At 41.5% G+C, this 101,683-nt stretch overlaps 2 protein-coding genes and 1 long non-coding RNA gene across 6 annotated transcripts; 2 read left to right on the top strand and 1 right to left on the bottom strand.

Annotated features, from left to right (window-relative positions):
• Positions 1 to 9,927: 9,927 nt before the first annotated feature.
• TRIM36 (tripartite motif containing 36) lies at positions 9,928 to 45,247 on the top strand. Of its 4 annotated transcripts, none has more exons than XM_064403564.1 (10): positions 9,928 to 10,009; positions 19,790 to 20,024; positions 27,631 to 27,956; positions 31,135 to 31,281; positions 32,296 to 32,391; positions 33,251 to 33,504; positions 34,097 to 34,221; positions 35,005 to 35,298; positions 35,578 to 35,875; positions 39,941 to 45,247. In XM_064403564.1, exons 1-10 carry the CDS (start codon positions 9,953 to 9,955, stop codon positions 40,293 to 40,295), a joined length of 2,187 nt encoding a protein of 728 aa, XP_064259634.1. In that variant the 5' UTR covers positions 9,928 to 9,952; the 3' UTR covers positions 40,296 to 45,247. The 4 variants fall into 4 exon arrangements, with proteins under 4 accessions (XP_064259634.1, XP_064259635.1, XP_064259636.1 ...); XM_064403565.1 differs by lacking the exon at positions 9,928 to 10,009 and adding an exon at positions 18,762 to 18,886; XM_064403566.1 differs by lacking the exons at positions 9,928 to 10,009; positions 19,790 to 20,024 and adding exons at positions 26,984 to 27,217; positions 27,492 to 27,547.
• Positions 45,248 to 56,955: 11,708 nt separating this feature from the next.
• On the top strand, positions 56,956 to 100,632 carry LOC135291252 (uncharacterized). Its single transcript, XM_064405286.1, has 7 exons — positions 56,956 to 57,183; positions 58,069 to 58,536; positions 79,121 to 79,225; positions 84,145 to 84,279; positions 85,340 to 85,560; positions 93,986 to 94,234; positions 96,350 to 100,632. The coding sequence occupies exons 1-5, from the start codon at positions 56,956 to 56,958 to the stop codon at positions 85,349 to 85,351; spliced, it is 948 nt and encodes a 315-aa protein (XP_064261356.1). The 3' UTR covers positions 85,352 to 85,560; positions 93,986 to 94,234; positions 96,350 to 100,632.
• On the bottom strand, positions 70,320 to 76,854 carry LOC135291107 (uncharacterized). Its single transcript, XR_010353974.1, has 4 exons — positions 76,602 to 76,854; positions 75,117 to 75,192; positions 73,989 to 74,107; positions 70,320 to 70,451 (listed from the first exon to the last, which is right to left on the bottom strand). It is a non-coding gene; the product is annotated as an uncharacterized LOC135291107 (long non-coding RNA).
• Positions 100,633 to 101,683: the final 1,051 nt, after the last annotated feature.

Genomic DNA, 101,683 nt, shown 5'->3' on the forward strand with positions numbered 1-101,683 from the left:
TCAGTAGGCTGGGGCTGGGCACAGTTCTGGGAGAAGACACAACCAGGCCAGCTGATCCAAACTGACACACGGGATATTTCGTAGCATATGACATCAGCTCAGATATAAAAGCTAAGGAAAGGAGGAGGAAGTGGGACGTTTTTTATTTACAGTGTTTGCCTTCTGGAGCAACCACTCCAGGTGCTGAAGCCTTGTTCCTCAGAAGTGGCGGAACATTGCGCACCAGCAAAGGGAAGTAGAGAATAAACCTATTTTTTTCTCTGTCTATGTATGTGCAAACTTTCACTTTTGCTTTAGTAAACTGCCTTATCTGAACCTGTGAGTCCTTTTCAATCTTATTTTCTCTCTCCTGTCCAGCTGGGAAGGAGAGTGATAGAGCAGTTTGTAGACATCTGGTGCCCAGCCCAGGTCAGCCCACCACACCTGTGCACCACTGAAGCAACCACTTTGGATGCTCAATCTGGGAGAGCATGGAGGCTTTCATGAGGCTATTTCTGCAAGATCCAGCCTGGGCTTCCATCCAGAACTCTCCCTGTGTTCCCTTTGCTCCAGAGATAAAGGGTCTGCCTCACCCAGGGAGGGAGGATCCCACCTTATCCTTTTATGTGAAATCTGCAAAGCAAAAATTTGAAGTGAAAATGAGTCAAGATTTTCTGTGGTTTATCACCCTTCATTAATGCTTTTGGGATAGGTGCTTATGCTGCCTAGAAAGCTAAATATGCAAGACTGCTGTTGAAATTGCATGCTGCCTTTGTTTAATTTAAATGTTTCCCTAAGCACAGAGCTATATTTATTTGCTGTTGTGCTGTTCAGAAGTCTTTGTTTAACAACCTTCTTTAAATTGCAGCCAAGCCTTACTAAAATAAGTTCACTTGACCAAATTGAATTTTCATCTTTGTCTCAACATCCATTCTGCTTATTTTACCATTAGAACTTCCTTTGAATTCAGACTCTACAATGGGGAAAGGGATCCTCTATGTAAACCTGTTGCCTGGGGAGCTTTTGTCAGGGCTTCTCTTTCACAGCAGGTTAGACTAAGAACTGTTGGGCATAGTGTAGGGACAGTTTATCCTGCCTTGGGCACTTGGGTGGACTATTTCTTACTGTTCTTTAGATTTTTTATTTTTTAACCATCCCAAACCCCCAACCTGTGGATTCTTATACCAAGGCGAGTTTTGCTCTGGTGGGACAGTTTATTGTGGAGCCAGTCTGTGAGGTACATAGATGGGAAGGCAGGACCAGGGGAAGGTTTCTATAAACAGCACAAAAATACTTCATAAGGAAATCAGAAATCCTGGATAGATTGGGCATACATGCACTCTGGTCTGTACATTTGTACTTTACAGATCAGCTGTCCTCGGGAGGTACTTGCTGTCCAGCATCTTTCCAAAATATCCTCTGAAATATGCAGTTCTCTGGTGAGGTCAAGGACAGAAGTCTGCTCAAGAGAAGTCCTGATGAGGCTTTCCAACACAGGCACAGAGCTCTTCTGTATTTCTGTATACAGCTCTATATATAACTCCCTGTATGTGGCCAGAATGAGTCCTGCAGGGCGGTGATAACTTGCCCTCTGACTTCCCAGTTGCTATAGATAGCTTCCTGTGCACACCATGCAAACTGCTACTACCACCAATTTTTTTTCTGATGGCTCCATGCCTTGACATCTGTTTTCAGTGTAAAAAAAACTCCAGCCTCCAACAACCTCATTCTACAGAATGAGGAGCTGCTGGTACGAATGAGGACTGTGATGGTGGGCATTTGCAGAAAAGGTGTTAACTGCATTAACAAGGTGAGCTTCCCTGGCCGTAAGACAAGTCCTGTCTCCTTCCTTTCTGCCAGCTCTGGTTTATCCTAGTTTTTATTAAACACAGGAATGAGGGAACAGCAGAGGCACATATTTACTCTGCCCAGGATGCACACTCCTCCCTGCTGAGGGGCGTTGCCAGCTCAGAGCACAAGTTGAGAATGGCAGGTATCAGTGGGAAAGCTGTTCCCCAGCCCTGTGACAGCTTCTGAGCTCAGTGGCCACCTGAGCCAGACCTGGCCAGGCATCCCAGCCTGAGCTCTGCCCCATGGGCCCCATGCAGAGCAGCAGGAATGCTCCTGGCACTCTTCTCCTTCTGCCACTGGATGGTCCTAACATTGCATTTCCCTTGCTCTCTACCTGCAACCTCTTGGGACTGTTGCTTTCTCATCTCCTGTGACTCCAAGTCATGGTCCATAAGCCACAGAAAAGGCAGACGTCACAGCTCCCTGCATAAAGCAAACACAAGCACACTGGTTTTGGCTGCAGCAGAAACCTGAGCAAACACGCAGGCATTTGAGATGTTACGCAGCGTCTGTTCCCCAGGGAGGGCAGTTTTTTAAACCAAAGGCTCCACTGACTGTGGAGAGCAACAGTTCCCACAGTTTCCCTTCTATAAAAGGAAATTAAATTCTGCAGCAGCTGTTGATAAGATAGCCAGTCTGGACTCGACTCCCCTCCCATCCCCTTACTGGCTGCCCAGCCTACTCCAGCTACCCACAAGCCACTTGTCCTGTCAGAAGAAATTGAGCTTTCTGGTGCTTTTTGATGCTATCTGGATTTGGGGTCAACAGGAATGTAAAGCAAGGTGTTTTTTTTGTTTTTTTTTTTTTTAATAAGTGAACGCTCTGATCTCAGTCACTTCAGTGAAGTTTTTGTGCTCTGGAAACACTGGCAAATGAAGATTCAGATTAGAATGAAGAAATGAAAGATTTAGATGTGCCTTGTTTTATGGGTTCAGACACCTCTAACCTAAACACTTCTGCTTGCCTCCTGCTGTCACTCAGGAACAGATTATTCTTGTTTGCTTTAAACTAATGGTAAAAAAAAAAATTAAACTGGCTAAAATGTTGCATTTTGCCAACATCTTACACACCTCAGTTCAACATAAATGCAGCACAATTGTAATAAATAATACAATATTCCAAAGTATGAGTTTGTCTGTCTTTAACCTCTTTGAAAGCCTTGCCTGACAAGTTATTTGGGGAGGGGACTGAGAGGGGTCATCCTTGGCACACTAATATGCATTTGACTTTCCTCTCCACAGCAGGGCAGAGTTTGCCTCTGTGGATTTAGTGTGTTGTGGATGAACTGGAGGGAAGTCTGTTCTGCTCAGTTAGGCTGCTGCATCAGGGAGGCCTGGTGAGAACTGCTGCACTTGTCGACGAGTCTGTAGAAGTCAAAGGAATGAAAATAAATTTGCATGGGAATCCAGGGAGATTTCATTTTCTAGAAACTCTAGAATAGTATGTAAGTACTTGTGGGCCCATGGCAGGGACTCACATCATGGAGGACTGCTTCCGCTTGTGACCTGTGAGATGAAGGTGACCAAGACCACACAGCAAGGCTGGCAACACCTCACTTTGCTCAGTGGTATCTGTGGGACAGCACCTGGAGCCAAGGTTCTCTGCTTCTGCACCCTCTGCCTGGCTCTGCACCTCATGATGCTTCGCTTGCCCTGCAGAGCAGCACACATGAGGAACCAAGCAGAGCCGTGATTTGGGGGTTTGGACCCCAAATACTGCTGGCCAGGAACAAATTTAGGCCCCACATCTTCTCCACACAACAATACCAGAGAGTAGGAGTGTCACTGTACTCCACCCTTGGCTTTTTATTAACACTAAAAGGAGTTATTCTCTTTGCAGTGATTTCAGACAAAGTCTCCCAAGTGACATTTCTGACCTTTTGCTCTGTGATGCACATCCCTTTATATACATTAGCCAACTTTGTTTGAGCCACTTGTTCTTTGACAGGTCAGCAGTGCCTTTGTCAGCCTTCAGAGGGGGAAGAGGCACAGGAGCTCCCAGCAGCGCAGTGCTGCCTGCCCAGAGGCAGCAGAGTCAGTGCTCCTGCAGGCAGCTACTCCAGCAGCGTGCCTAAATGCCGATCCCAGCTGGATACTGGTGTTAAATGGAGTTATTGGGAGTGGGGGTTCTGGAGAGCCTCAGATGCCCAGCGGGCACACAGGTAAAGGGGCAGGCTCGTTCTGGTGCTGTGTGACACCAGGAGGGTCAGCCCTCGGGCACAGCAGGGTCTGCATGTGCCTTGCTCTGTGCAAAGTCAATCTGCAGGGAGCTTAATCCACCTTTAGAGGGGATTAAAGACTTTATTAACCCATGGGTAAATGCAGGGGATGAATTTCACTGTAGCAGCACAGCATGCCATTTTGAAAAGGAAAGTTAATTCAAACCTAATCCTGGTATAGTTAAACAAAAAGAAAAGTGTAAGAGCCCAGCTGACACACTTAAACCTTGAAGGCATGAATTGGACAGCCTTGTAGAAGGGTGTAATAGTCTCCAAAGGCCAGCTGAGCCTAAAAAGCTTTCATGTCTATGCTTCATTCTTCAGAGCCTTCACAATTACAGACCTGCCCCTTTTGCAAAACACACGAAATTACCAAAACATACATGACAACATTTGCATGCAGATCTCAGCAGTGATCATCTTTCCCTTCTCTTTCTCTGATTTGCATGTCTCTGATTTCTTCATTAAACGCATTGCTTTAAATAACTGAATAGTCAGTAAATTAATAGACTCAAGCTTACTGTGTTTTTCTCAATTAATATTTGTTAAAACTCTAGATAGCCCAAATTCTCTTTGTATTGTCAAACTTGATTAACAGTAGTTGCAACAAAACATGCAATTACATGATATATTCATGGTATGCATAATTATGTACTTTATTCCTCATAAATATCTAATAACATACTCAACACATTAAGTATTAATAATGGTCTACATACTTAACCCATATTTTTTAAATGAGCTTGTTCCCAGGGGCATGTGATACTCTGCTAGCGTCACGTGGGACAGGAGGACATCATACATAAAGATAATTTTTCAAACAGTGCAGATGCAGTTTCCCCTCTGTACTTTATTTTGTGTGCTTGTGTCTCAAAAATACTGAGATGGATATTAATTGAACTTGAACAGAGATCTTTAAAGGGAGCAAGACAAAAAGCTTAGAGATAGATATCTCCAGTGTCAAAAAGGACTGAGCACAGTAGAACAAATTACTTGGCTCCAATATATCATGGATTTGGAATTCACTTTTTAATTTTATTACATTTGCCAAGGACTTACAGCCAGAAGTAAGAGAAACAGGTACAGAGAGGTACAGGCAAAGGGTGAGAATCTTTCTTCTGGCCATTAGCAACCAAGTATGTTGTGTTAGCCACTGCTTCAGTGTCTCCTGTTGTTTATTGGCCCTATTAAGTCCATTGTGTTTAATGACCTTCATGTTTTCTATTAAAGTACATGAAAATAATTAAAACCGTGTTTCAGTCTGTGGTGACAAAAATCACTAAGGAAGTTTAGAGACATTGAAAGGGTAAAAACCAAATTCTCCAGCAGGAAGTAAAGATGTGATTTTGCAGCTGCATCATGCAGAGATCTGGGGATCCCAGGCTCAGTCTGAATCCTGAGTGTTCATTAACATGGTTGTCAGGATGAAAGTGCAGGAGTTGGCCGCCTTGAAAATGACATCAGTTAAAATGAGGAAGAGATGCAGAAGCACACAGTTTTCTGACTGCTTGTCAAGAGACTTTGAAAACTTTTGCTCCTCTGTTTACCCGAGAGCAGCACAGGTGGGGAAAAAAATGGCAGAAAAAAATGCCCCTGTGGTGCCTAGAAAAACTAGAGATGGGGTTAATTACAGGGAGAGGTTTAGGTCTGCATGCAAGTACTCTGCTCTTTGAAATAGTTTGGTTGTATTTGTCCTGCTTGCAACACCTTTCCATAAGGTCTCATCTGTTTCATGGTAATTTTTTTTCTGCCAGTGACAGTTCACATCTACATCACTTCCCGCAGAAGGAAGGAGTTTATATAAAATTCATAAACTATTCACATGGATTCTCTTTCATATTACTCAAGGTCTGTGAAGGCTGGAGAATAAAAGCAGGTCACAGTCTTTACCAGACATGCACACTCACATTTCAGAGGTGTTTCTTCCATGATTTCAAATGTTTGGTCACATGTACAATTCAACAGTGAAGCATTTCATGCCGAATACTAGCACAGTTTTCTACTACATTTAACATCACCTTTCTTGCACCTCCATTGTTCAGTGACATAGTTGTCTGAGATGAAAGTACATCTACACAGATCCATTTTTTCCCCCTGCATCCTGTAAAATGGAACTGCTCTATCTCTCCTTAACACTGAATTACTTGTGCTAGCCCTTAACCATATCACCACCTGCAACTGGTTTCAAACACCCTTTAAGTAGACTTCCTCAGGTGATGATGACCAACAAGTTCAAGTGTGTTTACAGGAGCACAGTGGGGGAAGAGCAACCTCACCATGGTGCTAGACAGCTGCTGAGGGTGTGTGCTTGTCTGGATTCCCTGTGCAATGGAAATGGGAAAATACCTCACAGTCCTAGGGGAACAGAAAGACAAAAGCATCTGAGTAAGCTTCACCATTCAGATTTAGTTTAGAAGTCAACTAAGACAGAGAAGGAGGTCAAAGAGAAAATCTAGAGCTGTCATCGTTGTTCTGGGAGAATCAACATAATTCACAGGTCAGGAAACACAAATTTCCTTTGTGTTTTAATTTGTGTACCAACATGCCACAACAGAACCCTGTGCTGCATGGCATTTCAGGGTTGAAATACAAGACTGGTTTTTCTACTGATATAAAATTATGCCAAATAGTTTATATAATTTGGTAATCTGATTGGTATCCTTTTTTTTTTTTTTTTTTTTTTTTTTTTTTGGAGACCTGCTTCAAGTTTAAGGAACAGAAGACAAATATGATCCTGTATGCTTCACTTTAACACAATATGACATACTCTTAGATTATTTCATGACAACAGAAGGTTTGAATTGATTTTCAGACATCCTGGTTCCTTAGAAAAGAACTGATGTAAAACATGAAATAAAAGAACGAAAAGTATGAAAAGCAATTTCATGACTTGTATTTATGTGGAACAGTTGAGGAGCTCCCAGCTATTTTCAATGACTGCCCACGTCAGTAAAGGTTGTGTAAAACGCAGCCATCATTTACCAAGAGGGGTGAAAGCCATCGGGGCCACCAGCTGCAGTGTGAAGCTTCCCCATCTGTCTGCAACCTTCCAAGTGCACATTCCCCTGTCAGCCTTCTGCCAATCAAGGCAAAGGCTGGCACAAACTGCCTGCTATCCAAGGAGAAGTAAATAGGAGCCCTCAGAATGGCTACAGGAATCGATATCTGCTGCAGAGGATTCCCAAATTCCTAGCTAGTCTGGATATATGGAGAGAGCTTACATAAATGATGCTGAACTGTCCACAGGGCTCTGCTCAGGCATGCTGGACTTGCAGAAAAACACTTTTCTGCAGGGCTGATGGCAGAGAGCGATGTCATGCAGGGGCCAGGATCATCCTGGCTAGAGCTCCTTGGGAGGATGCCATTGCTGAAGCCGTGAAATCAATGCAAAAGTAGTTTGTGGCTTCCTCATGCTTAACTATCACTGGCAGCCATCTGAACCTGGGGTGCTAACAGAGCTAATCCTGAAACAAGACCACTCCAGGAAGAGATCATGAAAGAACCATCAGCTTCTTCCATCTTCTCCTGTATCCTTCTTACCCTGGCTGATTTCATGACTTGAGCTACATTTACATCTCTTTACATTTACATTTACATTTATCAGTTTATGGAAGTGGGACATGAGGAGGTGAAGGAAGGGGAACAAGGAGTCACCCTCTTTTGTCCTAAATCCTTGAATTGCACCCCAGGCTGGCCATAACCTACAAGGTTTGGCAGAAATGGAGAAAAAAACCACACAACCCAAATCCAACTGTTGAAGAAAAACGTCATGAGACAGCAGCCAGAAATTCAGAGTGCAATACTGGTGTGGTTTGCGGCTAAAGAACACAAGACAGAACTCTGATTTGGAGCAGATCCATGGTGCATGCACAGGAGGAGACTCTTGTCTCACATACTTTGGCTGGTGGCTGTTGGGGGTTGTTTAACCAAGACATGACAAAGCTGCAGTGAGATTCAGGTGCAGGCTTGCCTTCCACTGAGAAGGTTCCAGTAGAGTAAACAGCTTCTGCTGCGGAGCACAAAGGGTTGTAAATTCCCTGGCTTTTCACACAGCCTGTCATTAAGGAGCTGTAGGGTCAAAGGTATGTTTGCTCTTGGTGCTGGCTATCGTTTGGAGATTCACACTGATATCGTGGTACAACCTTCCTTGACGCAGGAGTGCCACTGTCGCCGAGGCCACTGCCAGCGCGGCTTCCTGCAGATGTCTACTGGACTTGAGCAGCATGGGAGACACAAGGGACTCCTTCAGGCAGTCCCTTGTCCCAGCCTCAGCCAGCCCTGCTCTCTACCAGCACTCCACGCTGAGACAATGAAATTACAGTAGTGAAAATTTCCTACATGACTGGTATTTGGTGAGCTGAAATCAAAACAGGAAGCAAAATATCTCACACTGAGTTCAATTATATATGGAGGACTTCTCAGCTGTGTGGGTGATGACATCTGACTGTCTCCAGTGCCTCTGCCCATTGTTTATTCCTGGGCTGTTTGCACAAAAGCAAGAAGTGCACTGAAAGCCTGTCTATATCATAATAATGAGCTATTTGAATAATGAGTAATTTGATATACATAATTGTGCAATATCTAGTAACAGAAAAGTCTCGAGCTATTCATGAGTCCCGTTTCCTGAGAAAGGCAGGATATACCATTTCAGTGAGTAACCTGTAGAGAGAATTTGAGATAACATTACTACTATATCAATATCTTAGGAAATGCAGCCTCTGAGGGGATACATTATACTGTTATAAAATACTCTTTGGTGTGTTTTCACCACACAGGGGTGATGTCCTCCATGGGCTACCTGATAGCTACAGCGCAAGAAGGGCTTGTCACCTTCCACCTCTCAGCTTGGGAGAGGACTGGTGAGACTGCAGTGGGCTGGCCATTCCCCTGTGCTTCTCCCCCAGGTCCTGCAGGCAGCTGGGACCTTTGTGACTGGGGAAGTTTGACTCCAGAACAGGAAGAAATGAGCCACTGCTGGCTGAAGTGAGTGCTGCTGGCTGCAGTTCCTCTACCAGAAGGAAGGTATATATAAGGCATGGAGCGGGGAGAGGCATGGAGCAGAAATGTGATGTCTGCCACATGTCAAACACCTTTCCCCAGCTGTGCTGTGGAAGCCCCTTGCCCACTGTGTCTGGGTGGCTGTGCAGTGCCTCACCTGATAGCTGATCCTCCTGCCTGGTGTGAACATTTCAGTGGGAGTGATGGTTGCCTTCATCAAGCAGAGAAGGGTACATGGGTACATGGGTTGCTGGGACCAGTTTTTCCGCCACAGTTGTATATATAGGCATGTTGTATCCATCTCATCCCCAAAAGTTTCATCAGGCCTGGGATGAAGAAGACATTATAGGAAGATTTCCTCCTGTTTGAGTTACCCCGCAAACACATCACCAGTCAAGTGCAAACACACGGGAGAGATCATGTATGCAATTATGCACATTAGTAGGTGTTCTCTGTTTAGACAGATTTGTCATTTAAACATAAGCTCAGAATTTAAGAAAACCAGATGGGATGCACTGGGAACAAGTGCATCATGCTGTTCCGCAGCACATACCGACTACAAGGTGTGGTTTGAAAGGATGCATGCCCACCTTGGGTGTTGCCCTGGGGCCAATGCCACAGGCTCAGGGATTGGTACAGCACGGCTCAGTTTTGATGAGACCACCAGGAGGTGTAACTCCGCCGGCTTTAACACAACTCCTGAGCAGAGGCGTGCTCCTGGGCGCCTCCAGGTGCCTGGCGCTCCTGCCGCGACGCTCCGGGATGAGACATTCCCACGAGCGCCCCGAGCCCCGCGGGCGGGCGGGCGGGCAGAGCACGGCGGCGTTCCCGCGGGGAGCACCGGGAGCGGGGCCGCGCGGCGGGAGCGCGGCGGGAGCGGCGGGATCCCGCCTGGAGCGCGGGGCCATGGAGGCGGACAGCGCCCGGTTCGGCTACATCCTGGAGCTGCTGAAGAGGGACAAGGTAGGGACGGCGAGCGGCGCCCGGACACCGCGGGGCGGGCAGGCAGAGCCCGCGGGCAGGCACGGCTCCCCTCGCAAGTGGTTTGTCGCGGGTTTTAGGGGAATGTTGGGGCGGGAGTGACTCGTGGTTACAGCTAATGTACTCTGGAGGTTCGACTAATATTTGCCACACGCTTCCGAGGTTGCGAGGTGACAAAGTTCAAAACTAATTTCCAGGCGAAGTGTCCCCCCGCCCAGCAGAGCTGTGGCGTTTGCAGCCCTGCTCCGGCTCCGCGTGCGGCGGGATGCCTGCTCCAGCCTGCTCCAGCGCGGGATGGGATGCGCCCTGCCCGGGGGCTGTGCCGCTAGCCACCGGCTGCGGGCAACGCTGGAGAGCGAACTGCCTTCCCCTGCCACCGAGTCAGAGCTGGCAGGTGGTTTGAGGAAAACTTGTGCTGCACGCATTTCGTAGGAAAAACAAAACAAAACAAAACAAAACAAAACAAAACAAAAACCAAAAAACAAAAAACCCACCAAACAAAAAAAAAAAAAAAAAAAGGAAAAAGGAGGAAAGCCAGCTTGTACTTTTGAGCTGCTGATGATATGTATGAAAATCAGGGAGCGCCAAAGATTCAAAGGTAGCGTGTTATTTTCAAAAAATGAAGTAGCCACAATATTTTTAAACTTAAAAGCAAACAATAGTGCTTGTTCCAGACTCATGTTGATGGCTTTCCAGCATATCTCCGAAGGCTGCCTTCACAGCCAGTTCTTTTGCACGTCATTCTCTCCCTCCCTCTCCTCCACTCCCTCTTCTAAAAGTTCTGGAAGAACCTTTAGAGCAGGTGAATGAGGAGTTTCCTGGGTGATTTTCTACTTCTCCTTGCCTAAGTATAATCATGCCAGGACTGTAAAGGAAAATTCAGTCTGGTTCTGTCCATTTTACACACCAAAGAAAATCATAAAGTGTTTCAGGCCAGAAACTCCTTGTGCCTGGAATGTTCCTGTAATGGGGTGCTACATCTGTCCTTTATCCCACAGTTTGTGCTTAGTTCAGACACCCTCTGCAAGACCATATGGCTCGATAGACAGCAGAGTTGGCACCGTAGTGTGAAATATGCATGTTTATTACAAACAGTGCTGTTGTTTATACATAGACAATGACATTGCCAAGTCCCATCATCACAGACACTTGATGTACATGAAGAAAAGGGGAGCAACACCAGTTGTGTGACCGCCACAGACTTCCCATAGTGACAGTCACTGCTTGAGCTTCTCCAGCTCCCTGGTCTGAGACCTTTTGCTCTCCACATTTCCCTTTTGCATTTTTTGAACCTTCAGACCAGGGTTTTAGATTACAGCCTCTTTGTAATTTATTGATGCTATCCAGCAGCTTGGAGATATTCTGCTGGGATAATTAAACTGCTTTCTCAGATGACATAAATCATGCCAGCAACAGGACTCTTCTCCATGCTAAACTGTATATGCTTGGGGTCAGGGTATTGCTGCTTAGAGGTTTCAGCACTCCAGTCTTCCTGTTCCCACTTCCCCCCCATCAATAAAGCCTGGAAGCTTTTTCAATGAAGCCTGGAAGCATTAGCATTAACATTCTCTGAGTTAACTGCTAAGCATCTGGCTTTCACAAAGGTCTGAACAAAGACCCATTAGAAAATCAGGACACAATAAGAATACTTTACACTTGCACACTCACCTCTCAATACACAGGGTCCCTGCAGGTAGGATGTATCAGCTCTTGAACCCTGGGCACATGACCCCTTTTGGCAAGCATGCTGTTTTTCCACTTAGCTGGCAACCTCCATCAGACCTCTCAAACAGGGCAAATCATTATATATCACTTTTCCCCGGGGGAATGTCATTTCAAAACCCTGTTATCTCTTTTAATGATTTGTACTTGTTATTCTCCTGTGACTCTCCTTCACACATACAACTTGCACATAGTACCTAGAACAGAAAGACGCATGTAGCACTTAGTTCCAATAAGACACTCCTTGTGTAATCCATATATCCACAACATCTGTTTAGGCTCACTACAATACTCTCTGAGATATTCTGGGCCTCTGTGGCACCTGTCACAAATGTCACAGTAGCATCTGAGAACTCCAAAATACCCCTGAGAGACAGATTAACAACTAGCTGCCTTTTGTATCAGAGGCACTGGTGCAGAAGAAGATTGTATGACCTTCTTTCAGGACTCTGAAATCTCAGTTCAAACCACAACAAGGACACTCATCTCTCTCAAAATGATGTATCATTCCAGAAATGGTCTTGGGCTTCTTCCAATCCTGCCTCTTCCCCACCCATCCCCCAAACTATGCCCTGTAAGTTTACTTTTGCAGCAGTTAAAACACACACACTCCTACCCCAGTTATTCACCCAAACTCCCATTTAAATTGTTTTACTTTCATAGGTGTATGTTTTCTTCTTTTGAAATGCATAGGATTCTCCTGTAGTATTAACTCTGAAAAATTTTTAGATGCTGTAAAGAAACAATCATATCTTATGGGCTAAATGATACCAATACTTGCCATTTTTTCCGTAAAACCATTTTTGAGCATTTTTCTGTAAGCAAAATACAATCATTAGCCGATATAAACCAATGGGAGTTTCAGAGGGAAGGTAACAACACCAAAACTGTCACTGAAATCCCCTTATTAAATTGAAATAAGGATCTTGGCATGCTCTACTTTTTAATCAAGGTTCTCACTCTCTCTTTCTTTCCCTCACTTGTTTGCTTTGTTTTACCATCTATTCCTACACTCCACATGGTTTGCAGAAACTGACAGTTTGTGGTTTATAAGAAACAGCTTTAAAAGTTATTATCCAGAAAAAGCATTTAGAGAAATAGATACTGCTGAAAACAAGCTCTAAACCCCATATGATAGGAACATGAGAAATATATAAAAATAATTTTAAGAGCATTTCAAGTTCTGCATGCTCTCTACCTGCAACCTGCAGGTGACACTCATTTCTGTCCCTACCTTCTGCTTGGTTTCATGAAATACTAATGTAAAAATTTCTTGTGGTAGCATTTCAGCTTTTGTCCAGGTGACAAAAAGGGATAGAGCTATACAGGGATTCAAACTGAAATCACAATGAGGAGCCGGAGAGGAGAAATGCAACATTTACAAGTGGCTGTGGTGGCTGGCAGCCAAACTGGAGCTCTGCTCCTCGTGTGAAAGAAGATAAGGCTTTACGTATTTCTTGCTTATGTGCAGAAAAGTGCTTCCTTGGGGTTTGGGTCCCTATGAGGAGGGATCAGTTTTAATCAGTTACTTGGCTGGGTTAGTCAGCCTGTGTGACAAAGGTGTGTTTCCACATCTTAGGCATGTCCTCATCACTTCAGTTTCCCTGAAGCACCTAGAAGCACATGGGATGTGACATGGCAGGGGTGAGCTGACAGCTTTTTCTTCTGTGACAAGGGTATCTGAAATCTGAAGTGAAGGAGAGAAGCTCCCTTTGTGATATCCTTATAGTGTCAGAAGCTGAGCCTGTGACTGATTTTCTTGTATTTTTTTTATGTAAATGGTTTATATTCTAAATCCTTTTCAAAATAACCTTACATTTTCTTTCTGCTAAACAATAATATTTTCTTTAGAGGTAGGACTCTCTCTTAATTCAGAGCTGGGAGATATTTTGATTTCAATGTATTTTATTTTTGGAAAGCTTTTTCATTTGAATTCTTCCATTTGCTTGGCAAGTGACTGCAATATATGGAAGGAAAGAGCAGAGTCCTCTGTGTGGATTATTGTTTGTAGTTGCTCCTTGGATCCTCTGCTTTCCAGGTTTCCTGGAAGTGAAGCAGAGTATTGTACCTTTGGCAGTAAGCTAAAAAGTAAAGACACACTGAACCAGTTTAGCACACTTTAAAACATGCTAGCTACAAATCCTACCCAAAGCTAATTGCAGACCCAGTATTCTGGCAGTGCAGTGAGTGCAGTCTTTATTGACTCAGTGCTCTCTGCACAGCAGTGGCACATGGGACCTTCTCAACCTGTCCAGTCCTGCTGATCAGGTTATGGGATCTGTTAGGAAACCTGTCCTGCCTTGAGGATTGTGGACCTGTGGCACTTCTGTGCAGAGAAGACAAACAAATCCTGAACCAAGGGATTAGGGACTGATATTTTTGTTTTATGCTGAGATACTCAGGCCATAGTTATGTTCACTTTGAAACACCCAAGGTCTACAGATCCTTCCTAGCTCTTCAAGTCACACAGTTGAAGGGCAGTCGTTGTGAAGACAAAACTGAGCCTCTGCTCCTGAGCCAAAACAGGCACATTTCTCTCAGGCAGCATAAATTCCTGCCTTATTGCTGCATCATTTCTCAGCCTGCATGACTGGAAGAATCCTGTGGGCAAAAGCTATCCTCATGAGGTTCAAGAATTCAGAAATAAATAGAGAAGCAAATTGCATCACTGACAATTTACAGAGAGCAGGATGAGGGCTAATGCCCCTCTGAATTCATCCTGGAAGAACATACATTGCACAGGGAGAAAAATGTTTATGTGATAGCTCAGTCCCCTGATCAGTCATACTATCTCAGGAAAAATTCTGTTCTCATCCTGCATATCTCCACTGTGATGCACTGGCTCGAATATTTCAGAGTAAGACAGACCAGCAGGAAAACTGATTCAGTCTCAAGCTGTGGTTGCAAAACCAGCAAGAAAATATCTTGAAAAGCTTTGGTTTGAGAACCTACTGAAGGCAGGGGAGGTGTTGGCAGAACCTTTTTGGTCCTTTGGGAGAGGCTTGCGTTTTTTTCCTGCAGTAGGACTTCAGCTGCACTGTTTAACAAGTGTAGGATTTTACAGCTTGTTGGAAAGCAGTGCTGCATCCTTCTTGAAAAGACCTAGTTGATCTTCTTAAAAAGAAATAGTTAATGCAAATGAGCACTTGGGAGGTTTCTGCATATCAATTATTTAATTAACAAGCATATTTAACCTGAGGTAGGGTGGAAAAGAGGATGGCAATGTCCACCCATCCTAGTTACTGTTTTCTTCTGCTGACTTGGGAGTTCACGGCATGCTGTAAATCCTGGTCAGACCCTGTCTGCTGGAGCAAGTGGGCTGAATTTTGAAGGATGTGTAGAGCTACTTAAACACTACCCAGGCATTGCTCCGTGCAAAAAGAGTCCCTTGTGAGCAGAACGGGTGTCCAATTGATACACATTTTTGGCTGGAAACAAAGCAGAAGGGTAGGTCTGACTTCTGTAGCCATGCTGGTCTTATTAACTCCCTTTTCAGAAGCAAGGACAGGAGTCTTTTCTGACATTGGTTTGTGCTCTTATCTTTTTAATGTATCAGTCATTCCTAGCTGTTGCTTTTCCTCCCAGTATGTGAAACTAATGAGAATTTTGGCACTGCAAATGTAGTAGTCCTGAGTTGGGGGAGGATCAAAAGGCTAGTAAAAAGGTGAGAGTGCAGGAGAGGGAGTTTTGCCTCTTGGAGACCTTCAAGGACATTTTCTTTGATGTAATAACTTAATGTGATGGGGGTGGTAATTAAAATCTTGCTCTGAACTATCCTGAAGCCAGAACAAACAGGTACACAAACAAGATAATACCTTAACAATCTATTAAGAGATTGAACAAAGACTAATTCACAAGTCCTGGCAGTAACAGTAGCTGGCACTGTGGTCCACGGGAAGACTTCAGGAGGATAGGGGAAAATGTGTGCTCCGTGTTTGTCCGCACTGGCAACATCCACCTGCACTGCCATCTACACCTTTGGCATGGTGTGCAGAAAGGTTTTCCTTGCTGAGGCACCAAAGACAAAAGTTCTTCCTACTGTTTCAAAGGCCTTAGAGCCCAGGGGTCTTTGTTCTAGTCTGAGGCTGATTGTTTATTTGGCCCTGCATCAACCACAATCCAGCGTCAGTGGTGGGTAACGTGCTAGTGCAGACAAGTGCTTATTAAAAGCTGCCTGCCAGTAAGGAAAGATGGGAACAGGAAAGCTGGGGAATAACAGAGGTGGGTAAGAGATAATATCCTTATTCAGAGGCTTGCAAATCATTATTCAAAACACAGCTGGAAGTCTGACAACCTATGACCTTACCAACCTGTTCTCCCCACGCCCAGTTAAGTGACATGTTTCAGTTTGAATACACATACTATACATTTACTGGCATTATCAGAATAATTTCACCCAGAGCACTCTGTATTTTTATGACACTGGTTACTAAAGTAAATGCTAAATAGTATCTTTATAAGACTTCTGTAGAAAGTTCTTTGTTTTAGTGGACATGTAAAAAAATCACCTCCATCTTCATGATTTCTGAGTGTGAATTTCCATTCAAGTTTCACATCCAGGCCCTGAAACCCAGGTGTAAATAATGCCCAAGCAAGGCATTCAACAATGTTTGTTTTATTGACTCATATGAAAACTAGTTTTCAGGGGAAAAGGGAACTTCTTATCCTGATGTTTTCCTTCAAATAGACAAGTAGGTCAAATTTGGTGTTTGTCAAACTGACAACGTTTCATCATTCACATAAGCCAGGCTTCATGTATTTTAATTAACTAAACCTCCTTCCCCTGTGCAATGTGAGGACAGTGCATGCTTTCACTCGAAACTTGCTAACTGGCTCTTTCTCTCTTAGCTTAAGCTATGTTAACTATTGCCACTGCAATGGTTCTATGTGCACCCTTTCCAAAACCTGAAGGTGCTGGAAATTTGAAAGTATTTTTACTTTGTCCTGGTGGATGGTGAAAAGGGTATTTACTATCCCTTTTCCAGTGGAAATGTGCTGTAAGGGAAGGGTAGGAGGTGCTGACCATCATAACCACTTCCCCACCCCTTTTTCAGCCTAGCTGCCACAAAAGGAGCCTGGTGCATGCCCCCTGCATGATATTTGAGAACACATGGCAGTCAGGCAAAGCCTCCAGTGACAGGAAAAGGGGAAACACCTTACCTGTTTTTAATTAGGGGAAGAAGGAAGGTCTGGGTAATTATGGACTTGTGAGCCCTACCTCAGTGCCTGTGAAGATCATGGGACAGGTCCTCATGGAAAAAAGCTGAGGCACATGAAAAACAAGGATGTGGTCTGAGACAGCCAGCACAGCTTCAATAAGGGCAAATTGTGCCTGACCAAACTGGTCACCTTCTGTGATGGGGTGACTGTAAAAGTTTACAAGGCAAGACCAAGAGATGACCTCTGTAAGGTCTTTGACCAAGTCCCACATGGCATTATCTCCAAATTGGAGAGACATGGATTTCATTTGTGGACTATTCAGTGGATAAGGCATTGGCTGGAGAGTTGTGGTCAATGGCTCTGAGCTCAGGTGAAGGCCGGTGATGAGTGGTTTTCCTCAGGGTTCTCTCTTGGGACTGGTGTTCTTTAGTATCTTTATAAATGACATGAGCACTGAGATCCAGGGCACCCTCAGCAAATCTGCAGATGGCACAGAGCTGAGCAGGGCAGCTGACACAAAAGAAGGAAGGGATGGCACCCAGGGGGACCTGGACAATCCAGGGAAGTTGGCCTATGAGAACCTTGTGAAGTTCAACAAGTGCAAGGGCAAGGAGCTGCACCTGGATTGAGGCAATTCCAAATGTGAGGACACATTGGGAGAAGGAGTCATTGAGAGCAGCCCCGAGGAAAAGGACTTGGGGGTTCTCATGGATGAAAAGTTGGATATCAGGCAACAGTGTGCACTTGCAGCCCAGAGAGCCAATTGTATCCTGGGCTGCAGCAGAAGAAGTGTGCCCAGCAGCTTGAGGGAGGAGATTATCCCCCTCTGCTCTGCCCTGACTCTATCCACCCCTAGTACTGCACCCAGGTCTGCAATCCTCGGCACAAGACAGACACAGATCTGTTGGATAGAATCCAAAAGAGGGTCATAAAAATGATCAGAAGGCTATAGCACCTCTCCTGTGAAGAGAGGCTGAGAGGGTTGCATTATTGAGCATGGAGAAGAGAAGGTTCCATGGAGATCTTATTGTGGTCTTTCTGTACATAAAGGGGGCTTATGAAAAAGAGGGAGAGGGAGTTATCACACGGCCAGGTAGTGTAAAAAGGCATAATGAATTTAAACTTAAAGAGGGCAGGTTTAGATTATATATTAGGAAGAAATTCCTGACTGAGAGGATGATGAGACACTGGCACAGGTTGCACAGGTTGTTGGTACTCCAACCCTGAAGTGAGGCCAGGTTGAAGAAGGCTTGAGCAATCCATTCTGGAAGATGTCCCGGTGCCACCAGTGGGGGGCACTGGAATTAGATGTTGAGGGTGAGAGGACACTATCTGAAGCTGCATCAGGGGAAATTTGCGTTGGACATGAAAGATTTTTTTCAAAGCCCAGGGAGGTGATCAAGGCACTTCAGGAAAGACTGGATGTGGCTCTTAGTACCAAGGTCCAGTTGACAAGATGGCTCTAGGACACAGCGCGGACTCGATGGTCTCAGAGGTTTTTTCCAACCTGTGATTCTGTGATCTTCGAGGTCCCTTCCAACCCAAACCGTTCTACGACTCAGCGATTCAATCACAGGGGTACCACGGGCGGCAATCAATGCAGGGGCTGGGCGGGAAAGCACTCACTACCGCCGGCCGCCGGGACGGGCGGCATTTCCGGTACCGCGTGCCGAAAGAAAAGCGCCAAGACAACAGCAGGGCGAGGTGGCCGGGCGCCGCGGGGCTGCGCGGGGGCGCTGGACAGCTCCGCTGCGCGGCTGCTGCCGCGGGCGCGCCCGCCCCGCCCCGCCCGCCCCCGGCCGCGCCCGGCCCGCGCTGCCCCGCGCCCGCTCCGCCGCTCGCCATCTTGCGCCGGGCGCCGCCGCGGGCGCTGCACGCTCCGCGTCCCGGCCGGGCTGACGGCGCCCCGGCGCAGGAGGAGGAGGAGGAAGAGGAGGAAGAGGCGCAGGGATGGAGAGCGATCTGCTGGAGAGCCCGGTGAGCGCGGGGGGAGCCGGCGGGGCGCGGCCGGCGGGGCGGGGTGCGTCGTTCCCCTTCTTGTGCTGCGGGGGGCTGTCTGTCTGTCTGTCTGTCTGTGCCTGCCTGCCTGTCCGTCCGCCTGTCAGTCAGTCTGTCAGTCCCCCGGTGTGCGCCGACAGGTCCGTCCCTGGGCGGCTGTCGGCGCGGGCGGGACGGCGGGCAGGGCTCGCAGGGAGCTCCGACGGGCGCGGGGCGCGGGGCGGGAGCGCTCCCGGAGGCGCCGGGCGGAGCGGGCGCTGCGCTGGCGGGGCGCGCTGGATTGCTGAAGAGCCGCGCCGATCCACAGGCGGCTCTTTGTGCCACAGATAAAAGACGTAAATAAGCAAGTAAATAAATAAATAAATAAATAATGTTCCCGACGCGGAACTATTACCCTAATGAAGTCAAGACAGTTTCAGCCCTTAAACGTGAATTACACGTCAGGAAGGCGTGTTGTTTGACGAGTCCGACACTTAATTTCTCTTTTTTTTCCCCCCTTCTCCCTCTTCGTAAGCCAGCGAGCAAGCTAAACATATGGACTCCTATTGTTAAGAAGTATGGTTGCGTTCGGTTGCATTTCACTAGGTCCTTGAGTGGAATTAAGACTACTCCCCTCCTTTCCTCCCCTGCAATGCAGACATGACCTAAAGATGAACTGAGTTTGCCTAGTGGCAATGTTCCTTTCAGTTGAAATGAATGCTGTCAGTGCTTTCATAAATGTTAATTGATATTTGTTTTAGCCAAAGAAGTGCCTCAAACCAGATAAAATTGTGTGCATTTATTCTGCAGAGCTGAATATTCATAGAGCAATAAGAACCATAAGTCTTGGTGGCTCCTGTTTTCCTGCGCTTACACTTGTTTCTCCCTCTTTCTATCATGAAGGTTGCCATTAAGGGTATTGAAAGAGAGCTTATCTGCCCAGCATGCAAGGAATTGTTTACCCATCCGCTGATCCTTCCCTGCCAGCACAACGTCTGTCACAAATGTGTGAAAGAAATACTTTTTGCATTTGAAGACTCCTTTGCTGATGGAGGCTCTGAATCCTCTAATCAGAGTAGCCCTCGAATTAGAATCTCTGCTGCTAGCATGGACAGAATTGACAGGATTAATAGATCAGGTATGTATCAGAAATTGTGCATGTTTTCCTAATTTTATTATTAGTCTGGCTTCAGCTGAATAGTGTCTACATTGGTAAAATGTCTTCCTGGTACCCTGATGCGGTTATAGAGATAACTTAGGGATAGTGCTACTCTTGTTAATTTTGTGTCAAGAACAATGGGAATCTTTTTAAGGACAATGCACTCTGTTCCATCTGTAATAGATTGGTCTTTGTGGCATTCTATAAATCTTTATAATGTGTTTGTTTATTTCTGTCTTTCAGTTACATGGTGATGTAGTAGCATCATGTTCAGTAGCATGGAGATGTAGATTTTGGCGTTTTCATTGCCATCCAGTGGTTTGCTCTGGTTTCAGCCAGCCCCAGTGCATTAGTTCTGACTTCCTTCTGAGCCTGTGTAGACTTTGCAAGCTAGTTTTGTTCTGCCCACTTCATTATGCATACAGTAAATGATTTTCCATTGGTTATGATTATTGCACAGTTGCAGATTTGAAGGGCAGATGACTGGAAGCAGACAGCCCTAGCAGCCTCCTTCACTGTGGCCTGCCTGAAGATTTAAGGAGTGCTTAGCTTTAGGACTCCCCATGCTCTTTGTGGTATTGCTAGAAAGATTCTTGCAGTCTTTGTCATCCATGGATGAGTTGGTCTGCTCTCCTACAGATGCATTGAAAGTGCTTTGTGCATGCTTTACTTCTTGAAAGGTATCTGATCTTGGCTTTCAGGCTTTTTTTTCTGACATAATTATCCACTTTAAAACCACACTCCTTTGTGCTCAGGAAGAGTTACCAACAAGACAAATTCTGAAGCTTTATCTTGAATTTCGTGTTACTAAAGTTCATCCTTCCCAGTTTTTGCAAATCAAATGTGCAATTTCACCAACTTCTTTTAAACCACTTTTTAGTACTGTTTAGTACTGAATTGCTAGTACCAGTACTCTTTCAAATCAGTTTCTTAAGCAAAAAGCCACTAGTTCTTGGTACTCCTGCCACCACCACCCTGTCCTGAGATACATGTAAACAAGTTGTTGCAGGAGTTGTAAATCTTTAAATCCACTGTGGTCTGCCACCGTCTAAGCAAACTGTTGGGAATGTATTTCCTCATCTGACCTGCTAACAGGGAGGTGATTGCTTTCCTAAAGACCTGTTTGATGAGTAGCAAGAGAAGGTTGAGATTTGGAAATAATGAGCTTGCCCCCTCTTACCTCAGCGAGCGTTGGGCAGATGCACATCACAGGAAAATTATCATCTCAGCTCAAATTTGAAGAATGAAAAGCATATGGAAATTGAAGCATTAAAGAATAGATGTTTAAATTCAGATTATACTGTCTTTGCTTCTAATGTTACAGGCATTATAGCTCCATTGCTATATCGAGTGTGAGATGTGCTCTCAGACCACTTTGGTACCAGCAATGGTTGCCAGTTTGCAATTTACATTTGCATACTTGTTGTCTTGTATCTGAAGTACTCATACTGTGCATTGCCTTGCTAAATTTGCTTTGTGATCTGTAGAGGAATTTGCAAGAAAACAGCTCCATAAGACAGACAATGTAAGGAAAACATCCAAAGTGGGGTCTCACTTGCATAAGAAAAATCCACTAGAACTTCTGGGAGGCTTGTGTAGGGTATGTCAGTGTCAAGACCTTAAGTGTCACATTTCAAAATGCATATGACACCTTCTTCCCACTAGGGATTCCCCCCTCCCCCCCCCCGCACTTAAAGAATCCCTGATGTCTCTGTAAGGAATATAATCTATTTTAAATGGGTTGGCATTTAAATTCTTGGTATGCCAGAAGGAGCTGGTCTGTATTTGGTCATATTCTGTATGTGCTGCGCACACAGAGCTTGCATTTACAGGTACAATTTATCTTAATGTAAAAATGACAGAACTCGTTGAAATGGAGTGTATGTGCTGCTTAAAAACCAGTGTGTTGGTTTAAAAATACTCCTCTGTTTGTATTGTATTTAAAATAATTTTTAATTAACAAAGTCTTGCTGTATATAACATGAAAATGAAGGCTATTTCTTATTGCTTTTCAGTTATCTCTAATGTTACTGTAATTACAGTGCTGGTGCAATTAGAGTGTGTAATGTGGTTATGTTGACACTCGTGCAAATGTTTGAAATATCTCTCCCTGTGCCACTCCCTCCCCCCCAATGCCTTCTTTCTCCCTTTTCCTGTTCTGCTTAAATCTTACTGTTGTTTGATATGCTAGGAAATTAAACATTCTTGCCTTTCAACCCTGCAGGCATTAAACAGCCACAGGAGAGAAAAGAGTTGGTGCTTTTCATTTGAACCATTGTAAACCAATAGTATATCTCATTTTTTGATGTCTAAACAACTCTCTGTTCATTGTTCACAGCCTCACAGAGGAGGTCTTTTGGGTGCAGAGGTAGAAATGCTTCACTTCTTGTGTTGGCTAGAGATAGTCTAGCATTTAGATATCAAGTTAAATATTGTCAATTAGCATATAGCTTTTTGTCAGTGGTCAAGTCCACAAAAATTCGTTTGCAGTGAGCAAAGATACAGCCAAGAAGTTCTAGAAGGACAGCTTTTCATTCTGTGCAAGACTGATTTAAAGGTCAACTGGACTGGAATTCAGTTAAGGATTGGATTATATTATTTTCCTTGTGTGTATATGATTGAATATACATTGGTAGGTACAAAAATGCACACAGAACCCAGCAATCACCACACCACCTTTTCCACCCCCTGCTTTTTAATTTTCAGGAGTTGACATGCTCAAGTTTCAATGAAACTGCTGTCTTACTGGTAATGAAGTGTGATTATTGGATTGATCTTCCTTACATTTACAGGTCATGTTTGGCCATCACTGCTACATGGAATGTAATATTGGTTCATTATTGTATTTAAGCCTGCTTAATTTGATGAAGAACAGATTGAAATTTGCACCATGTTTATATGAGTACGTAGTTCTGAATCTCACAGTTTATCACAGCACATGAATATGTGAGGAAAATGAAACATTTTACACTTAGACTTGTAATATTTGGTGTGTCTAATGACACAATCAGATTGAAGATAGTCAGTCTTTTAATTATATCTTATTTCCAAAATTGAGCTTTGTCTGAGCAGCTCAGCCACTGTGTGGACTTACTCAATACTGATTACATTTTTAAAAATGTAATTGTTGGTTAAAAATGGGAGAAAAAATCCCCAAATTCCTTGTTGCCACAGTACTGGCAGACACATGAGTAATCCATATAATCTGGTGTTCTTCAAGAAAGATGTGAACTGAGCTAAACACAAATCTGAATTTCACACTCGGTGGAGGACAAAGCAGCTGATCAGAAGAGGAAGTTTAAATTGCCCCAGTTGAAGGCTGAAAGTTCATCAAACAGATACTGTACAATACCATCACACCTCTTGGAAAGCTGTCCATGTCTGCTCTTTTTGCAGAAAGCTCTTTTGATTTGTGAAAGACTAAAGTATCTGAAAGTAACATTTTAGCTCTGCTGGCTTCTCTTAGGAGACCCCTCCTCTCTCCACTTTCCCCTTTCCTTCCCTCTTTCTTTCCCTCTTCCCTCTTTACCCCTTACCTTGTTATCCCTATTCCCTTTTTCCCCTTCCCTTTTTCCTTCCCCCTAAAAACCCATCCAAAAATATTAACTGAGTTATGGGGTGCCATATACATTTCTATTTAAAAAAAACCCCCAACCTTGCAAGAGAATCCAGTTGACTTTTAAATCTTTTTTACTAGACTTTCACACATTTAATGTCCATGTCTTCCACAACCATAGAATTCTGGTAATACTGTTTACTTGAAAAACACAGCTTTAAGATGTCTTATCCCTTTGCAAACCATTCACTGCAGCTTGGACTTTTCAACATTTTAAATATTGTTATCTCTCCTTGGGAAGATGACGTTTAAACATTGTCTTTAAACGACATACTTGAAATTGCTTTTTGACTTGAGTCTGCAATCTGTATGGTAATATCTGTGAGTCTGTGTTGTGATTTTTTTTTGTAACTGATTGAGCAACTTATTGCAAGTGGAGCAATCAGTTTACAAATCACAGTGGAAAATTTTCTGTGATGATTTCTAATATTTCATAAAATACATATTTGCTTGTTGTATACTGAATTGGCAAAGTGTAAAAGATAATGTGGGTAGGAGTTAAGTTTCTCTGAGCTGCACATCTAAATATGTCTACAAAATCTAAGGGCTTTTTTGTTCTGAGGTTGGTTTTTTTTTGTTGTTGTTGGGTTTTTTTGGGTTTTTTTGTGCTTTCTGTTTGTTTGGATTTTTTTAAATATAACCAGAATTTAGTTTCAGCAAATTGGACACAATACAGATAGGAAAGACAGTGTCCAAAGTAATTAATTACTTCATCAGTGCTTTCTTCTTAAAATAAGAGTGTAGAAATCCTTTAAGCAGAAAGCACACTAGAGTGTTAGTATTTTAACAGTCATGAGGCAAAAAGAGGATGTATCGCCTTATTTTTGAGTATTGAAGTGGCAGAAGACGCCAAGCAGCTTAACAAATAAATTTCCAGAAACAGAAAAAAACCAGGATTTAAAACAGGAAAAAAAACCCCCAACCTAGATTCTCAGAGTGCTGTCAATGAAAAGGGATGAGACATCTGAAGGTGTGCAGGTTCCTTGATACTGGATTGCTTTCTGTAGAGAATGTCACCAGTCTTTGCAGAGCATGGCTCATGATGACAGTCTCATTTCAGTCCACCACAGGCAGAATGAAAGGCCTCCATTGGGATGGATAAGAATTTCAGATTGTATTTTCAAACTTGACCACTGCACCATGGTTTTTTTTTCCTTGTTATCTTGCTTTGTCATTGTTCGCTCTCTGCTCTAGCATACTACTTGTAGGCAGTCCAGATATGTGCTGCATTGTATGATTATTTTCTTAGTTTCAGCAAATGTGTGCATTCTAGATCACTTTTTGTAGCTGTTGTCTGCATGGCACTGCATGTGAAGTCATCTTGCTGTCTAGGACATTGTGGAAGTCTGTGTAGAAGATTTCTCTGTGTTCCTTTGTGCAGTGCTAGCTTGGAGCATACACTGAAAATACAAGTTTGTGTTTCACTGTTGTTGCTGTGCCTTGCATGTGTGTGTTGCTGTGTATGCCAAGTTATAGGTACTGCAGGATGTGCAATAATTAATTCTTTTCAAGTAAATATGAAACAAAAAAGTGAAATCAGGCAACAATCTCTGCTCCCTTAGGTAGAGAGCTGCATACCTGTGCCTCGTGTCACCCATCCTGTTCTGTAGACGCAGCCTAGTTCAGCTCAGAACTTACAGAAAAGCATGGGACCGGGCTGGGTGGGAGACTGTCAGTGCATGCACACTTATCCATGCTCTGATTGTGACTTCTTAGCTGACAGTCATGCATAACTACCACAGGTTAAATTTCAAAGATATTTAAAGGAACTGATTCCTCATAGGAGTGTTGGTTTGGTGTTTTATTTGAAGAGACTGGAAAGGGCATGATAGGAATGGAGGTTTTGGATTGTTAGGTAAAGGAGCAACAGGAGAGCAGCCCAATGCAAGTGTGTTTTGGGTAGCATCACAGGACACTTCAGAAGGAAATAAAGCATTAGCAATTTTGATGGAAAAATACTGATTAAATACAGAGAAGAACAAATTTCACTTTCTGAAGAAGAGCCAATTTCAACACCGAGAATTCATCTCCGTTTACAAATTTGTTAGTATTCTGGTTTCAGCTGGAATAGAGTTAATTAAATACTGGAGTATAAATTGGAGGGATAACAAAAATAAAAAAATAGTAATACAAAAGAGAGGAATAAAATCCAAGAGAAACAAATAATGCACAATAAAATTTTTCATCCAGTGTCCACCCTGTCACACCTGACTGCCCCTAGTTTATGTCATGTCCAGGACATGTTTTGGTTTGGAATATCCCTTTGGCTGTTTGGGTCAGCTGTCCTGGCTGTTCTCCCTCCTGGGTTTTCATGCACCTGCTCTTTGGTGAAGCATGGAAAACTGCAAACTCCTGGATTTAGGGTGAGCACTACTTAGCAACAGCCAAAACATCAGTGTGCAGTAACCTAATACTGAATCTAAACTATAGCACTGTACTAGCTATTAAGAAAATGATCTCTAACCCAGATGAAATCAGGACAGTTAGTCCTGATTTCAATATGCAGTGCTCTCAAAGAGATCTTAAAGCAATACAGCAGCACTACAGAATATGGGGTTTTTTTGGTTTCTTTGTGAGGGGAAGCTGAGAGAATACAAGTTAAGCCTAAAGACTGGCTTAGCCTGTTTTTGAAATACATAAAGGATTCTTTCTGGTAGTTGCAGCCTGTGGGTTCATGAGTGAGACAGGATGCACTCCTGGTTTGATAACTTCAGGAGTATTACCTTGTGAATAACCTCTGAATCTGTGTGAGCCATCTCCTTACAGACTCAAAAGGCTTCTGAAGTTAGTGGCTTTTCTTAAGCCTGTGATTTTACTTTGGAGAAAGGGGGAAATTTGTGTGTAGCTGTTTGGTGCAGCTTCTCTGCAGCTCCCTCTTTAGAAATTAATAGAGCTAGATGTATGCTGTTTAACTCTCTCCCTGTGGAGATCTGGGGTTCCTCAGTTCAGGGTAGAGTTAACTGAAGATATAACTACCTCAGATTCCTCTTTGGTGTGCAGGGCTTATTTAGCAGCCCTCCTGTATTGAAGCCTTTCAGGAGGGGCCAAGTGAGCCTCAGCATTTTTTGACTAAATTATTTGATGATGTCGCTGTTGAGTAAGAAACGTCACAGACTCACCAAAAGGCAGGTTTGCACAGCGTAGCAGCTTTACTTCGGATTTTCCTTTTTATACATTGTTCCAATACAGGTAGACCTGATTGGTCAATTAATCAATACATTTCACCTGATTGGCTAATTAACAAAATGCCTGTCTTGTAAACAGTCTTTGAGAAAAACAAGGAAACAGAGACTAGAAAAGCAACACCTGCAGGTTGTTTATAATAATAAGCTATCATTTATCTTCACCTACCTAAAGTCTCACTCTGATTCTGGGGAAACTTACGTAGTTTTCTTGCTCTCTGACCAGACTGTCAGATCCACAAGATATCACACTGTTCCCTTGTTTTCCTGGGTTTTTTTGTGATGCCTCTTGGGATGAGTAAAATAAGTTTGAACTCGGCCCAAGCAAATTTCAGAAAGCTCAAGGGTGGCTATGTATTTCTGTTGCTCTGGGAGTAAGCATCTTTCACTTCAGTATGTTAGGAAGCAGTTGCTCTCTGTATGGGTAACCAGTTAGTCTAAAACCACTTGGCTTCCACAAAGTTTTGTGTTTATTGTTTCAAAAGGTTACAGCTTGAGTGCATCCAAAACTAGATAAAGTAAATGGAATTGGAAGAGCTAAATTTATATTAACATAAAATTAATTTTCAAGTAGTAGGTTGTAATGTTCTTTGGAGTCAGACCTTACACTACCTTGTCAGGGCAATTGTATTCTCTTTGGCTTGGCAGACTGCATATGAATTGGTGTTGTACTGGTTTGGATGAAGTGCTACAGTCTGGAATTGGTTCGTAAATTCCTGTGCTTCTTTTAAAATCTAAACCAGTTTGGTTTATGCTTATCCTGAATTGGGTTTTGGTGTCTACACAGGCAGAAAACGCAATTCACTGACTCCTAGATCGACTTTGTTTCCTTGTCCAAGTTGCCAGCGGGATATTGATCTCGGGGAGCGTGGCATCAATGGCTTATTTCGCAACTTCACTTTGGAAACCATTGTGGAAAGATACAGACAGGCAGCCAGGGCAGCCATTGCTATTATGTGTGATTTCTGCAAACCTCCGCCTCAGGAGTCCACAAAGAGTTGCATGGACTGCAGTGCAAGCTATTGCAATGAATGTTTCAAAATACACCATCCTTGGGGAACTGTGAAAGCCCAGCATGAATATGTAGGACCAACCACCAACTTCAGACCCAAGGTAAGTATACTGTACCTTACAGAATTCAGGTTGCAGCATTCTCATGTAGCTGCAGACATATGATAGTTGCTTTTCAGGACCATGATAGCTTTACTGACAATTGCTGTTATTTATTGAGTGAACCACAAGCTTGGTGGTCCTTGCTGTCATTGAAGGGGACATGGAGAACATACTTGAAGGGTCCTGTAAAAATAAGGGTTTTTACTTTGTGGAATGGATTGTGTTACTTGTGATTTGAGTATTTCTTTCTTTGTATTTTTTTTAATTTATTTTCTTTTTTAAGGCTTAATGATCACAAATAACAGAATATTCTAAGTTGGAAGGGACCCACAAGCACCATCAAGTCAGCTTTTAAGTGAATGATTCATACAGGGATTGAGTCCATATCCTTGGTGTTGTTGGCACCTTGCTCTTGGGCATCTAGAATGGAATGCCTAGGGAGGATGCCTGTGTGTGTAAACTTAAAAACCCCAACACACCTGGCCTCTTCCAGGCCCCCTTTAGGTAAATCCCCTTTGGATGCTTTGTGCTTGAATTTGATCCATCACCAAGCATCTTCTTTTTCTCCTTCCTTGCATCTAACAAGAGCAAAAGGTGGAGTTATGGTCTCTATTGTTATTACACCATTATTTTTTTATCTGTGGCAGAAGAGATAAAAATGTTATGGCAAAATTTCTACTTTATACACTGGTGCTGCTGTTACTGCATTCAGACAAAACAATGATAAGAAAATAGCGCTATCTTTGTGTCTCATGCTGAGCATGGTGCAGTACGCACTTACTGAATTTATTAGATCACAGATGCTCTCTTGCTAACCAGGGACCACAACAAGGGCCTTAATGTCCCAACACATGCTGTGTGCCTGTGCCTCCTTGCAGGACATCCCACAGGTGCCAGAAATGCTGATGGTCAAGGAGTCCTGATTAATTATCATTAAATTAAGTGAATTTGATTAATGTGCAATGTGTAAGAAGCTCCTGACTGCTCCTTCTGAGACTGGAAAAATTTGAGCCTCTAAAGTTAGCAGGCTGGGAGAGAGTGAACATCCAGAAGTCCACTTGGTGCTGTTTTCCTTGAGTCTAAAACATAATTCCAGTTAAAAGTGGGCACGTGCTTCATAAGCTTTTAAATGTGCTTGCACAGACATTGTGTGAAATGTCCCTCTATTGAATAAATGAGAAAGTATGCAAACTTTCACCTATCTTCTAGCTCTTGCTTTAAAATGCTATACAGCTCCTTAAAAGCTTCTCTCCTATGGCATCTAAACCCTCACAGCTGCAACATTGCTCTTGGAAAATACCAAAGGCTTCTTGTGATCCCTGTGCGCTCCCAAAAGTGCCCTGTAGTGTTACACTACATGCAGACTGAATTCAAGGATTAAAAGTCAGTAGCTGAATTCTCTTGAAGCAAAGCAAAACAGGGTGAAGTGGTTTAGATTATTCTGACACTGATGTATTGAGTATGTGTGCACATGTGGGATTTAGCATTTCTAATTATATGTGAGGACAGGAAGAGGGGAAAAAAGGAGAAAAGCATAGTGTAGTTAAATTTAGTTACATATACTTGTTTTGAAAAACTTCGCAACTGCGGTAAGCTGATCTTTACTGTGCTCTTATAGAAACTTTTCTGAGGACTGTTTGAGCTTAATACAAAGAAAGAAAAGTGCATTTTTCGTTGCACTGCATTTTTAAGACCTGAGCTGAAAGCATAAAATATTTGTTAATTTCCTAAACAATGTTCTCAGTCATCAATTTAATTTACAACCAGGCTGGAGAACACTTTCTAGCGTGTGTGGTGGGGATGGGAGGAGCACATACTGGGCTGATTGTTCTTGAGTTTTGAGAGAAGACAAGGCAGTCTGCTGACCTCTGCTGTCTCTTCCTTGCAGGCTGTAGTTCTTGCTTATATGAGGAGATGAATAAGAATAAGGATTTTCTGTGAGGTGTGACTACACACTGCTGTGGAAAAATTACTTCCACAGGCTAACTGAATGACTGTAGTTTTCGGAGATGTTTGCCTGCACAGCTGATTTTCTTGGCAGCTTCCTTTTTTCCCTTTTTTATTTCCTTCCAAATCCAGCAGTCAATCCAAATGGGATCACTAATTGCATATTTGGTTTAATGATAGTCTTAAGGTGCTGGTGAGACTGGTGCCTTTGGGCTTTTCACCATGCCTTAAGATAACATTTGAGGCTTGGAAGCTGGTTTCAGGTTTTAGCTTATTGTGTCCATATTTGTGCTGCTCACAATTTTCTATTTTTATGCCCTTTTCTGACCTTAAGTGGGGGCATATTGAAACTGAAGAGCTTCCTCAAAAGCTCCTCTTTGGTAACTTCTATGGAAACGCTGTCTTTCAGTGCTCTAGAATGAGGCAAAGCAAGCATTGTTTATTTTTTTAAACAAACACTCACACACACACACACACACGCTTTATATGGTTTAATCTGTTGCCTGAGAGTTTGGACTTGAGCAGGACTTCTTTAACTCTGAGCATTTATTTCAACAAGTTTCGTTTTTGAAAGGTGATTTTTAGCCAACACCAGCTTTCTTGCAATGCTGTTTGAGATAATCCTGGAAGTAGCAGCCAGTGTGAGCAGCTTGACTGGAGTCAGACAGAAAGATTGAAACATTGGAGTCTTTTGTCTTTGAAATTACTGCAGTTGTGGGTGGTGGCTGCCCTTCGTAGCTCCAAGAGCTCCAATGGCTGTGTGGTTTATCAAAATGCAGCTTGGACTTAAATTGCTACAATGTTATGTCAGCTCTTGCTTTAAGAAATTGTTCATAGCTGTTGCAAGAGATGCTGGCATGAGCATGGTTAAGTTTGACAGGCTGGGTGTGTTATATATTGCATTTACAACTCTGAGCTGGAGTGTGGGGTGCTGGAGGCATTGCAAACAACATGGGCAGGGTTTAGCAAAAGATTGACTACTATATGGAGGCTACACAGACACTGCTAGAGGCTTACTTAGTGTAAACCTTGTGAAACTGTGTGTGTTCATCTGCTGGCTTTCAATTTCATTGACAAATATAAAAGGTAGAAGATAAACTGACTATAAAAAAAGTCACTGATGAAGTCACGTGTTGCTTTGGGTTCACTGGGTGTTTTGATTTTTTGTTGAGAACCTCCATTTTTGGAAGTACACCTATATTGTCTCTGCTCTTTTTTTTTCCCCCCACAGATTTTGATGTGTCCAGAACATGAAATGGAAAGAGTAAACATGTACTGTGAAATCTGCAGACGGCCTGTTTGTCATCTTTGCAAACTGGGTGGAGGTCATGCAAACCATAGAGTAACAACCATGAGCACTGCCTACAAAACCCTTAAGGTAAAAGAAAATATAATTGGATCTGGCCTTAAGAAGGGAAAGAGTACTTCTGATGTGAGGGCAAACTCCCAATGGATGGAAGCCAGGATGTTAGGAGACCCTGAACTAGTTTTGAGCCCTGTCATTGTGCAACATTTGTTAATGTATATATTAATGTGATATAGGGCATGTTTTAGAAACTTAACTGTTTGCTATGATGCCTGAAACATAACCCCAGAAAAGTGCTGTCAACTTATTTCAGCTAATTGTACAGCAATACAGACAATGCAGAAGGTTTAAGTAGTTAATCAACTTTACAATCTATTTTTTTTTTAATATAAGTGTTCAGGTAGCTTGTGGTAGAGGACACTTGAGAAGCCCATCTGAGAAATTTGCATCTGAAGTATCTGTTGATATCTTTGTATGTTTCTGAAGCTGCATAGCTGTTAATTTCCTAAGCAAAGCACAACAGTAAAGACTTGCAAACATCAGATTGTTATTGAAGACAGTACCTACTTCCTCTTCTTGCTTTTCTTCCTCTCTTGCTCTCAGGAGGAAAAAAAAAAGAAAAAAAAAAAGATTAGCCCGCCTTGTGCTATTTGGCCTCCTCACCAGTTTGCAAAGTTTTTCCTGTACAACTCCTAACTCTTGCAGCTAAGGAAGCACAGGGACAAATCTGTGATTTGAACTATTCATTTTTCTAGCAACTTTTACTACAAATGAGTTAATAACGATCAGCTCCTTTCTGTAAGTTTTAATGTCTTGAAGCCTCTTTTTCCCAATCTAAGAGAGGGTGATTGGGAGCCAGCTGACACTGTTACCTCTGATCTTTAGAGCCTGTGCCAGCGGTCTCACTCACAGCTGCTTTGCAATCACTGCAGGTCACCAAGCAATTCTCCACAGGACTACTGCTCTTAACTGGTGTCATGCTGTTGTCCTTGTGGCTGGATAAACTGAGGACAAAACAGGATGACTTGTCTGTGCTGGTTGTCACTTTGTGGGAGATGCCCTATTCTTGCTGTTTTACTTCAACAGGAGAAGCTTTCAAAAGATATCAAGTACCTCATCAGTAAGGAGAGCCAGGTGAAAGCTCACATCACTCAGCTGGATCTGCTGCTGAAAGAAACAGAGGTAAGAGTGGCTTGAAGATTGTCTGGGGTTGGCCTTTGTACAGACATAGGAAGGATTCAAAACTGTTTTCAGAGAAATTGAGTTTTTCAGTTAAGTAGTAAAACAATTTTTGAATAGTTTGTGGGAGACTAAATCACACATGGTAAGACCTAGTCCTGTCAGTATGGGAAGCAGACAAAGGGAAGTTTATTTTTGTGTGCTACTCTAAATTTAAATAAAATAAAGATTACTTGATACCTTAACCAAAGTGGCTTAAACACAGGGTGTTTGTGTGATAGTGATGGTGCACTATTTACGCTGTCTATTTACTTTGAGAAAGTCGGAATTAAGGGCAAAACCTCCCTGCAGAAGAGTCACATACAAGCTGAAAAAACACAGAAATTGAAGAAGCTCCTAGTACTGGTGTGTCTTGATTACAGACTGCCTCTGTGTTTTGCAGTTTCTTTTATCCAGGGCAGTATTCAGAGGTGGCACTATGGTTCAAAGGGCATACACTAGAAGCAGGGTGGTTGGGAAAGGTGGAAGAGCATCTAGCTCTTGGGCATGAAGACTTCAGAGCCTAATATGTTTTTACAGTGCTTTTTCATGAGCTATCTAGACAAATGTAATGCATAACTCAAGGTGTGATCAGAGGAATACTTTCCTGCTTTTCATTCTTGTTAAAGACATCAAATGCTGACTAGCTTGGGTAGTTACTGATCTCATTTTCAGTGCTGAATAGCATAACAAAGCTCATTAGTCTTACCTGTCAAATGCATGACTAGATTACTGTGATGTCTTGAACAACCTTAAGTATGTTTCTTAAGTAAGAGTCACAGTGATGTAGAATCTGTCTGAAATGTCTTTTGTTTGCTCCTAGTGCAACAGTGAAAGAGCTAAACAAGAAGCATCTCAGAGTTTTGAGAAATTATATTGTGTCCTGGAAGAGAAGAAATCTGCAGCTCTTAGGGCAATTGAAACTTCTAAGAATATAAGGTTGGAAAAATTGCAAACACAAGTGGAAGAATACCAAGGGCTCCTGGAAAATAATGGCCTTGTAGGATATGCTCAAGAAGTGCTTAAAGAAACGGATCCCTCCTGTTTTGTTCAAACAGCAAAACAACTTCATGTCAGGTATCTTAAATATCTTCTTTTTGAGGTGCAAGTACTGTTCCAGGATATCTGTGCAGTTGTATTCTTGGGAGATGGTCCTGGTCATGTTCAGCTGGAATTCCTGCATTAGAGTGTGCCGTAGGAAACAACACTCAGGAGAGAGGAGTGCTCTTGTCCTGCTGCAATGCCTAGCCTTGTTCAGTGGGACTGCAGTGGGAGGGTAGTCTGTTTAGCTCCCTGACAAATTTCTTGTCTCAGAGATTTTATCAGGTATTTGCAAGTTAATCTAACAGGTTTCTTCTGGCTTTAGGCTCTTTGATCTTGGTGCTCTCTACTAGTACCCCACATGAGTTTTGTTTTTTGAACATAATGCTCCAAATGGTTTAAATGGTTTGCCAACTGAATGACTACCTGTTTATTACCTTTACACTGATGTACAAAACGTCTTTAAATTTGGCATTTGAGAATCTTTCTAGAGAAAATTTTTGGGAGACATCAGTAAGTACATGAAAGCAGAATTTTTTTTAAAGCAAAACCTAGCATTTTTACTTTAAGGAATGGCCCACTTGGATTGCCTTTTTTTGGTTGTGCTATTCCACTTTTGTGTTTTCAGAATCCAAAAAGCTACTGAGTCTCTGAAGAGCTTTAGGCCAGCAGCTGAAACTACTTTTGAAGACTTTGTGGTGGACACTGCCAAGCAAGAAGACATCCTTGGTGACTTGTCCTTCCATTCCAATGGTAAATTCTGAGAGCATTAGGTCTTTCTCAAGCTTTAGCTGTAAGGGCTTCTCTGGAGAAAGGCAGAACTGCACAGGGCAGCAGTTGCAGAGCTCAGTGTTATGACTTGCATTGTTCCTTCTGTCTGCACGATTCAGAAGGCATTACCTGGCAGCAGTGTTAGCTTCAGCTTTCATAAAGAAGCTAAAACGACATTTCCTTCAGTACCAGTTTGCACTGGCTTCCAAAATACTGTATTTACATCACATTCAGTCTTTCTAAAAGCTTTTTATTGCATGACAGAAAGTAATAGTTTTTAAAGCTGCCAGAAAATAAAAGGCTCAAGCCTTTCAAAGTAAAAACAGAAAATATGGGATTTATTTAAGTGTATGAACAGAGAACCATCTTCATCTACTCCTTTTAACTGAGAGAGTCAGATTCCCCCCTTTAACAGTGCTACAGCTCAATAATGGGGTTATCTCTTGATTTAAGACAGTTTTAAGAGGTGGATGCTTTAAAATGAGTTTCCTCCCAATATAGTTTTAACCAATCCCTTTCCACCCCAATAAGGAAAAACAATACAAGTAGATAGAAGTGAAAAAAATAACAGTTTACTAAAGAATCAAAATAGCAATGGGTCAAAAGTAACTTTAACAGCCCCTGGTTACAGAGTGCTTGAAATCTCACAGGGGCACAGACAGAGTTGGAATACAGTAACAGTTTGGTTACCCAGGACTGGTTGTATGGTTAACTCCAAAACAACATGTATCTAAATTTCAGTGCTTTTTTTCTCATGTGTTCCAGGTCTAGAAATACCAGAAATCAATGAAGAACAGAGCAGGATGTACAACAAAGCTCTGATCAGCTGGGAATGCCCTGGGAAGACAGATTCAGCTGATATCTATGTTCTTGAATATCATAAACTTAATAAAGAAGAGGAGAGTGTGACATGGCAGAAGACTGAAGTTTGTGGCAAGAGCAAAGTATTATCTGATCTTGATGATGACAGCAGCTATGCCTTTAGAGTTCGAGGTTACAAAGGGTCCATCTGTAGCCCTTGGAGCCGAGAAGTTATTATGAGTACTCCTCCAGCTCCAGGTATGGGGTTTTCTTACGTCCGTCAGTGTTAAGAGCTGAAAGTAGTTTCCAGTAACTCCCAGATGTCTCCTACACTGTTACCAATTTCATAAATGCTTAGAAGCACTGTTGTAGATTAAGTCAGTAACATACAGAGACTCTTAACTTGCATGACATTCCTGGTAGCCTTTAAAAGTGGCAAATTCTAATGCCTGTATGACTTAAAATGTAGTTTATAAGCACAGAAGGCCAAATACGTAATTAAGCAGATTTTTTTTTTTTTGGGATACTGCTTTTCAGTTTTCAGTTTTCTTTTCGATGACAAATGCGGGTACAACAGTGATCATCTCCAGCTGAACCCAAGAAGAACCTCTGTGGAAAGTAGGGCTGGACTTCCTCTGCTTCTGGGATCTGAGCGCTTGCAGGTTGGATGCTTCACAACCCTGGATTACATCATTGGTGACACTGGGATTGCCAAAGGGAAGCACTTCTGGGCTTTTAGTGTGGAAGCCTATTCATACCTGGTGAAAGTAGGAGTTGTTCCTAGCAACAAGATACAGAAATTGTTCCACAATACCCCTGATGTTATCAGTCCAAGGTAAATTGCATACTCTTGCTTTAATGCATGTTTTACATAAGGGGATGGTATTTTGAAAAGGTAAATGAAGAGCAAGTCTGTTCTCAGTACACAAGGTGAACATAAGCAGTGAGAAGTTTGAAGGATATGGTGTAAGCAGGTTGTCCCATTATAAGCAGAAAGATGCCCTGATTATCCAGAGTCCCATTACTTTTTGGGAAAGAAGTCAGGTTCCTGTATATGTCAGAGAATGTCAGGTAAAGCAAGAAGGTTAAAAACAAGTGTAAGATTGAAGCAATGCTTGATTATCAGTAGTAAGGCTCTGCCTTAATTCCCTTGGCATACAAGGTCTGGCAGCCTTTCAAAGGAACAGTGTTCACTGTACATATTTGTATATTTTTGCAGTAGCTGTGTCACAGTGGATTCCAAGTCACTGGCTTACCCCAGGCTACATGCTTGCGTACTGTATTGGGGTGCTACTGAGCACAAGCCAAAGTACAGTGGACAAACCAATAAAAAGATTTCCTTCTCACAATTACAGTTGTAGCAAGCCTGGATATGTGTGGGAACTGCAGGCAGGGAGGCTATCTCCTGGGGACTCTTATTCAAAAATTTAACGAATGTTTGGCTTCTTTCTGTATAACACAGGAAAATGTATCAGCACAATCTTGAGCTGCTTAAAGCCAGATGGAGCCATTTGCAAAATGAGAAATTAGATCTAAATTTCCTGATTTCTTTTTCCTTCTCCAGTGTAGATCTCTGCAAAGTTTTAGCTGACACAGAAACAACTGCCTCCACAAGCATCCCAAAACTGAAATCCAAAGTAGGGAATGCCTCTACTGAAGAATGTGGGCTTCTCCATGTGTCTTTATCTGAGAAAAGACGTGGAGAGAAAAGCATGTAGACTGACCAAGTATGTCTGCAGATTCTCCAGTAACCATCTGGGAAACTGTTCAGGGAAGTCTTCAGACAGAGCACTTTAAAAAAAGCCCCCAAACTTAAACCACTAAAACACTACCTTTTGTTTTGTGAATTTTACAGATACTGTAACATAGCAGCATCATGGAAAACTCATAGGACATGTTCTTGTCTGTAAGGATTGGTCATATTTGCTAAGTTACTTCTCAAGTTAACTAATTTACTGTACCTGTAGGTTCATTATTAACTGCCTAGCATAAGCACATTTAGATACATCCATTCCTTAGTAAAGTCTTCTATGGTCTTGTCCTTATTGGAGTTCAGCTGTTATTAATTGTTTGAAGTAACACAAGTGAAATCCCACCTACTAATGCCTCTTCTTTCCTGGCTAAGGTATGTATCACTGGTATAAGCAAGGCTTGGTGGGATGAGTGCTGTGACTCGAATGCCCTGTTAGTTACAGGCTCCTCAAAGGGACAGGGGGACAGATGAGGTGGGGGTGGCACTGTCTGTCACATAGTGTCTGGAATGTATGGAGCCTGCAGCTGGCAATGCCACAGTTCAGAACCTCTGGGTAAGGATTAAGGGACAAACAAAGTGGATGTTATTGTGGGAATCTACTACAGGCTACACAGCCAAGATGAGGATTGATGAATTATTCTTTAAGAAGCTAAGGAATATCTCTACATCAACCAAAATTGTCTTTGTAGGGCACTTCAGCGTGGCAGATGTTAACTGGGAGCACCACATAGATGATACAGACAGGTCCAGAGGGGTCCTAAAACACCTTGGTATGGGTACTAAGGGAATCAGCTGAGAAAGGTGCTCTCCTTGATTTTTTCCTTGTCAACAGAGAGGATCTTGTGAGCAAAGTGGAGATGAACAGCCATCTTGGCCACAGCAACCATGAAGCAATTGAATTTAAAATCTCTGTTGTCAGAAAGAGAAGTGCCAGCAAAACTTCAACTCTGGACATGAGGAGAACAGATTTCAGGCTGCTCAGGGTACTAATCAGGAAAGTCCCCTGAGAGACCACTGTTGAAGGTGCTAAGCTCCATCAGTGCTGGTCACATTTTAGCGACCACCTCCTAAGGGCACAGGAGCAGGCAGCTGCAAAATGTTATAAGTCAAGCAGGCAAGACAGAAAGCTGGCTTGGGTGAGCAGAGAACTTGTAGAGCTAAGGTGAAAAAAAAAATAATAGTATGGCCAATAGCAGCAAAGTTGGGCAGTGTGGGAGAAATAAAGAGATGCTGCTTGACATTTGAGGGAGAAAATTTATGTGGTCAAAGCCCAAATGGAGTTGAAGCTGGCCAGAACTGTAGGGAACAATAAAAAGAGTTTCTAAAAAATACGTGACTAGCAAAAGGGAGTCAGAAATATCATTGGCCTGTTACAGAGGAGGATGGTCACCTCTCTAAAAGGGACAGAGAGAAGACAGAGATGTTTAATGCTTTATTGACCTCAGTTTTCAACACCAGTGGTGGCCTTTGGGGGTCCCAGAACTCAAGGACCATGACTGTGAGAATGATAAACTCCCAGCCATTCCCAAATTTTTGCAGGATTTGGTGTTCCACCTGAATCCCCATAAGTCTGTGGATTCATCCTAGGGTACTGAGGTGGCTGATGTCATTGTAAGACCTCTCTCATGTTTCAATGGTCTTTGGAGGTGCTAGTCAACTGGAAACTGGCAAATGTCCCAGTTTTCAAGACTGGCAGGAAAGATGATCCTGGTAACTACAGGCTTGTCAGTCTCACTTTAATGACTGGTAAATTTATGGAGAAGATTATTCTGGGAATTACTGAACAACACCTGAAGGACAGTGCAGTCATCTGTGGAAAGTCCAACTTGAAAAACTTACTTTCCTTTCATGACACTTGTAACCCACTGACCTGACCAAGGGAAGCCAGTTGGTGTAATCTCTTTTGATTTCAGTAAAGCTTTTGATGCTGTGTCTCCCAGGATCCTTCTGGACAAACTGTCCAGCACACATCTGGATAAACACATCATGTGATGAGTGAGCAACTGGCTCAGGGGTCAGGCACGAGGGGTTACAGTGACTGGGGTGACACCAGACTGGTCACCTGTCACTGGGGGGTTCCACAGGGCTCCATGCTCAGCCCTGTGCTCTTCAACAGCTTCATAAATGGCTTGGACACAGGACTGGAAGGGTTACTAAGTAAGGTCAGATGATACAGAACTGGGAGGAGCAGCTGACTCCCTCAAAGGCAGGAAGGCCCTGCAGAGAGGCCTTGACAAATGAGAGGACCGGGCAGGCACCAACTGCATGACATTCAACAAGGGCAAGTGCTGGGTTCTGCACCTGGGATGGGGCAACCCTGGGTGTACAGACAGACAGACAAATGAATGACAGGCTGGAAAGCAGAAATGAGTGCAGGAAAGGGCCCTGGGGATCCTGGTCAATGGCCAGCTGAACAGGAGCCAGCAGTGCCCTGGCAGCCAGGAGGGCCCCGTGCCCTGGGAGCATCAGGCACAGCATCACAGCCGGGCAAGGGAGGGGATTGTCCTGCTCTGCTCTGCACTGGGGCAGCCTCACCTCGAGTGCTGGGGGCAGTTCTGGGTGCCACAACACAAAAAAGACATTGAGCTGTTAGAGAGTGTGCAGAGGCCATGAAGATTTTGAAGGATCTGGAGGGAAAGCCTTATAAGGAGTGACTGAAGTCACTTGGATTGCACCGTCTGGGGAAGAGGAGATTGAGGGGAGCAGAGAGGCAGACACTGATCTCATCTCTTAGGTGACCATTGACAGGACCTAAGGGAATGACATAAAACTGTGTCATGAGAGGCTTAGGCTGTATATTAGAAAAAGGTTCTTCACTCAGAGGGTGGTTGGACTCTAGAGCAGGCTTCCCAGGCAAGTGGTCCCAGCACCAAGCCTGACGGAGCTTAAGAGGCATTTGGACAATGTTCTCAGGGACATTGTATAACTCTTGGGTTGTCCTGTGCTGGGCCAGGACTTGGAATATAATGGTTTTTGTGGTTTCCTTCTAATTCAGAATATTCTGTGATTCTATGATTTTTTTACCACCCAAGATATTTGGGTGATCATGTGGTGTTGCCTATCTTACAGAAACGTTCTTCTCCTTTCACATCACTGATCCCACTTCAGCATTTGACAAAAGCACGTGGGATTTTTTTTGTGTTCCAGATGCGAGCAAGACAGCGGTCATGACAGTGGGAGTGAAGACGCTTTCTTTGACTCATTGCAACCTTGCACACTGGTCACTTTAGGCATGAAGAAGTTCTTTATCCCTGCCACACCTACTGCTCCCAAGGATCCAGCCAGCAGAATCCTTCCCCTGCCATCGTGCTTGGGCATTTGCCTGGACTGTGACAGAGGCAGGGTAGGGTTTTACGATGCAGGCCGCATGAAGTGCCTGTACGAATGTGAGGTGGATTGCTCTGGCTTGATGTACCCAGCATTTGCTTTGATGGGCGGTGCAGCAGTTCACCTTGAGGAAGCTGTCACAGCCACGGACAGGGAGTACCACGATGACATCTAGTGCAGCAATCTCTTCCTGTTGCTGTTCTGAGTCAGAAAATGAAAGCAGAAGAATTCTACCTTAGCTTTTAGTCCTGATAAATTATATTCTACCTACGTGTTGCTCACAAGCCTCTGGCCTGTGATTCTTTAAAATAAATGGTCCAGGCGCTTCCTGCACCAGAGGAATTCTCCTGCCTTTCTTGTGATCTGTGCAATGCTGTTCTCCACAGACTTCTTTTCCTGGGGGAAGCAGGGAACAAGTCTGACTAGCAACCAAAATTTTCTTTTCAGGACTAGCAACCAAAACTTACTCTTCGGGGTAGAAATCTGCCTTTTATTTAACTTAAATCCTTACACAGTCAGTTTTGTATTTAATGAAGTCAAAGCTGACAGTGTGTGATTGCCATTCTCCTTTTAAGAAATCTGCCTAAATGCCTCTGCAGGGTTAAATGCTTTCCAGTTAAACCCTGATCACCAGTTGGGCCTTTCAGCACAGAATAGCATATTAAAAATATAATATTAAAGAGGAAGAAATTAGAAATGGTGTTGAATGTTTAACTTATACGTGGAATGATGAAGGTAAACTTGAATCTGATTGCATGTTGTATTCCCTTAATGTGATTGTAAGTTAAAACTCAGTTCTGACACTCATTGTCATATAGTTGGTGGCATAATGGTAAGTTTATTTATTCTTCCAGGCTTTTACTCTAAGCTATCTAAAATAAAGTGCAATTGTACCTTAAATGTCAGAACTTGGAGTCAAAAATCAGAAATGTTTGCATGTGTGAATAATGGTACCTGGTATTTAGGCAAAAGCAAGTATTAAAGAAATACCTGATTTAAAAAAAAAAAGAAAATATCTAGCAGCAGCTTGGGTTTTTCTTAGTAAGAATGTTGAAAATGCATTGGTTAAGTTTTGAGACCTAATTTCTGCCTTAAAGGAAGTCTCCCTTAAAATTTCAGTTCTTCTAATGTTAAAAACTGTATCACATTTGCAGAATCATAGAACTGCAGGAACAGCTTGAGTTGGAAGGGACCTTTAAAGCCCATCTAGTTCCAACCCCTCCTTGCCATGGGCAGGGACTTCTCCCACTAACCAGGTTGCTCAAAGCTGTGTTCAACCTGACCTTGAACACTTTCAGGGATGGGACATCCACCACTTCTCTGGGAAACCTTCTCCAATGTCTCACCACCCTTATTATTAGCAATCTCTTCTTTATGTCCAACCTAATCTATCATTTTTAGGTTAAAACTATTGCCCCTTGTCCTGTCTCTCCAGACCTTGGTAAAAAAGTCCTCCATCTTTTTAAAAAATTCTTTTTATCTATTTGCCGGGGTCGGCTGTTACTTGTCTCTGCCCCAGCACGGGAAAAGGTGGTTCTGGGCAGGCCGCGCTTTCGAAGAAGGAGTCTGGACTCTTGCTTTTTGGTCTTCAGTTGAGTTTATTGTTCCTTATCTACGAAGTTTTTCTGTCTGTCTGTCCAGCCGAGGTCTGATCAGCAAGACAGCCAAGGGCACTCTCTCCCACCCACGGGGTGGTTGTCTCTTTTATAGTGAAAACTACGTATTAGATATTTACCTTCAATTTCCAATACTTTTCACCCTTGTTGGCAAGTGTACCTTCACCATGAACCAATCCCCACATGCCAACATCATCCTGAACATGGATGCCAAGGAGAAGAAAGAAGAAGGACAGGGCACACCCAAATCCCTCCGTCTTGGGACTCCTGACCCCCATGTACAGAATTCCAAACCCCTCTGTACAAGGTTCAAAACCCCCCTGTACAGTGCTCCAAAATTTTTCCCTTCACCCTGTGATTGCTACTACTATGCTACTTAAACTTTTGTGGCCTGTAATTCTTTATATAAGGTTGGCAATTTGCTCCATGAATTAAGATCGAATTTCCAGGTGTCTTTGGCTTCCTGCCAGGGTCTCCGAGCTCCTGCCAGGGCTTTGAGACATTCAGGGCATCCAGAGATGTCCTGAGCTCTGACATCTATTAATAGGCCATAATAAGGTCTTTCTGGAGCATTCTCTATGCTGAATAACTCCATCTCTTACAACATCTATACAGGACAGATGTTAACAGCCCTCTGACAATTTTTGTGCCTCTCCTTTGGAACCACTCTGTACTGGGGGCCTCAGAGGTGAACGCAGTGTGTGCAAGCACACATTGCTGCTTCATGGTCAGTTTTTCATCCATCAGGATGCCCAAGTCCTTCTCTGCAGAGCTGCTCTCCATCCCCCAGTCTGTACTGATAGTGGAGATTTCCTGGATCCAGGTGCATTAGCCTGTACTTGGTGAACCTCATGAGATCCACATCAACACTGGTGCCAGGACAGACCCTTGAGGGATACTGCTCAGTACTGGTTTCTGCTTGGACATTAAGCTATTGACTGTGGTTCTTTGGGTATAGCTATTCAGCCAATTCCTTATTCGCTGAACAGTCCATCCACTTAAACCCTTCTCTTTCAAGTTTAGAGGTAAGAATGTTGTGGGGAATCTTATCAAAGGCCTTACAGAAGTCCAGGTACATGGTATCTCTTAGCTGTTCCCTTATCCAATGGTGCAGACAATGGGTCACAGAAGACCACTAGGTGAGTCAGGCAGTTTTTGCCCTTGGTGAACTCTTCTGGCTGTCCCTGATCTCTTGTCTTCCATAAGTTTTGACCTATCTTCCAGGAGGATCTGTTACATGATCTTACTGAGAATGGAGGTGGACTGCCTCTCTTTATAGAAACCCATGTATAAAAAAAAGTAGGGTGTGTGCATTGTTGACTTGTGGAAAAATAAGGATCTAAAGTGAAGGATGTTTCTAGTAAGTACTTGGTGCTTTCTAATTTGGGGATATGCTTTCTAATTTGGGGATATGCTTTGTAATTTGGGGATAGTGTTGCATCTTGATGAATGTGTGTGAAGTATGCTTACTAAGTACATCTATACAGCTATAGAGCTGTGAAATGGGACCTGAAAATCACAATACAGTTAAGTGAATGTAGGTCATAATGCAAACCTTTTGCAGGCTTTGCTGTCTGAACTGTTGTACAGATCTGACCTGGAGTCTTCTCTCCTAAGCCTCTGACTGTGGCCACTGTTGGAAAAAAGTGTCAGAAACAGTTGTCTATGCCATCACGAGCATGACAGCCAGAAAGGCCCAGCAAGTGCAACTTCTCGTCTGGATCTCACCTGCAAATGTTCTGTCTTGATAAGGCTGTGTGAAAGTGCACTCCACAGATTCAGTGTGAGTTGTGTGACAAACACTTTGATGTCCCAGCAGGAGGTGTGAAGTACTGGGTACCTTTTGGAATTTTCTACTGCAGGAGAAAAGACAAACTGTCTCTTACTGGTTAGCCTTCTTAGTAATTTCTTCTGTTTTAGATAGTTATCATTATAGCCTTTAATTTCTGTCATTCCCTCCCTTTCATCTTCCCTTTTACTGGATTGAAGCCATTGCTCTCTTCTTGCCTGCTGAGGCTGACTGAACAGTCTGTCCATAAGGCACTCTGTTGCTGTAAAGGATTACAAAGTTTTGTGTTTTCCTTCTTCTTGTAGTCCTAAAACCATAATTGTCTTTTATTTGGTTGATACCCAATACCATGTTCATGATGAAGCTTCTTCAGCATTTTTCATGCAGTGTTTTCCCCACCTGGTGTGCTGTTTTGCATTTGTTTATGTTGATAATGCTTGTTTACCTAGTCACTAAGTTCTGAGGGCCTTTTGCAGCTCTTCAGTCACTTCTAGACTTGGATGTTCCCCAGTAGCTTAACTGGAAACACAAACATGCCCATGTTTTTGTTTGTTTGCTTTTCCAGGTCTTGGAGCAAACTAAGTTGTAGTGAGACTCAGAAGATCTCTCTGCTGTTAAGATTTTTTGTTCCTTCCACTTCTTTTCCCCCTCCAATATTTATTAAACCCCAAGCCAAGCACTGAAAACTCTTACATTAGTATACTCTGTTGAGTATGTGAGTCATGATCTTATGTGTGAGTGCAGCAGTCAGAGAGAGCCAGGAGAAAGTATTCTCACTTCAGTAGCTGTAACTTATCTACCACACCAAGAATCTGCTTAGGGCTGTTGGTTGTAGGGCTGAACTTTCTTTTCCAGACCAAATCTTCTTCCACAGATAGATGTTTCATTTTTGATTCCTTTGTTTCAGAAACTGGTCTAAATTAGAGCCTTTATGTCATGGCTAGCCCTCCAAATTTCCACATTTAGATTTTTTATAAGCATCTAGATTTGTATCACCGAATCTTGTTACTTTATGGAAATATTTGTAAATGGAACACTGTATTGCAGATGTGAAGACAGTGTCTCAGACTCAATAATGTAAAAAAAGATTACTGGTTTGAGACTGTAGAAGTAAGAAATTCAGAATTTAGGGGCTTTTTCTATTGGAGTTTCAAATTCATTTAACATGTCTTCTGCTATGCAATTACTTACTGTACTGGACAGAAACTGATGCTACTTTAAACATTTACCTTTTGATATGTCTGTTTGTATTTATCTCAGTCTGAATTTAAAAATTGATTTGGCTTTTGGTGTTACTTGAATACTTAGTATGTATTCCAGACAGTACTATTTGGTGCTTACTCCAGCTTATTAAATAAAAAACACACTGTCAAGAGGCACTGACAACACGCTGTGATATTTTTTCCACTACCATGGAAATGTCAACTTTCAGAAATACAGTTCAGCAGTACTTGCCTATCCAGATAATTATTTTTTTCAAGTTTCTCCCTATGAAACAGCACTTTACAATGTAGACTAAGCTAAAAACGGTGTGGTATTGTGTGGATCTTTGTGCAATATAGCTGTTTGGTGACTATGGTGTGACTTGCAAAGCTTCATACAGGTGTGAATCGTGTAGACACTTTTTAGATACCTAAAGCTTTAACAGAAAGGCCTTGTTTGAAAATATTCTGAAATGTAAAAGTGATGTCTTGGTTTTTTTTCAATAAAAGCTGAAATACATTATCTTAGTCATTCACATTATTACATCCCAGCTCCTAAGTATCCTGGTTGAAATAATTTTTCCTACAAAACACGACAATAGGTGACCTGTGGGGAGAAAGCATTTCTTTGGTTTTCAATTGTGCTCATATACCCGTACCTCTGATTTTAGGAGGACTAAAGAGTAGTTTGGACTGACTGCCAGGCTTTTACTTAAGATGCTGATGTTTGGAACTTGACTGCCTGAGCCTCCCTCCCTAGAGAGGGAAGGAAAATGTGCATCCAGAAGAAACTTGGCTCTTGAGCATTTTTAAGGGAACCTACCCTTTTCCTAGCAGAGGAAGCAGATGCTGCTTACCTCTTCAACCTGTACAGCTTTGCCAAATGACCTCAGGTTGGTGGACCTGCCCAACTCTTCAGTTCTGATTAAATCTGCATTCCTTGTTCCCTTCAATGTTTACACTAGTTGATGCTGTTGTTTGCAGGATGTTTTAAAATTCCCACTTCTGGTGGTTGTTGCCTTCAGGTCAGCTGCATGTGCATGTGTGTTGTTAAAACTGGTTCCCATCGGACGAGGACACGAGGCTTGACTCCATGTTGATCAGAAGGCTGATTTATTATGATATATATTATACTAAAATGCTACATTACAACTATACTAAAAGAACAGAGAGAAAGAGATCAGAAGGCTACAAAGACAAGAAGAGAACAGGAATGAATAACAAAAATTCTGTGACTGCTCACAGCCTTGGCACAGGTGGCTGTGATTGGTCACTGATTGAAAACAATCCACATGGACCAATGGAAGATTCACCTGTGGCACTCCACAGCAGCAGATAGTTATTGTTTACATTTCTTTCCTGAGGCCCTCAGCTCCTCAGGGCAGGAAAAATCGCAGCAGAGGCTTTTTCACTAAAAATCCTGGCAACACATGTGGGAGCAAGAGAGGCTGTATCCACAGGAAATCTCCCATGAGCTGTGCCAGTGCAGGTGAAACAGCCAATATGTAGGTATGTATGCTCTAGGAGAGGCACACTGATACTCCTGTGAAAGCAGGAGTGTTGAAACCAAGAGCAGTATTCTGCTGAATTTTCACAGAATCACAGAACAGTTAAGATGCGTAGGGACCTCTGGAGATCATCTAGTCCAACACCCCTGCCAAGGCAGAGTCACTGGTCATGGTTTAGGAATGATGTTCCTCACTTAAGTGTTCCCATGGAAATGGCCCATACATGTGCTGCTTTTTCCCTTCCCCACTGTGGCTGGAGAAGAAGGATGGAGAGGAGAATTGGAGGCACAAACAGGTAAAGATCACAGGTTGAGATAAGGAGAATTTACTAGGAAAAAACCAATGAAATAAGAAAATGAACAGCAACAACAGCAATACTAATAACAGAGTATACAAGACAGGTGGATAATTGACATGGGATTGCTCAGCACATGGAAGCTGGTGCCACCTGAAGGCACACCCGGCACACCTTGGTGAAAAACCACACACCCCTCTATCCCCACTGCGCAGGGCGTGAGCTGGTATAGAATAACCTGGCTGTGCCACTCATGGCTGCTGCAAAAGTTAACTGCCCTGGGTGGAACCAGGACCTTCACCCAGAGCCAGGGAGAACGGGAGCACTTCCAGATGGGTTTTGAATGTCTGCAGTGATGAAGACTCCAAAACCTCGCTGGGCAGCCTGTTCCAGTGGTTTCCCAGTCTCAGTTGAAGTTTTTCCTCATGTTAACATGGAACTTCTTGTGTTTGATTTTATGGCCATTATTTCTTGTCCTGTCACTGGGCACCACTGAAAAGAGTTTGGCACCATCCTTTTGGCTCCCACATCTGAGATGTTTGGATTTATGAGGTCCCCTCTCAGTCTTCTCTGCTCTGGACTAAACAGGCCCAGCTCCTGCAGTCTCTCCTTGTGAGAGAGATGCTCCAGACCCTCAATCATCTTTGTGGCCCCTGCTGAACACTCTCCACTAGCTCCTTGTTCTTGTACTGAGAAACTGGACACAACTGCAGATGTGGCCTCACTAGGGCTGAGTAGAGAGGTAGGAACACCTCCCTATTGACATGCTGGCAGCACTCTTCCTGAGGCAGGATCCCATTAGCCCTCCAGACCACAAGGGCACTGCCGGCTCATGGTCAACTTGTCATTTACGAAGACTCACAGGTGCTTCTCCACAGAGCTGCCCTCCAATAGGTCAGCCCCCAACCTGTACTGGTACTCGGGGTTATTCCTCCCCTGTTGTAGTATACTTGCCCTTGCTGAACCTCACTAGGTTTCTCTCCAGCCTACGAAGGACTCAATGAATGGCAGCACAGCCTTCTGACACATCAGCCCCAGTTTCATATCATCAGCAAACTTGTTGAGGGTGCCTTATACACCTTTGTTCACATCAATGATAAATAAGTTGAACAAGGCTGGATCCAGTACTGACCCCTGGGGAATGCTACAGACCACAGGCCTCCAACCGAATTCTACTCCACTGACCCTCTGAGCTCTGACATTCAGCCAATTCTCCTTCACTGTCCAGTCCCCTCATGCACATTTTCTGAGCTTACATACAAGGATGTTATAGGAGACAGTGTCAAAAGCCCTGAAGCCAAGGTAGACAGCATCCATGGCTCCCCTCACCAACTCATCCTGCCATGCCATCTCAGAAGGCCATCAGACTGGTCAAGCATGATTTCCTCTTGGTATATCCAAACTGACTACTCTTGATCAGCTTTTCTTTTACATGCTTGATGATGAACCACCATTCTTCTAGAAAGATTTGTTCTATCACCTTTTCAGGGAGGGAGGTGAAGCTGACTGGCTGGTAAGTTTCCTGTGTACTCCCTTTTTGAAGATGGGGTAACATTGGTCTTTCTCCACTTATCAGGGACCATTCCTTTCTCCACCATTTTTCAAAGATGATGGAGAGTATCTTAACAGCGATATCTGCAAGCTCCCTCAGCTACTAACCCTCTTTGACCATGGGAAATCTTCCTTTTTCCAGCATTCCTCTCTTAACTCTGAGGTCTGGGATTTCTAAGAGTTGGCCTCAGCAGTAAAGATGGAGGCAAAGGCAGGCAGTAATTCTTCCTGACCTGTGTCTTCTGTCACTAGGACACCCATGTGGTTCAGCAGCAGCCCCACATTTTCCATAATGTTATTTTTGCTGCTGATGTACTTGCAGAAGCCCTTCTTGTTGTCCTTGATAACCCTTGCCAGATTCAAGTGGACCTTTTCTTATTGCATCCCTGCATATTCCAATAATGTTCTCCCATGTGGCCTGTCCCTTTTCCTACATCCCATAAATATTGTGGGGTGTTTTTGTCAATATTATTTTCAAAATTGTTGGTATTGTACCCCTCCCCCTCCCCTGAAGCATTGGTTTAGTCCCAGCTGTCAGTCCTCCCTCATATCTACCCCTTTTTCCAGAGATTTCCTTGTCAATTTTGTATCCTTCGATGCCTCATTGGTTTAGTTAAAGTGTTCCCCTCCCCTGTAACTTCCTATTGGTTTAAATGTTGTAATCCGTGCCTTGTGTTCCACCCTAAACTTCACCCCTGTGTCCCTTAAAACCCACTGCCCTGACCTTGTGCGTGGTCCTTGCATCTGTTTTATGTTGGGGTTGTGGGTGCTTTTTTTTCACCCTTATGGTTTAATAAACGATCCTGGGATAAACAATCAAGTCCCATCCTGCTTTTCTATGCTGATCCTTTGGCGACTGCTTAGGAGGTTCAGGAGCCTGGGGGAGGTGTCGCGCCCCCATCAAGCACATAACACTGAGTGCACTGAGACATATAAATTGCTGTCTTCTGTTTGAGATGAACTAGAAGCTTCTTGCTCATCCATTCAGGTCTCTTGCTCACTTTGCTTGAATTTTTTATGATGGGGACACAAGTCTGCTTGGAGGACGTGATGCTTGAGTATTGACCAGTCTTTTGGACCCCCTTATCTTCTAGAGCCCTAACCCGTGCTCCTCTTTGAAGAGGGTGAAGTTAGCTCTCCACAAGTTTGGAGTTCTAGTCCTTACTGCTTTGCTTCCTCCATGAAGGATCCTGAGTCCACCATCACATGGCCACTATAGATGAGACTGTTTTCAGCTTTCTTGTCTGTGACCAGTCCCTCCTGATTTGTTAGTAAAAGGTCCAGCAACATACTTTTCCTTCTTGGGTCCTGTTTCATTTCTGTCAAAAAGTTACTGTAAGTGGTCAACTTCACGGACTGGCTGTGCTGAGCCATGTTGCCCTTCCAACAGTATCAAGGTGTTTGAAGACCCCCAGGAAAACCAGGGTGTGTGACTGTGAGGCTGTTTCCATCTGCCCACAGAAAGCCTCATCAACTTCCTTCTGATCAGGTGGCGTGCAGCAACCACCCACAACAGTGTCACCCTTGTCAGCCTGTCCCTTAATTCTTACCCATAAATTCTCAGCTTGTTCACCTACTCCTGGAAAGTGGTCAATACGTTCCTGGTGCTCCCTCACTTAAGGAGCAATGCCATGACCTCGCCATGCTGAGATGTCCTTTCTATAAAGTACACAGCCATCCATGACAATGTTCCAGTAATGCGAGCAGTGATATCAAGGCCCTGTTTAGGTTTCTAGGGTTTTTTTACTCCCCATGCTGTGTGCATTTGGGTACAGGCATTTTAGAGATGTGGCGCAGCATCCAGGTTCTCTAGAAGGGATTTACCAAAGCCATATACACCTTGATGTGGTTAGCTCTATGGTTCTCGGTTTGAGAGGCAGCCAAGGGAGATTTGTCACTGCACTGGTTCCCCAGGAGGAAGCAGTGGCAGGAGCACTGCCACTTCAGACAGAACACATCCCCTGCCCTCAGTCCTTCCATATAAAGCCTACCTCACCAAATTGGCCAGCCTGCTGCCAAAGATTCTCTTGCCCCTCTTAGACAGGTGATTCCTGTTTCTTCCTGATAGGTTATCATCATTAAAGTACAACCCATTGGCATAAAACCCAAAAACTCTTTGATGGCACCAGTCATGAAGCCAGATCTTCATCAGCACTATGGGTCTGCTTCTCTGTCTCTATTTCCTTCTCTGCATCTTTCTATTTCTTTCTCTTCTGTCTCTTATTTCTTCAGCTGGAGGCATAGATGAGAAGAGGACTTGGGCACTAATATTTCCCCCTGCCTCACCAGGACTTTACAGCCTTCCTTGATCCTGCCTATTTTTTGGTTTGCAGTGTCATTTGCACCCACATGAAACAGTAGTGGCTGCTTGGCAAGTTGTGCTGCTCTCTAGGCAGCATCACGGATCTTAGCCCCTCGTCGGCAGCACAGGTCCTCTGTCTCTCCATCAGGCTGGCAGATGGGGGCCTGCAGTGCCCCTTAATAGAGAGCTGCCCACTATGAGTAAGCTTTTTATTTGACTTTATTGACTATTTATTATTCTCCAATATGTTGTTCAAAGGTATAAACGACATGTTTGTTTTTTGACTGAAATGTTGTAAAACAGACAGAAGAGTGTCTGAGGGAAGCATTTGAAAAGGGCTGTGGAGAATATTTTGAGTATCCCACCAGCACATGAATGCAGAGCTGTATGGTGCTTTCCAGAGTGTTTACCATCAGGGAAAACCTGAGATGGTTTGTGGTCTTTGGCTCAGTTGCTGCTCAGAACCAAGTGCCTGAAGGCCTACTCTGAGTTTCAGAAAAACAAATGGTTCATCTGTGTGAGAGAGAATTTCAGTTTGCACTGAAGTCTCAAATTAGAAAGAAGTGGCTTTGATTTTGCCTGAAGGATATTTCTAGCTCCTTGGCAAAATAGTAAGGCTTTTTGTGTATTTATTCTCCAACTATAAACATTGCACTGAGAAAATCCAAGTTAGCCTGAAAGAATCCATTTGCTTTAGCAAGCCTGTCTGGTTTCATAGGCTTAGTCCTTGTTCTTAACCCTTTTATTCCTCCTGTCTCCCATAAGACATTTGTATGGGAGAAGTGGGGGGCTTAAACACTATTAAAAATAACTTCTCTCAAAAATTATTTTTTTTCCTGTCTGTTTGTTAAATTCTTTTTCTCTTTTTCTCTATCATAGCTGGTTTCCCGTTCTTTTCTCAGACCCGAAAACAACTAAAACAGCAGTATTCTGCTCCTTTTTTCACTTTGACTGATGAAGAAAGAAAAAAAAAAATACAGGGCTATATTTAAACTAGATGAAGGTGGGGAGAAAGTGCCCTACGTAGAAGAGAAAACTTTCAATTTGGTAGGGAAAAAAAAAAGGAAAGAAGGACAAGTATTTTCAGAAGACATGAAAAATAATAATTTTCTTCCTTGGACTCTATGAGTGACCATTCTGCATGGGTGGTTGAGCAGGGAAGGCAGTCATGCAGGCAGAGGAGGCTCCCACCGGTGCTGCTAAGCATGGACAGGCCACAATACAACTTGGCATATTGTCCAGAACTGTTTCTGGGGTAGGTCAGGCACTGCAACCTGGTGGGCTAAAACAGGGGAACATTCAGTTTCTTCCTATATGGTATAATGTGCAAGTGGCTTTGCTTCTGTCTAAACTTGAATAAAAAGATTATATTTAGATTGTCTGTGTGTCAGTTGATTTAAAAGATATTAATCTCCAACAAAAACATTGTCTCCATATCTATCCATCCTTTTTTAAAAAGAGAACTGTGGTATAACTTTTAAGTAGTAGTATTTTTAGCAATCTAATTTGAGTCATCATGCTTTGCTATACAGCATGCCAGAAAACCACCATAACTAAACTGGTGGAAGAAAAAAAGCTTGAGAAATAATCTCATAAATACTCCTTCAAAACCAAGGTGAGCAATAAATGAAGGCTGAAAAGTGAGAATTCATTTGAGAAATCATTTCATAACAGAATTGCTGGGATTTAAACTAAGTATATGGCTAGAAAAAGCTAATGTAATTTCTCATAGAACCTGCCTCTATATATATCTTGGGTATATGTGCTTGTTTTCGTGCTTAAGTGCATGTATCTTTTTTTCTGGAAAGTTGCTTGACTACTCATGACATTTTTAGGAAAGTCAGAAGACAGTGGGACTTACTCAAATAATCCTGATAATTGTTTTTAGGCCCATCTTAGTCAAAATTGTGCATATTGCTTGACCGAGTGTGCTCACTGCAACCAGGTATTTACACACAGGATGTTTCTTTTCTTTTCTCACCTGGGAGTGAACAGGATGAAGGGACAGTCTACTTGAGACTGCACCTGGGTCAGTGCATCACCTCCACCTGTGAACATTAAACCAAAAGAAGATGTGAAGATGTGGCATTGTACCCCAGTGGAGCTGACAGGATTACTTTTTCTCACTTTTTTTCTCACCAGACACTCTTTCAGCTCCCACGCTGCCGTCTCTTGGGAGTAATAAGACTCTAGAGTTGCGAGTGATGTTAGGGAGCACCTTTCAAGCCCAGTTCCTGTGTATCTCTAACCTGGCAGAAATTCTCTGTGGCCATGTCCACAGGATGACCATTCTTTGTGGGCTGCATGGGAGCTAACTAGGAAAGGAAACAGGCTTCCCACAGGCATTCCAAACTTGAGCTCAATTTGTCACTTCTTTCCCTATTTAGAAGATCCTACAAATCAGATGCCTCCTGATACTCCAGGGTATTTATGCAGGTGTGAATTAATTAATGCCTGTTTTATTGTGACTTTTTCCTGCTTCCACAGGGAAACAGGAAAACAAACCCTTACATAAAGTAAATGTAACCCAAAGTGTTAATTTTTTTTTTTTTACAATGACAATACAGATCATTTTAGAGACTCACTGATACACAAAAATAAGGATGAAAAAGGATACGACTGGGACTTACTATGAAAAAAAACCCCCACATATAGTACTAGGTTTGTACTATTTTAATTTTATTTCAGAGCCTCTCATTTTTTTTCCAGACATAAAAGAGGATTAGAAATGTATTTCCAAGACACTAGAGAGAAAAGTAGGATTTTTGTATGTAAATTACATTTGTTGTCCAAATACCACAAATCCCTTGCAAACTCAGTTACTCAGTTTGTTTTTTGGTTGTTTTTTTTTTGTTTGTTTGTTTGGTTTTTTTTGTTGTTGTTTTGTTTTGTTTTGTTTTGTTTTGTTTGTTTTTTTTTTTTTTTTTTTTTTTTTTTTTGTTTTTGGTTTTTTTTTTTTTTTGTTTTTGTTTTCTTTATGCAGTTTATTTTGTGGGGCTGCATGGAGGCAGGCTGGCCAGCTCTAACCCAATTGAGTTCCCCATGCACTAGCCAGGCACCTGTGCACGTGGCAGGCACAGCACCCACAATGGTGCCTTACTGCTCTGAATCAAGGGGCAATAACATTCAACATACAAAATCGTGGTGTAAATATATTCAAGAGTAGCTGAGTATGAGTTTATCTTCCAGCACCCCTTTTTTGACTTGCTGTGAGAGCAGTGAGTACAACAGGACACACTGTCTTATTAAGCCTTTCCACAGGGCCCTGACATGTTTTTTGTTGGGTCTCGGATGCTGATTTTGGAGCAGAGTGAGCTCTGGCCTCTTACCCTGGTTGCTTGTGCTCTGCTGTCGATGTGGAGGGATGGCCACTGTCCCTCAGAGTTTCGGCTCTGCCTGCTCAGGAGTCTGGGATCCCTCTGTTGTTATTAACAATGAGGTTTTGCCAGTGTATGAAAACTCCTCAAGGTGCCCTGGTGTGATCCTCTGCTCCCAGACACCTGCCTGGGCTAGCTCCAAGTTCACTGCAGTAAAGCCAATTGTGTACTGGTGAGCCTGGAACACATAATAGGGCAGCAAGGAAGAATGTTGAAATATTTTAAAGAATGCGTAGTCAAAAATTTTTGATGGATAAGCAGAAGCAAAAATAGTTAGGAGAGATGGGCTATCTGTTTTCACAGCAACCATCAGCAGTTTTTCCTGGGAGACAGGCTGACCCTTCTTTGTTCTGCTTCATGTACAGTCAGTGTGTGCTTTGCTTTGTGCAATCTGCAATCTCACAAGTACCCATTTACTTCTCAAGGGAGAGGCGAAAGATTTAGAGCTGTGTGAAGTGCTCTTTGACTTGGACCAAACGAGGCTTTATTGTATTTTCCAGTGCTGCTGGTAGGACTGGGCTGTCCTCAACAGACTACACAAGAAAGGCAAAGGCACAAGGGCTGGCTGCTTTGAAGTAAATCTGGGAAATTGTTCTTCTCCTTTGAAATGCAAACCCAATGGCAAAGCCATTGCTCCAGTGACTGCCTCTCTGCTCCCTTTGATATGGCACAATACAATGCAAATGTATTCTAGAGAGTGACTATCAAAAGGTTTTGACAAGCAAAGGAAGAGAGAAATCATATTCTTATTTTCCACAGCTATTATGCTAAGCAATACTCGGCCTGTTGAAATAGAGTTCAACAAGTAGGTTTGCAGAAACCAACTTGTTGAAAATTAAGTTAAAATCTTGCCCTTCTCCAGAGTGACTCAGTGGATGATTGTACTGTGTTTCTCTGTTCACATCAATATTGTTCCCATTTGCAATGTTTTTGCCAGAAGAAATTTAGGTTTAGTTTCTACACTGAGAAATCTGCTTGAAGTCCTTATGCCATCACTAGGGAATTTGAAAATAATATTCTTTATCAATACAAGAAAGCTTTCTTAGTCACTAAGTTGATTTCTTAGTTGCCATTTGTTCTTGCTGTGGAATTAGCGAAAACTGAATTTTTTACACTAGATTATTTCTTTTTAAAATGATACAGTATTTTTTTCTACCCGTGGCTCCCTCATTTCTTGAGGAAAACAAAAAGAAAAGCAGGTTCTATTGAGAAAAAGCAAATGGACAAACCTACAATTTTTACTAATTTCAAAACAAAATTATATTTTATTAAAAAAGGACAAAACTCTAAGTGATCTATTGGTTACATCTTTCTGAACTGAGACTAAGAAAATAGATATCTGATGCAGACATAATTATTTCTCCTTTTCAGTGCAGACGGTATTTTAACCATTTTCTTCAGCCCTGTATATCTGTTTTTCTGGCCTGAATTTTCCCAGTTTCCAAAGCAAGTTTAGGTTTCATTCACACATTTACTTTATGTGTGACTAAGATATTCAGTTCAAAACTGGTTGAAGCTATGAAATGGGCTTTGTTCCATGGCTTGCTGAAGCAAGTAATAGATCGGAAGAAAACAGCTTTAAGCCAAGATACTGAAAAATGAACAAAGGATATAATTATTAATACTGCAGAAGGATTAGGTAATGTTATAACTTCGTAATTCAAGAACCTGCCAATTCTACTTCTCTTTTCTGTAATTTAAGTTTCCAGAACATTTTTATCTCTCTGCCCTTTCCCTTCTTCTAAAACATTTAGTCTAAATGCCTTCAAAATACTGTATATGTTGACATAAATAGCAGTAAAAATACTTAATGGATAATTAATGTTAGTTTCCTTCGTTTAACAGCCAGGGTTTTCTATCTTAGCAAAGTGCTAAGACTACAATATTGCAAGTTACCATCCCGTTGAAGAGGAAGAGCAACCCTGTTTTACACTTCATTAACAAGCTCTGATCTGATCCTTGGGTAGTTCATTTGACACAGTTAATATCAACAAGCTTCCAGTTATTTAAGTTTTGTGTTAAATTTTTTTCATATTATTAAAAAACATTGCTGGATTCAACAGAAGAAAGAAAAAAAAAATCATGTGTTGAACCTCAACAGTGAAATACTAAATAGTCTTTCTCATGTTGAAACACAGCTCTGTTTCAAAAGTAAAGTCTTTACTTAAGAAAGTACTCTATTGACAAAATACTGACTGATCATTTCCTTTTGCAAAAACTGCTCCACACAGCAAGGCTGTCAAAAACAAAGCCAAGCAAATGGAACAAAAACAGCTTTGAGAAAGTAATTTAAACCCGTCTTGATTGTATTAGTTTCAAGACTTTTCCACTGATCTTTCATAGCTGCATAAATTCCTGCATGGACCCCAGAAGAGAAGAAGAACAACACATTTCATTAAACTCCAAACTAGTTTTCTGCTGGAGAGATGCAAGTGTATGCCCACATGGATGTCACAGAATGTCTCTTAACAACAGACATGAAAGCATATGATATTAAAAAGACAACCTAGGTTCTTGCAAATAAATAAATAAATATTCTTGGGTTTCTTTGTGTTTCAAAAAAAAAATAAATCTCTGCTGTTTCCCTTCTTCATGTTTTACTTTTCATAGCATAACTATTTTTACACACAGTTATGACAGGTGGCTGGAGTTTTAACCTCTGAAATCATGGCAGTTAGCATGATCATCTCTTCTTCTACTGAAACACTCAGGTTCAGTTTTAAACAGGTATTTCTTCAGCCCAAAAGCCTGGCACTGTGCTGTATGCAGTCTTCCAGGTCTGACAATTAATATAATTTAGCAGTGAGCTTAGTTCCATTAAACGGTTGTCATTAAACCATCTGCACGGTGATCACAGCGACTCTTGTGAACTGTTGTGGGTACAGCCCAGAGAGAAGCCTTCTCAAACAGTGTTTTAGCAAAGAAAAGTATTTAGTTCTTTACTCTTCAAAACGGTTGTATTTTCATTAAATACTGTAAAGAAATAGGTAGAAGCTGTAAGATTGTGCCTTCCGCTGTTTTTGTAAGGTAGTGCTCTGCACTTTTCTTGAGGGAACCAAGCAGTAAATTCTGCTACAGGAGGACCAGAGTCCATTTTCTGGGCTACTGCACACAAAAGTTGCAGACCTTTGCCTGGCTGGTTTGTCACTACCATTTCCACTACCAGGCTGAAGTTAGTAGGGGGCAGGGCGGTCCATGGTGAGCAGGAGGGATTATACTGGCTGCCCTCACAGAGTGTCTGTGGAGCAGTTGCCTGGAATGAATTATGAGAGAAAGATTAGGCAAGAGTATATGGGAAACTCTTCTGTAACTGTACCAGTGGGGCCCTGCCTGTGTCCTGGCCACGACATGGCTGGCCAGCTGCTATTGGGCTCTGCTGGACCTGGACCCCTTCTCAAGGGTCACCTGGAGATCCAGAGGAAGGTTGTGGATTTGTGCAGAGAAGCAGCTGCATTTAGATGTGTCTTTTTTCTGCTTGACCTCATGACAGACTATAATGCCACAAAGAGAAATCTTTAAATGCCAAGGAACATGTATTTCTACTTGGAATGCAATGAAAGGTAATGAAACTGGGATAAGAAAGGGGAAGTTGGAAATAGGGTACCTGTTTAAACATAAAACCTACAGGTGAAATTAATATACTGCTCAAAGTGAGTTATGGGATTGCTGCAGGTGGTAGAGTTACAGATGTATTAATTTCTGCTGTAGGAATAGAGGAAGCTCTCTGTTAGGGTGTATTTCAATGCAGACAAATATAAATTTGCTGCTATAAAGGCAAAACATTTTTAAATGTCAGTGAGGAAAAAAAGAAAAAAGTACTGAGAAGGTCAAAACTGACTACCTGAATAGACTGTGCCAAAGAATGTCTGGTCTCAAGCACCCACAGTACCAATCAATTAAAAACTCTGTTGCTTTACAGCAGAAGATATTTGCTTCATCTTCAGTGTGTTTGGCTGTCCATTTGGATGAGACGTGGGTTTTAGGGATGTGGCCCTTCCAGTGACTTGGAAGGAGTCATGTGAACAAAGCTTGTGGCCCCAAACAGCTCTTGCTGAGGAGTACCCGAAATGAAATCCTACCATAACCAGAGCCAGCTGTTCCAAACTGTGATTCAAGGGACCCAGCGCAAGACGAGGAACGCCCAGTAGCAGGTCTGTAAGTGTAGCAGGAACTGCTCTCTAGCAGCAAGGGCTGGCAGCTGTATCTATTGACTCAAACCCCCGCGCCTAAAAAACTCCCATCACCCAAACCACAACACGAAACAAACCAAACCAGAAACACACCAAACGAAAACAAAATAAACCAAAGGAACGAAACCCGCAAGCACCAAACGCCGTCCAAAACAGAAACAGGCAAAGCAGACCCGGCAGAGGGCAGCACTGCCCCGAGGGAGCTCCGCGGCCGCGGGCCCGGGAGCGCTCGCGGGCCGGGAACAGCTCCCACGGGCCGCTCTGGCGCTGGGAAATAGGCGCCCCCACTTCCCAGGGATACAGCCGGAGCACCCCAGCGGCTGCGCCCGCAGAGCAGCTGCAGGGTGCTAGCGAGCGGCTGCCGAGTTTCGCCTGTGTGCTCGCTGGTTGTTGGCCGGATGCCCGCGGAGATCCCCAGCCCCGCAGGAAGCACCTGGGAGTCCCGCAGCCCCTCCAAGAGCTGAGGAATAGAGGGGGAGTGCTTTGCCCGCACGTTCCCAGAGCGGAAGACAGCAAAGGCCAAGTCGATTGGCGAATAGCTGCCGAGTCTTTGCTTACCCGGGCTCCCCATGCAGGAGTGGGACAGGTGAGTCTATGCTCTGTGTCGCTGGCAGAGCCGGACACCGTCGTGGCCTGGCCATCTGTGGGCCATCTGGGTGAGATAGAAGATGCAGGACTACCACCCGTGCACTGTGTCTGGTGGTAACAGAACTGCTGCAAAGTCCAAGAACAAATTGTAGGATGCATGCACTAGGTATGCATTAGGTACTAGGCAGGATATATATACATTAGGCATACATCTTAGAGAGGTAAAAATCTGCTGTGCCCTACTAGTTGATATAAATAAGAGTTTTCAAAGGCTAGCCAACAGGCAAAAACCTAAGACAGATATAGTGAAATAAAATTGAGGAAAAAGCATGTGTGTTCACTTGGCAGTGCTGAGGGTAAGGCCTATGTACCCAGAAAGATGCTTCTATCTGCACTTGGCTAATGCATCTACCAAACAGGCTTCAGACTTACAGTTCTGATCTCTTCAGAAATGCCGGAAGCACTCAGCTTTGTGCCACCATCACAGGAACAACTACAATGGAGTTCTGCACTGGGTACCAGGTACATTTTCTTGACTGCTGGATCAGCAGGTGGTCGGGGGTTGCTTGTGTGAGTACATGTGCCAGCCAAAAAGATTACACACTTTTTCACTTCTGGAGAGAGTGCTGAGTTCCAGGCATGCTTTTGAAACACCAGTTTTTTGTTTTTTTTTTTTTCACTCAGGATTCAATTTGAATAGATGCCAACTACCTTCCCTTCCACGTCCTTCCCACACTGGTAGTTGAGTGGCAGTGTCCCGCTCGCAGTGCCTAGGCAACGCCTACACGCTGCTTTTGCTCCCCCAGCCCTGTGCAGGGGAACAATATGGTCTGTGGGCAGCAAGTCGCCCCAGGTGAGGTAAAGCAGAGCCTTCCTCTGGCTGAGCTCTGGTTGTCTCAGCTGGAGGCTGTTCTTGGCATATGTTCGCTACATTCCCAGAAGGACATGCAGCTTGTTCTAATACTGAACACTCAATTTGCAGGCACTGGGCGCCTGAGACTATAAATAATTTTAAGACCAAAAGACTTGGAGAAGATCACAGTACCATTTCTTAATCTGGTAATGAATCCATAGGTGGAAAGAGGACACGATGCCCATTTACACAACAGATTTACTCAGTCCATAGGACATTTAAAAAAATTGGTTCTTGTTAAGGGTAAGCTTTCTTTCCTTTTTCCTTTTTACATATAGAAATTTTTCCCATAAACTGCTAGGAAACTCTTAACAACTGAGCACTTAAGAAAAACAAAAGAAGTGGCCATGCTCAGGGGAGGAGGATCTCTGGTTGCACTTTTCTTCTCTGGAAGTTTCTCTCCGAGGGCCAGAGATGCCGCGGGAATTGGGCAGGTAAAGGACAGGTGGGGCAGCTGCTGCCTCTCTCTGTCTCTCGGCTTCAGAGGAGGACGATTGGATTGGGAAAGGGAATTGGCTGCTGCCGCCACACTCCAGCCCAGAGCTGCTTCTTCTGCCGTGGGGTGAGCCTCTGCTGGTGAGAGCAGCCACAGGACCGGGCCCTCACCGACCTCACTTAAAAGAGGGACCTGTCCCCACCTGCTCAGGTGCCCGGCATCCTGAGCTCGGCTCTCCCTGCCCTGCTGGGAGCCCGGCTGTCCCACCCCGCCCCTTCTTCAGCCCTGCTCCGAGCTTTCTCTGCACCCCCTGCCTGCTGAGACATCCTGCCAACCCAGCCTGGTGCTCCCGAGAGTCCTGCTGGGACACCGGGATGGGCTGCCATGGAGTTTGTGGAGCAAAGCCTCTCCTTCTTCCCTTCCCGCCCGGGCCCAGCCGCCATTGCCGGCGCTCCCTCAGCCCGCGGCACAGCGCCCCCTGCCGGCGCGGGGAGCCAGCGCCCCCGCCCGCCCCGCGGGGGCAGCAGCGCCCCCTGGCGGGAGCCCGTGCCCACAGCGGCCGGGAGCGGGAGCGGGAGCGGGAGCGGGAGCGGGAGCGGGAGCGGGAGCGGGAGCGGGAGCGGGAGCGGGAGCGGCTCCGCTCGGGCCCGGGCCCGCAGCGGCCGGGAGCGGGAGCGGGAGCGGGAGCGGGAGCGGGAGCGGGAGCGGCTCCGCTCGGGCCCGGGCCCGCAGCGGCGCCGCCGCTCCCTGCATGGGCACTCTGGCCAGGAACTGCCAGCCCTGTGCCCGAATCTGCCCGAGAGCCCTGAGCTACAAAAACAGCAATGCACATTGTCCATTCCAAGGGAAGCTCCTGCCTCCCTTAGCAGACACCTGGCTTTCAAACCAAGACAGTTGTCTAGATGGGGCTATCTAAAGCAGTTTCTTGGGTATCTAAATATCTGGATCTCTTACTAAGCAGTGCAACTATTCAGCTTTGGATAGGCTCTCTACTGACAAGTATATCAGAAAGAGTATATATTTTTTTTGTTTGTTTCTTTTATGCAACACATTGGAGAGAATATTTTCCCATGATCAGCTCACTAAATAATTCCTTCATAATAAAAAGCCAAATACCAGAATAATTGATGCAGAAGGGTCTCAGCCATGGTGTGGGAAGATCACTGATAACAAAGTCCTGACATAGAGTAACCTAACATGTCCTTACCCATTCCCCACGTGGGAGTTTCCACAGATTCCCAGGATGGTACCAGTAGTGTACCACTCTCCTTCAGCAGCATAGTTTGCCTGATTAAATTTTTTGTATGATGGTGTTCCACAAATCACCCTCTTTCCTAGGCAGAAGTTTCTTGAAGTTTTAAAGATCCTTATTACACTACTTCCCTTTTTATCCTTTCTTTCTAAGTACAACTCTCTGCCAAATTCTTTAATCTGACTCTAAAAGTCATGCTTTCTATCTTGCTGATTGCTTCCTCCACTCTCACCATGCTTCTAGTTCCCCTCAAGTGGCTCCTATTTTTATGGAAAGACAGGTCCAAAACTGAGCACAGAGCCAGGGAGAGCAGAAAAGTGCTTCACATCTCATATTTGCAAGCATGCCATGTAGAATCTGAATTACATATATCTGTTTTCTCACACTCTTACTTGCTTCTTGCCTCTGAGTTTCAGCAGATTTTTTTTTCTCAAAAGAGGAAAAAAATTAATTCAAGAAGGGCACTGCTTCTCTAGGGCAGTCCAGAAACCTTCTAGCTAATTAAACGTATGAAAGTTATAAAACTGTTGTTTTTGAAGGTGTCAACCAGAAGACTGTTTGTTCACCTGGTATTGCTAAACTAGTTTCACAACATCTAGGGCTTGATATCTGCTGGTTTTATAAACTATGAGTTTGAAGATGGCCCTGGGAGAGAAATGTAATGTTTTGGCACATTCAGCTACTGCAGTGTCCCTGAGTATTTCCTGGCTCATATTTCCAGGGAATCCAGCATCCTGAATCTCTGTGTCTCATGTGTTTTATCTGCATCTTTGTGCTTTTTTTCATGGCTTATTACCTCAGCCTCCCCTACTAGCATCACAAGTTTATCCTACAATTAGCCTAACATTTGTAATAATTTTCCCCTCTCTGACACATGGACACTGATTTCTGTGAATCATCTGTGCCTTGCTGGAGGGCACAGTGCCATGTTTATGCCATCAGTGCTGCGTCATGATGAAGTGAAGAAGTGATCTGTTTCAGGCCAAGGCTTCAAAGTCACATTTTCTGTAAAGAGCAGTGATGTAATTCTGTATTACAGTTTTAAGCAGCAAAGCTGATTTAAGATGCTCCTGACCACACTGCCACCGGCTGCCTGACTGCTTTTTTCACACGCCCAGCAGATGTTTTTTAAAAGAGCAGTGACTGTTACTGCATGGGTGAGAATGAGCAACATGCCATGGGAAAGGGTGAATATCTTTGGCAATTAAACAACATCATGAAAATGTAACATGCAATAATGAGCTAGATACTCTGTAACCAAGTACCAGAAGAGGCATGCAGTAATTTATTTTTTTAAATTTTTTTTCTTTGTATAATTTATTTTTATTCAGATTATTCTGGTTTTCTTTGATAAATTGTCAGGTTTGTGGAATTCTCTCCATTATTATGCTGTAATTTAACTAGATATGCAATGTGCTGATAGTCACACTAGGAAGCCTCTTGGGAGCCTGAGCACTAGTGATCAGCACTGACTTCTAGAGTAGAGTCCCCTCTAAAGTCTGGAAGCCTTATTTTATTAAAAGTAGGTATTTCTATATTGCTCAATTTATATATTGACTGTGAATAATTTTATTACCAAAACTGATTTGATAGGTGCTTTGAAAGTTTCCTCTGGCAGTGATTTTTAGCAATGTGTTGCTTACTCTTTTGATCAGCTGATGCCAGCCCATCAAACAGTGGAGGGTTTGGTTACAGTTTTGTGCCTGCCTCTGAATCAGGCTGCAGCAGAGGATGTCCTCCACAGATGTCTGAGTAGTTATTTTGTGTTGGGAAGTACAAGTAAAATAATCCTGATAGGGTGGCAAGAGAGCAAACAAGCCTCTGCAGGCTTCTCCGTAAGGAATCCTGCCTATTCATGGAAATACTGGTAAACTGAGGCAGTTGGTTCCTGGGAGCAGCAGTAGTGGAATGGCTGTGTGAATCCTGGCTGGTCAAGTGTGGCTGCAGGAGGCCACCCTGTCAGGAAGCACAAGGCAGTGACAGTCATGTAGAAGGGCTCTAGGATACCTGGCAGTGACAGTCAGTGTCGTACAGCAGAGATTTTTCACTTTCCATAGAGGGGAAGGTTCTTTTAGTGTATGTGGATGTGATGGAGGGGTAAGCAACAGAAAAATCCAGTCAACTTGACCTCTAGCACCCCAGTCTGTGACTTTGCATAGAAATGTGGGGTTTGTTTTTCAGGGCAGTTCTGAGATCCACATATTTTCACATGTGTGAATCACACAAATGGGACCTTGCAGTCAGAAAACGGCAGGAAACAACAAAATGCTGCTCAGGTTCCAAATTTGCTTACACATTGCAGAGGTTGCACATGTTTAATATATGCTTTTGTGTGAGGGCAAGAACATATCACTTGATATATCTCATTCTGTGAGATGTATTTTTTCTTGGATGTTTATAAAAATTCCTTCATAATGGTCCTTTTAAAATAAATCCCTCCTTCAGCAATTAGAGCTGTTTGCTGTCATTCACTTACCTTTGGAAAATTCTAACTCCAGACTGATAGGTAAAGGAAACAAAAAAAAAATATCCAGTATTTCCCTGCTTTGGGAGTTACTATTAAGGCGATATTATCACATTTACTGCTCTGTGAAGGTAGCTGGTAAGAGGAATAAAAATGGATATTTCTAAAAAAGTTCTTGCATTGTGGAACTTTGTCTTTGCTTGAATTGCAATGAAGTGTTTTAACATCAGTCAGTGTTGTTTCCACAAAAAATTATTTCATGAAGCTGTTGCTTTTTTTGAAGGACTAACACACAACTGATTCCAATCAATTTCTTAATGGGTGTATTCACAGTCCAAATACAAGATGCAGTATTTCAGCTTACACAAATACTAATTTGTAATCCTGTGATCAAGTACCTGTGTGCCAGGCAGATGCCTAATTGTGCTCAGAAACAGATTGCTTCAGTGCTTTTCAATTACTGTATCTTAGCCACGTAGTGTTTTGCTGATGAACTTAGCAAGGTTGGTTCCTTTTTAGTAAGACCTTTTTAATAAGTGTATGGATAAAGCAAGATGCATTGCTAAGCTGTCCTTTAAATATTTAGCGTCCTGGGATGATTTTTCTTAGTAAAAAACTCTTCTGGAGGCTGAAGTGCTTCATCTTGCTATACTTCCAGCTTGGATAATAACTATATAAGGTTCTCTGTCTGTCATGGCCCTAACTAATACCTTCTTCATGAGGAGTGATGGAAAAAATTGCTGTACTTTCATGATCAGGCTTGTTCCTTTATTTCTCCACCTTGGAGGGTCCTGTGATATCATTCCACAGTAAGTTTCCCCTGGCAGTGGAAGTGATATAAACCCTTTCTCCCTCGTTGCTAGTAGCTGTCCATGCAGTGCTTACTCAGGTCATTGTGCAGCTCCAATATGTCCTGACTTAAGACTGATCTACAAAGATTTCTGTAATGTTCAGAATACACCTAAAATTCAGTACCTGCAGTCATAATACACAAATTAATCTGATGATGGTGTCTCCAGCTCACCTGAGTTTTTACTGCTAACTGTGCATGAAATTCTCCCATAGAAGTAGAGGGTATCGTAGTGAGGAAGGGAAGTGCTCCCTATTGCTCTTGATGTAGTCCGGGAGTTCCAGGGAGCTCAGGGCTCAGGTCCAGCAGCAGGCCTGTCAACAAGAAGGGGTTAGTCAAGGGGTGAGACAAAAGGATTTGGCTCAACACTCCCATTAGAAGGGGCAGAGTCCACCAGTGCCCACAGATGAGTCACCCTCTCCATTTGAGTGAAGACACCCTGATTGGTTTACTTTGATTACTGTCTGAAAGATGATTTGAACACACAAAGGGTCCTCGGGGCAATGGCAGTTTTGTAGCTGGGTATTTGTGCTGTGACCGTGAGAAGTAGCGTTTACTTTGATGGTTAAAAGAAAAGTAACTCCATGAGATATAAAGGGCTGTGTCCACTTAAAACAACAGTGAACTTGCCCCTGTTTTGTTGATGACTGTGCGCCTCTGCATGGCAGATCTTCAGCTTGGATGCTGGTGTTTTCTTTAGATTTGTCAGTACTCCAGGGGCTCTTTCCTAAGTGCAGAAAAAAAAAAAAAAGAGGTTCTTCACTTACTCCCCATTCTGCTTTATGTGAAATTCCATGCTCATGTTTCCTACTTCTGAATTTAGGGACTAGGTCAATCCATTATCAGCAAATGTAATTTCCCTCAAACGATCTTGTCAAAATTCAGCTGGCCAAGACAAGCAAGTCTGTCTGAACAGCCAACCTGACCAACTTCAATACTTTCATTCCTTATCTTGCTTCCAGGCACAGTCTGATAATGCAAAATTCATTATCCTGGCAGTCCATACATTTCCTTGATGTTTGAGAACACAGGAATGATTATTAACTAGGGAAGGAGAAGGCCTGCAATAGGATCACAGCCATTAAGTTAGCAGACAGAACCAGTCACTAGTGTTTCACCTTTCAGTCTCCCTCCATTTTAGGATTATATTTAAAGATTGATGGAAGGTGGAAATAGATACTTTTCAAGACCCAGTCCTACTGTGCACTTGTCCACTGTCCTACAAACTACATGAACAGCATAGTGGCCCATTTGATAAACTAAAAAGAAGTTAAATAGTAATGTCCAGCCATTCAGATCACTTGAAGAGAGAACCTCTGCAGTCTGAAAGACTGCCTGTACCATGATGTTTAAATAGATGTTTAGTGTATTGTAGTCAATACTGTCCATGTCTTTAAATAGAGATTGAAAACAAAATCAAAATAAAACCACGGAACCAGGTGCCATTAACAAAGATGCTGGAGCATGAAGGAGAAAGTGCTGAGCATGCAGCAAGTAATGATTTACCATGAAAAATAATTTATTTGTAGTTACCAGAAACTGACAAAATAAACATGAAGTCTGGGCCTTAAAGGCCTCAGCAGAGAGTTTCAGCTCTGACTTTACTGTGACTGAGGTGTTCCTCACTGTTCTCCCTCTGGCCTTACTGGGTGAAATGAGACATACCACACCATGGCCTTGGGACCTTGGTGCAGGGCTTAATTCATATCTTTGCATGTCTTTGCTAGAAATGCTGCATGACTGTGTGTAGTTTTGCTTTCATGCTATGTAACAAACTGAGATTGTTACATAACATGTAACATGTGAAATGCCCTCTGAATGTGTCAGTAACATGCTCGGTTTTCTGAAAGTTAGAGACTCTAACATGAGGAATCATTGCATAGGGAATCATAGCAGCTAGGCATACCTGAGTATACCTATGTCTCTTACTTTCAGTCACTTTCATTTAATGGTTGAGATTTTGAAGCCTTCTGACATGCATTTTATGATAAGTGCTAATTATTTTAAATGGACTAGTTGCTACCCCAGTTTGTTTTTCCCTTCCTGAATACTCTTCCTGATACACTGATTTTTTAAATTAATGCTGTCATCACTGTTAAATCTGGAGAAAGGATAGTTTTGATGGCAGTGGTTGTTGAGGTATTCATTATAAGAAAGGCTCTTTTGAAAGAAATGAGATGGTGTTCAGAATCAAGCAAAGACAAAGCCCCAGGGTCCTGAAGAGAAAATTATCTTAGAAGAAGTCAGAAATTTAGTACTACTTCAGCCAGAAGGAGGATGTGTGGAGAGAGGTGAATTCAAGAACAAGCAGCCTGATAATGCTATAAGATGTTCAGGTTCAAGTGTTTGTTCAGAAGGACAATATGATGTAAGCAAGTATGTAATCCAGAGTCATGGCCAATTATATTTGAGAGGGACTTGCTTATTTTACTCAGTGGTAGTACATTTTCCTTAATCCACAGCACATCCTAAGGAACAAATCCTCTTCTCCCAGCAGGGTATATTGATTCACACTGCTTTCCTGACGTTCACACTCTTCTTCACAGGGACAGGTGACAAGCCTGAGGAATTTTTCAGAAGTGTAGGTTGCAAGTTCCTTAGCACAGACTGACTGTGTCCTAGTATGCATTAAGATTTTGAGGAGAGAATGGCCAAGTGGGGTGTACAATGAGAGTAGGGACTAATTAGATACCACCTCGATCCGCATCAGGCAATGCAAGTTGGAGGCCTGAGTTCTGCCAGTCTCTTCCACCGAAAAAGGGTACCAAGATGACAAGAAAATGCTTGTATTTGTAGTAGACATAGAGCTGTGTCTGCAATTTCTTGTAAAGTTATAACAGCATGTGTTCCAGGAGACAAGGGAGAGTATGAAAGCCACGATAATATTTTTAGAAAGGTAAGTGAAATGACCTGAGTAATTTTAGGTCAATCTTGCATTGATTTGTGGCCAGAAGATGGAATGTTTAAAAGATTGAAGCAGAATTAATGACAGTCAATAGGGCTTAAAATAAAATAGGGTTTGTCAAATGTACTTCATTTAATTGCTTTAGATCATGGATTTGATTGATTAGAAGTATACTGGTTTTCTTAGACTTCACTTTTTTGGACACATGACAGTCTGCTATGTTGCTTCCACAGTCTTGACCATTGTCTGCTTTAGGATTTGGTGGAGATTTCAGGTATTGTCTGTAGTTTGGTAGCCTTTATTTGCAGCTGCCTGAGCCTTGGCATGCAGCAGAGAGGGCAGCCTTGCCTGTAAGTCACTGATGAGAACCCCAGCTAGCTGGGCGCCCCTTTGGAGTACAGCAAATCACAGGAAATTTTTCTTTTGCAACTGTTATTCATGAAATTGAGGAATATTCTTCTGTCATCTAGTGTGGATGCAGTTACTCATATTGGTTGTTCTGATGACTCAGGTTACATTGAATTTAGGTGCTATCACAATGAAATGGATAGTGATAATATGTGAAGTTAGGAAAGCACCATGAGAACTTTTTGGAGTCTGTTCAATGGCCCTACCAAGGGAGATTTATCAGCTTGGTATCTAGATTACTTTCATGGTATAAAAGTCCTTTCTGGGATATTGTATCTTGTTGCTATTGAGTAAGAAAATGACACAGACTCACCAGAAGGCTGGTTTGCATAGAGCACGTGTCTTTTCTTGGGATGCTCTTTTTATACATTGTCCCAATACAGATAGACCTTGTTGATCAATTAATCAATACATTTCACCTGATTGGCTAATTAACAAGATGCCTTTCTTATAAACAGTCTTTGAGAAAAACAAGAAAACATAGAGTAGGAAAACAGCATCTGCAGGTTGTTATAATAAAGAGCTATCATTGTTTATCTTCAACTCCCTAAAGTCTTTCAAGCTGATTCTGGGAAAACTCACCTAGTTTTCTCACTCTCTGACGAGGCTGTCACATCCACAGTATCTAACTGTTTATTTTCTTATAATCTATTCATGAAAATCATGAGAGAGCGTAAAAGTCAAAGTGAGAAAATGTAGGCTTTGAATAATCCTATCAAGGGTTAGGGTAAATAGAAGGTCCATATTTTATGAGGAGTATGCCAGTTGGCTGGTGTCTTTCCCCAGGATCTATGTAGACTGGCCTCAATTTTTAGGTTTCTGGCAGAAGATACTTGGTGTCCTTTCATAGCTTCTGCTATTTTTGACTTGAATAGACTTATGAATTGATCAAACCTACAGCAGTAAGCACCCACCAATAATTACAGAAGAACTCATGTTCTCAGGTGTGATTCTTGACTGAAATGCTTAAGCTCATACTAAGATATGCATTATGTTAGATCCTCAGCTGTTAAGCTTAGCTTATCTAGGGCTACAGTCATTCACACCAGTTTGATTTTGCTTATGAGATGCTAGTTCATGTAATTTCAAGGCAAACACTTGAAATTCACTTGTCTCTGGTATCTATATTGAGTATCAAATGGAAATTTTTTAAAAAGCTGACATGTCATCTGTGGGGAACAAAAAAAAAATCATTGACTTCCCTCTAACTTCAATAAACTATTGAATTCTTTTTTCATAATATGGCTGACTAGATTTATTTGTCATGTGCCCCAGTAATTCAATGTTCAAATCCAAACATGACCTTTGTTATGCCCTAATCCTCCAAAGTGTTTCTTAAAACCGATACTTTGACTATACCTAATGCTTTAGTATAGAATAGAAAGAAACAAAGACATGTGAGGACAGTAAGCTGTTCTGTCAGCTCCACAAGGCCAATATTTGACACAGACAGAAGAGTACAAACACACAGAAAATACAACTATTGAAAGAATAATCCTTTTGGAAGTGCAACTTGCAACATCTATCTAGAGCATGAGAAGTGCTATATTCCAGTGAGTTTCCTATAGATACTGATAGAGCTGATATATTGACTGCAGTTTTTAAGGCAGAAATAAGCACTTGCCTAGAAGTTTTGCTGACTACAAATTTATTTGAAAACATACCTGAATAGAAATAGCCAACCAAATCAAGGGTCTATAAGATTTTTGCTGGTAGTGCAACCATAGCAAAGTATTATGTGGAAGACTGTATGACTTATCATGACACTGTCCTCTGTTCAGCCTCTCTAAATCCCTTCTTATTTTTACTCCCTGTCATCTCATACTGCAGTAACAAAGAACACATAGCTGAATCTGTTTAATAAATTCTAGTTTGAGTTTTTTACCTATGTTGAGTAGATATGCAAAATGCATATTCATTTCTCCAAACAAAAAGAAAACCAAAAGTAGAAAATTCTGCATAATCACAGTATCATAAAATTTGGTAATAGTTTGCTTTAAAGAACATAAAATTTGACACTTCTGATATCATCACATGTGTTATTACTAGTCAATCTTGCAAGATGCATTTTCATTTATTGTACTCAGCAGCGTATCTGATTTCATTATGATAATTTTCTAACTCAGAACATATTTTATATCTGAGCACTTTTTCTGAATAGTTATAGTATCTACTTATTCAGATCAATGTCTGTGTTTGCAGAGAGAAGAGGACACCACAAACGGCAGAGATTTATCGTTCAGTATCCCAGACAGTGATTGCACACGGTTTCTGTATTCTTTTCTCCTGAAAATGCACTTGCCTGCTTGTCATGGCTGACAGTCATGGTCTTTCAGCCAGTGAGCTCAATGCTTAGTTCAGAAGCATGTTTTATTTCTTCAAAGCTGTTAAAAGAACTTGCAGTGGTCAGTGGTCTACATGTGTATCATAGTCAGGTTTCTGATGGACAGGCCAGATGAAAAAAAGCCACTGGGAAGAGCTCTGCTGAACCCAGAAGTCTTTGGATTGAGATCTTCAGTGAGGGGAATGGCAAGAAAAGAGAAATGGCATACTAGTTCTAACTTCGAGTGAAGAAAGCAGGTTACTAGGTCATGCTAGTCATCTGTCTGATGGGAATTGCTCTTTCATGCTTTCTGGAGTTTCACACAGCTTTTTATCTAGGGCGTATGCACAATTCATGAGCAGCTGAAACAAATAAAGACAAAATTTAACACATAAAATAAAAAAGACATCCAAATATAAAAGACTATAACACAGTAATAAGTGAAAAATAATAAATTAATACTATCATAGCAGAAGCAGTCGTTCACTGCTATTATTGATGGCTGTAGTTATGAATATTAATAAACCCAAGTAGCTGCATCTGTAAGTCAGACTATCTTTTAGAAGGGGATTTCTGTCATCAAAGACTAAATCAGTATTCAGGTATTGTAGGGTGGAATCAGTGAGACAATAACCAGTGAACCCTCTTCAGGGTTCCTGAATTTTCACCTGGTGGTGGTGAAACATGTATTGATTTGTCAGGTCTTGGCTTATAAAAGTAGTAGTAGAGGAGGAAGGAGAAAAATAATAGTCTGTGAAAATCTGAGTTTTCAAAAAACGTTCCATTACATCAGAGGGAGAGAGGGAGGAAGGAGGGGCTGGGACAGGACTGTGGGTTTTGAGATATCCCCATGTTGATTGTTGCAGAGCTCAGGGTCCTCTGGGAGATTTGACAGCCAAAAAAATTGCTCCCCTCTCCTCAGGAGAGGCTGTGTCAGTGTGTGTCTGTGTGGAGCAGCTCAGGCAAGGAGGAATCTGCCTTAGGTTGTGCCTAAAACATAGATGTGACAAATTTCCCCACAAGCAGAGTTGTGGGGAAATAAAACAGCAATGCTCCACAGACAGCCCAGTTCTGCACACATACCAGACTTTGAATTTTTACAGATCCAAAAGCAGCCCAACCCCATCCCATTGTCTGCTTTAGATTAATATTTGTGGTTAGAGACCTATTTAACTTATAATTTGATGGGCATCAAATAGGAATGGAACAGAACTCTATCTTTCATTTCAGAGTGAGCATTTATAGCTGGGGAAAAAAGAAAAGACCAGAACTGCAACCTAAAAATGAACACTTAAATCTTTGCAACTGTAAGCCAGCCACTTCAGTGAGAGAATCATTCATCTCCAGGCAAAATTTCCAAGATCCTAGAACCTCTGCTTCTTTTCCCAAACTACTGCTCCATTACAACTGTTATATATTAAAAGAGATATCTGCAGGGACCTCCGGGTCAAAAATGAGGGTAGAGAAAAAAGCAATAATTGAACAGGAATGCTGTGCTGTGAGCTGAAAAACCCAGGTGATGAACAGTGCCTGATGTCTCTGCCAGCCCAGGAGATGTGGCAGGCGCCTGTTCCTGCTGCAGTTATCTGAATTTACTTCATGGACTTTGTATACAGCTTTTGATTTTTATTTCATTGTCCTGGTTCTGGCCAGGACAGTCTTAATTTTTGCAGTAGCTGTGAGGGGGAATGGCCAGGACCTGGAGGTTATTCTTTACCACCTCACATCATTGTCAGAGGCAGGGGAAAGGGAGTGTGTTTTGAGGAGAAGGGGTTCCTGCCAGGAGAGCGAGACAAGCAGGCTCCAAACTGAAAATTTTGCATGTGAATCACTATCTCTTTTATTTAATGTTTTTTTAAATTAGTATTGTTGCTGTTACCATTTGTATTGTTATCGCTGTTTCCAGTAAATTGTTCTTATCTCAACTTGTGATCTTCACCTTTTGTGCCTCCATTTCTCGTCCCAGTCACCCGAAGAGGGAGGAGAAGGGAGTGGGGGAGCAGGTGGGTTGCAGCATGGTTTTAGTGGGAGCATGAAAGTAGAGAACACCATTCCTAAACCACAACACTTCTCAACAAGCTAAATGTGTTGGGAATATGCCTAGTAAAAGACACTTGAAAGTTTGAGAGTACACTTTGCAAACTATTACAATCAATTTCTCATTGATTCTTCCAAAGTGAATTAGTTTTTTAGGCATTTTCCTTCTTCACAAATGAATGATAAATTTGTTGTTATCATTCACATTGTTTATCCCAAGAAAAGGATGCTAAAACAGTATATAAATATTAACATTTGCATATAACATACATATCCTACTGTGAAACATAAGCCAACCACAGAAACATTTCAGGCCTGTCCCTTGTTCTTGATAAAAAGGTCCACAAGTAATCCCGTTCACCTGACAAAAAGGATGCCAATTTAATACTAAATATTTGCTACTTAAGGGTTTTTTTGGCATAAAACCTTGCTTTATTGCCATTTTAAAATATGCTACTTTAGGAAATTAACTGAAGCAAAAATGTCACATTTTCAACTGTTTTATGAATGTTTATTTTTGTAACTGTTCTGCTGATGCTTTGTTGATTTATGCTGTAACTTAGATATGAATGCAGCAGTGCTGAGGCAGTACAGTACAGGACAAAGGATCAACAAAGACTAGAAGTATTTCAGCATAATTTTCATGGTGTGAAATGAGATAGTGCTTGCATGAAAGACTAGGCAAAAAAATATTTTCTGAATATCTCTTTCATGTTTTAAGAGCTACATGATATTAAATATTTTCTTAAGGATATTTTCCCAAGGATATTTTCTCAATTTTTTGGTGTTCGCTATTGAAATACTATGTATTTTCTTAAGCCTCTCAAAGCTTTAGGCAGAGAAACACAAGAGGGCACTTGAGTCCATTTATTTAGTCATTCAAGCTGGTATCAAGGAGAATCTGCTCCACTACTCTAACCTCTTGAAGAGATAAACCAACAAAAAGGTATTTTTAGCACTCACAGTCTTTGCCCAACAGAACAAAACTGAGGACCATTTGTAAAACTACTAGAGGTGGTGAACTAGAAAAGAGAGAGAATTGAAGAAAATGTGTTCTCTGCCTTGGGAATGCAATTTGCCTCTTGTTGAACAACTGGTGATCGCCCCTATTTAAACTGAAATACTGGGATTAAGCACAGGTATAGGCAACTTATAAACAACATTTTAAAGAAGGTTTTAGAAAATGATGCTGTGACTAGGTGACTTGCTTCCCTTTAGCTCTAAATCAGGCTGTGAGTATTGTGCTGTAAGCACATGGAATATGAAATAATTTTTTTTCTTAGACCTTTTTAATTAAATTTTCTTTAGGAACAAAGTTGAAGCCGAAGGTCCATCTGCAGTGGAAGTTGTTCTTAACTTCTGAATTGGACTGTCATTACAAAAATGGTTTTATTCCAGCCAGCGAGGCTATATTCAGCTACAGGATGTCTGCTACAGTCATCAGTTGATGCATTAAAAAAAAAGCCCTGGAAGAGGGTGCATGGATAATGGCAATAACCTATTTTCTCAAGGACCAAAAGTTTCATTATTCTGCTTGTAATGAGGTGCTGCCAACAGCACCACACAACCAGAAAATACCTTTAATGCATCAGACAGCTTTATTATCTTTGCTGGTTTTCAGTGCAGTGGATTTCACATGTATTTATTTTTTTTTCCTCTTTCTCATGCCCATTTTCAGTCTTTATTGTTTTGGAGCAAACTGGGATATTTCAGGTTCCCTGAGGTTCAATTGTCCTTCATTATGATTCTGTGTGGCCAGGGACATTTTGCTGATAGCAATATTACAAGTGCCCTTCCTTTCTGTGTCTTCTGTGTCTCAGTACAAAAACATGCTTTTCAGGTTAGTAGCTGGGCAGACTCACCTTAAGTATTGCTGTTGTTTTTAGCCCAGCTGGAAAATAAACACCATGCAGCCACTCCTCAAGTTCCCCTATTTCTTCTGCACCATCCCAGTGGAACAGGAAGGAAAATCAACGTAAAACTTGTATGTTGAGAAAAGAACAATTTAATAATTAAAATAAAATAAAATAAAATAAAATAAAATAAAATAAAATAAAATAAAATAAAATAAAATAAAATAAAATAAAATAAAATAAAATAAAATAAAATAAAATGGGATGATGATGATGATGATGATGATGATGATGATGATAATAATAGTAATGGAAAAAACCCAAGTGATGCACAGTGTATTTGCTCCCTGCCCACTGACAGATGCCAGACCCCCCTCCTGAACCCAGACTGGCCGAGCTTCTGGGTGACTCCCCCCAGTTTATGCACTGGGCATGACGTTCTGTGGTGTGGAATATCCCTTTGGCCAATTCAGGTCACCTGCCCAGCTATGCTTCCTCCCAGTTTGTTGGGCTTTTTGCATACCTCCTTGCTGACAGAGCATGAGAGACAAGGAAAAAACCCAGTCCTTGACTTTGGATAAACAGATCAGTGAGTTATCATCACCATTCTCATTCTGAATCCAAAGCAAGCACTGTAACAGCTACTGAGAGAAATTCTGTAGTTGAAACCAGGACAGGTATTTAGTTGCATAGCTACCTGCCACAATGTGTTGCGAGCCTTGTTAGGCCATGCTGCTGAGGGCTTTTCACCTGTCACCAAAATCCCTGGGCTCCAGCCTCCCTCAGTTAGGGTGCTTTTCTGTCTGGATAATAGCACTTACTCCTTGTAGATATATTACTTTTTCTCAGTTTGATTAGATATATTGACAAGAAAGCACTGTGTGTTTGTAGAATAATTTCACCCTTTTCTTTCAGCTTATCAGAATTACCACAGAGTCAAAGGTTATTTTTAGGACCAGAAGGGAAGACAATTTGACAGGAGCTCAAAGGAACTAGAGACTCAGTTGCAGAGGATGCAGTGGATTGTCTCTCATCTGTTCTTATTGGTATTGCTAGTTGCTTGGCAATGGGTGAACAAATATGAAAGTGATATAACACAAGCTCTTACCAGTTTAAATTCCCTAACACTGTACTTACCTAATTTGTTGGACATGTGCTTGATGTATCTGGAATATGAGTCTACTCAATGAGAAGTTTGTTTCCTTAGCTCAAGCTGTAGAGACACATAAAGAGAATGTTTGAATGATAAAGGCTGCCACTTCAATTCCTAGTGTCAGCTGTGTTGAAGGTGCATCATATATCACAACAGCAGTACAACATGTATTGTATATGACTGAAGAATTGCTTGAATATTAAGCAGTGCATAGTAAAGTCAAAGAAAACTATACACCAAATAAAAGACAATTTTTTCATCGTCACACAGGAAACATAACAGGCATACATGCAAGGTACCAAGTATTATATTTTTCACAGATGAAAGTTTCAGATGAAAAATGTCATTATTTTTTTACTAATAATTAGCTCCCAAATGTAGTAAATAGTCCTTTGTATATATTTTTAATTATCTGTAGAAAAGATGCTGAATTTCCTAAGGCACATCACTGACCTGAAAAATTCTTTTTAGCCTGTGAGATTCAGTCTAATTTCATTTCCATTGTTTATGAAGTGAGTGGCCAAGACAAAGTTTTTAATGAAACCTCACATTATAAATGTATACTTTAGGAAGGGAATAATTTAAAAATCTGTATTATTGAAATTAATTAGAGTGCCCATGGTATATGGTAAGCATTCTGAACTTGGCTGAGAATCTCCTAGTGAGTTAATTAGGGCTGAGTTGCCAGAGTGAGTGCAACAGAGGCATGACCCCTAGCTTTGAAAGGCAATGTCATGTGTGTTACTGTGGAATATTTCTCAGTGTACCGTTAGGTTGAAAACCAGTTAATATAACAAAAGTGTTGCATATATAATACAAACATATACACTGTATATCACAGACACACAGAAAATACAGTAGTGCATATGATACAATATTTTAGCTGTAATGGCTCTGTGCTATTTTAGTGTCAAACAAAAAACAAAAATCATTTTCTGTATGATGCTCTGGTTGTTAACAGCTTTTGTAATGTAACACATTTATTTGGCTCACAGACCATCTCAGTCAACTCTGCACAGCTATAGGGGATTAAGAGAAGATGTGAATCTAGGAAAGTATGTTGTAGCAGGGTATATTCACAGATTGTATTAACAGCAGACATATGTCTGAATGTGTTCACATTTTCATGCTGGCATTAAGAATGGCTGGTAGGTATTAGTTATTAAAATGGTCTTATTTGTCTTGCAGAATAAACTATAAAAGTCTAATCTTGGTTCCGTTATGAAAAGGTATATATGAAGAGTTTATGAGTAGAGGTTTAACTTGAATCACCAGTTAAAATATTTGCATTTAAATAAAGCTGCTTTCCATTTTCCTTTGAAAAGAGGATGGGGTTGCTTTTCTCCAGACTTTATTACAAGATGGACTCTCATTCATACAAAATGCTCATGCTCTGAGATCTAACAGAGTAATGGGATATTTGCAAGTGATGAGGGCAGTGCTTGCTGATGCCTGCCTGCCATGCAGACCTGTGTTTTGCTGCTCCTCTGCTGTATTATCAGCTGAACTACTGCTGGCCTTTCCCTGTGGGCTTTTCTCCACCTCCAGGGGCTGTTACAGCTACTCTGCAGGAGAACTTGAGGCAAGCATGGCCAGCAATTGCAAAAAACTGATTTATTTCTCTGACTCTGTCACCAGTGAGCTATGTAACCTTGACGAGGTGGTTTTTATCACATAGCCTCTGAGACAAAGAAAAAGCGGAGGGGGCTGCAGAGCTGCTGGCTCAAGAGATGGGTTGCACAAGCCCCTGAGCAGAGCAGTGCGATTGCTATCTCCGCACTCCTCGGCAGCACCGACACCCGCGCTGACTGCTGCAGTCGGGGGTGGCAAGCGAGGAGCTCAGAGCAGGCTCGTGTTGGTAGCTGCAGCTTGCAGCAGTGCAGCCCCGCGCCGGGGGCCGGGCAGGTCACCTGCAGCGAGCAGCTTCCCTGGCTGGGGAGGTGTACTGCAGCTGGTGCAATTAATTATGTCCAGCCTGATTGCCACAAAGCAATAGGTTTAAAAAGGAAGCCATTGACGTGTGCTAACGTTCCAACAGCTTTGTCACACCACATCTGAGAGTTGCCTTTAGTTGACACAAGTGCCAAGGGTAACAAGCTGACAATTATTGCAAACATTTTCTTCCTTTGCTTCGCTGAAACATATGATTCTCTAAAAGCTGCAGTAGCAAAGTTCTTTTCTGCTGCTTTGCACTTTGACTGGAGTGTCCCTGAGCAAGGATGGTTGTTAAGACAGTCATCGCCTTTTTTGAGTTGTCTCCCTGTGAGACCTGGGGAGCAGGGGGGCTTTCCTCTGCCTGGCCCAGCAGCCATGCCCCACTTAGTGAACCCTCTGGTGCTGACATGGTTTGCTTCCTCTGGAGAAAAGCCATAACCATAGCATCTAGGCACTTCCAGGATTCCCTGGAAGACTGAATTTGGATAGATAAGATGACACTGCCATTAGCTTTTAGCTAACAAAATCAAAGTGCTCATATATTACCTTCTTGGTAGCTGAAATAAATGGGCAGGAGATCTTTCTCCTTTTTAATGCCTTTATTAAGAAGAATCAGCTCAGGTGGGAAGAAATCGACGGGTTGCGCCCTCGCCGCCACTGCTCCCAGGCGTGGCACGAAGCAGGAGGATGATGCAGTTTTGTCCGCTGGTCTGCAGACAGAACTGGGGACTCTGTCCTCACGGGAGAGTCGTTGAGTCCTTGGTTTGTTGGTTTAGAAACCCGGGGGGTCTCTTTAATCAGTTTCTTTTCAGGTTAGGGTGAGAAATAAAAAGATTCAAGCAGGTACGGGACAATGCTCCCATCCTTAGACGTCACTTTAAGTCACTTATTGGCTCGTGATTTTAGGGGTTTTTCTTATAAAAACTGTAAAACTGTAAAAACCCAGGTTGCACTGCATTTCTCATTTGCATGTTGTCTCTGGTGTCACTGTTCATTCTCTTTACCCTGGAGGGTTTCCCTTGGTATCTCCTTGGCATACGGCTAGCATCAGGGAAACAATCAGTTAATCACCCGCCATCAACGAGTGATTAAGGGCTTTTCTTCCCCAGGGAACCTAAAGGAGTCTGACTCGGTCTGGCTTGGTTTTTTTAACTCTGAAACTTAAAAAAAATACAACTTTCTATTCATAACAGTAGCCAAAGCCATATGAATGAATTCATGTGTCAGAGTATCTGAGCTATAGTTTTTATAAAACCCACAGGAGGAATCAAAACCACACTGAGATCCTCGTCTGGTGCCAGGAGATCCAGCCAGGCTGAGGAGGGCACACCTGGGCCTGACCCTCCCCATGGGGTAGAGGATAGAGGGGCTAGCAGAGCCAAGGGGAGGGTCATGCCACGTTCTGAAGGTCTTTAATGGGGTTCTGGTCCTGCCTCCCAGACTGCATTGGTGTACTTGGGTGGGGACAGCAAGAAAAGCTGTTGGTGCAGGGGAAACTGAGGGGCAGGGACTGGGGTAGCACAGTCCCTCACACCTCCTGGGTGGGGGGAAGAAGAAAGAAAATGACAGTGCTTCCTCTCTATAGAGAGACAGCTACTTCTGTCATTGCCACCAAACAGCCAGGGCCTGCTGCCTGAAAAACAGAGAGCAATTTTGCTGGTTAATGAGTTGGTAACAAAGTCCTTTAAATGCTGACTTTTCCTCTAAGGAAAAATAATAAAACAAAACAACGGAAAGAAGTAAATACCTACTCTGAGAAGGAAGTTCTGCAGTCTTAAGGGAGATCACAAAAGGAGAACAAAGGATCTTGACTGTCTTGCAGCTGTGTTAGCAACTGGGGAAACACTATGAAATCTGCAGGCATCAAGCAGTGAAATGGTCAGAGTGCTGGAATTGTACACTAGACATGAATGTTGTGCTATATTTGTACAGAGAATCAGCTTTCCACAGACATATGTGTGATGACAGCCTGTGTTTCCCAGAAGTATAGGAAAAATTTCAAGCATTGCTCAGAAATTCAGAATAATAAGATACTTTCAATCTTTGTTTGCAGTTTCTTCCTGCTGCTTGCAGTTTCTCCCACGTAATCTTCCTGATCTCGCTCCTTTTTTCTCTGCCGCTGGTGGTAGGCAAGTTGCATTCAGAAGAGCATTTTACAGTAAGTAAATAATAGTTTCTTCAGCACACTGCTGAGTCAAAGCAGTCACAATGTCATTGAAAAGGCTGGGAACCTTTGCTGGTTATTAAATGTATGTACGTGCCGCTCTAGTGCCAGTGGGCTGCTGCAGTGGCTGCCCAGACAATACTGTCCCACCAGGTCAGCTGGGAGCCTGGAGAGCTTTGTGGGGGCTTCGTTAGTGCTGAGCAGCACAGTGTGTGGGGAACCTTGGCATTTTATTGTTGTGCTAATGGTTTTTTTTTTACAAGAACAGCTTTTGAAAATTAAAATTCATAAATGGGGGTTTAATTTTGTCAGAACTGCTATTACCTTCTGCGTTAATCGAGTACTAACCAATTCTGAATATGATACCTATCGATATTTATCTGCTGAGTGGCAGGGCTAGAAGTGCATTGGGTTTTGGCAGGATAACAGCTGGGTTCTTGTGAGTAAACCAAAGGCTTTCCACCTGCTGGTAGGTGGCTTGTTCCAAAGGGCTATTTCTCACTGACCTACCACTGAGCCATGTGGATGGCAGTACTTAAGCACTAAAAAAACCTTTAATTTGAATAATCAGGATCCTGTTCAGCTTGTACCACATGGGCAGTATAGGTATAGAAATACAGGTCACAAAACCTGAATGGCCAACATGTGGGAACTCACCACAAACAGATATTCCTTCTCACAGAGAATTCCCACTGCATGGATCATCTGGGGCAAACAGGGTTCAAATACACTACCTAGAGCAAAAAATAAAATGTGGGGTGGAATGGTGCCATACTGCTGCATCACAAACCTGTACATTCGGGTTTCATCTCAGAAATTCATTTTTTCTGGCTAGTTCCCAAGTAATTGTCTTGACTGATTGTCACAGCATTGCTTTTTTCTAAATAAATGTCATCCATAACTAAGTTAGATAAATAGTCCAGGTCTTACAACTGTCAGATTCTTGAGCTTGATGTTTTCTCAGTCTCACTGAAGTTTTGTTTATGAAGACTATCATTAACTTCTTGTGATTCCTCCATATCACTAATGTTTTCAGGACTGTCCATGTTGTTCTGGGTCAATTCCATAGATTTTGCAGTGAGATGCTCGGTGACAATACTTAGGAGTATTTAAACTTTCCATTCTATAATGAGAGAGGTACAATAGAAAGCATCCCTTTGTTTGAACACTGCTTGGTGACATTCTAAAAGACTTTTCTGCCTTGATTTGCCTCTAGGCCCCATGGGCCATCTTGTCTGACCCAAGTTCCTGGGAGCAAGTGGGGTTTTTAATGATACTACTTGCAGAGAAATTATTTCTTTTTAAAGGCTCAACAAAATTATGAAGAGAATAGTTGATCAGACAAAATCACTTACTTAAATGAACTATGCCAGTGAAGTTTAAAGGAAGTCTTGTGTGGAGACTGTGGTGTTCATGGTAAGAAGCACTAGGAATATTCTGTTTATGATTTGTAGCTGCCTAGTTGCTTCTGGTTTTCTCACCATTGAAAGTGATTTAAATACAAGGAACTTGCCTTTAATGCAACCATATACTTTTGATTATGCCCTGAAGTTCTCTTACTGTTGTGGAAAATAATAGACAGATGTACCCATTCCAGCTGATGTAAGATGATACATCAGTAAAAGAAGAAAACCAGCCAAAAAACCCCAACCAACCAAAACAAACCACAAAACCCAAAAGAAGCCATTTGACTTCGGATTCATGCAAATATTCAAAAATTATTCACTATAGGGATGTTAAAAATGTCTTAATAAATACCAAATATAATTCCTTTGGCTAAATGTTAATGTAAGAACTTGCCTATCGTACAACTTTCTGAAATCAGTGTTGTTAGGTTATTGTCTGTGGAGCAGCCTAAGAAGCAACAAGTGCAAGATAAAAACAGGACAAGAGAACTGCTTAAAAAGTCAGACTTGCATTGCAGGAAGCTGACTCAATGCATACCTTTAAATTTGGAAATGTAACTTAAAATTCACAAGACAAAAGTATTCTTCAAAGTGGAGGAGTCTCCTTCATGCTTCCAGCTCTGTGCACAGTACAGGAAAGAAGGATGTCTCACTTTCTCTGTCTTTCAACTGAAGGGGGAAATTCTGACCCTCTACAATAAGCAAGTACTCACAAGCAGAGAAAAATGGGGAGCTTATATGATTTACAATCTGCATGCCACTTGGTCAGTAGCAACTGCAGAAGATGTTAGGGTATTTATTAATGTCTTCAGTTATAGTCACACCCGTTTTATCTGTCTTTCTGTATTTTAAGAACCACTGTGTAGTAAAAGCTGAATATCTGTTAGCTGAAAATATGGTTAGATGTCTCATGATATATGAAGTCCATAAGTAATTAACTAGAGTATGAGGAAGAAATCAAGATTGTATATGTAGAAATGAGAGAACATGAAGTTTAAGAAGTTGAAACAAGGGTTTCAACAAGGCAGTTACTTCAGGATGATGATTCATAGCAGTCTGGCTGTGTATCTCTGTTTCATATGCCTTGAGTGCAAAAATGACCAAAAAATTTATTTTTAAAAATCAGTACTGTAGGTATTATTGATTAAATGCCTTGGCACTGTTTCAGAAACTTTAGACAGAAAACTGTTGAATAAATGCATATGTAAAGGCCATTTCTTGTAATGAACATCACTATAATCAAAGTTCATTGTCAAATTAAAATCTGAAAAGATAAAAACCAGTTAGTCTTAAAAGTACCAAGGAATACAAATCTGCATATGTTGTAAATGGTGTCAATTCTATGGCTATTTATAGAAAATAATTTGAAACTGTAGCAATATTGATGAGAATGTTTAAATGTCAGAAATAAATTGTGCTGAATAATCCAATAAAAGATTGCTTTACTAAGAACTTAGTGTGATTAGGTTTCCTATAGGAGACTGTATATTTTGTGTATTCACTAGAAGTATTCATAACACAATCACAGACTGCAGCTGTCAAGAAAATATTTGGGAGATTCTTCTGTAAACCAAGGAAGAATGGAATAGGAGGTATGACACTTCTGGATCTGCCAGGCCAGCCTTTACAGAGTGTGCTTTACCTTTGCCAAAACCTCCCTGTGTCCCATGGTCCTCCTGTCAAGAGTAGAGGTTAGACCTGAAGACTAGTCTCACCTGACTCTAGGTCAGGGCACACAGATTTTAAAACACAAATAAGAGCTGCGAGTTGAAGCATAGCATTTGAAGTAGTGTTTTGCCACTGCAGCTGTGTGCTCAAACATATTTCCTTCATTACAATTTCCCTTTGAGAATAAAATTTTAGCTGAATTACTCTGATTCAGATAAATGACACTTGTGCTGGTCCCACAACCGGTGCTGAGTAGTGGGGAAGCATTATTTGGCAGATTCAAGAGAAGCTGAGCCTGTGACTTCAGATCTTTGAGACCTTGACCTTTCTCATCAGTTGGTTGAACATTTGCATGATTCCAGGGTGGTTAGAAAGTTTGCTTCTTATCTCTGAGAGATTTCTCAGTGCAGATCTATCATTTGCCTGAGTGATCTCCTTGGTCTGAGCTCTATGTTCATAACATTGTTATGGGCACAAACAGAGACTTGCTGTTTCCCTGGAAAGAAAAAACCTCCACAAACAGAACATAATCCATCTGCCCATAACTTTTCAGTCATCCACTTCAGTAACTACTTTTTCCAGACTCTGTGCTTGAGTATAGCAAGTACTGGATATCCTGTACTGCCTGTCAGCCTCCTGACCCTACACAGCCTGGGCAGCTGTGTCCCATAGTATTACTATATGAATATGCAGACTTTTGGGAAAGTCTGATGATCTGTTCTCCTGTTACAATCTGCCTGAAATCTATTCTTGTAGGAATACTTGGGGGTCAGGGAGACTGATTCATCTATAGTTGTAATTTTCTATTTATAAAGGGCTAGTATACAGAGGGCACTGGAAAATTCCAGTTGTCTACCTCCCGAGCAAAGTCAAAGCCTGACTGGATGTCACAGACAGGAGCCATAGTGCAAGCCTAACATACACAGTCCACTGTGAGTCAACTGTGTGCACAGCACAGCTTCCAATCAAAATGCTTACGGTCGATAAATCTAATGATGATAGACTCAAGGCAGCCCATACAATATCTGGAAGTTGCCATCAATTGCTTTCGTGTCACAAATTGAGCTGATAGCATCCATTTTAGAAAATGTTATCACCAAACTCTGTATATCTCATTAAAACCTCATGTTATTATATAAAGAGCCATGCTCTTCCCTGTCTTTTGGCAATGATGAACAAATCTCACTCTCCAGCTGCATAGTCTTTTGGCAAATTGAGATCTCCTTCTAATTCATCTAAATATTCAGACCTCAGAATAGCACAAAGACAGCACTTCTGAGGATAACTAATGATATCTCACAAAATTCAAATTCTGGCCATCTACCAGCATGCATTTTGCTAAATCAAAGGGCAGTGTTCCTTTGTGAGCTGATCTGATACTAAAATTGAATGCAATTAGAGGCATGCTGAATAGTTTACCAGAAATCAAGATCTCCCTTGACTCTGTAAATATTTCAGACTCATTCTAATAGGGGAAAACAAAACCTTAACTTCTGTTGCCCTGTCCAAACTCACTGTCAACATCACAAATTAAAGTGGGAAAAATAGTGTGTGAACTTATGTCCTGTCAAACCTTGTGATACAGATTCTTCCTTCCCTTACTTAAGGATAAAAACAAGGAAGTTTTTCTATTTATCACTATGGGGTAACCTCTTGGAAACTACCTAGTGCCTGCCACAGTGTAGGATATGCTAAACAGCTGCTAAACAGCAATTTATTACATGCCTGTACACTGTATTTCTTTCTCTTGGAAATGGAAAAGAATATGTCTTTCAGACACATAGCCTGATGGCATTAACACACCATAAACTAGAGATTCCCAACTTTTTTTCCCCTTAGGTAACACAGTCAGTGGCAACCGTGGTCATTAATGGAGCCTGCCATTCACTGAACTTCCAGCCTGGCTGTGTGCCAAGCCGCTACCACTCTGGAGTGATGCATATACTGCAGTCTGAAAACTCATTTCTTATGCTAGTAAGCTTCATTCATCCCCAAACAAACAAAAAGATAAAACAAAAGTCAGATGGGAAAAATTATGCAACTATAGAGCACAGTGGTTATTATTAATCAGTTCAATGTTGATTTACGGATGTACTCCTTATCATCAGGGGACTTTTGAAAGCAATTTTGGGTGAATTGGAAAGTTTCAGCTAACAGCTATGTTTCTCTACATCTGAACATTTTCTCTCAAACCCGATTGCTTAATCAGTGGCAATGACACTGCCCTATTGTTCTTCACCGAACAAACAGGCACTGCCTTATTGTTCTTCCCCTACATACATACCTTTGAAAAAAGATTTCTCTGTTGTGTCACCTTTTTGACCATGAAAACAAGAAACTTTCCTTTGCTATGTTTTGGTAGAAATGTTGAAATAGAATTTGGTAGAATAGAAATAGATTTTGGTAGAAATCTTGTAACAAGATTGGCATTTGCTAACCAGTGTCGCCCCATAAACAGCATGGCCTGAGAACCTTAGAATCGCTGTATCCTTGGGAATCTGTTTATTTTTGATGGAATAAATGTGCGAAACCCAGAGTCTTGCAAGGTATTTCTAACAGGTGAAAAATTTGGTAATTTGGTTAGGCTGGTCTCTGTGTTTCTGCTCTTCACAAGTGTGCACATAGTCCTGTCTGCTTCAGCATGGGGAGAATCAAACACCCAGAGCTCCAGTGCCGCCTCCAAGATTCTGGCAGCTGTCAGCCTGATTCAGAAGTGTGTTTTAGTTCTCTTGCAATAGCAGAGGTTTGAGAGTCTTTTCCTCATTTGTGTCCAAACTCTCTTGTTCAGCATTTATGTCTCATATATATCGGTAAGAAAAGGGAATCCAGAAAGCCATTTTGCCTATGAAATGTAAATTCAGACTTGGGCATTCATATTTTGGCCAGACACATGCACTCTGTGTTTCAGCTGCTAAAAAATGGGTAACAGCCATGACAAAACCCATTCCTTAGAACTGCAGGAATTAATCAAGGCTGTACTTATCCTTGGGAATCAGGTAATGCAGGATTGAGCTCCACTGTTGGTTCTTTCTAGCTTCCTCTCTAGGCGGCTGAGAATAGCTGCAAGACCTAGGAAGGAAGGATCCAGTGCACGGAAATTCTCAGTGTTTGCAAGAAATGTGTTAAATGTAAGCTCTGTTTGCCAGTCTTTACCACTTCATTGCCAGTCTGAGATGACAACAGAGAATCTCACTTGGATCTGACAATCCGCATGATTCTGTATTTGGGAAAACTTTCAACAGAACTCCTGAGCAGGTATAAAGAAATAATTATTATTTTTTAAAATTTCCAAAAGGCCTTTATCATCCTTTGCAACCTGTTTACCAAGCCAATTCAGGTCCAATTTTCTAGTTGCAATGCGCCTGAAAGAATGTCTTAACATGCTAACAACAATTTGAGTGCTGAAACTCAGAACAGGTAAAACCCCATAATAATACTTGGGCCGAGAAACAAAGTGGGTTTCTTCACTTTTCATGTCCAGTGAGAAGTATTCACACACGGAGTTGCTTCCTTTGTTCAGAACATTAAAAGGTCTGTATCCTTTGTACCCAGCTGCCTGATTTCATTAACAATGTAGAAATTTAGAACATTAACAGCCCTCCATTCTTTTATACAATTCCTGACTACTTATTCAAGACTAGTTGTGCTGCTTCAGCTGCTGGCAAGGACAGCATGGGGCATTAAACAAGCTCAGGGAACCAGTGCGCATTTAAACCATCCCAGCAAGAGGGTCTATCTGGGAGCTAAACCAGCAACATGAGCCACTTTACTGGTCCAGTTAAGGGTCTGTACGGAAGAAAGGAGTTGTGAGTCACCGAAATAAATGTTTGCTATCCTTATTTGGACAAACTTGGACTGGAATCAGCCGCTCAGCTCAAAAGCTGGCAGGGACATGCATGCAAGCACACATGCACAGAGGAAATGAGTGAAAAGGAAGCACTTCAAAGCAGTGGAAACCCAGGAAAACCTTTTCAACCTAACTGTTAGATGGAGTAGGCGTCCAGCCAAATCATTAGTGAAAGGTGAGATTAGTGCAGTGAAAGGCCTGTGTCAAGTCTATGTGTTTCTACATCTTACACTGGTTCCTTACTTAGATTTTTCTAGACTCATCATACCAGAATACTTTTGTACAAGCACTGAGAGGCAATAACTCTCCTATAAAGCCTATAAAGGTAAATTACAGAATTATGTGATCATATGTCTGTCTGCAAATACCAACCCAATACTTGAAGTTTTGGACTCAAAATTATTATAATCAGGTTAATGAAATTAAATTAAATAAAAGGGGAGACACTCATCAAATTTAAAAAATTACCTAAAAGGAAAAAGGAAATATATACCACTTCAGTCACCCCATAGTGTCTCATTTGCTTGTTTTATTGAATTGTCACCAAGAAGGACATTAGTACTCTTACTTGTGTATGTCACTGCTGTTTTAACAATTTAGATGACTCATCTTGAGGAAATGGAGCGAGAGACATATATTTAGCTTTATATTGCACCATTGTTGGAAGCCATTAAGGTTTTCTAATTTAAAATGCAACAACAGGTAAAACATGTTGGCAACTGTCCTTGAAAGGGGTGGGGTGGGGATGGGTGGGTGACTGATCTAACTAAAGAGAACAACTCTGTCATTGAAATAATGAAAAAAGCTTTTTTTTTGAATATGGATTTTAAATGTGAGAAGTTCAACAAGGGGCAGAATGTACTCAATTTAACTCAACTTCAAGTAAGTAAAGAATACACAGAGGCTTGTCTCATCGCTGGGGAAAAGACAAAGAATTTGCTGCAGATCTCTCAGTATTTGATAGTGTTGCTGTCCTGTTGTAAAGGTTGCATACCTTCTTGGTGGTTTCTCACAAGCAGCACCTCACAGCACTAACACCTTCTCCTCTGCACAGCCAACAAACTCCATCTCCCCTCTCAACCACCCAGCCTGCTCTTTTATAGTACCCCTCTTAATTGGATCCAGCTGTGGCCTATTAAGGGCAGGCTTGCTCTTCATTCTTGATAATTAGCACAGCTGTAACTCTTTAGGGGTGAGATTACTTTCACCACTATCTCTAGTCTCCTACCTTCTATCTATCCACAGATAGTGCAATACACTAGAACTGAATAATATAATTGGTGTCTAATTGGAACTTTGTCGTTGGTGTTTTAAGTTGCAGTTAAAATAGCATAGTAATTTCTAATTTGCTAATATTTTTCTTAGCACTGGGTTGTAAGTGTAGAGGAAACAAGTTTTTCTGGATTGCCTTATGCACAGTCTATTTATATATAGATCACTTAGATTTTTTTTTTCTTTTTTCTTTTCCATTTTGTTCTGATGGTAGCTGATGTCCTTGGCGATGGGTTTCTGAAAGCATATTTCATGATTACTTTTGTCTTTTTCTCTTGCTCTTTGGAGAGCTATAAACATCCTGTAGGCAATGGGTGGTTTGGGTGGAACAGTGAACTGAGGATTGTGCCATTTGCCCATCACCTACCTGCTAAATACATTTCAAACTTTGAGTTCACTGTTGTGAATCTCAGTCTCTTACACTTTCTGCTTTTTGGGGCATAGTCTGTGTGATCAAGATATGGACGAGTGATAAAGAGTCCAACTGAGTAAGAAGGAAAAGCATCTTCTGCAGCTCAGGACAGCACCAAGGCAGAAGATGCAGCTTGGACTGCTCATCAAAACCAGAGAAGTGTACTCAGGGAAAGTAGAAATCTCCTTAGATATTACATACTAGAAGAGTATGTTTTGACTATAGTATTAGCAGATAAAATATCAATGTACATGCGCTCAATAGCTGCCTTTTTGTATCAGTGCAGACTGGAGTGGGACATCTTTATTTTGGAGACAGAAAATAATAAATGTTTTGAAAAGAAACTAACTGTAGTTGCTGCTAAAAGCTGCTTTTGCAGGAGAGATCTGTAAAAAGCAGGAAACCTACTATCAAAGCTGAAAAATAATTAAACAATAATTCTTCAGGTCCTTTGACCTAATATTCAAATGCATATCATAGCTCTGGATGAAAGAAAATAACTGCGTAGAGAAGTGACACAATTCTCACAGATTGCCCACTACATCTTAATTAGACTATCTTCCTGCTTTCAGGAGTTTAACGTGAGCTGTTGTAACACTGACAGTAAGATTTCTCATATCTTTTCCTCTTGTTTTTCTCAACCTTGTTCTAAACATTAGTTAAATGAGCCTGTGATGCAGTGATGAGATGCAGAAGAAACAAGAAAGATTTGCATCTGGGTCACCATTTTTTCTTTTTATTTTTTTTCTCCATAAAGCCACATTTTTATCAGTTTGACTGGGACAATTCTGTGGCTGTGAGTACAGACCTAGAGAAGGCTGCTTTGAGGAGTATTTGATTGTAGAAAGCAGTTTGTGTAGTAGAGTAGGTCTGCATATTACACTGTCTTGGCTCTGTCTGTTTAGGCACAGATATGTAGCAGTTGTCAGAAGTAAATTACTACCCAAGGTATGTAAAACTGAAAACTAAAAATTTTACAAAACAAACTAAGATGAGAGCAGCACTGTAACTATATCACCATACCAGATCTCTACCCAAGCCAGCTGACATAAAGAGAGAAGTGTTGGCTGTTGGGCTGTTTTCAGATCTCAGCAAAAAAATAAGAAAACTCCAAAATTAAAATAAGTCTATATGAAAATCCAACACAAAATATTAAAAACTCATAGCAAATATTGCCAAAATCTGTGTGTATGGCAAATGACCTGAAGATGTTAGAGTTCTAAAATTTTTCTTCATATTTTGAAAGTGTCCAATATTATCTTCCAGTACAAAAAGTACAATGTGGCTTGCTCAAAAGTAATCTTGTGTAAAGCAGCCATGTTTCTTTTAGTCCTTAATTATGAATAGTAAGTTATTATTCTTGGCAAGAAGAAATCTAAACAAATATGCCATAGGTTCCAAATAAAGATAAAATTTTAATGTTTAAGCCTATTTGAACACTAAAAAAGTGACGAGACCTCTGCAGAAATAATAAAAATCAGGAAAAGGATAGTATGTGTGAAGAAGGCATAAGGATTTTACCAGCCATAAAAGGCTTCAAAAATATTGCAAAACATTTTGCAAAACCCAGAGCAAATATGTGCTACAAAAAAAAAAAAAAGGCAATTCACATGGAAACAATGGAAACATACTGCTTACAGAGATAGGAAGATAGGAAGCATTGCTTAGAAATTAGCATCTGTTGTCAGCTCTTCTGGAGGGGCACATCCCTCTTATTTTAGGGACACTATAGCCTCTTCACTGTTGTATTGAGAAAACCACCTGTTCTTCCAAATAATCTGACTGAGAGCAAATGTGACCTGCTTAGTTCCCAGACTTGGCCAGGGTCTTTTCATCTGAATAGCTGTTCTGCACATCAGTTTTCACCTGTAACATGCTTCCAGCTTTTTCAAACACTCAGTCTTAGTAAAGGTGCACACAGTAAAAAAGTAGATTTCTGCCCCAGTTACACAGAGATGTATGATGTGATTTGCTTTAATGAGAATTGGCCCCCTGGGCCATACATTAAAAAGTGTGTTGTCTTCTGTTTCTGTGTAAGCACTTAGCTGGCAACCTACAGATAAACAAAAGGTTTTTGTGTCCCAGTTTGAATACTGCAGCATGAAGAAGAAAAGAAAACTCTAACCCACCAAGCTCAAGAGGAAACTGTAAACTCTCCATACAAATAAGCTTCTTTGAGGCATCATTTTCAAGTGTTTGAATTATGTTATAAAGTGGTGAATTTCAACTGATTCCATGAGGGTCCTATGACTCTCAAAATATTAATTTCCTAAAATGAAAACTGGGTAGAGCAAAAGACCATGTCAGTATTTTAATAAAAAGAAAAGAGAACATTGGAGCTTGCCTGTGAGCACAACTGAAGGAATCTAGGAGGGAATAAGTTTTGTCAAAGCTCTGACATTGGGAAGGGTTTCAGTTAGGATGTCAGGTTTTTAGTTTCCTCTGTGAGCCATATGCAAAGGGAAACAAAAATGCATTAATTTCAATGCATAGGGAAATACTTGCTTATAGACTACAATGAAATGCAGTACCACTACTAGAAACATGACATGACAGTACTTTTCAGATATTTAGAGTCTATGAAAATGATAATTTATGCATCTTTGTTCTTACAGTCATCTATTACTGGGATTTCTGAGTGCATATATGCCTATATGGGTTTAGGGAAGAAGGATTAACATAGATTTTTAAATAGTGTGTTGATTGCCTTGTAATCACAGCAAGCCTTTCTATATATTAGAGTTCACAATGGGAATGGGTGGAAACTAAAACTTGTTAGAGCTTATGCAAAAAAGGTTTAGTGGTAAAAATTATTAGAAAAGGAGTAGAGAGCAAACCAGAAAACTAGGTTACGCTGTAAGGACTCAGTGCAGTTTATAATTAGAGTGCTGTATGCACATCTATATTCCCTTCTCTCCACTCCTTACCTCTAAAGGGCTTATTAAGATTTGATAAGATAAAAGAAAAGCAATACAGAAGGGTGGTCATGCTTCTAGAACAAAAAGACATTATGTTGACTAAGCAGTAAGTAGTAAATATTCTAGAAAATATGGTTGAGAGGGGAGTGTGATAGAGAGTTTGACAGATCATGAAAGTGATGGGAGTGGTTAAAGGGACACTGACTTTCAGTGTCAATGGAAGATCTATGGGTCATCAGGTAAAGCTAGGAGGTAATTTAAACAAACTAAAGAAGAATATTTTGCACAAGCACTTATCAAGCTATGGAACTTACTGTTGAGGGATAATGAGGTACTAACATGCTAGAGGAGTTAAAGAATTATAGACTTGTTAAGTCCCAGAGTTAAAGACTATGAGAAACTGCATGAGTGCACTGCAGGAGATCTCCCTGGGGGATAGACAGTGCCTATGCTTTTTCTTACTATTTAGTGACCACTCTCAGGGCATATGGTCTGTTGCTATACCATATGCTTTTTATAGACTACTTGAATTCTAGCTGCATCTTAAGTAAGTGAGGGAAGAAAATTGTCAAAATATTCAAGACAGTGGTATTATTTGCATTATTCCAGTATTCATCATCACTGCTTTTTGCTAATTTATTTGGTTATTTAAATGAAATACATTTTTAAATTATACTGCAATTCCACAGTTTTTGGTAATATGTACATTACTCTAAAGCAGATGAATCACCATAGAATCACAGAATCACAGAAGAGTTTGACTGGAAAAGGACCTTTAATGATTGCCTAATCTAATCCCCCTGCAATGGGCAGGGACACTTTCCATTAGATGAGGTTGTTAAAATCCTATCCAAAATGTTTTTGAACATTTGCAGTAATGGACATCCACAACTTCTGGATGTACGGACAGCTAATTAGTACAGAATGTTTAACTATTTGGTACAGATTCTGAATTTTGGTTTTATTTACAAACTAATTAGGATTAACAACTTTAAATAATAGACAGCAATAATTTATACACTAAAATTATTAGCGTCCTCTCTTTTTTGTTCAGTGGAAAGACTCAGGTGACTAAATGCTAATAAGCATCTGTTGTCCAGACATGAAGAGGCTTACCTGATTAAGCATAGTGCTTGAAGATTTGGCCAAAAGTTTGAAAAGCCTCTTGTCATTATGTATGACTGTTGACACTCAAAGATAAAAGTAGGGCCTGACTTTTCAAATATTTAGACTGCTTGCCAGGCTTCTCAAAACTCAGTCCTTAAGGTAAAACTCAATATTGTTCAGAAGTTTAAAGACATAAAACTTAGGGAAAAGGGAATATTTACAAATTAGCTAGGCAATGAATACAGTATATTAAAAATTCCTCTCCTTTTCTGTTTGTACACAATCGTCAGTACCACTTCTTTTATTCTCTTTAAGAGATGTGATGATAAAATAGCAATTTAAAACCAAAAAGGAGAAATTGATATAAACATTTAATTCTCATCAGCTAAACCTGTTTTCTCTGAAATCTATTAAATATATACCTTTAATAAGTGCAGTGTGGCTCTCTTATTCTGAAATGGCTTAAAGTCATGTTTGCATACAGTAGTCCAAAATATTCATAGCTTTCATTTGTGTGATATTAAATCTTAAAAATTAAATTAATCCACAGCTGTTTGTTGTTCCCAGTTTCAAATCAATAATAATTAGATACTCAAAATTTTCAAAGAAAAATTAATGAACATCATTAATGGCAATCAAGAATCTCTATCCACCTACCCCTGTTACATAATTTCTGTCCTTCTGTTAACAATTATTGATTTGCTTTGGCAAATGGAAGGCCTGGTAAGACTAGCAACAATGATTGCTATTCAGCTGTAACTGGTGGAGAGATCCCAGGTTCTATTGCTGACCTGAAATGCCCAGGTTAAGTAAAAAAAAAATCTTGTGTGCTTAAAAAAGTAACTTTATCCCATACATTGCAGGTGTCAGGTCTGTTCTTTTAGGACTTATCTGAGCCTCACACTAAAGACATGCTATATCAAAATAATTTGAAATTACATGATTAAATATCCTGATTAATTTCACCAGATGTATATGGGGCATCTCAAATTATCTTTTGTGGGGTTTCCACATGTGGTGTCCTTAAACTAACAAACAAATATATACAGTTTTAAGAGCTGTTGGATAGCAGTCAGTATCTCAAAAGACTACAAAAGAATAATTGAAAGCATTTTTGCATCTTGTAACTGGCCACAAGTACTTTCCAAATTACTTCCACTTGAGGCCAAACAACTGGTGCAGTCATCCGGCTTGTAAGGAAGGCATAATTAGAAAAAAAAAGATCAATAGAAACGTACCTAGCTGAAGTATCTAACAGATGTTTCTGATGATAAGGAATTAGACAGTATAAAATTTATGGGACATGGCAGTAGTGAGTATTTTTATGTGTGCCACACTGGGAAAACCACTACTAATTATGATATATTTATTTTGTTGAAGTCCTTGTAAAAATGCAGAATTACTACTGTACACTAAAAATTCAGTGAAATATCTGGACAAAGCCATGGCCTAATACTTTCAGTGAGCCAATAACTCCTATGACATTTGTGAACAAGCAAGCCCCAAAGATAAAAAAGCAGTGAAAATAATGAGAATTTCTGCTTTATTTTTCCTACATCTCATTTGTAACTCAAAGTTCTAGTCTAATGCCCAGTGTGAAAGCCTTCTGTGTGTTTTATATTGTCTTTTGAATAAGCTTTTCTGTCTTTTTCTCTTGGTACCTTAATGTTTTTTCTTCAACAGAGTTAACTTCACCTATTGCAACCTTTGTCTGGCTAACCTTCAGAACTGATTTGCCTCCTGTTTCAATGATAGCGAGATTTGCTTTTTTTGGTCACTATTCAGAAAGCTTGGATTCCTGTTTTTCACATCCTAAAAGATATTTGTCCTTATTAGTAGTGGTTTATTGATTATTAAGTCAGTGGCAACATTCTGACCTTAGCATATTTGCTATATGCTCAGGTCAGTACTTCAGTTTGAGGTAGAAACTTCCAAGGGTAATAGTTGACCATTATTAAATTGCACTGCCACGAACATTTTGCTCATGAAAAACACTGCTGTAAGAGCTGTTGTCATAGGATGCTCTGTGTTATTGCCTCCTAGTTAATTCTCATGTCAATTGTGCTCTTGTTAATACATAAAGTTTTAATTTTTTAACACATTTTTGCTGTCTAATTTCCAAAGGAACTGAAAGTGCAAGAGACCTACAGAAAGACAAAGGTAAAGATCAAAAAGGCTGACACCACAAAGTAAATGAAAAAGATGAGATTGGTGAGGCTCAATCTGTAAACAATGGCACCTAAAAAGCTCACATTGTCTTCACAACCAAAACAAGTACAGTTTTGAATTGGATTTGGAAGAGAAGGATTCAGTAGGACAAAGAATATTATTGGTCTTTATGCTATTGAAGATGAGCTTACTTTACTGAAAACCGTAAGTATTTAGTATTTTTCCTTTAAAGTAGCTTTTTATATGTTTCTAAAATAATGACAATGCTTTCAGTGTAGACCACATGTATTGCATACACTGTAAGTAAACACAGTTTACTTGGGCATAGGAATCTTTCATGTGATAAAAAATATGATAGGCATGCTAATAGGAATACAGCTACAGCATGAAAATGGAAATGGAGCAATGAAATTTGTAAAGTGCTCCAGTTTCTGTATGGATTACAGCAGAACCAGGGCTGATTTAAAGATGAATACTAATGTGAGAAGAAGCAGGAAGGCAATGTCTGATTTAAATGAAGGACTCTCCAAGCTCTATTTCAAAATCTATGTATTCTGTCTGTGACTGTCAAGCATCCCTTTGTATTGCTGATACTAAACTGTGCACTTCAATATTAGATGTACAGTGAAACTGTATACTATTTTTAATAGTTTGCAAAGGAGGCCTGCAAAGGATAATATTTTGTTAGAAGAAGAAGTCTATCGATGCCTTGAAGTGCCTACCTAGAACAGAGGCTAGACAGAGAATAAAGTAGATATTTATTAAAGGTCTTTTGTAGGTACACCTTGGGCAGTCAAAAGCCTCCGAGAGGGGCTAGACCCAAGATGTGGACGGTGGTTCTGAGTTTTTCAGACAGATTTAAGTTTGGTCTATTTGCATATCAGAGGCCAATTGTCCAATTACAGCTTCAGGTAATGAAGTCACATTTGACCAGTTTGCTCCACTGCAATTCACTTTTGTTCATACTTTTTGGGGCCTGAGGCCATGATGGTCACCTTGGTTCTCAGGCCTGGAAGGATTGTTTTGTCTGAGCAAACAGTGGGGACAGCTTACTAACACTGTATATGGAGTTCAGAGTTATACACTAATGCAGATCTGAAAAATATAAAAGCTAAAATCCTAAGGTATGACTAGTTCATCACTTTTTCATGATTTACTGTAAAAAGACGGTATGTAATGATAACCTATACTGCATCATTCATGTTTCTCATAAATTGAATTAGAGCAGCTCTCTGGAGAATTAATTTCTTGTTGCAACTGTACACTTCTACATTTACCCTCTTCTGCTAAAGACTGATCAGGGTAGTAACTTTAATGTGCCTCCTTGTGTGCCATTTATGCACTTACATTTGAATCCAATCCAGAGCTACAGTCCAATTACCCATGAAATAGCAATGGTGAAAGCAAAAGTCTTTGTACTTTTCTACTTTCTTAACAGCGTAATTCATACTCAGACTGCAGGGTCTGTTTGCCAGAAGTAATTTTTATTAACATCATACATTTGTGAAACTTCTAGTTGGTTGCAACTTCATAATGACTTTCAGTTTATTTTTGCTATGATATCACAGCTTTCTTCTCAATGTGGTATAATTAGGATTTGATTTTGGGACAGTGCCCCCAGTGAGGTAAGAGTCTTTAAAAATTCCATATATTTTATGGAATTAGGACCAAGAATACTATACAATTGTTCTATGTATGGGCATTCCTCTGTGTAGCAATGGTAGAGAACATAATCTGAGAAGAAGAGAATTTACTGTCTTAATTCCTATATAAAGAAACACACAATATGAATGGTCTGCCCAGGTATCCAAAGAATAATTTGTAAACATTTTGAAGGTGGAGCTTAAGAAGCAAATTCTCCCTGATAATGTTCTATGGGAGTATTTCTCAGAAACATTTTCTAAGGATGTTTCCCTCACGTCTCATGAAATGGCTTGATGGATACCATATGGCAGAAATTCCTCATTTACTGGCAATGCTTTTTGCAACAGGTAGCTTGCTTTTACTGAAACACTGAGTTAGGCCCTGAGTGAACAGATATTTAAAGGAATGCAGTGGTTCAAGACTGGAACAGTTTTTTTTTTAAATATAACTTTAAGATAATCAAATATATTACCTTTTTTAATGATATCAACACTGACAAGTGGGAAAATCTGTGTGGAGTTACACTGACATTGAGGTCCTCAAGGTTTGAGCCCCTCAAGACCTGAATCAGACTTTGCAATTTTTTTTCAAGTTAATCACTAGCTATAGCTAGACAGCCATGACTAAGCAATTCCATTGTGAACATTGTATGCTTGGCTAATCCTTTGTTTTAAGTAAAAGGGAAGGCAATCCCAAGATGAATGGACTATCTGGATGAAAGCTTCCAGGAATGAAGTCAGCAGAACTGAGCTGACTAAGGTAATTCAGGCATTGGGAGATCACGTCCAGCAAGACATGGACCACCCAAGAGAGACTCAAATGGAGGGAAGAACTGCTCAAGCAGACTAATTAGCATGAGAAGTCGGAGTTGTAACAAGTAGGGGTTTGAGTACTAACCAATGAAATAATTCTGTTATCTGTAACCAGAGAATCCTCATGCCTTTGTTAAAATGTAAAAATAGTGTAAAATTTTGGTGATCAGGAACCCAGACTTTTGTGAGTTACCATTCAGCTCCCTACTTTGCATGTAATAGAATAAAAAATTAGAAATACCTCTCCCTGCAATGTAAATTGGCACTTTGTACTAGGTAATAAGCCTGCATTTGTGACAACATTATCACTGAAAGGATATAATAACCAGATAACTTGCTTTGGTGTTCTATACAATGTGATTTCTTTTGTTTTTTTGCAAGGTATTCCACTAGAATATTTCTAAAAATGCTTTGGGTGGTTAATATTTTTGACATCATAAAATACTTTGGCCAGGCAGTGTGCTGGGCATTGCTCTAAAACTTAGTGTCAATGATGAATCCAGCATATTTCTATAATTAGAAGCCAAGCCTTTACTGTGCAAGTTTGTGATGTAAATGACTCATATAATCTGTGAAGCTACTGCAGAACTGGCAAACAAGGAATTTTAAGAGATGTCATTGAAAAAAGCAAAAATTACTTGATGCTTGCCTCATCATATATAAACATAATTTTCCAAAAGGTTTTTGAACATATTTGCACACAGTATAACTAATGCCATGACTAATATCTATCCATGTGTGTCCACAGTGCTTTACAGATGTGATGAAAAAGACTGTGAACAAAAGTTGACCAGGTCCACACACAATAAAATAGAGGGAGGCTATAAGGAATAAAAAAGAAGTTAAATTTTTTTGCAATTACACTCCTCATAAGCTCCAATTAATTGTTTTACTAACTTGATATGAAAACAGGGATTCAGATCTGTGAGCTACCAAGTGAGGACTGATAAAACATGCATTTTTACCCTACTGTCTGTTTATCAACTGTGGAGATATTCATCTAAATCTCATTTTAAATCTTTCTGGCTGCCAAATAAGATGGTGTGCAAACTATTCCATAAACTGTGCATTTTGTCAAAATGGAGTTGAAAAAACTGTTTTATTCCAAAAAGGGGCCTGTGAAAATTCTAGGAACATTTGCAGTAGAAATGCTCAAGTCTGTGTTGGGGGAGGGAGGAGAAATATCTAACTGCAGTAGCTAGCAACTTCTAACACAGAGAAAACAGTTATTGTAGATTTTGCAACATTAATAGTGATAGGGAAATGTTTTGACCATCTTTCCTGTAATCCAGTGATGAATCTTACAGTATTTCTTCCACAGTGCTTCACCTTGAAGTAGAGTATATTTTACAAAAGACAGTTTTTTCCTCTGACTTTCTTTCCTCTAGGAATCACATAGGCAGCCCAGAATTCTTTTGTGTTAATAGTTTTTATACTTGACGCCAGTGTATTCTAGTGTACTATAATGTGTTTCCTTCTTGAGGAAAGTATCCAGGTGCTCTGTAACCAATGATACATTAAAAAAATAGCAAATTTAAAATACCCGCAAGGTGATTTAAGTTTAACCTAGTTGAAGATACTGTCAGAAGTGCCATGTGGCTCTAGATGAAGTGCAATGCTCCCTGACAGATGAGTAGCTAATGCAAAATTGAGTCCAGTTACTTTTTCATTTTATGTTTTTATGCTGCCCACTGCTTTCAGGTAAAAACAGTCTATTTTAATCAAATAGCAAAATGAGGAGTATAAGTAGACAAATTATCTCCATTGCTGGTAAATCCTCTGTGTGTTCCCAAAGGTGTTCAGTGTGACACTGAGTTTGATGATATATTTGCTCCAAGTGGTGTCCAAAAAAATGATGCGGGCAAGTTTCTGTTTCTATCATGTTTTTTAAAATAGACATGAAGTAAAATGTTTATGTTTACCTATGTTTTAAGGGTTTCCAAGACAGCCTCTGTGTGTGTGCATACGTACCAAAATATGCTTTGTTTTTGTCCAGTCTTCAGACACACTATAATTAGAGTGGTTCAATAGTAAATCACATAAAGCCCTCTTTTTTCAGTAACAAATATGTCTGAAAACATTTATAAAGGTTTGAGACCATATGAAAGTTCAGAGTTGAATGAACTTGAAGTCATGGGGAAAGTATTAGACTGTACATTACAGAACGTTGTTATAAAGGCATTATTGCCATAATATACCAGGGAATTTTTATCCAATGTTTGAAGTTTTAGTGCTGTGGGATTCTTGGGTTGAATTTTGTGACTGTGCTAGAAAAATATAATTATAAATTGTAAATGCTTTTGTATTTTGAAAAGAGAAAGTAAACATTTCCCTTGCCCTCAGTTTTCCAGTCTGTATAATTCAGTGATGGATATGAATTTTCAAATCAAGGCTCTTCATGTTTTATTCTTAACTTATAATTAGAACAAAAAATGTTCTAATATTTGTTCTAATATGGGCAATTTGAAATATATTTAAATCAGAGCTCTTCTTATATTAGGTCTACAAGTGATACACTGTCACACCAAAAGTTCCAATTTATAATATGGCCTCAAATCATGAACACCAGTGGTACAAGTCCACTATGACGTTTTTTGATAATTTCACATCTGTGTAGGCTGACCTAAATCTCAGTCCCCTACACTTTCAGTCACACAATGCCAGCACAGCTGGATGCTTTTCTTGCTGGGTTTCTCACTGTCAAATTCCTGATGTTCTTGCCTGCTAAGCTCTGGAGAACACCAGTAGCTTTAGGTGAAGTGGAATAACGTATGTGCTTGCCACAGAAAGATGTCATATTGCCAAGCGTGTTTGGGGCTCTGGGTGTCGGTGCTGGTCATTAGGTAAGTTAGGCTGAAATCCAGCCTCAGTGCAAGAGATTTTGCAGGTCTGTCTGTGTGTTATTTCAGTCACATTGAGAGTCTTGGTGCCAGGGTGTCGTAAACACTCTGACTGGATGACAGGTATGCACCAAAACCCCTCTGTTTCTCTGATCCTCAGCAGGACAGAGAGAAAATGCAGCAAAAGGCTCATGTGTGCACGTAAGGACGGAAGAGATCACTCACCAATTACCTTCACAGTCATAAGAGACTTCTTTGGTAAATTAATTTAACTTTATTACAACTCAAATTAGAGTATAATAATAAGAAATAAAATCTTAAAAACATCTTTCAGCCATCCCTCCCTCTTTTCTGGTCTTAACTTCACCCAGATTCAGTACCTCCTCCCCTCAGTGGCACAGTGGGGTGGGCTGTGGTTATTTCAACACACTTTGTTATTGCAGGTCCTCCCTCCACAGGGGAGGACTTCTCACACTCTTCCACAGTGTGTGGTGTCTCCCACAGGAGACAGAAGTCCATGAACTTGTCCAATATGAGTCCCTCCCACGGGATGCAATTATTCATGCACTACTCCAGTATGACTCCCTCCCACACGGTGCAGTCCTTTGGGAGCAGTCTGCTGCAGTGCGGTTCCATGCCACAGGGTGCAATCCTTCAGGAATGCACCGCTCCAGCTTGGGACCCCCACAGGGTCACAAGTCCTGCCAGGAAACCTGCTCCAGTGTGGACTCCTCTTTTCACATGGCCACAAGTCCTGCCAGGAGCCTACTCCAGCACAGAGGCTTCCCACAGCATCCCATGCTGCTTCAGGCACCCCCACCTCCAGCTTCAGGTTCTCCATGGGCTGCAGGGGCACAGCTGTCTCACCATGGGCTGCACCTTGGGCTGCAAGAGAATCTGCTCCAGCACCTTGAGCACCTCCTCCTCTTTCTTCTTCACTGGCTTTGGTGCCTGCGTGGCTGTTCCTGTCATATATTCTCCCCTTTTCTCTGGCTACAATTTGCTTCTGTGCAATAACTTCCTTCCCGTCTTAAATTTGTTGTCCTGTAGTCACTACTGCTATTGTTGATGGACAGAGCCAGTGGCGAGTCTGTCTAGGAGCAAAGTGACACCGGAATCATTCGATACTGGGGAAACTTATGGGAGCTTCTTACAGAAGCTACTCCTGTACCTCTCTGCTACCAAAACCCTGCCATGCAAACTGAACACACAATAACAGCTGTCACCCTGTGCAATTCTGACCTGCACCCCACGAGTAAATACTGGTTTTGCTATCAGCTGTGGAGTTACTCTTGGACTAGGCCAAAAATAGTATACAAGTCAACCTAAAATTTTCTTTGGGAAGTATTTTGTATTTGTGCATCCTCATGTATAAATGTATGTATTTTGTGCTTTGCAATAAAACATGTACTTCTCATTAACTTAAAGTATCATTCTTTTATTGAGTAACTTCCAAAACTTGTATACAGTTTATTTCTTTGGTTTTGCTTTTTTTTTTTTTTTTTTTTACACATGCTGTAGGATTAGGAGTTTGTAAATTTTCCAGGCTGTTGCTCGCTAGCACTTGAATTGGTAGCACCAAAATCCATCTAAATGTTTGGATTTCTGTCTGGACTTCTGAAAATCAGTTGGAATTGTCATGAACTTGGCTCAGACCATGACACTTAATTAAAAACTGCTACGTTAAGGTGAATGGGAGAGCTGAAGTTGCTCCCACCCCAGTATGAGGAGAAATGCTGCCCAGGAATCTGCAGCTTTTGCTGAGAGTGGATGCAGTCATTGTAAGCAGTTATTGGCTTGTGCCTCTTTTGTGTTTTACTTTCTGGTCATATTTCTGTGCAGGTGTGTGCTATGATTTTGATTTTGTTGTGGTCACTTAAGGTAGTCTTTAAACTACACTGGGAGGTTATAACTGTAATATCATCAGGAGCAAAAATGTATGTTTAGCCATTGTGGGAATCACTAATCACGTGCTAATTTTCCTGTTAGTTATTTCCTAGTCCATAACACTTTTAAATTATGCTGGATTTTGTACAATGAGGACCGCCATTCTGCTGCTTCTGTGTCTCTGGATATATCCAAACAGAACGGATTATCCCTGATAGGTCTGTTCTTTAGCATAGTGTACCAGATAATGTGCCATATAAATTATTAATTGCCCATATAAATGGATCTAAATTCTTCCCCATTCCTCTGTATTGCACAATGGGAAAAGGCAGTCAGTGTAAGGTGATCTGTGGAGACTTCACTTGGAAGTAAATTAATCTACTCTGCTGTCTAAAATTGGGAAGTTTCTAGTATAGTAAACACTCAAAATCCATTGTCAGAAAGTAGCTATTCAAATGTATGATCTTTCC

This window comes from Passer domesticus, chromosome Z, assembly GCF_036417665.1.
Source record: "Passer domesticus isolate bPasDom1 chromosome Z, bPasDom1.hap1, whole genome shotgun sequence".
Lineage (NCBI taxonomy): Eukaryota > Metazoa > Chordata > Aves > Passeriformes > Passeridae > Passer > Passer domesticus.

Coding starts and splice junctions, on each gene's coding strand:
- TRIM36 (XM_064403564.1), top strand. CDS start 9,953: ATGGAGGCGGACAGCGCCCGGTTCGGCTACATCCTGGAGCTGCTGAAG. Junction 20,025..27,630: donor TGACAGGATTAATAGATCAG/GTATGTATCAGA, acceptor GTGTCTACACAG/GCAGAAAACGCAATTCACTG. Junction 34,222..35,004: donor CTTGTCCTTCCATTCCAATG/GTAAATTCTGAG, acceptor CATGTGTTCCAG/GTCTAGAAATACCAGAAATC.
- LOC135291252 (XM_064405286.1), top strand. CDS start 56,956: ATGGTGAGCAGGAGGGATTATACTGGCTGCCCTCACAGAGTGTCTGTG. Junction 57,184..58,068: donor ACCTGGAGATCCAGAGGAAG/GTTGTGGATTTG, acceptor AATAAACCAAAG/GAACGAAACCCGCAAGCACC. Junction 79,226..84,144: donor ATTCAGAAGAGCATTTTACA/GTAAGTAAATAA, acceptor TTTTCCCCTTAG/GTAACACAGTCAGTGGCAAC.